The sequence below is a fragment of the Pseudochaenichthys georgianus genome, chromosome 21 (genome assembly GCF_902827115.2).
Source record: "Pseudochaenichthys georgianus chromosome 21, fPseGeo1.2, whole genome shotgun sequence".
NCBI classification, from domain to species: domain Eukaryota; kingdom Metazoa; phylum Chordata; class Actinopteri; order Perciformes; family Channichthyidae; genus Pseudochaenichthys; species Pseudochaenichthys georgianus.
In genome coordinates this window covers 32,325,993-32,447,888 of record NC_047523.1, presented here as the reverse complement: position 1 = coordinate 32,447,888, position 121,896 = coordinate 32,325,993, and the positions used below count along the sequence as shown (strand labels likewise).

The window sequence follows — 121,896 nt, the reverse complement described above, 5'->3', positions numbered from 1 at the left end:
GTCTTCTAATAAAAAGAAACAAAATCATATTCAAACAAGTGCAAACACTAAAGAAGTAACTTGGTCAATAATAAGGTAAAGTGATATCAGGCAACTGGCAAGAATATTTCAAGTTGAAACAACTCGATCAAGCGATAGTAAGTCTCGCAATGCAAATAAACCCTGTGTTTACACAATGTGTGTAAAGTAAGAAGAAGTCAGACACAATATACTGCTGTAACTTCACTGTGTGATGTCCGGTCATGTCTGGAATGAAAGGAATAATCTGACAGTGATGATAACCTATGTAAAGTTTGTGTAACACCCGTCAGAGGAGAGACAGAGTCCATTAGAAGTCACTCCCAGGGCCTCCGCCTCAGAGGCTATAATGAGCTATGATTGGTCAGTTTTTAAAGGCTCCACAGCGGCTGGCTCGACAAATGAAATTTTTGAGCAGGTCGCCGTTAATCTGCCAGAAGGCGGCGGTCTGGGTCACCTCCGTCAGGTGGTTCACACAGAACTTAAAGCAGAACTCCTCCAGGTCCTGAAAAACAAAGATAAGAGCACGGATTAGCAAAGGCCTCTTCATGTTGGTCCATGTTCTTTCAAATTAACCACTTATTTGGAGAGTTAGGGCCCTAGCACAATATCCTTCTCGTTTGTTCACATCTTCAGCTCAGCAAAATACCAAAGCAAAGTCTCAAGCATCCTAAAAACAATGCAGTTTCTCAATGGTTCACAGGTTTTATTTGACTAAAAACATGTAATTATTATAACCAAGTGTTACAGCCGCTGCTACCTTGTGCCCTTAACTCTGGTCGTGTGTGTAGATGTAAATGAGCTGTGCAGTTCCCCTGCTATCACAGATGACAGACGCCTCAACCCCCTCCTTGTGACAAAGCCTTCATTTAGCAGTGTGTTTTTCTGTGGCTCGTTAGACTGCTTAGCAGTGTGTTGTAGCATTCTTGTGTGTATTGCGTAGACCCAGGTGAGTAGCGCCTGTAGACCCGCACCAGCTGTGTTCTTCCACAGTCCGTTTTGTTTATTGTTTTGTTTCCACTTTAGAAGTGAGATTTTCTTTCCGTTTGTATATCTGGGCAACTCTCTTTTGGAGACCCCTTTTGTTGGATGGTGACAGCTTGACCCGTTGTTGGGCCAAGCTGTTTGTGTACATCATTTTACTTACTTACAGTAACAAATAAACCACCGGTAACGTATACCAATTCCAATCTGGTCGTGCCGTGTCCTTTTGGTCCCCCTAGCCAGATTGGCAACGTAACACGTCTGAGGCACTGCTTGAGTGGCAACATGTCACAGCATCTCCTACTCACCACTGAATTTCTTCTCATACATTTCCTTATGTAACAGACTTTCTGCAATATGTTAGCCTCCCTATATTATTCGTGCTTTTTATCTGCATGGACCTTTAATGCAGTAATGCTGTAAATGCATGAATAAAGGATTTCTGATACTCAAAACTAAGTAGATGTTCTCCCTATAACTATGGGATGGCAGGGGAACTGATACAAACAGGTGATTGTTGGTAGACTGTCCGTGACCTCTGACCTCTGCATCGTAGCGCACGGCAGCCGCCAGCAGTGAGAAGGCGTTCTCCACGGTGATGCCTCTCTTTATGATGTGTTGACAGAGGCGCTTCAGACGGTTCTCACAGTACGACGTGGCCAAATCCAGCAGCCCTAAGAGATCCGAGATAATAACATGGTGAGTTAAAAGGGGCCTGTTGTGTTCATGTTCAGATTCATATTAGTATCTTGTGCCTCTCCTGTGCTTGTCTCCACGCTTTAATGTTCAAAAAGCGCTTTATTTTTCTCACTGCCTGTGCTGCAGCACCTCTTTCACCCTCTGTCTGAAACCAGAGCCCAGTCTGCTCTGATTGGTTAACTGGACGGCTCTGTTGTGATTGGTCAACTGCTTAGAGAAGTCCCGCCCCTTAGCCTATCAGGTACATATGTGCTAGCTAATAGAAGCGTGAGTGTAACATATTGTCACTATGATCCGGAAGTAAACAAAGGAGTCCAATGGAGGCGTTTCAGGCGGGATGTGGGTGTGAATACATTAACCTGTATAACACACTACATGAATGGGAAACCCCAACAATCATAATATGTCCCCTTTAAAACAACCAACATTCAAACTGAAGTCAGTCAGTCAGTCAGTGTGTGTGTGGTTCTGACCGATAGCGTCCTCCGGAGGCAGCTCCACAGCGTCGGTGTAGAGGAACTCCAGGAAGGAGCGGTACACCGGATAGGAGAACTGATCGATCTCTATCACCTCCTTCATGTCTTCGTTCCAGTGCGACTGGAACATGGTCCTGAAGTGTTCACACCTGCACAGCAGCGTGTAGCAGGAGAGAAACTCAAGTTATTTCTAATAGTCCAGTAAAGTTTCAGGACTTTGACTGACAGCTCCGAGATGGAGTCCCTGACCTGATTTTGAGGATGGCTTTGTGGACGCAGATATGTTTGCCGTCAACGCAGAACTTGAGGTCGGCTGTCTCCGGGTTGTCAAACTCTTTCTTCAGAGATTGAGCCACGGTCAAGAAGTCATCGTGCTCTGCAGGGAGGAAACACACACACACGCACACACACACAGCTTTAGGAAGATAAAACAACAGCATATCTCTTATATATTAAACTAACTGAGACTCAAGGATCATAGATTTGTTCTGTAATTTTCATGATGATTTTTTTTATTGTTTATAATGTTTTTTAAGTCAGTTTCCTGCAAATAATTATGTACTTTGGTACTAATTACATGACAAAGTCTGCCCAAGCAGTACAATGCGATTTTATGAGTTCCCTTTTAAATTGGAACTATTTATTGGGTACAAAAATATTTCCCTATTTACTGTACTTTTGTAATTTCTCTTTGATCTGGCATCTATTGGTAGCTTTCTTATAGCTTGTGTTTCTATTAAGGCCTGTGCCTGTTATGTTACAAAACCAATAAAGAGAATGGTGGAAATAATTCAAACATGAAATGCTAAAACATTTCAGATTAGCTGAACCTGTGCACATTAACCTTTGCCTCACCCATAGAGAGAAGCTTCCACATGACTGAGGGCGTGGCGAAGCAGGCGAACACATCGTCGGTGCAGGTGAAGTGTGTGAGGAGGGCAGCATGATGGACTGGCCCTGCACTGACCCCACATGTACACCTGGCCGCTCTGGGTCTTACAGGCTGAGGTGTGTGTGGAGTGGCAGGCGGCGACCTCCACTATCCTGCAGGGGGGAGAGGGGAGGAGTGAGGGAGGGAAAGGCAGGGGGAGAGGAGAGAGTGAGGGAGGGAAAGGCAGGGGGAGAGCAGTCTGTAGTATCTGTGGTGACGCTCACCTCTCCTTCTCCGTCATGATGAGCAGCGGGCTCAGCTGGGTTGCTCTTGTTTCCGGTGCCCAGCTGTCCGTAGGTGTTGGCCCCCCAGGCGAACAGCAGCCCCTCGTCTGTGAGGGCAGAGAGTGGGCGTAGCCCGAGACAATCTGGAGAGAGACAGACACTCCAAGTGTAAGACTGTGAACAGCGTAAGAATGTAAAACATGTCCATTACAGAAAAGAAGTGTACAGATTTGAAAGCAAAACAAGCTTCATGGTGAACAATAAAGTTGTCCTGTTGCTTACTCAAAAGGGTCTCCATTCTCTTTGCTTGTGCAACTTTTAAATATGAAGACTTGCTCTGTTTCATATATTATGAATTGTATACCTTCTTGTGTTCTTGGTAAGAGAAGGAAGGTATCACTTTCGGCTCTGGTTACATTTAAAATAATAGTCTATTACCTGTAGCCTACTGATAGGGTTAAGGAGGTGGGATTTGAAAGCCTGTTTTGAGGTCTTGAAGAATCCTAACATAGGAGCATTTATTTATTATTTTACTGAAGAACAAACAAAGTGTACTTGCAAACGTGCTGTTTTCTTCTGCTATCGTCTCACTTGTTTTAAATGCATTCAGAAAAGGTGACAGTTCATACTTGTTTTTGAGTGTTATTGAAAGTTTAAGAAGTGTTTAGGAATTCGTTTTCAGGTCCTTTAAGATAAGAGTAAATTGATTTAGCAACTCTTAATGAGCAGGTCGTTAATCACAGAGGAGAAGATATAATAAGTAGTATAGTATTTATTCAGTGGATGACCAAATTCAATTGACATACATTTGTGATTTTTATAAAAATGTTTCTCTTAGTTATGACTTTTAACACAAACGTTTTTTCTCTGAATATTACCCCACTCCACTATAAATCTATAGTGCCCTAATACTCATCTGAACAAATCAAGAGTGGCACTGGGTGAGACACCCAAATATACGGTTTTGTGAGTTCCCGACCCCATACCTGCTGCACACATAAGCCCTGCAGCGCGGCGAGGCGGCAGGGGGTCAGCTGGTTCCCGCTGTTCCCGAGTCCCAGCTGTCCGTTCCCGTTGTAGCCCCAGCCGTAGACCTGCAGACACACAGAGAGCATCAGTGCTGCGGAGGAGATGGCAACACTGTGTTACATTAACGTTTAAATCAAACAGTCACCTCTCCGTTGTCCAACACTGCCAGAGACGAGGTCTGCCCGCACACGATGCTGACGGCCACTTTGTTCTGCAGACAGCTGGACACTCTGCGGGGGGTCGGCTGGTTCGCTGTGGAGCCCGAACCCACCTGACCACAGTTGTTGTAGCCCCACGCATACACCTGGAGAAGAAGAAGGTAGACAGTTATTATGACATGACACAAAATATTATCCATCCACACAATCCTATGCTGTAAAATGCACACTTTGATATCCCTTAAGAGGGACTGCAACAAACAGAGTATTTAAACGATGTGACTGTAATGAATGTACTTTATTATGAAGATTTTTTAAATATATACTCCCAGAGTAATGATGGGCTGAAGATTGGGAGTTAACTACAGTAAACGTGTTATATACATTTCTTGCTTTTCCCTGATGGCCTGAATAAATCCTAAATCTTGCTAAGCTCCAAAAACAGAAAGAGATCTGATCGCTTTTGTGTCCGCAGAAAACGTTGAAAAGGTTTCTAAAGCGACTTCAACACTTTGTTGATATTGTTTTCCTTTTTGCTTAGAGAAGAGAAAATGTATACCAGTCACTACTTCACTATTGGCCCCAAAACAAACGAGTGTCCTAGAATATCAAACTTTTGATCACTCTCAACTAAACTTTTTAATCTCATCCCTTTACAAATATGAAGCACAGTATATAAAACATTGTTGTTGTATCTGGGAACCAACATGTTTACAGCACGCTACAATATGAATCCGACAATATTTGAAATATTTTGTTGCACAATATTGTACTTTGGGCTTAGTTTTCTACGTTTCTCAGCTCTGAGGGATCAGCTCGTGCTCAGGTGGCCAAATCTGAATCACATGCATCATCAGAAGGTTTCACACAGGTTTCTGCTGCAAACACTCACTTCTCCTGAGTCAGTGAGGGCCATGGAGTGGTGCGAGCCACAGGCCACCTCTGCGACCTTCTTATTCAGCAGGTTAGCCGACACGAGCAGCGGAGCGGCTCCTTGGTTGGTCGTCCCGTTCCCCAGCTGGCTGTAGCCGTTGTGACCCCAGGCGAACAGCTCTCCATCTGAAACCACAAAACGCTGAGTCATTCTGCAGCACTCTCTAATCCAAGAGGAGGATTGGACGTCCTGTGCAGCTACCCTCTGTGGCCAGCAGGATGTGGGGTCCGCTGCCGTAGCTCACGCTGACCACCTTCTTCCCGCTCAGGAAGTCCAGCTTCTTGGGAATAATGGAGCTCTGACTGTCTCCTGTCCCCAGGCAGCTGCTGCAGTTTAACCCAATCACATACACCTGAGAGAGGGGAGAGGAGGGACAAAAGAGAGAGCGAGTAACAGTGATCAGCGGGGCTGAGCAGAGGAAGTTATTGTGAGCCGAGTAGGTACCAGGTCACATTCCAGAAACACAAACATCAGGCGGTGCTGATAAGAGCAAACTCAAAACAGCACGACACAGAGAGGACAACACAAGGTCATGAGCACAGGCCTCCAGCTTGTTTTGATATTTACTTTAAGAATAATCATTGAAAGATCCATAACATTCTCTAAGATAACTAGCAACATTTTGCTGCTGATTTTGATCTTTCTTTAGGGAAAGCTTCACTTTAAAGACGAAACCCGTATGTCTGGGTAACTTACCAATTAAAGAGCATGTTTCTCTGCAGGCAACACTATATTATGACATATGTATTCATATATGTATGTATTCTTATAAAGTCTTTATCGTGAAGAATACAACAAACACACTGAATAAAACGTATTTGGAATCAGGAAGTCCAGGCCTATGAAGGTTTGTATAGTAGTAGTAATAATTGGGTCTTTTGCAAAAACACTAGTTTTGACGAACCCCCATTCAAGTTAAACAAATCATGTTTTGCATCACATTTGGATTCTTTGTTCACAGTAAAGGCTTAAAAAAAAGAATCTTAAAGAGGGAAAACTATTTGCTATACAAATGAAAATATAAATCTAAAAAACCCCAATATGCTGGGTAAAATTAAAGTAATGTGAAACTTGTAGTCCAAGATCCTCCAACTATTACGCACCAGTAACGATGGCTGATTAACTCCACAGCCCTGTTCCCCCCCGACGCCTCACCTCATCATCTTTGGTGATGAAGACGGCCTCATTAGCAGGACGTCCCAAACACGCAGGCTTTCCGTATCGAGGAGAGCTCCTGGGGCCCCATCATGCTGAAAATGGGCCATTTGGTAACATCCACCATGATGCTATCTCTGTGGACTCGGGGTGAACCTCAGTGCAAGGGCTGGGGGGGGCGGGCATCAGCAGGAGGAGGTGTGGGGGGGGCAGAGCTGCCAGCGATGCAGTGAGCTGGTGTTAAAATAAAATGCAAAGTCAGGGAGCATCAAGGACATCTGACAAACTTTACAGTATAAGCATTTTTCATTTAAACAAAAGTCATGAATTCTATCTTCAAGGTTTGAATACTTTGGGACAGATAGGCGTGAAAGATACAGAGATGTTCAACAAAATGTAGTAATATGTTTGTATTAAGTGTGTAAATGTTCTAAGAGTGATATCGTGAAACATGTACATGCCCCAAAATCCAACGCACTGTCCGACTTTGGTATCAGCTCACAAATCATTTCAGTGATCTAGAAATGTCCTAATCCTGACAGGCCTCACCAGCAGATGGCTCAGTTACAGTGACATGTACAGAGATAAAGGAAACAGACTTGGAGATAATAATACATATTTTTGCAAACCCATTTTCCTTTTAAATCATAGTACAATGAGAGGATCCTTAGATCATTAACTAGCTAGATGTTAGGTGGCTGCCTCTTGCTGCACCGTGTCTACTGATTATGTTTGCCTTTTACCACTTTACCTTCTTATTTGTGTTTTTTCTTTTGACTATTTACTATATTGGTATTGACAAGAATGGCCACATTTTGTTTTGAAAGTTTTCTGGTTACTCTTGTGTTACTTTCGACACTTTTTGTATTGAGTACTCTTGTGGTTCATGTCCTTTATACTGTAGATATGTGCATAGACTTGCTGCTGTAATTGTTATTTTAGTTAATTGTATTGTATTTATATTTTGTTCCACGTTTAAAGATGTTGCTGCTGCAACAAAATAATATCCCAATCGTGCATGCGTAACTTAGTTAAAAATGTGTATACATAATTATTAGTTTATAAATTACGATTTACAATAGGTTGTGAATTTTATCTTTATGACATTGTGTCCTTTAATATTTGTGAGTAATGTTTCTAGTGGGAACACATTCCCGTTGCACATTGTTTTCTACTTCATGTATGTCATTTCCGCTTTCCCCTCACACTGAAGTGAGCAGCACTGCTGAGGGCAGGCCGTGCTAGGAATTGTGTTACAGTTTATTACAATGTTGTGTGGTAAACCGGCTATTTAAGTTGATGAAAGTGATGTATGTTGTTAAGTGTCAATTTGGGTACATTATTAACCCGTTTTTTGTTAAGTTTCCACCGTAAGAAATTGTATATTGAGTGATATTTACGGTGTGGTTTTGGCGGGAAATAGACGCGATCTGCGTCATTTTCTTTGTTTATATGTCAACACTTTCTGACTTTTCTTCCTTTTGTAAAGATGTGCAGCGCGGATGTAAAGGAAATGCTGTGTTTCTTCAGAGGTATGTTTGAATGTTATGTGATTACTTAAAAATAAGATTTTCTTCTTCATTTCATAATTTCTCAAATTGTATAATAGTATGTATAAATAAATAAATACTAGAGACACTGAAGTGATCACTGCTGAGGATGTGCAACGCGGATGTAAGGAAATGTTGTGTTAGTTCTCAGAATAAATGCCAGAAAACACACTCAGATGCTTCGCTGTCGTTTCCTGATCGATAACGGTACGTCCACACAGCAGCTTTTGACGAATCTTCCACCGCTTCTCTGCCCATTGACTTTGAATGGGGATGACGTCACTTTGCCTCGCTTTTCGCCGAACTGCATTGTGGGGGAGCGAAGCGAAGATTTCCAGGATTCAAAAGTTGAGCAATGTTCAACTTTTGAATCTGAGCTGGAAGCGTCAGCCAATCAAATCACGTTTATGCAAATCTGACAGTAGAAGCGCAAGCCAATCAAACCGCGTTTATGCAAATCTGACAGTAGAAGCGCTAGCCAATCAAACCGCGTGTAAGCAGGGAGAACCAGAACGCAGTTCATTTCCTCATATTCCAAACGAGAAATTACGGTAGCAAATCACCCGGTTCTTTACGACCAGAACTATTAACGGGATACAAACCGGAGGAACCAGGCATGGAGGGAGGTGGCAGAGACAGTGGGTGAAACTGGTAGGTTTTCGCCTGTTTGGGGTTTTTCGCATAAAATCCCCGGGGGTTTTTGCTTTGTATGTCGGGGGCGGGAGATTCATGTGATTGGTTGTTGGTCGCAAAAAATCCCCAAGCTTTCAGACACGCCCAGCTCCAAGATTTTCAAGATTTTTTTCAAAGCTGCTGTGTGGACGTACCATAACGGAGCGTTCACACTACAGCTTCAAAAAAAGCTTGGAGCTGGGAGTGTCCGGAGCTTGGGGATTTTATTCAAGCAACACAACCAACAACCAATCACATGAATCTCCCGCCCCCGACATACAAAGCCAAAAACCCCGGGGATTTTATGGGAGCAATATATATATATATATATATATAAACTCCCCAAACAGGCGAAAACCTACCAGTTTCACCCACTGTCTCTGACTGCGGTCAAGCCAGCCTCCACTTGGGAAAACACAGTCAAGCCAGCCCGCACGTGATATTGGGGTGCGCAAATATTAGAAGCATTACGGTAAAATCCCAGCGCTTAGTCGGTCAATAACAAAAGCACCTTTAAAAACAAACCAAACATATTAAATTAAGAAATATGTACTATATAATGTGATCAATAATTATTTAAAACAAACTACGTATAACTACCACGAGTAAATGTAAAATGTAAGGAGTTTCAAAATAAAAGTCCTTTGAAATCTCATATTGAAATCTCATATGAGCTATCAGCCCTGTGTTTAGATAAGAATAAAACGAAATCTCTCCCTGATCCAAGACTCATCTCACTGCAGGGTGATAGAAGGACACCCCATCTACTCACCCAGGAAAAATCAGGACATTCTGATGTGGAGTTTCAAAATAAAAGACCTTTGAATCCCATATATGAGCTATCCGCCCTGTGTTTAGATAAGAATAAAACGAAATCTCTCCCTGATGCAAGACTCATATCACTGCAGGGTGATAGAAGGACACCCCATCTACTCACCCAGAAAAAATCAGGACATTCTGATGTGGAGTTTCAAAATAAAAGACCTTTGAAATCCCATATATGAGCTATCAGCCCTGTGTTTAGATAAGAATAAAACGAAATCTCTCCCTGATGCAAGACCCATCTCACTGCAGGGTGATAGAAGGACACCCCATCTACTCACCCAGAAAAAAATCAGGACATTCTGATGTGGAGTTTCAAAATAAAAGACCTTTGAAATCCCATATCTGAGCTATCAGCCCTGTGTTTAGATAAGAATAACACGAAATCTCTCCCTGATGCAAGACTCATCTCACTGCAGGGTGATAGAAGGACAGCCCATCCACTCACCCAGAAAAAATCAGGACATTCTGATGTGGAGTTTCAAAATAAAATACCTTTGAAATCCCATATATGAGCTATCAGCCCTGTGTTTAGATAAGAATAAAACGAAATCTCTCCCTGATGCAAGACTCATCTCACTGCAGGGTGATAGAAGGACACCCCATCTACTCACCCAGAAAAAATCAGGACATTCTGATGTGGAGTTTCAAAATAAAAGACCTTTGAAATCCCATATCTGAGCTATCAGCCCTGTGTTTAGATTAGAATAAAACGAAATCTCTCCCTGATGCAAGACTCATCTCACTGCAGGGTGATAGAAGGACACCCCATCTACTCACCCAGGAAAAATCAGGACATTCTGGTGTGGAGTTTCAAAATAAAAGACCTTTCAAATCCCATATATGAGCTATCAGCCCTGTGTTTAGATAAGAATAAAACGAAATCTCTCCCTGATGCAAGACTCATCTCACTGCAGGGTGATAGAAGGATAGCCCATCCACTCACCCAGAAAAAATCAGGACATTCTGATGTGGAGTTTCAAAATAAAAGACCTTTGAAATCCCATATATGAGCTTTCGGCCCTGTGTTTAGATAAGAATAAAACGAAATCTCTCCCTGATGCAAGACTCATCTCACTGCAGGGTGATAGAAGGACACCCCATCTACTCACCCAGAAAAAATCAGGACATTCTGATGAAGGAAGAAGCAATGCGTCCCCCGACAGTCTTAGCCTATAGAAGATCAGATTTATTCTATTTCTTTTTCTTCTATTTAAAGATTATTTTTGATTCTGTACAATGAGTCCATGCTGCTGTGACAACCCAATTTCCCAACTTGGGATGAATAAAGTATCCATCCATCCATCCATCCATTTTGAAACTCAACATCAGAATGTCCTGATTTTTTCTGGATGAGTAGATGGGGTGTCCTATCACCCTGCAGTGAGATGAGTCTTGCATCAGGGAGAGATTTCGTTGTATTCTTATCTAAACACAGGGCTGATAGCTCATATATGGGATTTCAAAGGTCTTTTATTTTGAAACTCCACATCAGAATGTCCTGATTTTTTCTGGGTGAGTAGATGGGCTGTCCTATCACCCTGCAGTGAGATGAGTCTTGCATCAGGGAGAGATTTCGTTTTATTCTTATCTAAACACAGGGCTGATAGCTCATATATGGGATTTCAAAGGTCTTTCATTTTGAAACTCCACATCAGAATGTCCTGATTTTTTCTGGGTGAGTAGATGGGGTGTCCTTCTATCACCCTGCAGTGAGATGAGTCTTGCATCAGGGAGAGATTTCGTTTTATTCTTATCTAAACACAGGGCTGATAGCTCATATATGGGATTTCAAAGGTCTTTCATTTTGAAACTCCACATCAGAATGTCCTGATTTTTTCTGGGTGAGTAGATGGGCTGTCCTTCTATCACCCTGCAGTGAGATGAGTCTTGCATCAGGGAGAGATTTCATTTTATTCTTATCTAAACACAGGGCTGATAGCTCATATATGGGATTTCAAAGGTCTTTTATTTTGAAACTCCACATCAGAATGTCCTGATTTTTTCTGGGTGAGTAGATGGGGTGTCCTTCTATCACCCTGCAGTGAGATGAGTCTTGCATCAGGGAGAGATTTCGTTTTATTCTTATCTAAACACAGGGCTGATAGCTCATATATGAGATTTCAATATGAGATTTCAAAGGACTTTTATTTTGAAACTCCTTACATTTTACATTTACTCGTGGTAGTTATACGTAGTTTGTTTTAAATAATTATTGATCACATTATATAGTACATATTTCTTAATTAATATGTTTGGTTTGTTTTTATAGGTGCTTTTGTTATTGACCGAGTAAGAGCTGGGATTTTACCGTAATGCTTCTAATATTCGCGCACCCCAATATCACGTGCGGGCTGGCTTGACTGTGTTTTCCCAAATGGAGGCTGGCTTGACCGCAGTTGTCTCTGCCACTTCCCTCCATGCCTGGTTCCTCCGGTTTGTATCCCGGTAGGTGAAGAGGGTCTGGTCATACAAAACCGGGTGATTTGCTACGGCGATAGTTAGTTTCTCCTCCAACTTTTTTTGAAATATAGAAATGAACGGCGGGATATCTCTCCCAGCTTAGACGCGGTTTGATTGGCTACGGCTTGAGCTGTCAGATTTTCCGAAACGGGATTTGATTGGCTGGCGCTGGCTACTCCGGTGTCTCCAGCATCAGAAGTTGAACATTGTTCAACCCATTGTTCAACTTCTGACGGCGGAGACGGACCGCTCTGCTACCGACAATTCAGTTCGGCGAAAAAGCGAGGCAACGTGACGTCACCCCATTGAAAGTGAATGGGCAGATTGGAGTTTTCGACGCTGTCGACGCTGTAGTGTGGACGGGCCGTAAGGAGTCGCTCACGGTTGTGACCCGTTACACAGATGTAAACTAAAGATGAAAGTCTAGTGTTATTAATGTTTTTTTTACGTGTTGCTGTTAAATGTTGCCTTTATTCTGCTGTGAGCCTTGTAACGGAGGTGATCTCTGGGCCCATAGATCTCGGCCTCCGTTACGGGTAATATAGCACTAAAAACATTGCACAGAAAGCAGGGGAATATATGTAATTTATGTAACTAATTTGTCTGTCTCTGTTTCCTGGTTTCATGTTAAAAGTGTTCCCCTTCCCCCATGTCTGTGGCTGTTGATCGTGTGCACCTGGTGCCCTGTGTTGTCTCCTCCCCCTCACCTGTGTCTAATTGCTGATTAGTATGTGTATTTAGGCTCTGTTGCCCTGTCTGTTTGGAGGCTGGTAGTGTGGGTGAGATCCTTGTGGCTGCTGACTGTGTTCAGGGGAACAGCAATTGAGGCTGTGAATCATGTGCTTATGATTTGAATAAATGCCCACACCGGCTTGTATTTTTGGACGTTCTGCCTCTGCATCCTTGCTTGGTCGGACCGCTCAATTGTCAGCTTCACAAGCCTGAATGCTGATACACACAGATGTATCACCTGTTTTCTATAACCTCAGTGTTGCCTGTGTCACTGAATCTGTAATTGTCGTGTGAAAACAGCTTATGGACCCGAAGAGGCTTATGCATTTCTGAGGAATTAAAAGTGTTGAAACCCTGGGTCTCATAGGTTTTATGTGTCATAACACGTTTTCCTATTTCCTATTAAAACAGCAGTAAACATGCACCTCATTACTCATATAGCCTGTTACTGTTGTGGCCATTGTTACAAACACATTATTCAGCAGTGACACAACAAAGTGAGTCTAGACTGTTCCGCGTGGACAGTCACACTAATCCCTGCTAACATGCAGTTTAACATGAAGAAAAACAGATTTAAAACGAATTTTAACGCTACAGAGTAATAACATTATTTGATTGAACTTACCTGTTTATTGTGTACGTTTCCGGTGTTTCTGGACTAACAGTTTCCCCTGTTTGTTGGTGGGTGTCCGTTTCTTGCCGCTGACCGAGGCGGAAATGTGGAGAAAAAATAAATCCACGTGACCCGAAGACCCAAGTAATCGATCGCAGACTGAGTTCAGATGGAGGGATCCGAGCTGTGAACGCGATATTTAATCAATATTCGCACCCTTTTTTTTTTACACAAATTATTTTTCAGAACTTTCTATCACATTTGATCCTCTTTATCAGAGGATTCTATTGAGAGGCAAGTAACAGAAAAAACAATTAAGGTGATCAATATCCTAATTTGTATCGTCTTATAAAAGTGGTTAAAAACAAGGTAATGGTAGAAGGTAATAATAAATAATAATGCATTTTATATAGGCGCCTTTCAAGGCTCAAGGTCGCCGTACAAACACATACAAAATAAGATGCACAATAGATAACACCAGCATAAGAGACAAACAAAACAATGCAGTATATAAATCAAATCAATAAAAAGAGGATGTGTGATGGATAATGATCAGGGTGGATATGCGAGTGTGAAGAGATGTGTTTTGAAAATGGGGAGAGAGTCAGTATTGCGGATGTCAGGTGGGAGAGAGTTCCAGAGGCGGGGTTCAGAGCGGCTGACGGCTCGAGACCCCATGGTGGTTAAACTGAAGGGGAGTGCGGATGGGTTGATGTGCAGGAGGTCGGAGAGGTACAGAGGAGTGAGGTTATGAATGGCCTTAACAGGTTAAAGGTGAGATTTGACGGGGAGCCAGTGAAGTTGCTGAAGAACAGGAGTGATGTGGTTAATGGAGGGGGTTCTGGTGATGGTAATACAATACTAGTTAAAATAACACGTCGAGGTAAAACTAGTTGGAATCAAAACCGTCAATGGTGTATCACCTTTAACAAAAGGGTGGGGCTTTTATTTTGTCAAGATACATTTTTTGATCTGGGAAAGCAGATGTAATTTTTATTATTGTCTAAGATTATATTTAATTCAAAGGGCATGTAGGAATTGAAAGCCACCTGGAGGAAAAGATAAATGTTTTCTCATTTAGAACATGGGGTGGTGGTGCATTTCAGCCTCTTGTGGCCAAAATGGGTAACGATGAATACATAATATCCTGACTAAACTCTGTGGGAACATATTTGTTTTAACTTTTTTTACCAATAAAAAACAATACATAAATACTTTCCAGGCAAAATCTCGTCATCCCAACCCGTTTCACAGAATAGTGTTTTAAATGGATGAGGCACGATAGTCAGATGCTCAAATTCAGTTAGAACTAATACGTCGAAATGTATAAGCTGCCTTGATGTTCTTACCACTTCAGTTCTCCTCTTGCTTTGGCGTAGCATGTGTCCCCAAGAGACTGAAACCTGGGGAATCTGGATCTGTGTCAAGCAGCGTATACGTTTTACCAAGAGGCCAGCCATTTTATTTTTGTTACAGACTCCGCAATAAAGCCAAATTCAGCATCTGAACGGTGAGTCAATGTGACACTAACACGCATGCTTCGATTCAGGACACTGTGATATTTACAAACCAAACATGTTCAATATTATATCAGACATTTGAAGTGTCCACTGTAATCTCCCCGTTGGCACCAAATCTTCCCTGGCCTAGATTTAGCTGCGATGACTATGAAGGAACAAACGATTTATATCTGATCAGTGCTGCTTATTTTTAACACTTTGGAGTTCAAGTTGTTATGTTGAGAAAGTTTGTCATAACGACTTTAAGGATCTTAAGCTTTCATTTAACTTTCTGGCAGAAATGGGCTTCCATATATCGACTTACACAACTTAAATGTAACAGCTACTGTAAGGGTGAATCACAACACTTGCAAGCACGGAGGATCCAACGGCTAAACAGCAAGTTTATTTTGGTTAGGATCAAACACACAGAACATGTCCTGAGGGTGAGATGAGATCAAAATCCCCTGACTGAAATATGGCAAAGATGGTTTGTGGTGTTAGGGGGGGGAGGGGGGGGGGGGGGCAGGAGAAATGGAGTGTTACAATGTTTAGTGAATAAGATTAGGAGGGGAGCGGTTACTCTCACAGCAGAGAGCAGCAGGGACCAACGCCATGGCAAGCTCCAGAACCACATCTCTGCATCTCCCGCCATAAAAAGTCTCCAGCTGCTCAAATAATTGTTTCTATTCAATAAAACCAAGTTTTAGTTGAAATGAAAAACAAAAGGCACAATGATTTTCAACTCATTCTTGTCTTTAATATGCACAAGAGTTGAACGCATCAATGAGCCACCTTAAAGAGAGGAATTCAATCTAAAATTTATAAAAAGATATAAACAATCAGAGGCCAAAACGCTGTCTGTTGCTTCTTCTCCAAATATTTTATTTAAAACAACTTTTCATTAGCAAGTAAAAATCTTGCAACAAACATAAGCTTGTATCCAATTCGGATACAAGGCAACGAAATTGTAAATCTTTAAAGTGGCTCGGTCTAGTCTGCTAGTTCATGACTGTACACCCTCTCTATAGTTTTGTTCAGTAATAAACAGCTAGTCCCAAAAACAAGCCTGGGCTGCTCATAACAACCCCACCCAATACGTAAAACCCCAGGGACCCTCCCCCTCCCCACCTGTTCGGACCCCCTCTCAGTAGTTAGCAGCCAACCAGAGGATCGTAAAGTCTTCGAGACCAGGGCTAAGGTCGGGTTCGAAGTTTGACGCCGTGAACCCGCACCCCCCACACCAACTGGGACGGCACATTTTTAAAAATCCCGTCACCATTACTACTACGAAGAAGAAAAAAAAACTGCCCGTTCCAATTTATCAGCATGTCATCACAATACATATGCAAGTCAGAAATAAAAACATTGAAACAAAGAAATATTGCTTCAACGGGAAAAAAAAAAAAAAAAAAACCTCCCCAGCCATCTTTGACAGTAAATCGTCCTTCCAATGACTGTCAGCTGCAGCAGCTTTGTACAGGCTTCATGTAAATATATTCATATATTCATTAGACGGCAAGGAGAGATACACATCACATTTTTTGTACAATTATTCAAATTGAGTGATGACATGTGACCTCTTCAAAGAGAGAAAGTAGTTAAGTACTGTGTTTAGGACCTGTACTCGTTATAGAAGTCTTCAATGAGTATAGGTCCCCTTTCTGCAGGCAGACATCAAAATGCCTTCTCTGACGTGTGCATAAGACTGAAGAAAAGGAAAAAATAAAACATTATGGAAGCTCCACAGACTCAACCAAGCAGCTGAAACCTAAAATATGTTTGAATTTAAAACAATTAAAATAATCTTAAAGGTCAGATAAGCAATTCAGGTCGTTTTTTAGCTCTCTTTTTGTTAACACCCCCCCCCCCTCTTAAAAGTTTCACATTACAGGGGAGTCCCGAACAAAATCACAGGACGTGACCGAGCTCATGTCCTGCAGACGGATGTCCTGCAGGGGATGAAACGCTTCGGCTGACATGTTCCTCTTCTCTAAAGTCTCTACGTCTTCACCCAAAGGGGCTTCCTCCCGTGACAGGTATTCACGTCCGAAAAATAAAAACTGTCGTCGTCCCGCTGAATCAGAAACGAGCAGGTTCGTTTGAATTGGAGAAAAAAGAATTTATGGCATTTTCTTCACGTTTTTGATGCTTTCTCTTTTTTTAAACAAAGTTTCAACAGAGGTCACGTTAAAAAAAAGTGACGTCATCGAGTCAGAAGTCCCGTCAGTCTGCCACGGAGTCCTTTTTTTGTTGTTACCTCGGAGCCCTTTCCCCCCTCCACCTGCCCCAGGACGATCATTGAAGGGGGCAGCGGGGGTCCGTGGTTAATCATGGCTTAGCTCTGGCATTAACTCTTTAAACTGGGTGAGAGAGGACTATTGGGGTGCCCGGCTCATGGGAATCTGTGTAGGTCAAGTGTGTTGACGTGCGTGTGTAGGTCAAGTGTGTTGACGTGTGTGTGTGTGTGTGTGTCAAGTGTGCGTGCGCGTAGGTGAAGTAACACCAGAGGACAATCCAGGGGAGGGAAAGCACAGAATAAACCACAAACAAACGGCAGTATTTCTTACCCATAAGTGATATGATGACTTCTAACAGAAGTATGCACACAAATTCAAAGTGTCAAAAAGTGTTTCTGTGTGTGTGTGTGTGTGTGTGTGTGTGTGTGTGTGTGTGTGTGTGTCTTAAAATGTGCTTGTGTTTTTTCTGTCTTTGTGAAAACTGGACATTTGGCAATTGAAGCTTGCCATGAAGGCTTTTTCTTCCTTCTGGTTTTTATAACTGGCAACCCTCCCGATGCCGGTTGCCAGGTTGTGACGGTGCCCGTTGAACTCCAATGTAGGGTTCGGTGAAGGATGATTAACAAACATAAAGAAAAACACCCCGCAGTGCAGAGGTGGGGTGGGTAAATCCTTCAGTGGTGAGTTTCCATGTTGAAGTGATGCTAAGTAAATCCTTCAGTGCCAGGTTGCCAGGTTGGAGGAGAGATGGATGAATGTCTGGGGTGATTACAGAGTACCCGTGCAGCTGGTTGAACTAAAAATCCTGGCTTTTAGAAATTAAACTCCTTTGTTTGCATGTTGGAAGCTGGGTCAAAGTTGAAGGTTCCTCCTTGAGTGGTGTCCGGGATCAAGCTGGGGTCTTCATCAATCTGGAAACGAGAAATATAGTGAGATCACAGCAGAGTAACGTTTCACTGAGCAGGACAAACGCATGCAGATCACATGTGGTATACTTACATCATCTCCTGAAAAGTACTGATCAATAATCTCAAAGGCTAGTTTGTAGATATCCTCATTTTCATGCTGCTGCAGATTTTCTATCTTCTCCAAACCTGGGAATAGCAAAGACAACAATTCCTGTTATTGACATTATCACTGGGAAGATGCACACAACAGAGTTCAGTCATACGATCAATAAGGCTCTCTCAATATGGATCCATTTGCCAAATAAGACATGGGATATGAAAATGTCCCTTTAAAAATAAATGCTAAATGAATTCGAGAACAACGTCAAATGGTGCAAGGACACAATGATCCAGACGCAGACCTCCACACTCCTCGATGATCTCGGCGATGGTGCTGGCTTCGTCTCCCGCCATGATGAGGATGTTCTTCAGGCCGTCCAGGACGACCTGCACCACCTGAGAGTCCTTCACCGACAGCAGGCTGCAGAAGGGAGGGATGACTTTCTGCTCCACCAGGTACTCCACCTGCAAAAAGCCAACACATACACACTTCATTATAACAGGAGCATTGGAATGAGAAAACATTCATAACTGTCAAGTGTGAAATTGTGGTGTTAACTTTTACTTGAAATTATGGAATAATATTTGCAGTGGTTGAAATTAATGTTATATATTTTTTTGTTATGTACTGGAGTATGTATTTTTAATCAATTGTAAAACGAACATTAATTCTTCTACTCTTACTCAAGTACATTTGCAATAAAATCTACAATAATTTTATTTATAAAGCCCTTAAGAAACAGTTAAAAGGGCTTCACAGAGATAAAAACTGAAAATACTTAGCACAATTTCAATTCAGGAAAATGTATATGCAGCTATGGGTTGTTGTTTTTTTTAGATATAATTAAATTAATACAAAAAGAAAACAAGAAAAATCTAATCAAATCCATATTAGAAAAAAAAAAGAGCTGTAGAGAAAATGTATAATAATTAAGTTAGTTTATTTGACCTTGAGGCAATACAATTATTAAAGTAACAATACTTTCACTTGAGCACCCTTTGTTGTCAAAAACGCTGATCCAATGCTGGACTCACACGTCAGGAAGGATTTTTGCGGCTAAAATAAAAGCACTTATGTAAACAAAGCACTCCAGACTCCTCTGTCATTGGTCCAGATCTCACCTGGTCTTTCCTCCCGCTGATGGTGAGGTTGCTGATGGCCCACGCTGCCTCCTTCTGTGTGCCAAAGTCCCCCTGTAGAGAGACAGGCTGTCACTAAAACGTGCACGTAGCGGGTTTTTCTACAACAACGTTAGAGAGACAGGAAATCTGGGCCATGCATGCATTCAGTGCTTTATTCCTTTCAAACGGAGATGTTCTGCTTCTCTGGCTACAAAACGTAGAAGGTGTCAATGCAGCTGAATCAGCGCCAACATTATGTTTGTCGAACACCATCTGCTGAGAAAATAGGACCTAAATAATGGGGAATATAACACAATACATATACACACAAACCTTAGCCAGTTGGTGGATGATCATAGGAATCAGCCCTGCGTCGATCACAGCCTGGACCTGCCGCTGGTTCCCTGCTGTGATGTTGGACAGGAACCACACCGCTTCCTGCAAACACACCAATCACAACGCTCAAAACCTGTTCCATATCCAACACTAGGGCTGCTCAATTCAATCATATTTTAATCGCAATTACGATTTTGGCTTGCAACGATTATGAAAACAACATAATCGAAATAAAACCATTTTTACATTTTTTTATTATTATTAAATTTAAAAAAAATAAAAATATTGGTTTTTCAATTGAATTATACTTAAAGTTCAGGGTAATCAACTGTTAAAAACATACTACACCTTTTTCTTTTTAAATAAATGGATGTTTTCAAAGTGAATGGATAATCGTTTTTAATAATCGTGATATAAATTATTGACCCAAATAATCGAGATTATGATTTTTGCCATAATCGAGCAGCCCTATCCAACACACACATCAATATTCTTACATGGTGTCTCTAGCTCTACATCATTGTGCTAGTAAACAGGGAACTATGCAGATGGTTGAGATTCCAATTATATTTTGCAGTATTTCTTTTAGTTTTAACTCTGGTGTTATGCTCCAGTAACACTCGTCTTTTACACTGCATTGTGGTTTTATTTTGCTTACAGCACCATCACAAGTGTTTTAGTGCATCAGGGTAAAAGACATCGCCTATATCTTATATAATATACGAGTAAGCATTACAGTGAATTTAAAAACAAAGAAATCCTACTCACTCCTCTAAGCTGAAATATACTTGGAATACAAACAATAACAAATCTGCTCCAGGTGTATTACACTGCCCGACAGTGAATCAGATGGCTCTAATAAAACTGCAGCCACCTACTTTCTCTTTCCATAAGAAGCTGGCAGACTTACATTAGTACAAAGACATCATCATAAAGGCTGAGGTACCTTGTTGATCTTTTCTTTAGGGTGTGTGAGCAGGTTGGGGAAGTGTGAGAGGACGTCGCAGTTCAGAACAACCTGCGTCTGCTCGTCGGTCCCGGTCACAATGTTCCCCACTGCCCTCAGAGCTGCCGTCTGCACAGAGACAACAAACGGACGAGAATTAGGAACTAAATCATTTGCTGATCATTAAAATTGACTTCCTGTCGACAAGACTAGGGCTGCACAACTCCTCAAAATGGGAATGTAAATCACATATACATAAATACATTCATAAATACATAAATCACAATATGGATTACTGCATTATCCAGATTGCAGTAATCACATGCAGAGAAGTCCTGGCCCACAAACAGTATTCTACAGACGTGATCAATCCTCTACAGACGGATACTCTTAATAAATAAGTAGAATAACACCATGACCATTTCATATTGTTTTAATATTAACAATTGTTTACATTTAACGTGAATAATGTTAAAAAAAAAAAATGGTCCAATCATAATGCAACGACAAAATCAGTCAAAACGACAAGACTTAAATATGTAATCATTAAATCAAAGCCTCACCTGAACTTTGACCTCCTGCTGGCTGAGGAGAGGCACAAGGAATGGAACGACTCCCGAATCGATGACCATCTGGATCTGCTCGTTGCCTCCGTCCGTCAGGTAGGACAGAGCCCACACCGTGTCGACTAAGATCTGAACAGACGCACACAGGAAGCGCGTAAGTCGACGCAAAGCAAGGGATTTTATTCTGGAAATAAAAGTCAAACATAAGAATCTGATACTTACATTTATATCAGTGTGATATATTAGCACACACAGGGCGGGCAAAATCTGTAGGGAGAGAAGAGAAGGCTGTGAGTGGGTTGAATGTAGGCAGAGGGATACATTGATCAGATGAGTGCAGAGAGAGAAGGAGGAAGATACAAAGAAGAGGAACAGCCGTCAAACCAGACTTCAAAGTCGCACACAGAGCTTTATAGTTCCTCCCGGGCTTTGACGCCGATTCGACTACTGAAAAAGGCGCGGTAACAACTCTGTGTGACTCAGACTGCAGTGACACAGACGACTGAGACACACATGCATCTGTCTGGCACATTAAAACCCCCACACACACACACACACACACACACACACACACACACACACACACACACACACCTCTTGGACTGTTTCCATAGGGGGCGGGGGGTCCTTATTGCGGCAGAGGTTAACGATGACCCAGGTGACATTGCGGAGGAAGGTGATGGGGATCGACGGGTTGATGAAAGAAAGCAGCGGCTTGACCACGCCCAGGGAGATGACGTAATCCCTGCACTGTGGACCATCACCTGGACAATCAAAGGGTCAGAGGTCACACGTGAGCTTTAAAAGCAGAATGCACACGCTGCAAGCAGAGGACACCACTTACCTATAATGTTTCCTAAAGCCCATACAGCCTGTTCGCATACGTTCTGGTGGGGAGAGTGTAGGAGCCGCAGGAACAGAGGCACTGCATCTGGACCCACAAACATCAACGCATCGGAAATTAGACCAAGGTAACACGTTGTGAAACTCCAGTGATGAGCGCTGTTGCCAGGTCACAGTCAGACAAAATAAAAACACGCAAACACATGAAATTGTCACAACTCCCTGCGTATTATAGCCAATCCAAACCGAAGAGGTGTATCAACAAAGGGAACATGTGCTTACCCTGATAAAAAGGGTTTGTCCAGGTATTGAAATGCTTAGGCAAAGTTAACTGCTCCTTTCCAATGTAAATACATGTTTCAAGGAAATGTAAGCTACTGCTAAAACATCAAGATTGTCCTTATTTGTATTTATTTTGTATTCATGTCTTTATTTAATATGTTAGCTTAGTGTTTCTTGTTGCCAGTTTTGCTGTAAATGTTTTCTGATTCTGATTATTGTTATAAGACACACACCCAGTTGAACATCATGATCTTTTAACACATTCCTAAAATAATATACAAAATATCAATTGAAGTTTAGCTGAGGCTAGTTTAAATCAATATTCTAGAAATTGACCAATCAAAGGTGAAAACATGGCTATTATGCAGATACGGTTCATTTAGATTTAGTATTTGGATGCAAACGTATTTGAAAAGTGCAATATAAAAGTTTAACTTACTTTAACTTTTACTTTAACTCTGGAACTCACTCCCCCAACCCATCAGAGACTGCCCTGACCTCACCACCTTCAAAACACTTTCACACACTCACCTCTTCAATCTGGCTTTTAATGTGTTTTTGTATTATTTGACTTTAACTATATATTTATTTGTTGTTCCTTTATTTTATTTTAACTATATCTCTAAAGTGTCTTTGAGCACCTGTAAAAGCGCTAACAAATTAAATCTATTATTATTATATACTTTGATTCAATCTGGATTACTGAATTGAATGAAGTCAAACAACATCATCACTCATTTAAGAATGTTTTAAAGTCTTTCAGTTTACATTTAAGATACGTTTGAAATAACATCTTAGTTCTTAAGAGCTGAACCGTGATCAGTATTCATGTGATGAGCTGGCTGTCACATAGTCACGTTGGTTTTGTTTCAAAACAAAAGTGCTGCGTTATCTAATAAAAACATAATCCAGGAATGACCGACTGCCCGATTGAGAGAAACACAAATAAACACGGCAGCTCTGCAGACGGTAGACAAACACAGAGTGCAGGAGGCAGAATGTGGGGTCAACTCACTGGATTTAACCACGGCCTGAGTCTGCGCCGACGTCCCCGAGGCGATGTTGGTCAGAGCCCAGGCCGCCTCGAACTGAAGAGAGGGGCTGCGGACACAGAGAACAGGATGAACACATGAAGGACGCTCATTTAGTTTCCACTGGGTAAGAAACATTAATATCAATGCGAACATTCCCAGAATTCCCAGCTGCCATTACATGTTTTTCAAGGCTCCGAAAACACTCGTCTGTTTTTGGCCTTTCAGAAAAAACTGCATTTTTAAGAGCCGTGTGTCTCAAACAGATTTGAATCAAGCGCGTATCGCTCAACATGGCAGACTGAAGAGGTCCGCACATCTTTCTTACATTCACGGCAATAATTGGGACTATAATCCTCAATTTGAATAAGTGATTCATTTGATTAAATTAGTAAGCCTTTTGGTATTAAAGCAGTCAGTTCCGTGAAAGTAATGTGTGAAGCAGAGGGGGAGAAAGGGTGGAAGCCGGTGGACACAATGGTTCTGTCTCTGAACACGGCATAGACTCGGCATTCCCAACCTGTGATATATTCTAGGAAGCTTGCCTGGATTTGCCTGACCAATACGAAGCAGTCACAGATGGAAAATACTACTATAAATACAACAATACTTATAGTATTAGTGTAGCCTAATCTGTAACTCAGAAATACTGGGTTTATTCGCAATGAATAGACATGCACAAAAAAAGTGGGAGTTTTCTAATGTTGGTTTGGCAAACAACATTCCAAAGTTTTAACGCAATTAGTTTCTATATAAAAAAACCTTCTTATAAATCGACATGAAATCCTGGTGAAAACAGCGTCTGTGTGGGTGACGCCCCGTCTACACTACAGGCATCGAAAAATGCCAATCAAATCCCGTTTATGCAAATCCCGCCAGTACAAGCGCTAGCCAATGAAACCGCGTGCAAGCTGGGAGAGCCAGACCGCAGTTCATTTCCTCATATTCCAAACGAGAAATTACGGTAGCAAATCACCCGGTTCTTTCTGACCAAAACTATTTACCAGGATACAAACCGGAGGAACCAGGCATGGAGGGAGGAGGCAGAGACAGTGGGTGAAACTGGTAGGTTTTCGCCTGTTTGGGGAGTTTATATCCAGTTTACTTCGTTTTAACGTTGCTATTGCTTTGTATGCCGGGGGCGGGCGGGAGATTCCTGATTGGTTGTTGGTTGCCATGGGCGCGAGAAATCGCCAAGCCTCAGACACGCCCAGCTTCAAGATTTTTTGATGCCTGTAGTATAGACGGGCCGTTAGGGTTTGCACCTGACATGACATCAATGGTCTAGATTTCGGGCAGCCAGCTGGTGCCGTGCTCAAAAGGGAAACTCGTGCTTTCTTTTGAGATTTTTGTGTAAATGATGCAACACAAAATATTAGAGCTCACAGTCTCAAGCGCTCCTCACACCGCCCACCAGCCAAATGCTAGTAAACCATGGCAGAGGGTGTGAAGTCTGTCTACTCGAGGGACTATTTCATCATGAAGCGAACCATGATCTGGATTTGTAACTTGGATGTGGTGCCACTGTGGACAGCAAAGTTAAATGTTCTGACAGTTTGAGCACCTCAGAAAACACTTGATCTATTCTTTCAATGGTGCTCATCTTGCGGTCCTTTGCATTGTGGTTCGGTACCTCCTCGCAGCATTAGGCTGAGCTTCCGTGGCTTTGAGCCGTGATGCTATGGCAACAACAATAGTAGACAATTGCTTCTCTTCATGGAGGCACGTGGGTCAAACTGCTCGGCTGCATTGCAACTCAAAAATAACACCAATGGTTGTGCAAGATGCTTTATGTTGTCGGTTGCTATGGTGAAATCCTCACAACTTCTCCCTTACAAGTTCCTCCACGTCAGCCATTCTTTCTCCCCCTCTCGGCTAACACAAGGTCCTGGGAATTTGGGAACTCCAAGAGACAGGAATGCTGTTATATTTGGCTTCGCCGGGGCAGAGGGCCGGCCAACTGCCCTGCGTGCCTCCGTGTACGTTTCTCTCTCTCTCTCTCTCTCTCTCCAGCAGAGACTTCATGTAGCAGCTTCAGTAATCCATCACAGCAGACTGCAGTCTTAAGAGCTACATGTGTGCGTCGCAGAGTAAGAACACTTAAGACTAATGGTTTGGAAGCAGACTCACTTGTCGTCCCTTTCCAGGCATTTGACTAAAATGGGCAGGATCCCAGACTTTATCAAGTCGTCGATCGGAGGGTTTCTGTCACTCGAGAGCAGTTTTCTGTCAAAGGCCAAAGAGGAAAATGTCAGATCTTCACGTACATAAAACCAAAAAACAGCTGACGTCTTTTTGTGTGACTCACCTGGCTGCCTGTACAGCACTGAGCTGGACTACTGCATTATCACTGGTGGCATTCTGCAATGACAAGAAGTGAAGGTCATTATTGATGCTAGCACAGAATAATATAAGAGTATAGGAGCCATTGCTGGTACCTTTGGGAAATGTATAATGGAAGATTTAAAAGGTGGGGTGGGTAATTTTGGAGAAAGCAGCTCGAGTGCACTAGAATCTGAAAATACACAGCCGGAACAAATCTGCCACTTCCTTACAGAGCCCCTCCTCCAACACACACGAACGCGCACATGACCAATGAGGGCACGAGATAAGTTTGTGCACAGATGGAAGGCTGACAGGCAGGTAGGCCATCCAGTTACTTTAGCCGGGCCGGCTCAGATGATTGGTCGTGCTTTTTACAGAGCTACGGCTTCCACAGATGACATTTTTTTATAGATTTTTTGTCAAAGCACTTCAAATATTCATGGCTATCGGGATGTTAAGAGCATTCCATGGAATATAACAAAAAGTGTATCTCGAGCCGGTTTCTCAAACTTACCTACCCCACCTTTAAGTGATAACTTACCTGTAAGATGGCCTCAAGCGTAACATTTTGCTGAAAAAAGAAAAGAAAAACAGAGCAATGTTAGCATACAGTACAGCATCCCAGCGTCTCCCCTTCAATTATACACATTTAAATGTCAATAATAATAGCAGGACAGTTTAGCACCAGTTGTTTACATTGCCAAATGTAGTTGAACCTCATTAATATTTAAAGAAGGGTTTAATATATAAACAGATGCCGCTGGTGTAATTGTGTTGGCGCTCTTTTGTTTGCAAGTATGTATTGTCACTAGCAGCTTGCCCCACTGCACCTTGGTGTGCGACTTGGACATCTGTAATGCAGAATATGCTAAATGCTCTCTCTCTTCTTCCTGAAGTGTCTTCGCTTGAGGCCATTAACAAAGGGTTAAAACATCATAGCATGGAAGTCCCACCCTTCACCTACGCTAGCTTGTTTTCGGTATGAAGTGGCTTCTTGGATTAAGATGCATCTCTCCCCACCACACTGGCTCTAACATTTGAAAGCCTGATCATTTAAAGATAGCATTAGCCTTCACAGCTCCCACAGGATTAGCATTAAAGGTAACGTTGGAATAAACGGCTTCAGTAAGCTACATTTCCTTCCTTCTCCGCTGCTCTTGGCTACACATGAGAATGCAATTTCATTTAGGACTGGAACGCAAATATTGGCTCACTCGGCAGGCTATTCCTCATCTTTTAATTAATCGACTAAAAGAATATTGTCAGAAGTCAAAAGCTTTTGAGATGAATGGATCTTAGGCAGCATATTGATTATGGGGAGAAACTAGAAGGTAAACTTAAATGGGATTATAGCAGCAGCAGAGAGGGAGTGCTTCATTCTGGAAGTAGAAACCCCAGACTATATTCACCACGGTTTATTTGAACATACTCTGCAGTAAAAAAAACAATATATTAATGACGGAGAATAGGAGGGTCTATTCATGCCAATTACAAAATACATTCTTACACATATATTCCTTTAGGTATCTGATTTGGTTTTAAGAAATGTGTCTCTTAAGATTTCTGGTGCCAAACACATTTCACAGAGGTCGATGGCAGTGGTGCTCAAAACCTTGGATATTGTATTTCTTTGAAATAACAGCTGTATTTTTTTTTTAAATGTATAAACATTGTCATTGTTTCTCAGAATAATCGAAAGAACGTGGCATCAACATTTTCTCCCGTAGAAAAACTGTTCAGTGGATTATCCTGAGAAACTGAAACATTATTTCTGGAAATGCTACATTGATTTTCATGCATCCTTTTCCAATGTTCTGAGGAGCACAACGAAAATTCCATTCGTCCTTTGGCACTAAGCTGGTCCAACTTCAGCAGAAGATATTATAAACTAAAATGTGCATGACAGACAACTTGGTAAAAGAAAATGGACTCTTCAAACCGGCCATTTAGGCAAACTTATCATAGAGGATGTTAACCCAGTTGTCATGTATTTTTGCATGTGCTTCTACAACCATCTTGGAAATACAAACATCTACAACTCCATGCCTGCCGTGAGATCTCCATCTTTGTGGTATGATTGACACCAGGGGTGAGACTTTCTATGCGTCAGCTGCTGCTGCTTCAGAGAAGAAGAATGAACTTTCAGTCTCACCTCAGGAGAACATTTGGGAGACGACTGGGGGAGATTATAACGTGGGTAGTTTGGCTCTTTGAAGTTTGAAATGAAAAAAGTTGCGAACCAGCAACAGTGAACAGAAACACATTCCTATTTAATTCATCCTGCTTTTAATTGGGAGCAGATGCCAGTAAAAACTGAACTATTCTCAAAGACACTTTTTTTCTGAATCCATTTATAACTGAAGCTGCTCAGCGACTGTTTCTTGAGTGTATCACACAGTCTGAAACAGCTGCTCTGACACTATACAGACCGTCCAGTCCCTCCACGTCTCTCTTTCTCCAGACACATCCAAACTTACGCCTTTGAAGTCGGAGTCGACATCAGAGTCCCCCAGACTATCCTCCAGCGGGACATTTCTCTTCTTCAGTAGATGCTCGTCTCGTTTGTTCTGATGAGGGAGAGAGGAAAAAAGACAGAAGCAATGAGGGGAGGCGATCAAAGTGTTCATGAATGCATTCATGAATTCTTTAAGTGTCAGTGAATCTGGGTCTGCCTCAAAACACTGATTCCTCTTTTTCACAAACTTTTTTATATCTGAAAGTGTAGGACGCATGTTAGATATACCGTAACAAGTAAGTAAGCAGTCATTATAGCCTGTGGTCATCAACTGGTCAACAAATAGATGGTCAATCCCGTTAAAACTGTGCAATTCAGCATTTATATCCTATTAATACACCACAGTATCTATTGTTATATACATTTTATATATTGTAGTACAATGTAGGGCAGCTCGATTATGGCAAAAATCATAATCTCCATTATTTGGGTCAATAATTGATATCACGATTGTTAAAAACGATTATCCATTTACTTTGAAAACATCCATTTATTGAAGAAAACAGTGTTTTTAACAGTTGATTCCCCTGAACTTTAAGTTTAATTCATCTGAAAAACCAATAAAAAAAAATAATAGTTTTATTTCGATTACGTTGTTTTCTTAATCGTTGCAAGCCATAATCGTAATTGCGATTAATTGAGCAGCCCTAGTGCACTGTGCACATTTTTACTTCCTATTATAGATATTTAAATTGTATTGTATATTTTCTGGACATTTTACTTCACTTGTTATTTTTATATTAATATCTCCATTGTATTTTTATTTAATTCAATTCAAATTTTTATAAAAATAATTGTATTCATTTTTATTATAGGCCTATTTACGATGGAGCGGTCAAGAAACCCAATTTCCCATGGGATTAAAAAGTATTCTGATTGGTCAAATTAAATGAGAAATCTGCCTGCAGGCTAGACCACAAGGCAAACACACACTCATCTTTGAAGGACCACACACTCTCTCTCTCTGCAAGCACACCTTCAGTCAGCACTGCGATACAGAGACACTTGCCGATAGAGAAAGTTAGAGACCCACACATCCCATCAGTCTGATGCGAGTCAGCGGGAGGAGGAGATTCCCTTGCCCTACATTCCTGTGCTCATGTGCGTCACTGATGATGACTAATTGGCGAGTGCAGTGCTTCTCGCTGCTCTGATCCAAATCAATGGAATGTGCGAGCCATGAGACCACCTCAGTATTTCCTAGCGGTGACGTTCTGTGTTTTAACACCCCCGTCTGTGTCGGCGCTCCCCAAGCGGCTGCTGATCCGAGCTGCTGTTTACCAGAATCCTCAGGCTTTGTTTAGAAGCACGATGCCAAAGTATCCCTCAGTTCTGTTTGAGGCCATCGGGCCCAGAAAAGCAGAACATCGCGCTGGACTCGAGCCCAGACCCCTGGAGCAGTTTTGTGCCTCAGCCGGATTAAAAACCGGAATTGATTTGATTATTTATTACAAGCTAAAGTTATCTTGGGTATTTTCAGTGCAGTTACAGACTTTTGTGACACTCTCCGACATTCGCCTTTAAAAACCAGATTGTATAACTTTCCCCCTCATCAATAAGAGGCAGGCGTGTGGACTCTGTTCTAAGCAACTGCTGTTTGTGACAAGTTTTTCAAACACCTGAAGAAAAAAAATCTATGAGACTATAGAAAAATAGCATATTCAAATGATGCATAACAGTAAGTTATTGAGTATAACACAAAGCACTTCTGCTCAACTGACAAGAAAAGACAGCTCCGGGAAATTGGCGGGAAAACTGGTCCTAATTGGGTTTGGACAGCGAATCAAAGCTCTAGCTCAGATAGCCCAACACCAAGTCATGCCTTTGCGACTGCAGCTGTCCACCTTGTAATATGATGTTTACAAGTTGTCATTTCCTTGCGTCACTATTGCGCCAGGGCTGTGAAAAACACATTCACGGAGCAAAGGGTTCACTTCGATATCTATCATCTTGTTCTGCAGCCACTTCCTGGAACCAGAGGGCACCTTCTCTCTTCCACAAACTACATGAACAACTCAGAATCATATCACATGACTCAACTAATGCAGATAAGACTTGTGGGCAAAGTCGGGCTTTTGATGAACTCTTAGAAATTGATCTTAAATGTGCTATGGATATTCGTGCTTAAAGGAACAACGACACGATGATGGATTAGCGCTTTATTTTACTCATCTATATTTACTCATGTACAAAGAATATTACCGACTACAAAAAGTGATAATTGTGATTTTCACATTCAAACCGCAACTCAGCTAAATTTGACTTCATCCATCATTAAAAACTAAATCTGTAAAAACTGTGAAACAATAGACAACCTCAGGCCCGTCAGCGTGTTGAAAAGGGTGCCTTGCGTAACTAATTTCACAGTAAAAGAAAACCACACAACACTTAAAAGCTAACCACATGTAACTGTTGTTACACTCCAACCGTGAAGACATCAAAAAGGATGTGTCCTATTCCAATGATCTGCCACCTCCACGTAGCAAACAGGAAGTCTGATCTTACCAACAGATCATTTTGAGGATCTGCTCACAGTCTTTTATATTTTAGTCTATGAATATTTTAAAAGCTTCCGTTTACTGTTTTGTTAAAGTACGTTTCTGTTCACAGTTCTGACAAGAAGAAATGCATCAGCCAGAAATATCCCACCAGACACAACGTCAACAACGGCTGTCTCCAAGTGCTGTCAATGAAGTATCAAATCACGTGTCGACTGGCTCAACTCAATCTCACTCTGGTTTGAATTGTTGCATAAGAAAATGGGGATTATTCTCACGACAATTACATAAATATCAGACATGCCCTTCTACAAACACAATGTTTATGTTTGAACAGGTTATATCCATGGACTATATTTTAAAAAGGACATAGTATGTGTACTGTCAGTTTTTAGACCGTCCACAAGGGGGTTTTAAGGCTCTGCCCTAGAGTTCGTAACTAGCTTATCGCTGAATAACTGCACACAAACTGGCAGAAGAATACTTACGTTGAACAATCAAAAAGAAAGATTAAGGGCCCACTGCAGGACGTAGAGAGCATCAAGAGAAAAGGACACCAACATAACCTCAGAGGATTCATCACAGGATGCAAAACCTCTCGTAGAACTTAAGAAAAGCTTCAAGTTAGTTCTTGAACTCTAATGGCTTCTTACATATTCCACATAGTGTTATCTAAAAATAAACACACAACCAAATCCACCAGATGGCTGGAAAGAATATTGTGCAGAGGAGAACAACTTGATTCTCGGGGCATCGACTGTGAAACATGACGTTGGGATATGTACTGCTGCTGCCAGTGAGACCAGCTAACTGTTGACGGTGACAGCGGTGTGAAGGCTTACCTTGCATTACTTCAAGGTCAAAGTCGATGCATCAATATCTTTGGGCACTGCCATCAAAAAGCAGCAGCAGCAGCAGCAGCATCCTCCAAAGTGTTTATCCAAAGCATTAAAGTAACCTCAATCCAACTTAGCATGCGTCTCACTTACAGCAGAACAGAATGAAGGATATAGAACTAAATGAAAATGACTACACTTTTTCAACACGATGAAGATGTTTACCCCCTCAAAACAATGTAGAGGTTGGCATTTAAATAGTATCGTCCTCCTTAAGCGTTAAGCCTCTGGTGCAGGGTAAAGGACCACAAAACACGTCACATGACGAAACTGCACATTGCCCACCTGCAAGTATATTTCCCTTTTGTTCATGTTTTGCGCAACAATCAACACAGACCCCAGCACTACTTTAAAAAAATGGAAGCTCCTCTTTCATTTCAATTTTGTCACCATGCCTGAACAGCAGCGAGTGCAGAAAATAAACAAACACGGTATCCTGGTAACGAAAACTGACTCTGGTACAACTTTCCTAAGAGCATAAAATATACTGTCAAATTGAATATAAGCAGAGTACATGACTGTGTTGTGTCCTGTGTTCAGTATACCAAGAACTTCACACTTATAGAAGTAACAGAAATGTTTTAAGCAGGATTTAGCCAATTGTTGTTCTGGTTCACTTCCGGTTATTCTATTTGTCCCCGTAGGTAGATTGGGTTTGTTTTCTTTAGCCTGTTGGCCGGTAGGGGGAATAATTCAATATTAAGAAAAATTGGATATTATAATCAGTCATTAAATAGCATGAGGTACTTTGTACATGAATGATGGATTTAAGCATCGAGGGTCTTAGACAGATAAATAGTTCTTTAAATGAGTGAAGCTTGAATGTGTAGACAGACAGTGGATCTTTTCCTCACCTTTCTCAACTCAACCGTCACCTCATTTCGATGTCTTCGCATAGTCTGTAACAAAGAAGAAGAAAAGTCAGCAAATTAAAGAAATATTTGGGCTTTGGCACATTTTTGAGAGATGCTACTGCAGTGAAAATAACACTTTATTAAGCGTTTCACATAACCCAATCGATAGTAACTCAAGAAGTATAATCAAATATCATGGGCAAAAATATCAAATTGTATGATGTCCTTTAGATTCAATGCAGTATTGACCAAAACCTTTTTGGGATCCAACAGAGCAGGTAATAGATGTATTATTCCCCTTAATTTAGACATACATCTTTGAATCATCACAACAATAACCAACACATTTTAAGGTAAGGAAGAGTTTATGAAGATACACACAGAGACTTAATATAATTGAACTAAAGACAGCACAAGCGATGTAGGTTCGTTGGGTTTGCAGTTCATCCTGAACCGGTTGAGATGGTCCAAGATCTTGTGACTGTTGACGAGGTTCATGTTGCCTTCCTAAATAGCCCGTTACGTAATATAGGACAGTCATAAATCAGGAGGATGTGGGGCAGATAGGTGTCCCGACCACTGTCCCTTACAGACCGCAGATCATTAGAATACAAAAGTCCAGCCCGGGTGTAAAGTAAGGCTGAAACTAATGGTTATTTTCATTGAATCTATACTTCTGCTAATTATTTTCCATCTAAAAGTCTGGTAGGTCTGAAACATAAAAATATTAAGCTATTATGATTTAAAAAACAAAATCATCTCCACATTTGAGAGGCAAAGAGCTTTTTCTACCATTTTGGAGTCAAAAATGACTTTAAACATTACGTGATTATCAACAAAGTTGGTGAACATTTTTCTAATCGAACAATCATTAAAGCTTAAGAGGTAAATGCCCCTAGTTTACTTTAATTGGCTAATTCTGTTGGTCGCTGTATCATAAATATGAACTTTTGTGTAAATGTACCCTCTGTTGGACGAATAAAGGTATTCGGATATCCCTATAACAAAGACCATATGCATATAAAGACAACCCTTCAAAGAATAACTCAAAGAACAAAACTGTTAAACCAGGAATTCTACAAGGTAAGAAATAAAGGGCATTAACCACGCCATTAGCTTACATCCGACAGCATGCGTCTTTACTGCTTTGCAATTCAAAGCCGTTTCTAGTGATGTCAGAAATGAAGAGCAATCCTTTAAGCCTGACCTAAATAAATAAAACCTAAACTTCTCCCCTCCTGGAGAGTCATCCATTTAAAAGAAATGATGATCATTCACAGGAGACCCAGGTCGGACTTCCAACATGCCTGAAATAGCACCAGGAATGCACTTGGCAAAGTCTGTCTGTCATAGTAGCCATGTGCTTGTCACACTCACCCCAAGTTTCAAAACAACCACCAATGGGGCATCGATCTGTGCTTTTTGGAATTTGAGGATGAAACGGCCCCCTGACATGTTCTTAAAAATAGAACATTTCGAGATATATCTTTGTGTCTTTTGTTGAATAACCCTGATACAAGTGAGGAAGTTCATCTAAATAAGTCTAGACAGTTTTGCTTTGACATCCTTTGGTCCAAGACTGTCAGCTTCCTTTATATTTTGCTGGTCTGAGCACAGCCTTTGCCAAATGGTTTGGTCATCAAGTCAATGGGCATTCAGACAAATGCTGCCTGTCACATACATGTCTAATTCGACTTGTTAGTTGTATGATGTTGCCTGTTAACACTGCCCATTTGGCAGTATGGTACATAGTTAACCAGAGGTGTTTTCAAAGAAATATGACCAGACAGTGAATATACTACAATTATGTTTCATAGTTTAATAGCAATGTCAACTTAAAATGTGATGACACCAAGTTATAATGAATAGTAGCCTACTGCTGGCTCAATGCTATCCAAATCTCACTGATGGATTTGAATCATACATGACCTCAAATTATTTTAGTTGACATTACATTTGACTTTTCCACACCAAATGAGACAGTAAAACTAAGGTCATCGCATCATTACCATGTAGCTAACAGTTTAGTGGCTTAGCTAGCAGCTCAGTGTAGCTCAGCTGGCTTCACATGCTAACATTAGCATGCTAACTAGGAGGGGCAATGTTTGGTAAGGGTGGATGTGACCCAGCCATGTTATTCAACCTTAACTGATGTTTTGCTAATAATGACACATTTATGTAACGTTTGCAAGTTATATGTTGCGTTGATTAAGACCAACTTGATATAAAATAAAGCAAATGTGAAGATTTTAGAGCCGGTCGGGCCCAGCCACCGGTGCCCATCCAACATGCTAGGTGTCGTTAGCCGGCAGTGACAGCTACACCGCCTGCCCTTAAATCTCCCATTTCTAACGGCCCAGCTGTGATGTCGCTTCCTCTTTACAAACATTACCAACTGAATAATAGTAGACCACGTGTTAGGTGTTAAACAATCATCACAATCGCTCAATCAAGGGTGTGATTTGTCGTTGACAAGATAAGCACTTTTGATGGCGAACTCGTCCCGTTAGCTTAGCTTAGCTTAAATAGCAGCTGCAGCCAGGCTCCCCAACGAGGCCCAAAGACTATCGTTTTTTTACGCAAAACTATCCGGATTTATGTCAATAACACTCGCGTTTATATGTCAGCTCACCTCGACATCACGTCCTTTATTTTTAAAGCTCTTGATGCGGTGGTTTTCCAAGCCGGCGTTTTCTGCCATGGCTGTATGGGGTTTTGCTATTACTCCGGCTTTCGGGGATCTCCTCCGTGAAAGACGAGGCAGCTCCTGTGCTGCTGTGCTCCGAGAGGGAGAGGAGGGGGCGATGACACAGGGGAGGAGTTACTGCTCCTGCATGGGCTGCCCTGCTTTTCTCCGTTTACTCGACGCAGTCAGAATAAATTCCCCTTTGATTTACTGTCCCACAGGATGTCAGGAAGATTTTTCAACCGTCAATGTTGCGCATAACAGTGAAGATGATACGCAGCCAGAGATAGAAGATGAAGACTCAGGGACAGTTTCATCCCACAGGCAATAAGAATGTTAAACACCTGAACTTTTGAAAGAACATACATAAAATTCATCTGTTTGCAACTCATATATCAATATTCCAATTACTGTATACTATTCTGCACTGTTTCTATTATATTCTATTTTATTGTATTTACTTGTAGTTGTACTATTGTATCTGTTTTGTTGTGTTGCACTGCTGGAGCAGCCTGCGACCTAAGATTTTCATTGTCATAAATTAACTACACTGTAGCTATGCACACATAACAATAAAAGCCTTGAGATGTATTCAGATATTTCACTTACACTAGAATTGTTTAAGTTATAAGTGAACGTCCTGCATTCAATATCACAGGCTAAAGTACAGGTATGAGTATCAACATTTTCAAAACATACCAGTTAAATAACTTATTTTGCATAATAATAACCCATTTCAGGATCATATACATTACCTCATTGTAATCACTTCTAGATATCTTAACCTAGATAATAATAAATAATACTTTATTTTGATTGTGTGTGAGCTAATATTCTCAATCTGTAAAGTAACTAGAAACTAAAGCTGTGATAAATGTAGTGCAGTAAAAAGTACAATATTAACCTTAAAAATGTAGTGATAAAAAAGCATAATATTGTAGATATTCAAGTAAAGTACAAAGACTTTAAAATTGTACTTAAGTGTATTTCTTGAGTTAATGTACTTAAAGACATTCGACAGAAGCCTATAAGCATCTAAATGTAATTAAAGGGCTAATAGTAAAAGTACTCATGATGTAGTATGGCCCATTTCAGAATCATATATTAAAAATGTTTTATATTTATTAATGCATGTATGTGTTCATCACTTCAATCAATGCACCTGGTAAAAGGACGAGTTTATTTGATATACTTTATATACTGATGGCTAATAACTAGTGTATTAGTAGATGTATTGTGTTGTATTAACATAATCTACAAAGAAGTTGGTAACTACTACTGTAAAACAAATGTAATAAAAGTCAAAAGTACAACATTTCCCTTCAAGGGAAATAGGGTAAAAGTATAATGTAGCATCATTTGAAATAATAAATTGAAGTACAAGTACACTACTTGAGTAAATGTACTTAGTTACATTCAGTCAATGTACTGTAAGACAGAACAGACCGACAAAGGTTTGCCTCCAGACACAAAAGTTTAATGAATCAACAATATTTGGATATGCTTGTACAATAACATCATTACTGCAACCAAAGACAAGCATTTTAAATATTTAACTGTTAGCAGCGAATTATGCAATGCCAATACAACACAACAGATTGACATTTTTAACCATTAAAATCTTTAATCTGAGACAGCCGGCACCAACTTTGGTAATGTTCTGATAATTAGAATAAAAACACCATGAAGATTTCAGGAAAGACAAAGTGTGGAAAGTCTAAAGAGCTGTTCATAGAAATGATTTGGAAATCAAGCTTGATATATAATTAGTGTCAGTCATTTAAGAAATGTTTTTTTTAAATATTTGTATTATATATTCGCAGCATGTCACCTCAGCATACCTCAGTGAAAGTCAAACCGGCAGTTCTCTGTGAATGTGTTCTGGATAACTGGAGTGCATATTTAAACCATCTTTGTGTCAACTCAAATTGAAAAAGTTTTGCAATATCACTTATTTTTATTGTATTTTTAATTAAAGAAAAGTACATAAAAGTGAATGGGATTTTGTTGACAGATGTGTCAGTATCGACCGCCGATCCTCCATTAGTTCACACCCTTGCCGGCAAAAAGAAAGACACGTTTTGTTAAATGAAAGTGAAAAGGTGACTCAAATAAATATAGGGCGTATGCTGAGTCAGTAGGACATTTATGAGACATAATCAAATAATATAAGTATAAAGCAATGTGAATAAGACATGGCTTTTTGATCCTGAACATTTAACCATTTCATCCGCTGTCCGGCATCTACACACAGATTGAGAATGAAAGCAGCGATTGAAAGTGTTTCAGTTAATACAAGGCGAGGACCACGGACACAAGGTAAAGATTTGACAGTTAACCACCAGCATATTCATAGACAACCAATGATCAGAAACCCCCACTCCTTCAAGGATACTCCAACGTCAACGCGAGGCATGAGTAGAGAGACAGAGTAATCAGGGGAAACAAAACAAGAGGCATGAAGCCACACATGATATCCAATCAAGATCAGACTGTAGTGTCACAGAGGTTGCTATGAGATACAGGAGAGGGTGACATGTTAAAGAGGCGCTTAGGCTGAAGTGATCCTTTAGAAGATTTGTTGTTCAAAGAGGATCTTCTCAAATCCTTGTGGAGCTGGGTGGTAGAAGTCACTAAACTGGCAGTCTAAGATGGCACTGTCGTCCACTGCAAAGAAAGAAGGGAAAGAAATGAGCACAAGCTTGTGTACAAGTTAACATACAGAACAGAATATTAGTATTAGCAGCATTTAATTGAAAATATCAAATTATGTTTTTATCGTTTTTGACTACAGCACACATTGATCTTATTAGTGTGTCTTTAAGCTCATAAGATAAAACTAGTGATCTCCGTATGGATTCTTTTGGACAATCCAGGTGTCTTAGCAGCCTCAGCAAAAAGCGTGAACACAGGATAGCACAGATATGAATTCACACAGGGATAATAAACAAATAAAAACGAAATTGAAATGAAACCCAAAGCTTCAAAAAGGTAAAAATAATACATTTACCCAAGTCTCTCTGGCAAGACATTTAATACTGATAAAGTCAAAGGACATCAAATAGATATCATTATCTTGTTAAGTTATTTGTTCTGTAGGAACTAGGTCAGATGCCTCGTACCAGCAGCAATCTGAACAAAATCCCTCAAAATACAATGTTACAATTTTGAAATCAGTCCTGAGGAAGAGAACTCGTGGACATACACTCTACTCTCTAAAGGCCTTGCTATGTTTACCAGTTGTAAACCTGATGTGTGATTACAGCAGAAATTATGTTTTAAGGCCATTTTTTTACCAGCTTTTTTGATAATTTCTTATAGTCAGTCAATCTTAAAATAGACACAAATCTATATGTGAAAGCATCATTAGTATTCAATAGTTCATACTATACTAGATTCGATATGGAAAAGAGTGCAGCATGTCCCTGTCAGTGAAGTTCAGTCTATGTTAATACAAAATAAATAATAATAAGCCCTTTAATATAAATGATGCCTGCACAGATACAACAGTACATTTTATAGAGATTATATTTATGAAAAGAATTCAGTTTGACAAATAAAATCTTCCTTTGACTAGAATAAAACCTGAATGTCAAGAATGTTTGTCTGAACTTGTTTCAATTAGTCAATGTGACTACATGGGTGGAAACTTCTTTTTAGTACAACTAACAGCCCGAGCAGTGTTTTGTAAAAATGTACAAATACAGCCCTCTAGTGGAGAAAAGTGTAACTGCCAAAAGGGTATATCTGGGAGAGCAATTGACAGTACATAAAGTTTACAATTGAGAAACTTAGTCAAACCATTTCCCCAAATGACCAAGCCCCTTTTCAAAGTATTCAGCATATCCGGCCAACAAATAAACCTACCGTAAACAACGGGGTATACAGTGCCTCGGATCCCTGAGGCAGGACAGTGCATGTTCTTTCCATTCAGATATATATTCATCTCCACGTGGTCATATGTGAAGCCCTGAGTAACACAAACAAAACTGGAATTAACAACTGAATTTGTGCATGCAAATATGACAACATTTTAGTGGACAGGTGGACAGTGCAACACATGCTGGTTTTAGGGTCTCCGTTTTTAAAAGCTGTAGTGAACCCAAATGAACATGCATCACTCATTTTAGAAGTCTTACTGACTGACAGAGTGGCTGATCTGAATTTGACGAAAGGGATCATACATTGTCTCGGGAGCTAAATAATTTGTACACAAGTTTATTCCTGCATGATTATTAAATATGATTGGTTGTTAAATGTCTTCCATCTATCGTCTGATTATGTCTATGTGTCTTTAGGGCCCCTCTAGTACAGCTCACTTGAAAGAGCTACCACTTAAGGTTTTTTAAAGTCACCAAGCCTTAAGTTCCAGTAGTTGTAGCTTAAAGCAGTTTTTCTCTCTTCTTCAGCAGAACCATATGCTGTCATAAAAGTAGCGTGACAGCAAAATACATTTGATGCGTTTATATTTTAGGTTTGTGAAAAAGAAAAACCAAGATTTCTCTCATTATGTCGGGTAGCATATGTCACACACTGCTTTGAGCAGATAATGACACGCTTGCTGACAGTGAAAGATAGAAGTCTGCATCATTTTCAGAACTGCTCTGCGCCCACTTGACGAGAATTGGCAACACTTAATTCACTCAAAGCTAAAGAGCAATCAAACATAATCCAGGATCAAGCTAAATAATCTTGCACTTACCACAATGTCACCCTCCTGAGGGAGGCTGTTTGCAGGTAGGCGATTCTTCTCTTCATTATTGTGGTACACAGACCCATCATGCCTCAGGACTAGGCTGTTTGTGTCTCTGCCCATAGGCACTTGATTAAGATTCACTTTCTGCGTCGCCACACCTATTCCCCACACACCTGAACACAAAGCACAACACTGAGTATCTGCCATTTTAAAACCCTTTTAACCACAAAGACAGGACAGTTGCAATTCAAGATAATTAGGTATGTTTTTCATGCATGGTACATTTAACATTGTATGTTAGCATTAAACAGTCTGTGGCTAGTGTGGAGCTGGATGAGTTGTGTTTTAAAATATTTTCTTGGCAAGTCTACAGAAATCCATAAGTGAGCATGCAGTCACGTTGTAGCTGCTAAAAACTGCAGCATGTCCAAAAACTCCCACAAGGAATGCACCGGAAAATGTAAATCTGGCAAGAATAGAGAGCAGCAGAGGTTTGGAAACAGGGTGATCTTCAGCTGGGAGCCAAGCACTTACCAGTGGACTGGATCTTAAACTCAAAATAACTTTTGTTCTGGTGCAGAGGAGCGTTGGCCAGACAGCCTCCAGTGCCACATATCCTCCGGCCACTCTTCACAATGACAACATCTGTGCCTGCAAAACAAAAGCAAAAATATATCTTGTTGTTAAAACCCACATAAAAAAAAAACAATATTGAATTTCAGTTTAACACAATGTGCCTGATTTTTCTTTCAGGATTGAATGACAACACAAATCATGATTTAAAGCACAATACTTTAATTTGACTTAAAAAATGGGTTGAAGGGAACTTAAAGTAGATGGAAGAAATGGGAAATGTTCATCCTGATCGATACATCTTTCAGCAGCTCAAGTGAAATTGTTTCCTGTTTTTATTTGACATATATAATTGTTACACGATGGGCTTATTTAATAACCTTTCACGTGCTAAATTGATTAATTGACAGAGAATAATAATCAGTAATTCAGTCTCTATCCTGATAGTCGTGTCATGAGTTCAGCTGCAGGAGACTACATATCACGACTCACCTTTAATTAATAAATGAGAACCTTGTAGGAAGAAAATTAAGAGGAACGTTGTAAGAAATTACAGAAACCACTCGAGGCAAAATATAAAAACACATTTAACTGAACAAACATTACAACACGCTATCAGTTAGCTATGATGCTAACGGCGGATGTAGCATATTGTCATGTCACAACTAGGCGTATTGTCATCACTTTAACAGCTCTGAGATTTAAACACAAAACTACGTACCCATGTGGTGAGTATCTAACTGAACGATAGGCATTTCTTTCAGGGGGATATGCCCCGATCCGCCATCCCCGCAGCAGCCTAGACAACACCTAAACAGCGCAGCCATTCTTGCTTCTAGTTACACATCCGGAAACAAATACCACCGAACCAAAGAGCACTTGACGTAAAATATGTCAGACTCCTCTTACGCAACAGCGACGCACAGCGACAGAGGCCGGAAGTACATAAGCTCCTGCAACCCAACTGTATCCAATCACAGTGGCTAAGATAGGCAGTTGCTCCTGATGGCATGGAAACAAGGGAAGAAAATCAAGGTCAACATTTCTACACGTGACTAAGTAACTATTGGGTTACATAACCTCAAGTGAAAAGAAAGTGTTTTTTTTAAAATATATCAAATGTTTTGTTGGCAAATGTGTAATTAGTGATACGGATTATCAGCTAAAGAGCATCACCAATGGCTGGAACATAAAGTTATGTTGCTGATGTTTGATATAGATAGTCGTGTGGGTCTGTCGTGCCAAGATAATGTGCCACTTGACAGCTCAGTGCAACATAGCATTGAAGAGTACTTTTTAATAGGTTTATGCAGCCTAGTGACTTCGCGTGCATATGTTTTATTAACTGTGTACAAAAGATTGAAACGTATCCACTCAAGCAACTAAAGTAGGTTAATGTAAAAACATGTGATACAGAAAGTGGGACTAAAACCTAGTTGACAGTTTTTCACGCTGTAATGTTTTGCATAGCAACAGCCCCTCCCCCATTGGACTGTCAGGGATCCTCTTCAAAGTACCCAGCAGGGACAGAAACGTAAACAACCCCAATATCTGAAATTACGCACCCCAAAAATTCAAAACACCAGTACTTTTCATGCTGTTCACAGCATAGTGGACAACCCACTTTACATATGCACAAAACCAGACGAATTAGTGTGTTTTAATATTCTGTTCGCCACTCAAACGGTTAACTCTGAACCCGGAAAAGGGCGAAGTCTGCACAGCAACAAGCGCCATGATTGCGTTGCACTGTGCGTCCCAGCAGCTGGTGAGTGATTCTTTTGGTCCAGTAGTTGCATGTTACTATGCGCTTGCAGAATCTGTCACAGCTCTACTTCAGCACCTTGCCAACAGGAGCAACGCTAACGCGAACCCTGCTTGTCGATAATTTGTCGCATTGGATTGGCTAGACGGCGGTAATATAGGGCTAGATTAGCTAACCACTGCCCTGCTATTCTGTTATACAACGCTAGGAGAAAATAGTTTGCATTTACAAAGTTATTCATGATTTATTGACTTATATCCAGCCTTATTTTTGCGTTTGTTTTCTTCAACGTGAGCTGGTTACAGAATGACAGCAGAAAGCAGGATGTTTTTTAACATTATATGTCCAAATGGAGATTTTGGCAGAGTTCATACCAATCTTTTACGCGGGCAAACGATGCAAGTCAGTTTCACTTTCAGGATGGGAATACTCCTCACACAGCTGGAACATGACTACAAATCTGTATCCTTTGCGATGCTACAGCATTTTACTGTGTAGTTGAATGCCTGTCTGCCTTTATGGCGCTGCATCTTTCAGTGTGGGTGTGTATTGGGCAGCCTATTATATGAGTGTTGATTTATTGGGTTTTCTTTGCTTTAATTAAGCACCGATTTGACGCTTGAGTGATGTGTTTACAGGATATCATGGAGCAGCTAGAAGAGGAACTTACGTGCCCAATCTGCTGCGGTCTCTTCGAAGACCCCCGGGTTTTGCTGTGCTCTCACAGCTTTTGCAAGAACTGCTTGGAGGGACTGTTGGATGGAAACCGAGGTCCATATTTCAGAACACCTATCAAATGCCCCACATGCCGCAAAGAGACCCCTCACAACGGCGCCAACAGCCTGCAGATCAACTACTCTCTACGTGGGATTGTGGATAAATACAGCAAAATAAGGGTTATGCCTAAAATGTCTGTTTGTAAACAACACTGCGGCCAGCCTCTAAACATATTCTGCGCCACGGATTTAAACCTAATCTGTGGGTTTTGCGCGACAACAGATGACCACAGAGGGCATACATTCTGCTCCTTGGAGGAGGCGTATGAGCAGGAGAAGGAGGCGTATGAAGAGCTGCTGCGCGGGGTGGAGAGCTGGCAGAGCGCAGACATCCTGTCCTGCCTGGAGACACTGCAAGCCAGTAAGAAAAAAGCACTACAGTATGTGACCAAGGACGCAGCAAAGGTGACAGATTATTTCGACAAACTCATCAGTAACATTGAATGCAAAAAGAATGAGATCCTCTCCGATTTTGAAACGCTGAAGCTGGTGGTATTGCAGAAATACGACCCGGAGATCACCAAGCTGAGCGCGGCGGTGGAGGAGCACACACGGGCGCTGGGCATCGCCGAGACTTTCCGGAGTGTATCCGACCCCCTGTGCTTTCTGCAGCAGATGCAGGAGTTTCGGGAGAAGTTTAAGGCCCTGAAGGAGACTCCGCTACCCTCTCGGAAAGACACGCACGTCGGTCCTCTCGTGCGTAATTTCGATGTGAAGAAGTGGGACTCACTGAGGCTCAGAGAAGTGGACAAGATCTCAGTCCCCCACGAGAATGGCCACTACCGAGAGGGGGGATCACGGATGCCAGCGTCGAGATGGATCACCTTATTAATAAGTGTGTTACTGCCGATTCTGCTCGTGCTGCAGCCGCACAACCTGGCACCCTACGTGCCCTCGCAGGTTGGACCGATGCTCACTGCTGTTTCCTCGCACCTGACCCACACTGGGGTGTACCTGCGGGAGATGACTGACATGTACTCAGGTTTAGTGGGTGCAGGTCAGGAATGTATCGTGAAGTTATTTTACTATACTGTCAGTGTTATTGACACGTTGTTTAATGAATAGCCTGTGACATCTCTGTCGTGCACTCACTGCTACATTCCAAGGGACCCTTGACGCGCATAACACTAATCTGACAGATATGCACTTCAATATTTGTTATGTCTTTTTTTTCGTTTTAGGCCAATCTCCAACCTCATTGAAGCCAACGAATCAAATCAAATCAGCCACTAATGAAGTTGGCAGTAACAGTTAACGGTAACCTACATTTACATAGACACTATCGGTGTGCAATCTACTTTCTCTTTTATCAGTATGACACACTCCAAGATGATTTTGATAAATAAACAGTGAAATGTAAGTCACGTCCATGTTTGTTTTTTTATTTAGTGCGTCATGCCAACTCAGCCCATTTTTTTTGAGGCACAAGCTAGCTTTACGTGTGTAATAAAAATAATGTACAGAGTGTAATTCCTGGCCTCTTCCCTGCAGAGCGCGTCAGCACCACAGTGATGCTGCAACCTCTTCAAGGTTACAAGCATTGCATAACAGGGCCCGTGTGAAATATTCACCAGGCTATAGTGAAGGAGGGGAAAAAGAACACCGTATATGTTAATGGTATATCTATGAAAACTGACAGCTTTCCCCCCCCCCCATAATTGATAATAATACTATAAGGCAATAAAGTGTCTTTATTTCCACACAAGATCTATTTGCGGAGATTCACGTGACTCGTTCGTTGCATGACTTGTCCGGTCTATAAAGTCAAACATCTGCTGCCTGTTAACTTAAGACTGCAGTTCAGACGTATTTTCTGCAATGCATTTGAATTTGCAGAACACTGAATTGTAAGTCTTAAATCAAAATGCAAGTGTGTAGAAACATCGAAGCAAGGCTATTCAAATGATTTCCCATTTAGGTAGGATGGGAGACTTTTGGCTCATCACCAAATAATGGTCTTAACAGAAAAAATAGGCCATATATAGCGAAATGACGAACAGTGCATTGATTACTTATCATTATGTGTATATATTCTCCTTAGCAGAAGTTGATTTTGAAGTAGAGTAAATTGATAGAAATCCTAAAATCAGACCACAAAGTGAACCCGTGATGTCAGCACTGACCATAATTCAGGATGTAGCCTACGTCATGGCACGCATGTACATATATATAGCCTTCTGTTGCCAGGCAAATACAGCATGAAAATAAATGGACCACTCTACATTAATATTTTAATTGTCATGGCACGCAAATTTGAATATAGCCTTTGAAAACGTTAACAAAATCCAAATTAAGACAAAATGTTGTTTCCGATTTTAGACTTTTTTTAATCATTACCGAAAAGCCAGGTCGCATGGTGAGCCGCTCTACATCTACACAGGCCTATGGTGTGGCTTAATAAAAACTACATTTAAAGTCGAATTTGCTAACAATCCAGATTACATAATATCCAGATGAGTGCAAAGCCAATTTGATGTCTCCACTGTTCAGTCACATCACTGCAGGAGCCACAGTTTTTGCACTGAGGCTCTGAGTGTGTGAGGGGGATTAAAGACTTTTTGTATCCCTGTAATAAAATGCATAATTTTCCATGTTACTTTCTTTTATTATATTAATTTACCAGAGAAATTAATTAACACATTTTCTGAATGTGAGTGAAAGTACAGTAGTAGGCTACATGTGCAAAACACGGACGTGTTATTCTATTGTGCAGGTAATTAAAAATATGCACGATAAATACATGTAATAAAAAGTGTTGAATAAGGCATAACAAAGGCAAAACGGCATAAAAAGTATAAAGCCTAACAGTTGTAAGACAACATGTGCATTTAACCCATCACCATCAGGACTGCTTCCATATTTTGATGTGCATTGCTTTTCTAAAGACGGAACATAGTCAGACACATACTACATTTAACATTCTGTAAAAAAAAGGGTAACCTAATTGAATAATTTCCAAAATTAATAGGAATTAAGTCGGCCTGCGTTGACATTGTTAATATTTACACAGAAATAAACTAGGCCATTAATACAAATATATATTATATGAAAGCTTATATTTCAAAAACATGTACTAAATTCGAATATTTCTCAAAATAATAATTCAGAGAAACTCCTAGCGTTTAGGAAAAAAGAGCAGTCACAAATCTCACTTTTTCTTCTCTCCAGTATAATTTTTCAAAAATCCCACTGTTGCCAAATACCTTAAATCCAGATAATATATAATTATGATTGCGAAAAAACTAGCAGAAGATAATTTAGAATTATTATTATTAAAGTGGCCTACAAGGCCAAGTGAAAGGAAAAGGCGTTCATTCGGTGGACGGCATCACAATACCGGGCTTTAGAACATGTTCAAATCAGAAAAGACCCATAATTTCCACGTGAAATGTATCAATGAAGTAAATAATTATAACACGTGTTTATCTATTTTGGATTTATTTTCATCCAAAGTAAGATTTGGTGAGCAGCACACTAATCTGATTTTGAAGATGCATGTTTTACGGCACTAAGTCACATAAAACTGTGAAAAAAAAGAAGCAAAAAACTCAGATCAACCAATAGATGCCACATATTAAAAAAAAGTGTTTAAATTAAATGAATGACATTTTATTAGGTAAATCTGATTTGAGATGTCCTGGGACAACTGAGATGCCCGCATCCGAAGCAATTTAAAATGGAGGATTTAGGCCATGTTACGGGACACGTCATGCGTAGCGTTGCCGTTAAAATTGGACTATCTCATATCTTTTCTGCATATTGAATTCATAATACACAAATAATGTCAAACCTTTGGGTATAAACGAGGAAATCATAAAGACCGTCTGGGTCCAAATCGAGCAGAAACCTGTTTTATAAAACATTTTCGAAATCAAAATATCTTGACATTTAAACAATTCATTTTTGAAAAAGAAAAACTGGTGTTTATACTGAAATGGTATAATTATTGTACTCATTTTTAATCCGCAGCAAATCTGTGATCGGCTGATGATAAACAGGCCGGACTTTCCCACAGCGCTGCAGGGAGGGCACGCGGCTATCATGTGCATGATTTCTTCTTCATGTATGGCAGTGAATTTATCTAAACTAGGGGCATTCAGTGTCAGTATAACTTAAAATAACATCCTTATATACTATGTGAACATTATTCTTTTAAAAAACAATTTAATCATGGTCAAAACACATCGGAGTCAAAAGCCAATTCAATTTTTTATTTTTCAAGTGTGCAGACAGAACAGTGAAATGTAAAGATGGTATCAACACATTTTAACTATTAGAACAAAGTAGTGGTTGTGTGTAAACAATGTACCTGTGGGTGTCCGTCACCATTCAGCCTGTAGTGACGGGTTAGGTTGGTTGTGCTGATTGTGAGTGATCAGCTTTGCTTCAGCAGCACGATCAATACTGGAGGCTTCAGCTAAAGTCTTAACTCCAATATTTACGTGCTGCTACAGTAAGGCGACCAGCAGAGGCAAATCCAAACAACTTTTAATCATCAGGAAAACAGTTGTGTACGTTTAGAACAGTAAACATGTCGGCTTAGTTACACAGGTTGAAGGGTGCGAGGTCGTATTTTCAGGCTCTTCTGCGGCAGCACAGCATGGCCTGCATCTCTGTGTAACCCACAAACCATTCCGTGCTGCTACAGCATCGCCAGAAGTGCAGTCAGGGCGTCAGTGCTTCGCTTCTTCTGGGTTCAATCTGCTGTCCTAATCCCTCTGGCTTCTAGTCCAGACCACATGATCACATAACTACACACCAATTCCCTATATTTGTTCTACCTAAAGATCATCAGCATCTTTTGCAGAAGTCTTCTGTCCCCTCCTAATGCAGCCAGAGGTTCATTACCTGAAAAACAAGAACAAAAAGATCATTAATGTTGTTAGTTATTCTGAGGCCAGCCTGTCAACAGTGCATTTGCAAGCACAAGTATGTGGACACCAGAACACTCAATTGTATTTTGTCGGGAAACTCTCCACAAAAACAATGAAATCTTGCTGCCAATATTTGCAAAAGTTAGATCAATCATCATCATCCAAATGTAGTTGTATTGAGTTGATGTTAAAACACCTTGGAGGGGGTTTTATCAAATTGGAACTCAGAAAATAAAATAAACACTGAATTAAATCTTTCCCAATGCATAATGGTCTTTTAACGACGCAATCGCAAGCACATGAAGCTGCCATGGGGTTAGGGTCAGCATACAGAAATGATTACTCAAAATACTCTTGTCAGATGGAGAATGCTCATTCAGTCAGTGGTTGAGCTCTCTTATGTTACATGGCTAATTACTCACCATTGTCCTGAGCTAAATTGGTATCTATCAGAAAAGACTGTGGACATAGCCCTTAAGGAAGTTAGGCAAACATATTTGCTTTGGAGAAAGTCGTTTTCCTATAAACCAGTATTAACATAGAAAACCAAGCATCGGCTGTACATACACTTTAACCCTTTTAGTGTCAACTAACGGCAAGCCCCAAGGCTGCACAATTGACAGGAGTTTATCTTTTCAAGCGACCTTAATCAATGTGACTCAATATAGTACCATTAAAACGTAGCTCTTTCAACATAATGTCAACTTTCCCAGGTGGCCCTGGTAAACATCAACCTATTTGAATCTTAAATCTAATGCTTAGGTGCCTATACGCAAAGGTGCCAAAACAAACTTTCTCCTGACAATAATCCAGAAGGAGATTGGGTCCAGCAAATGTGTTGCCACTAGGGGTCTCAATGGACCTGTAATTATGACCTTGGTCTGAAATGGAGCCGATAGCCTGAACCCAATAACATCTCTAACTTACTTCCCTTACAAAAAACCAGTGACAAGATGTTGTGATCGCCCTCTCTTTTTCACCCAGACACACACAATCCAGTGCTGCTGGGAAGATCAACGAGAAAAAATGCAAAGTGATATCCTTAATTCATTAACTTGTGAAAGATTTCAATCGATGTCATGTTGCAATAAAGCGGCAAGCAGGGATGAACTATAATAACATAACGGCCCAAACGTATTGCTTTCATCCGTCCACTGTAAGACGATTTAACCTATAGGATATATACTTTTGGTTGTTTCTTGCATTTAAATCGTTTCAAAATGGTTCTTGCTCTTAATTACATTGCCATGCCACAATAGTAGACTGAAAAAAATGAACCAACGATTGTTTACTGTGACACAAAAAACAGCTGAAAGAGTTTAGAAGTCATTACAAAACTACGAGGTATGCTTTAGAAAAATATAACAATAGCTGTGCATCATTACACTTGTTGTTATGCTGCCTAACATTTCCAATAATGTATTGTGTGCCACTGCTATCATGTACCATTTTCTTCTTTATCTTCAAGTCCCACCCACAGACACTCCAAGATGTACGTTAGCTAGGGATGCCCGATAATTATCGGTCCGATATTAGGAATTATGACGTCATCCCAATAAACCCGATACCAGTATTAATAGCCCCGATAATATACAATATATTTTTTGGGGGGAAAAAGGAAAAAAATACTGCGGTGTGGGTGGATTGGGATGAGGGGCGCTTGTTTTTCACTCGGCTCCTCCCGTTTTGCCAGTACTGTGGTATTGGTGGTTTCGGAAGAGGGGAGTTCTTCACAAATCCAGCGCTCCCTAATACTTCGAACCTGATCAGTCACCTGAAACATCGCCATCGCTACGATGGTGTGTTAAAAGCGTACAAAGACAATAATACAATACAAAGTGTGTGTGTGTGCGCGCGCGTTGGAGCTATGTGCAACTCAAGGCATATGCTCGAACCGGAGCTGCCTGGACGCTGCAATCATGTTGCACTATCCGTGCTGACTTTTCGTACAATGTCCCACTGTCTGGCTTCCTGCATCAAGTCAAGTGCTCGGCGCAGTTGTGGCGAAATGTCGCTCCTCTGTTTTCATTTAAACAGCTCCTTATATCCGTTAGCGCAGCTCGCTAGCACCAGATGCTAACAACAATGCACGTAAGGCAGTGGTTCTCAAACTTTTTCTGTCATTCCCCACTTTGAACAGGTGGGCCTTTTCAGGCCCCACCTGTTCCTCATCGCTCCAATAAAATGGTAGGCCAAGCTTAAAATTGTCAAATGTATCGTTGTATAACAGGGGTCTCCAACTTTTTTTAGGATGAGAGCTACTTTCAAAAAATAAAACAAGTCGTGAGCTACTTTTACTCCTCTTTTTTGTTTTTTTGCAGTGTATATATTTAGCACATTTTAACATTATTATATGCTACCTTTAACCTTTAAGTGCTGTTTGGGTCTGTGGGACCTGTTTTCAGTGTTTACTAAAATAAAATGTATGCAATTTAATTATTTTAACCTGCTTTATTTTGTGGTGGACGTCACATCCTCTAGGGGGGTCCGGGGGCATGCACCCCCAGGAAGATTTTTTTTAAATGTTGAAGTTGAATGCATCAATCTGGTGCACTTTGAGCTAGGGCTGCTCAATTAAATCGTATTTGAATCGCAATTACGATTTTGGCTTGCAACGATTATGAAAACAACATAATCGAAATAAAACGATTTTATTTATTTCTTAAATAGGTTTTTCATTTGAATTATACTTAAAGTTCAGGGTAATCAACTGTTAAAAACATACTTTTCAAATTATTTTCTTCAATAAATTGATGTTTTTCAAAGTAAATGGTTAATCGTTTTTAATAATCGTGATATCAATTATTGACCCAAATAATCGAGATTATGATTTTTGCCATAATCGAGCAGCCCTACTTTGAGCCCAACATGAATTTATGGATACAGCTCTCAACACTCAGATGAAAGGGAGCTGTATACTTTTCAATAATCCAAACATCTTTAGAATATGATCACAACAAATCATTTAAACTTGTTTATTCTTATCTTATGTTACCTAGTTAGCATTCTTTCTTTTTATTTATGCATATTTGACTAATCACTCCCCTTTTAAACTTTTTACTGTCCTATATTACACATTGGAATGATTTCTTACTTTATTTTGTACAACTTTATTAAATAGATAAAGGTGTGCTCTCTCGCTCCACATTGCTTTTCTTCCCGACTGCAACGCTGTTGTGTGTGTCTGTGAGAGCGTTTCACATGTGTGTATGAGAGATTTTTACCAGTGGCGAGCCTGTCTCTGAGGGCCTAAGATATTCTACAAAATAATATTTAAAAACATTAAAACAAATATAATTATTTGTTTTGATATTCCACCAGTGTATAAATAAATGTGAAAAAAAAATGTAATTTTTTTTTTTTTTTTTTAAATACTTTTTTTTTTTCGCGACCCACCTATCACATCTCTGCGCCCCACCAGTGGGGCGCGCCCCACACTTTGAGAAACGCTGACGTAAGGTCTCTCTCTCACTCGGGCCACACATACACACACCCTCCCGGTCCTCCAGATGGCCAGTCGGTGCCTGCCGGTGAGCGTGGAAGTGTGGTCTGCCACAAGCGGGCGGCAGGAGCGGGGCTGTCAGCATCAGCTTGTAGATGGTATTTTAAACTCGATGCGCTCTGAAACTACGGGGCGGCCAAGGAAAAAAAATACACATGCGTTAATCGCGTTAAAATAATTAGTGGCGTAACAATTTTTTTATTATCGGTTATCGGTCTTGAGAAGCAGGACGTTATCGGTATCGGTTTCAAAAAACCAATATCGTGTAATTAGAATCAACTTTTTAAGCTGTCAAAAAAAAAAAAAAAATGGGCTCAAGAAAATTGCAGGTGCAAAGGAGAATTTTGCATCCCATTTCTTATATAAATAGAAAAAAAGAATAAAAATCTGTCGCAAGAATAATTGTATGCTAAAGTTAGAGACAAACAATGTACACCAACTTGGATTCAAACACTGAACATTTGCCCAGTCATGTCCTTATCTTCTGTCAGTTGCTCTGCCTTTTTGTTTTTTGTTTTGTAGAAGCCATTAAAAAAAAAAAGAAAAAAAAATGTTTACCTTGTTCATCCTTATTTATTACTTGACGAAAGTGCATAAAAGGAACTAATCGGGTAAGCTGTGTAATTGAATTGTAAGCTAATACATTCTTTACAAGTCCAAATGGAATCGTTCACATCAATGACTCTAACCTCTCCCTATTTTTCCCTGTCTCCCTTTAAGCAGCATGCCCGGACATGTCACCGTCACTGCTCAGCCTTTTTAACCCATTCCTACGACATTTGCTCCCCACACAATGGCCTCAAAGAGTCACCTGACCCCAGGGTTGGAGGTCAAGTAACCTCCTGCACCCTATCATGCACAGGGACGGACACGACAAACCATCACCTCCCCTGAAGTGGTCTGGGCTGGCCTCTCGTCTGTGTTACACCATCTTCTGCCTGTTTAAGCACAAACTAAAAGGCAGATCTGACGTCCTAAGCTGTGCAGAAAACACGAATGGCCATCATAATTATCCGCATGAAAAGATCTATGCAAATGTGAGCTTCTCATCGTGTTCAGAAAGCTCTATCTTTATCCACTACAGCCATTGAAGGAAATTACTCAAAGTCACAATATCTTCGTTCCAAACATTAGTGATTAATAACATTTACAGATTACACATTTAGCCATCCAGAATACCAGGAAGGAATGTAAGATTATAACCCCAGTTTCCTATCTTTTCACTTTGTCATGAAAGCACCATTACACACTACCACAAATCCTTCCATCACATAAGAAAATAAGGCCAGATAAACAGATATTAAGCTTGCCAATTATATGTGTCCTGTGTTTGGCAAGAATACACACAGTGCAAACAAACTATGTCCACCGTGCCACAGCATTATTATGTTACACCAGCTAATGGGGCAGCTTGTTCACAGCATGCGATCTCTACAGAAGTCAAATCAAATACAAAACCAATTCGTCCAGTAATACAAAGCAAACAATTGTGATGAAATATCAATAATGGAAAAAATAAATATGACCTCTTACGATGTTTAAGTCTATGAGAAACTGAGGATGTGCGGAGTGTTTTTTATTTGTAAAAAAACCGACCAAGAATGGTACTGATAAAGAACTGCTTTGTGTCATACGAACACCAGCACTGTAATGGGACGTGTTAATCCTAGAAAAACCTGTTACATTTTGCACAGCCAGCAAAACATGTCCAGCATAGCACAGGCAGGGTGACTGGGATTCCCTGGAAGCAACGGCAGTATCTTATGAAATGAATTACAGAGAACTCCAGAAACATGTGAAAACGCATACATGGGATGGGGGAGAGTAAACCCTTTTTCACAGGACAACACAAGCAGATATGCATTCACTATATATACACTATATATTAAAGCTGGACCCCAACATGAACAACAGCCGTGTGTCCACAATGTGTCTGGAGAAATATTCACACAAACTGGTGTACCTGCCTCTCCTTTAGAAGTAATGCATTGCAACCCAATATTTTGCATTCCTTAATATTACATTTCTGATCATTCCAGTTATTTACTAGAACTTACATTTTAATTATCACAAGCTTCCTCTTACTGCCAAGGAAGACAGAGCAGCAATAAACAGGATGCCGACAAAGTAGTACACTGTGTTGCAATTTCAAAAGTACGACCCAAGGACTTAGTTTACACTTGACCAATAGCATGAAACTATTAAAACAAAAAATCAACCACACACTTTTTGATAATTTTTAAACCTTTGATTACATGCTTATTTACAGTAAATAACTTCTTACAGAACCACCACTATGGCTATTGTTAAGTGTGTATTTTGTATGTTCAGGCACACATAATCAGGATGGGCAAAAGAGGAAGCTAAAGTGTGAGAGTTGGATAGCACACCCATACAAGAAATTACACCAACACCGGCTATACTTGAGGTATGGTTGGTATTCAAACTTAAATGCAAATAATTATTCAGATATTAGACCAACTTTGGGTCATAGTGTAAAAAGTGTGCCTTAAAAATATCACCAGTATATTTTTCCGCAAAAAAACAGGCGTTATGTTTTTATGTTACACCACTGACTGAGTTTACATGATATATCATTGGAATGAATAAATACATCAAAGTGTAATAAGTACCATGCTCGCTGTATGTTGAATTACATTGACCGACCTACTTGCAACTTTACCGCAGTGAAAATTACACACCAGCAGATCAAGATAAGTTAATGCCATAATTCTAAAAGGATGTGTGCGGATATCACCGTTGCATGTACACCAAACAAGTTCTATTAAGTAAAGCAAACTGGCCAAACCAGGAATGGTTGGTTTCACTGTATGTGAACACAATATCTGGCCTCTCTGCACCCAATCACACCACCTGACTAGGTATAGTGGGTAAAGTGTAACCCTGCTTAAATTAGTTAAACCCTATGAAAAAATTATAGAAAACCAACCAGCAGTATTTTAGGACCATTAGAAATGGTTCCAATCAAACTGCTTACAAGTTAATATTGTGGGCTATTCAAGCACTTTCAGGTGAAAAAAAGGCTGGTGCAGCAGAAATGAAAACAGCATGTGTGAAGTCAGAGGAGGCATACTCTTGCCATGTCAGATCTGCTGTTGCAGCTTATCATATTACAACCTCAGATTTAATTATCAAACAGAATGTACCAGCACTAACAGCTGACATGTTCTTTTTAAACATGTTGTTCGAAAGTAGTACTGCCATTACACTAACCAACAATAAAAGGGAAACTGCACATTTTTGAGTGCAGCCGCAGAGGATCAAAAGATCTAACTTTTAAATTAGAGTGCTAGACTTTTTTTTTTTTTTAAATCTACAAATTACTGCCAATTAACCATGTAAAGATATTGTTTACAACATTCAAATAAATACCAACTTTTTCCACTTCAGGATTTTCCAAAACTACAACAGCAGTCAAGCACACAACTGATGATAATATTTCAAAAAACAAATATGAATGGCACCTTAATACAAATTGTTTAAACATCTTCACTATTTATGTGAAACAGGTGTAGAGCTGTTTGCACTACAGTGATGGACAAATCTAAGCCCATGTAAAACATATGCTTTTAAGAAACATGCAAGGACCTGTCACCCTTATATGCTGCACTCGTGTTATCAACCATAACTTAATGCATTATGCAAAATACATTGCAAATCCAAACATAAGAATAATATAGATCGATCACATTTAAAGTTATTCCTGAACTGAAATCATGTCCGCTGGAAAACTGACTGATGTACATAAAACAAATGTGACAGCTTTTATTAAATGTGGCTAGGGCATAGAAGTTAAACCACGGCCAACTTCTGGAAAAGAATCAACAAAACCTGTGGAAACATGTTCCCATCACCGCACATTTTAATACTATAAAGTTTGTGCTGAGTTGTGCAGAAAGAAGGAAGAGAAGGGCGGGGGTTCTCTGCAGCCTGGCTACAACACATGTGAGCAAGTACAAGAAGAGAGGCACAGTTTCACCAGGAAATGGGGGTGGGAGCCCATTTTGCCGGAGGGGTCTGAGAAGACAGAATGATGAGTCACAGAATGTCATGCTAACAGTCTGAAACAGCACAACGGTGCTCCGCACAGAGGGTTAAGAGGCGAATACCAGAGAACGGGGGGAAGACATAAACCTCCAGCATTTACAGGAGATTAACTGTAGACTCCACCGGAATACATAACTAGTCAAATACAGTACTAATTTGACAACGGCTTACAGGGACAGTATCAACAATACTTTAATCCCTCTTATATAATATGAGAAAAATCTTTACACCACCTATTTCACCAGGATGAGCATGAGAGATACACATTCAAATAGTAGATTGCCAGTGTGTAAAAGTTTATATATCACTAAGATTCCTGATCATTACATTTCATTCTGACAAAAGTGCTCCCATGTTCACTTTAGAGGTTTGATCAGTCAAATCTGTAGTCTTTCATGAAACAGAAATATCTATCAACACATTGCAACTGAAAGTCATATCAAAAGATTACGGTCATTAACTAAATTGAATTGTAATCACTATTTCTGCCTCAACTGAAATAGTAAGAGCCATCTATAAACACGTGTAGTTTCATTTCCCCCACAATTTAATTTACAGACACCGATATCCATAAATTACTGTTTTTTTAAATCTTCACTTAACTGACCAAGTGTTCCGTATTATATTTTAAATGTTCAAACTGCAAATAGCTTTCTGTGTTGATTTATAAAGGGACCGGTGGATGGAGAATTTTTACTTTAAGCATTAAATAAGCAAGCAGGTGTACCTAGCTTTTCAAAAGAAAATGTAAAACCTTTTTTTATACACATATGCATACATCCCAATATTATAATTCAAAATTGGTATGAATCCACCCTATAAAACACAATTAGATATTGAGCTATGAACCTCATTACTTTATCTGGTGGTATGAAAAATATCACATCACAACCCAAATAGCTTTTTTTCGGTTATGTAATTATTGATTAACAGTTGGGATATTGTCTTTATTCATTCAGTGCTTATTTGAGTTAAACAAAGCCAGACAACAGGAAACTTTGATGACTATCCATTGAATAACCATTTAAAATACACCATGTGGATTACATTAAATATCGCCAAATTATCTATTCCTGAAGCAGATAATTACATGTCTGTATGTTATCATACCATTCATTGTGTTTCGTACACACAGATTAAAGCGGATCAAATCTTAAAGTACAGTATGTCCCCCTCCTCCACCTCTTTGCTCAGCTATGTAGCAGTAAAAGGTCTTCCCTGATATCACGTTTGCAAATGTACCTTTAACTAAATGCCTTAAAAGCAAAAACACCAAATCTTATATATGTAAGGTGGGTGGTTTCATAAACACACTGTCCCATGTCCATAAAAAAACCCATTATACTAAGGACACATACTGCAATTTCAAAGAACAAAGCTAAGCATATAACATTTGTATTAAGGTAATTAATATCTAATTGAAGGGGAATCAACTGTTTAGCTTAATTCTGCAGAATATTAATAATAATCCTGGGAAGAATGCTATATGAAAGCACACTGTCATTTGTGACAGGGCAAGGGGAGAATGCATTGCAAAAAAAGAGAAAAAAAGGTGCCTAAATTGTTTTTTTTCTCCAAGCAGTTATTATAAATGAAGATGTTTTAGTTTGTTCTTATTTTAACATGATTCTTGAAGCTTTGGGCACGTATGTGTTGAAATAAATGTGAAATAAATGCCTCGCATTATGTAACACATTAAACCAATCTCTACTTAGAAGGAATCAGAAGGGGCGGGTTTAGACGCACAATTATATGGAGCCTCTCTTTTCCTCTCTCAATGCTTTATTAGTCAAGTAGTCATGTTCATTATGAGAAGCATAAGACGGAATAAAATGCCTTACATAGAACGTCTCAATAATTAATGATTAGGTCCCTTTTGGCACCCTTTACTAAAACGATTAGACCCCGTAACGTTGGAGGGGTTTTTTCTCCCTTCATGTACTTGATTTTAATCAGAGAGCAGGGCACACCGAAAGAGGAGCGAGGCTATTGAGGGCAAAAAAGACGAGAAGGGACAGAAGGCAATGACGAGAAAACCTTTCTGCATCAAACTACGATCATCCCAAACCCCCAGCGTTACACCGAGCAACACCACAACTAATGACACCATTTTTTTATAATCAATAACTAACGTTAAATCAACTTTACTGCATCGGCAGTGGTTATGACAACCATTCGTCAAACGGAGCTATTAAAGTTGAATCATCAGAGGCAGCGACCTATGATTGTTGTCACTTGGCTGAGAGCCACTTTGATCTTCTAACGTTACGGTACGACAGACACAAATATAAAACAAGCACGTAAGAATGAGAATGTCCTGGTGTTGGGAGTTAACGTTAAAACTGCAAATACGGGTTAAGATAACATTTAAAAAAATCCGTCGTTAACATTAACCGTCTGTCGTGTTCGTTTCTCCCCCCATTACTTTGGTGTTCCCGGTCAAATTTGACCAATCTGCCCTTACATTAACACAAAAACGCTCAATCAACACCAAATTGGGTTTAATACTCGTTTGGGCTGGAAACAGCGTCTCGGGCTACTGGTTCACATGAATAACTACAGTGAATATGCAAAGAATAGACAATGTACATGTATTCCAAAATTAACATTTGGTCGATTTGTGGGTGTGTACTATCTGATGGATGGACATAATCTAGGGTCACCCATTCATTTCCTATGGCGGTCTTTTTTTTTAATTACCAGGAACACCATAGGGCTAACAAAGTTGACCAAACCACTACAAATTCAATGAAAGTGATGATCGGCAATTGTATATGTCCAAATGCCTACTGTGAAGGATATCACAAGGCCTTGAAGCAAATGTAAAACACAATATTTATGATTGATGGAAGTCGGTCATATTTGACCCGAACACGACAGGAGGGTTAAAGTCATGACTGAGAGTAAGGTCATACAGAGATATAATGACAAACTTACCAGGTGTTTAATGGTTTTCACATATGCAGTTTGCAAGCACGGACAAAAACTCCTCCTCAGTTAACAAGCTTTGTAAAATGTAGTTACCACAAAAGGCACCGTGTCTCTCCCCATTTTATTGTGTCCCCTCCCAAGCCAGTGTAACGTTAGGAGCCGTGTGCATGTGTTGACACTGCCGACTGTGCTGCTCCTCTGCTCGGTCGGCTGCTTTTGCACCTCCCGCTCAAAACTAGGCTCCAAATCGAAAAAAAAGACTCAATTATAGTTTAACTTTTGCAAATAACCTTTAAGTCAGGTGTCGCCTCCATATAATATATTTTATCTAAATATATTGTTATATATTCGGCTCACCTCCTGGATAAAACGGACCGCGGTACGAGTGCATATTTTTTTCTACCGTTACAGCGCAGCAAAGTCCCTCTATCTGTGCTAGCATGCTAAGCTAACAGGCTAGGAGTAGAACAAGCTGGCAAAGCTGTACAAACGGCTAACGGCTCTCTTCAACGGACCCCCTTCCTTCAAATCCGTTGATATTATCCGGTTAAAATAAACTCTTTGTGGCATAATTTACCTGTCTTTCCATTGAAAGTACGTGGTCCTCCCCCTCTCTTAAAAAAGCGCAGTTTAATTCTGAGCGCTCCGTCTTCTCTCTCCTACAGATTTCTCTGTGTTTCGCAGCATCCTCTCTCCGCAGCTGCTGAGGCAATCGCTGCTCACTCGAAAATGGCGCCGAAAGATACACTCCTCATTCAAATTCGATAGAGCCTCCCATTCTCCCCATTGGCTGGATACGGAGTGGAGTCCGCGCCGCTGATTGGTCGCTGAAAATGCACTCTCGAATGATCTCGCAGCCCACGCAGCGTTGAACAGAGAGGGACAAATTAACCCTTCAGGTCCCGACCTCAATGACTTTACAGCACTGATCAGAGCGAAAAAACCCTTACGTTGAAACTTGTTCAAACCAGAATGTTACATATGAAATTAATGCCATGATCTTTTAGCAACAATATGCTCATAGAACCCTTATTTTACCGACATATTTAACATTAAAGGACTGTCATTCCTGGGGACCCTAGCCATTTCTTACTAAGGACAAAAAAGAATCATCAGCAAGGTCTTGACTTATTTCTTCTTAAAACATTATTTGTCATGTAATTCATTTCCACTAAAGAGCTGACTCCCCAACAAAACAGCAATCACTGAGACTTTTCAATTGGCCATGTGGTTAAAACAGACTATTACTCAAATTACCCAGATCAAAATGAGTCAGCTGTCTGCTATTGCACTTAACTCACTCATTATTCATAATTATGAATATCCCGTATTAAAATATGTGAATAAAAACATTTGTGCTTTTTGCCAGAGTCATAAAAACCCAGTTTGAATTATGGGCAATGGGCATGCAACAACACTATTTCCAGATTGCATATGGACTACAGGCCTTTATAAAGCCTTCTGTACAACATAAGATTTGGCTACATCTAAACGCATTGTGTTATGGGTGTATAGGAAAGCTGAATACGTTGCAAAACTTTTGTTACCATCCTTTATATGAGAGTAATGAATGTCAAATGTTCCTTATTTATAGTATGGGTTCTTATCTACAGTTAGAGCAATATTGCCTGTCTCTGAGTGACAGGCCCGTCAAAACAATCAATAAATAGCCAAATAAAACACATTATTGCAGCCATGGATGACATGGGTATAACATCTGGTATATGTAAAGGTCAAGAAGTAAAGGAGTCTGTGGGATTTCTCCTAAGGCCGCCAAGGATGCAAACCAAATGCATCCTTGGCGGCCTTATATTCAGCTTACATGCATTTCTTGGTCATAATGTGGTGTTGGATTATAAAAATCGTATTTTCGAGAGTTGGAATAATGATTTTGCTCGCTTTTCTTAAATTGCTGTGACATAGCTCCGGTTTGATATTCCTTTTAAGCAGCCCAATTTTTTTTTAAATGTAACTTTTTTTAACACATTCCTTAAAAGAAACACATTCCATAAATTCATTATATAACATAACCACTTCTTCGTTAAAAGTTAGCTTGGCATCACCACACTAAACACTACTGTAGTGTGCATGCAGGGACGGGTTGGGCTCTGCCACAATAACCCTGCTGTTATCATAACCTGCAGCATAGTGTACCTCGGGCAAGATAAACACAAGCCATTTCATCCCAATGCACACATAATAACAACATGACATTCACCTGCTATAGGTTGGCTCCACCAAGGTGCATTGCATTGCATTTATCGGGTGTTTAAGTGTAGAGAGGCCAATCTTTCAAACACAACTTACTAGATGTCATTTACTTTTTTCACATGTATGGTAATGCCATTTTAGAACTTCATATTTCTTCAATCCTCATCAAGAAGCCAGCCATTTTTTTGCATTGTGTATTTGGTAGTAAAAACACAATGTTTTCTACTTTGGAGTACAAAAGCAAACTGGGAGAGAGAGGGCGCCCATTGTGCATGCATTCTGGTGTAGTGTGGACAATGGGGCGGAGCGGAAAAAAACACACTTGTTTACAGATAAACTGGTTTGGACAGGAAGCCTGTAAGGAGGAGCTCAGTGTTGTTAAACAGGCATGTGGAGAGGCAGGGATGAGCCAGCAAAAACACCACCGTGTCCATAGGGAGATCATGATGAGTCAAAGACAATGCACGCAAACACACACTCGCATCTACACGTGCACATATGCAGTACTTACAGCTTTACACATTTCTTGAAAAACCACAATTTTGTAAGAGTTTTAAACCGATTACACAGTGACCACTATAGCCAAAACCCTTCAGTGAAATAAACAGAAGTTATGGTTTGTTTAGTTTCACTATGAGAACAATTAACAAGATAAAAAGGCGCGCATGGGTCCCTATTAGCTGTGCCAAACAGTAGCCAAGCTGAGCTCTGGTGAATACTATACAGTTCATCCTGCATTGTGTCACCGTCACATGAGCACACTGCCTTCCATTAGGCAGGAGATCCTTATGACTCACGAAAACACAAGTCACATGTCACTACACAAACGGACCATGCTACTCAGACTGCTCTGTTATCCACAGCAGCTTTTCTGCAGGCCCAAATGAAATCACATCATAATGCATCTCTTCATTAGGAGGGTTGAGACACAGTGGGGCTCTCCCTTGTCCTCTGGTAGTCGAGCTGGACAAGAGCCATAGTGTCAGGAATGGCAGTGTTTGGCCACAGCAGGCTAACCCTGGCTGCAAAGTTGCCACGCTATGGCAGTTTAAGTTCAATGTAATTTGATTTCATGTTAGATGACTTGCGTGCATGGCTGGCAGTTACACTCAGCTGCTTCTCATTCAAGGAGGAGTTTTACGCTTCTTTTTCACTCTCTTGCTTAGCTCATGTGACTCAAAATATGGCCTTTCACACCCCCACCAGACATGGGACTGCATCACATCAAATAATAGTGAAGGAGAGAGTGAAAAAAGCTCAGCTCCAAACACGCTTGAGCAAATCCTTCTAGTTACCTGAAGTATATATAAAAACAAGCCTTAATGACACCTTGAAAACAAGTTGATTAAGGCCAGAGGGGACACTAAACAAGGGATTAGCACCCACAGAAGACAGGACAGTTTGCAGCTTTAAGGCGCCAGCAGGTGACTTCACTTGACTCTTGTTAAAAGTGTGCTGTACACTGAAATCACCTTCTGTCGTGGGACAATTAGGTGTTGGCTGACACGGGAGTATGCACAGCACTCCATGGTACATTGCTGCTTCACCCTGAATTACATTAGACATCACAAGTGAAGAGAGTGTGGAAATCCTTCACAGTTTTCTCAGAGGTGAATTCAAGAAGTGGAATTTGTCAGCCTTTTAAATATTCTTTGTGTGATTCACTCTTTGAGTAAAAAACTACTGGAGGCTAATTTATGCTCTTTTAGAAAAGAAGGTTATTCTTATATACTCTCTTTTCAGCCTGTGTAAACTGAGCTAATATTTGGTGATATTTAAGACAATTCCCTCTGAAACTAATGTTATAGCCCAGCAGTCAACGTGAGCAGCACCCTCAAACAAAGTATAAGAGACTATAGGCTTACTATATTAACGTGGCCTATTCCCTCGTCTTGGTCCTTAGAGAACACAATGAGCCCCACTGAGAACTCCATACTAGAGAGAGACTCTCCATTGATGTCTCCTCGGCTCCCCTCCCCCTCTCTCTATGAGACATCTGTAGCAGCTGCCCCCTTGTGCTCCTGTCAGCAGGGCAGAGTGTGTGTTTGCGTGTGTGTATGCACTCGTTGAGGTGGGGTTGGCTGGGGAGGTTAGTGTGGGGCGTGTTATGACACCTCCCCCTTTGGAGGGGTCCAGCCCGCACACTTGTGGGACATCACATTTATCAATGGCTAATAGTCACTAGCAGGTCACCCTGAAAACACAACAGAGACCTTTCACCTCTTTTTAGCACAAAGGCTGCGAGGTGCCGAGGTGTCACGATAGCCCCTGGGCGCTTTAAAAAGAGCACAACAACTTTTTACATGTACATTTACCATCAGAAATCATGATAAAATATTATTTTTTACTTTGCTTTTAGACAAACTTTGCCTTAACTTAATGAAGTGACGAATACATTTCTCTGAAAAAACTACTTTTACATGAATATTTGCCATCAGAAATCTTGATATAATAATAATTCTTACTTTGCTTTTCAACAGCCCTCACCTTTATCTAATCTAATGACAAATAAATAGCTTTGCTTAGAGTAGAACACTATAATTTCAGGGCCTTGCTAAACGCTATCACTGACAGCAAGTTGAGATATTACAGAACAAGAAGCCCTTTTCATTTAGTCTCAGTATATTCTTACAGACTTTCTCACACCAATCAAATTATGTGAGTATAATTCATAGAGTAAAATTACATTACAAGCATAAGGGGAATAACTCGGCTAGCTGCAATGTTAACAAGGGAGGAGGAGGGGTGAGACAAGCGGAGGAGAGACAAGCGGAGGAGAGTAAAGCGATGCGCCACTTAGACTATGACATTTTTATGTCAAATAACAAAACAATCAGCAAAATCTTCCCTATAGTTTGTCGGGGGACATCTTACTTCTTCCTTCTCTCTGTCTATACCCGTGTACACTCATGTTCCGATTAACCCAGCTTCCCCAAATGTCTTTCTTTTTGGTGTCTATATACGCTGGGATCCGGAGTCATGGATGATCCTGCGGTCCTGTGTCCTGGATCGCGAGCGCTGGATCTTGAGTCGTGGCTGTGGTCCTGGATCATAGGTCCTGGATGGATATCCTCGTGGATTCATCTTCCTATTATACACACATGCATTTCCAAACATTTGGACTACCTATGTTGCAAATGTATTATCTTTTCAATTTACACACGGCATCTATTGCACGTCTGTCCGTCCTGGGAGAGGGATCCCTCCTCTGTTGCTCTCCCTGAGGTTTCTCCCATTTTTCCCTTTAAACTGGGTTTTCTTTGGAAGTTTTTCCTTGTACGATGTGAGGGTCTAAGGACAGAGGGTGTCGTATTGTCATACTGATATTCTGTACACACTGTGAAGACCACTGAGACAAATGTAACATTTGTGATATTGGGCTATATAAATAAACATTGATTGATTGATTGATTGATTGATTGATTGATTGATATAGTCTGAAAAGGTTATTCTGCCAACACAGGACTTTCTTAAGAATCTCAAAAGCAGATCCACAAATTGCGTTCTCTAACTTTGTTACATAGTAAACAACATACATCTATGAGGCTTTCCTTTTCTCTTTGCTACATTTTGCAGACTAAATATAAGGTCATGTGCCAAAAAAAGGATCTTGTGCACGGATCAATCAAATCTGACCAATAACCTCAGAGACATGTATCCCTGAGTCAAACCTCTAGTGTCATGGTTGGGATGCTTTATGATTTAGCACCCAAACTTTACTTTTTAGTCAAAAGAAGTGTTAAAGTTACCCAACAAAACCCTTTATATGTAGCTTCCTGGTCTAGTAGTAATGTATTTTGATTATCTGACAATTGTCCACACCCTTCAGTATTTTTTTCTGTCTTTATTGATGCAGAGAGCTGAGAGGGCTTAAAGAGAAGGCTCAACACAAGCGAGACCTAATCCTGGGAATTCAGGGTTACAGAAAGGCCTTAAAGAATATGTGTTGCTTAAAGTTAACTGCTATCTTTTTCTGCAAGAAGCGGGTGATTTAATATATTTTGTACTTTCAGTTTTTGTCTCTACATTTGATAATGATTGGGCACAAAAGTAAAGTACGGCATGAGCAGCTTCAACCGAGGATACAGACAATCCACCGAGACTTGCATGGAAAATATATAAATGAATTAGCACAGTGCAATTTTATTAAAACACTAAGTTTAAAAATCAGGTGAGAGTTTACCGGGGAGTGTTCAGTATCTATGGGATATTAATTTACTGCATAGCATTCTTACATTAAATGAGATTTAGTGATGTTTAAAAGGTTAAAAGAGACTCCATAACAAAAACATCCCTTTACACTTAATGCGATTTCTAGCCTTTTCTCATTGTTTCATTTTATCTCGAGACTCCTGCTGTGTTCAGGTCGTGGCATGCAGTAACATTTGCTTGTCACTAAATTTCACTAAAGCCTCCAGCAGGTGTACAGCATACGTAGTCTCATATTGAATAAACATCAACATAATATTTAGTTTCAGTGTTTGTTTTCAAATGTCCAAAAATAATTAAGAAGCAAACAATACAACAATTTCCACTGTGAGTGATATGTTTAACACCAATAGATTTAAAATATCTGGACACACCTTATCTCACACCTTTGAAAGACTATACAAAATAACTGCTGGATTAAGTTTAAAGAAAGCACACACAAAAGGTTCTCCTATTTATTTTACATTCAACAGCATATATGCTCATGAGGTGTCAACGCACTTAGCTGATCTAAGAGTCTATTGTTACTATTGTTGTTTTAATAGCTATGTGTAACATTCAATAAGTCATATATCATGATCAATCAAATATAGCTGACATTTAGGTGCCACTAAATGTTTTTTCACACTCCGATGTAGCTCTAGAGCAAATATGTGAAGTTAAGTCACCACACATTTTTTTACGCTGAAATAAATGTTTTTTACTGAGATAATTGTTTAGTTTTCTTATGTGTATTGAGCTAAAAGAAAAGCACAATATTCATCAAAAGGTTAAGCCAATTGGTACATTGAGGAATACACTTCTGGCTTTGCCTCTTGTTTGTTCTGCTCTAATGAAAAATAGTGTCAGCTTCGAAATGGTATTATGTAAGAGTCTAATATATGTCAATTAATACTTCTAATGATTATGAAGCAAACATACAGTTGTTCACAAGACAGCTGGATTTAAACTGCAGTATTTGCCGACAAAGATTGTATATGCAGCCCGCCGCTGACAATTTGCACTTATCAATCTTGAGTCGTGTTGTCAATTATTTTGGACAAAATACCTTAATGTGTATATAGGCTGTTTCTCATCTTTAACTCTGTATATTGTTTAAATAAATGAGAAGTGAGGAAGCTGAACATACCCGTACATGTCACACTTGACACCTCTCTTTTACGGGGTTAAGATAATGACCAAGTTTGCAGTTTTATTTAATCTCAGCCGTAGCATCAAGGCAGGAGCACTGGGTACAGGCGAAGGCAAACCTCTTCTTTAACAGTTGTTGTATGGTCTCAATTTAAATGATAGAATAAACGGTGCCTTTAAAATTACGGCATTATCGATTCTCCTTTTCTAAAATCTACAATTTACAATAAGATGTAACAGTTTTAGTATCAATACTTCTGTTATAATACTACCTATCACTATCTGTGTTTTGTCCACAATAAAAGGCTTTTAGAGGAGATTTTCCCTATCCAAGGGTCTAAAGATAGGGGGTGTCCTGTCATGCTGAACAGACAGGAAAGCTCCGGTGTAATATTTAATATTGGAATTTATAAATAGAGCAGACTTGCATAGACTTGAATAGGCATCTTGGGGTATCAGTAAACATTTACGGAGTAGACAGTTGCTGAGAAATGTTGTGTATGTACGGTGGCCCTGAAGTGCAAGACACCACAGCATTTCACAAAACACAATAGCATTTCAGAAAACGCCGCAGCATTTCAGAAAACGCTGTAGCATTTCAGAAAACGCCGCAGCATTTCACAAAACGCCGCAGCATTTCACAAAAACGCTGCAGTATTTCACAAAAACGCTGCAGTATTTCACAAAAACGCCGCAGTATTTCACAAAAACGCTGCAGTATTTCACAAAACGCCTGCAGTATTTCACAAAAACGCCGCAGTATTTCACAAAACGCCGCAGCATTTCACAAAACACCGCAGCATTTCACAAAACGCCGCAGCATTTCACATTGGACGGAAAGGGTAATCCTTAGGGAGAACACTTCTTGTTTGTGATTGGACAGAGCCAGTCAGAGAAGCACTGCTGTGATTGGTTGTTTTTGCTGCCAGTCAAGAAATGACGCTTAGTGTTATAAATGCTATAGTGTTTTCGGAAATGCTGTGGCGTTTTGTGAAATGCTGTGGCGTTTTGTGAAATGCTGTTGTGTTTTCTGAAATGCTGCGGCGTTTTGTGAAATGCTGTGGCGTTTTGTGAAATGCTGTGGCGTTTTGTGAAATGCTGTTGTGTTTTCTGAAATGCTGCGGCGTTTTGTGAAATGCTGTGGCGTTTTGTGAAATGCTGCGGCGTTTTGTGAAATGCTGCGGCGTTTTGTGAAATGCTGTTGTGTTTTCTGAAATGCTGTGATGTCTTGCACTTCAGGGCCACCGTATATATGGATGAAAATTAAACAACAACCTGCTAAATGCACCACACCTGAGTATATTTAGCACTTAAACTGCAAGAAGCACACCATTGACGGATACATATATTTACTATTGACATCTTAATGTTATATCAAAGGATATGTTACCTGACCGTGTCTGCATTGTTATGACAAGGTCAAAAACTGTGTTTAAGGCACACCTAAAAGCTTATTGGCAATATGAGAGAGTAAACAGCTTCTGGAAATGTTTGATAAGCTCTTAAAATCCAGACCCCCAGCCTCCAAAGACAAAACTAATCTACTCATTGTCTGTTTCTGGACTACAAATTGAAAATCCCTGCGGAAGTCCCTCCCTCCTCACTCCACTGTTGCACCTCGATGATGTAACCACTTTCCAAATATAGCGTGTTGCTGATGGCTCAGCGGCTCACCCATTAGTCGAGAGCGCTGTCAATCTCGTGATGTCACCCGCAGTGGTGTTATTATTGTAAACAGCCCGCCTGCTCTCCACCGACGCTCTGTGCCGAGCCGACTACTCCATCCAGTCCTTTGTTCATGCAGCGAAAACACCGACGCGACAAAAGCACAGTACCGGTCCGCCCAAAACTGCGGATAAAACCTCAGAGCAAAGTTTAAACACATCACCTGAAATAACGTCACCACATCTTTTTCATAAAAGATTCGCTTCTGATGTTGGGGACATGTTTATCGATCACCGGGGTCTTCATGCACCCGGCGACGGCTCAAAGCTGCTGCATGAATAACAATAATAAACTGGTAGCCGGTCAATGCACAACTCTTCTTTGTCTACTCGGTTACACGTTGGTTAGAATCACACACACACACACACACACACACACACACACACACACACACACACACACACACACACACACACACACACACACACACACACACACACACACACACACACACACACACACACACACACACACACACACACACACACACACACACACACACACACACACACACACACACACACACACACACACACACACACACACACACACACACACACACACACACACACAATTATTTAACACTAGATGAACCAACAAATAGTATTTTTTAGATTGACAGTCGTGTTGTCAATGGCTCCTTACATGTAAAATTGTTGAAAAATAGTACTTGTCATTTTGCCTGGACCTCGACATCCCACAATTACCATAAAGTCCTTTAACTTATATTTTACCTCGTCAACTCGACAACGTTACATTTAAGGACTTTACTTTGTGCCCCGTGTCACAGAAAATCGACCAAAACGACTTTTATTGTTGTGCAGTGACTGACACTGTATGGAAAACTGAACTAGTCGAGAGGTCACAAAGCAAAAGTTGAAATGACTCCAGTGAATGTTTAATGGCACTTACTCGACAGCCTGGATGTGTTTCGGAGTGATCGACTGCCTCTCCCTCGCTGCCAGCCGGCTCCTGGTGACAGCCTCACCTCGACATTTCGATCCAGACAAGTTGACAACAAGCTTCCATTCTCCGACTAAGTGCAGTTTCAGCAAAGCTTCAAGGAAGTTGTTTCTTTTGTTCCAGTGTTTTTGGTTGCGTCAATGTTGCGAAAAGGGGGAGGCGGAGCGGTGGATACGGAGAGCGACCGAGAAGAGAAAGAAAAAAAACACTCACATCTGAGCGCACCGTAGCCTAGTTCGCATGCCTGGCCATTAACGCGCAGAAAACCCTTCATCCAAATCCGCGATAAACTCGTTTCATCAGCTCAGCTCACGTGTCTGGGACGACCAGCATCCCTTCAAAGTTAAATAGACAGTCCTCGGTGCCCAGGTTTGATAGGCTGTCCAAGATCAGGCTACTACAGGTCGGTGCGCCCCGTGCGCACGTATAGGAGCGGACACATTTGCACAGCCCACCTCGATAACTTGGATTTCTTTACACAACTAGATGCCGAAGCTTTTTCAGCCTTACTTCCTTGCTTGCTATGGCGCGTAAAGGCTGTTATTCATCGAGCCAGAGTCAAAAAGAGAGTGCCTGCAGCCTACACGCCTCTCGACTTCAAACTCTAGTTCCCGGACAGTGCAGGGCGGTAACGAGATGCGTTACCACCACCAACAGAGAGTAAATTAGAGTAGCGATTTCCTTCCATTCCAAAACTATTCGCTATCATACAAAATCACATTTTATTTCAGTATAAAAACCGGGCTGACGCTGCGTAAATATCCCATCCATTCATTCCGTTTCCTGACAGGTCACTCGCTTTTTCTCACACATTATAGCCTAGCCAAGGTGGCAACAAAGTTTACTTCCTCGCGGTGGATGCGAAACTCAAAATACGTCCAAACACTTTGGACATTACAAACAGGTCTGATTTGATTTCCTGCCTTTAGACGACAGATACACAGCACCGTAAAGCGACGCAACAAGTAGAGTAAACGACTGAGGATTTTGCCCTCATGTTGCAGAAAACTAGACATAAACAGAGTAATATTTGATGTAACGAGCCGATGCTGTTCTTGGAAGCGAAGGCAGGGAGAGCTGAGGCGGCTTATGCAGAAATAGGATCATGTTGGTTCATCGGATAAAAAGGTGAGCTCCCTGTTTCCGCGCCGCTGTTACAGGAGCGTTGCGTCAGGAAGTTGTTGGTGTCAGTGAAGTCACCATCAAGACGCCCTTCCCTCCATCCAGCCTGGCGACTATATGAGCAGCATATGCTTAACACGGGCCGCTATATAACATGAAAGCAAATGGAAACCAGCTCCTCCAGACCCTAAATGTCCTTGAACATTTTTTGACCTCATTGATTAAAGAGAATCTGACAAAAAGGTTTGCTACGATAGAGGTAAAATGCTACAGTCAGGAGGAAGTTAATCTGAAATGCTGCCGTTAGAATTAAGCAGTCAAACGTGAGGAAACAAATGCACTTCTGACAGCTTTATGAAAACGTCAGAGGATTTGTAAAAGCAGCTCACCAGAGATATTCTTGGTGCAGTGTGTAGCCTGCAGATTCAGGCCTGATGTTATCCGGGCTTTGCAAACTATTTCGAAGCGTTGAGAAATATTATAGTAGGCCTCTACATATTGTTCAACAGGCACTGACTAGAACATCTTAAATTCAAAGTTAAGTAAAATAAGCCAACCATTTTACAAGCTGAGTTTAAAAATAATTGGGCTATGATTTAGCGTGGCTTGGAGCAACTAGTCTGCATGCGTAAAAGACACTGCACAGGAGTGGAAAGTCTGATGTGGGAAACATTTTGGAGTTTTGAATTTGATTTGAATAGAGAAGCTATTCTGTCACGAAATAGACATATTTTGTGGAGTTTTCACAATTGTCTAAAAACTAGCCTTTTCAAATCAAAGTATCAAGAGAAAAGTATACGAGCCTGTTTGGTCGACTCAATAGTAAGAAAGTGAAAGCTGTTGCTTGTTATAAAAAGCATCAATTCAAAAGGCTATTCTTTTATGAGTCACCTAATGAGGAACCTTTTCACTGACTGTACATATTGTTCATCAGGCACTGAGTAGAACATCTTAAGTTCAAAGGTAAGTGAAATAATACTTTATCTCTCTGTAACAGCAGGTGCACACCGTCTTAGATAACTGTCTGTAATGCTCACGATGCACAGTGATAATACAGGCAAATAATAAAAGAAAACATTCAAGGAAAAAGACAAATGTTAAAGCCCTATTTCAGCACCAACTTTTACTAATTTGACTTACTGGGCGTGTACATAGTTTGTTTGCAAATTTGAAATTGAAATGGCAAGGACCTAAACCCATTCTTTATTGTGCATGTGAGACAATTGGACATTTAAATTAATAATTGTATGAAAAACTGACTGAATTACTTTTTTCTTTTGCAAAATACAGACGAAAATGGCACTTTTAAAGATTGCCAATTAAACGATCGCCGTTTGATATGTCAGAACAGACGCACATATCATATACGCACATTTGTATTAACATGTTCTGAAAGTTGAGTTTTACAGGATTCGTGCAACCTTTAAAAAACGAAAATAGAGTCAGAACCCAAAGCTGGAAAACCAGACTGACGAGTTTTAATTCATACATGTATGCATTATACACCTGTATTTGCTTTTAATTACCCGAAGTGGACTTTTAAAACTGATAACCTACCTTTAGGCTCCTGTGATCTGTGCAGAAAGAAAATGATCAGCTGAAGAAAAGTTTAGACACTTGCTCACTTTCTCTGCGTGTGTGTGTTCGTGTGTGTGTGTGTGTGTGTGCGTGTGTGTGTGTGTGTGTGTGTGTGTGTGTTTGGGAGTGTCAAGCTCACAGTTATGCAGCAGTATTTGAATATGTGCCCGATGTGTGGGCTGATGCACAGTCAGAATGCAAAAAAGAAACAGTAAACAGGCGCAATAATCTGATGGGCTGCGGGTTTCCATAAAGGTCATCGATGAAGAACAAGACTGCAATAAGAGCGCCAAAATAGTTGTGGGGAGATTTTATATTCTCTACTTTTAAATCCGTCCACGAAACAATTTATTTTAAACAAACTCACATGTTGCTGAAGTTGATGCAAGCTTGTGCTTTCCTCTCGGTCTCTCTGCTCACACACTTGACTGCTGACTTTTTGAAAATATAACACAGATGCACAGACGACCGTTCTCTCCCCTCTTAAAGTATGTTGAGCAACATTGTTTTGAAACATAGTTTTGAACTTTGAATGCAAATGTAGTGCATAAAAAGTGTGCATTTGAGAGATGGCTAAATAAAAGAGAGATCTAATTTGGGATGCCACATTTTGCACTCGTGTCAGAAGAGCCAAATATGTAAAAGAGCAACTGAGACGATTACAAAAAACATCACACCTTTTCTGTTTTGCTTAGATATTTAGAATATGAGCAGCAACTGAAAGGTCATATTGTGTGGGAGGGATCTATATGACTCAAAACGAAAAAGTCAGTAGCCTCTTCGTGTGTGCACAGTATTATAAATTATCTGTGCTTTTCTCAACACTTCTTCAACTTTGTAGACAATAAAAAGGCCTTTAAGGTTATTAGTTATGTGCATATACAAGAAGAACATGATTCTTAAATAGTCTGTTAAGTTATTCATGCAAAAGACAACTATTGTTATAAGTGTAGTTGAAACGTATAGGCTTTAAGGTTATTAGTTATGTGGATATTTACACAAAGTTAATACACTATAACATGTTTCTTAAATAGTCTGTTAAGTTACTCATGTAAAAGACAACTATTGTTATACTAAGTGTAGATCTCAAACCTAGAGATCAATGAAGTCGAAGTGAACCCATTGCCCTGCACGTGATGCCTTTAGACAGAGTCACTGTGATGTCCCTACAAATTAAATTAGAAACTAGATCCCAAAGATTTTGACAATCGCAGAACACACTTCATGTGACAGCCATGCTTTTGACTCGTGCTAGAGTGGAAATGCAGTGGCAGCATGCACGCATTACCAGTGTCACTCTGTCAATGGTATCCTTGTCAGCTGCACGGGGACGCATCCGAGGTCAACGATGTTCACTCAATTAACCTGATGGATGAAATGTCAGGGAGGTTATGGATGTGAGCGCGTTAAGCTCTCTTCTCTGAGGGAATATGTTCACGTCCCGGGCTGTGGCGTCTCCAGGCCCGAGAGGAGACCGTGGGTGAGGCCTGTCCCAGCTGAAGCGCCCTATGTCCAGAGCAGAAGTAGGTCAATAGAGACCGCTGGTTGGTGAGTTGGAACGATGCTGCTCTCTCACACACACAGGAAAGAAAAGGAAAGGAGAAGAAAAAAAGAGCAAAAGAAAAATCCTTGCCTTTCGATTGAGGGATAATTAGAGACTGTTTGACCTGTTTGTCCCCTTAAATAAACCGTTGGCCATTTAGTGGGGAGTGGGCTGAAACCCTTCACCGGACCCCTCCACTTATGCTTTTTAATGGCAAATTGCTTGACGAGGTTCAAAGGTCTTCCCATTCTCTTGCCTGCCTTTCCTCTGTCTATACGTTAGTGTGTGGAAAAACACTCAATTAACCAGTCTTCGCCATAATAGGAAGCAGTAGTGTGTGTTTAACGGTCCAGTATGACAAACAACATTAAAATAGCGCGTTTTAGAGAACAATTGTATCAATGCAAATAGAAAGTTTATCAAATGGAACAAGTGGACACAAAGGCAAGAATAAAGTAAAGGAGATACGAAGCCGTACAACTCGACAATTAAGAGGTTTTTCTGTAAAAGTGGGCCTCAAGAAACGAGGCGTACAGTATGCGCATGGTTCCTAGCTTTATTAAGAGGTTATGTTAACATTTTTTTAACAAGTCTGTCAGTTTCAAACAACACTCACGTGCCCCCCATACATCAAAACAGCTATAAGACACTGTAATTATTCCTCTGCCTCTTCTTGGAACAACCTGTAAAGCTCTGACAGTCATTGAGGGCCATATATCACTGTGCCTTAAAAGCCGTCAGTAAAACTTAATAGCAACATGCAACCCTGTGTGTAGCGAGTAAGGCACACGGTTGTGCAGCTGAGTTTTCTCGATGTGGCTGTAAGAAATGTATGACTTTAACACAGAAGGGAGTAAACCATCCAAGCACAGAGGCAGTGTTATTGAGATAGAAGTGAATATTACAACATATACAGTGTATGGTTATGTAATGTAGAAAGAAGAACAAGCTGACAGGAAGTCCAACACACATTGCTCCTTAATGCAAAACCAGTGTATGCACAAAAGGTGTCCCATATTCACAGAGTGCTTACGGGCTGGTGTCCACAGGGACAGCAAGTGTCCATGTGATAAGTTCCCTGTCCTACCCTGCTCAGTCTCCAGCACAATGGGAACCAACAGGTAACTTAGCGACACATTTTCCACAGTAAACCTGAACACAAAGGCTGATCACAACAGTATATGTTCCCTTTTTGTTGACCCACAAAGGGATTGCCATTAGTCAGATACATGCAAACCTAACCTACCTGAAGAACCGGATAAAACACTTTAAGCTGAATTCTGTTTCCTCTTTATTTCCAGCGGAGAGCTGGACTCAGGAGCTATTTGCATGCGTACAGTATGTGTGTGTGCACGAGTGATAAAAGCAAAGAGAGGAAACACACGGAAGTGACCACACACATCAACTGTTGGAGGGCTTCAGCTGTGCCTCATGAGTGAGGCCTATGACTAAGATCGGAAGAGAGTAGGAGTGTGCCAATGTTGCCATACCAATGCTGCAGTGGGAAAAAAGAGAAGGGGGGAAAGAGTGGATGGTGATTGGACCGGGCATTGATACACCAAATAAGAGCACAAATAGAAAGTGTGTGGAGTGGGATGGTAGTGTAGTGCACCCTCCTCCATGTACACATTTATATCTTGATGACCCGCATCCCAAAATGATACTCACGCATGTTGTGTGTGGAAGTTCATACATTATGTACAGTCCGTGTGAATGCATGTCTGTGGTTGTGAATTATTAACCTATTGTGTTCATCAGTCAGTCGACAGGATGTGCCGCATTTTATTTTAAGACATGGATTGGATTGCATGCGAGCTTTTACTCCAACAAACACAACACAAAGTACATGGACTCAAAGGGGAAGTAATCGCTAGAATTGCCTGCTTCCTCTTCTCTGCTCTAAGTATATATTTCTTGTCAACTGGACACAAGTTATTGCACTGAACTTTATGAGTAGTAAGGAGTGACTGAAAAGTATATATCACATTTCTGCCTCAGCCTCTTCTTTGCTGCTTATTTGATTTGATTATCCCTGACCAAATGGTTCCTCCATTGTGTGGACTCACACGCTCACCTCACGATGAGCCCTCCCCCATTCCCTTCCTATCTCTCATCCCTGCTCCTCTCTGTCCCACACGACATGCCTCTCTATTAATACAGTTGTGTCAGTTTGCCACTGACAGCAGTGAGCGATATCATCGTGTATTAGAAACACCAAGCTTTCATCTATCAATAAAAGGAAACTGACAATGAGAGTGGCTGGCTGTTCATCAAAGTGTGTACAAAACACAAAGTAAAGAGGGCATAACCAAAACCACGCTTCAAATAAATAGAGTTTTTACAAATAAAGCATCGCTGTGTGCCACTAGGAATATCCTCAGCATCGGCTCCGTGAAGGAGAGGTGTGCGAGTCCTGCAGGATGCTGGTCCGTAGGTGTCTGGTTTCAGATGGCAAGCATGCTGGGAGCACAGTGTGGAGCGCAGCACAGCCAAGTGGACAACAATGGAAACACGCAGAGACACAGGTGTCCTCGCTAAGAACCCGATGGGTGTGACAGTTTTTATTGCGAGCCTATGTCCATGTGTAAATATGAAAGCATATGTTCCAACACTGCATGTACAGACACTGCAGTGCATGTGCGTGTGTTAGATATGATATTAAGGTTGTGTTTATGTGGGTGTTTGTATTAGCTCACTGGTATTGATTCTCTTGCACTCTAGCTGCACTCTAGCTGCACTCATGCATACTTCCCTCAGGACTGCAACACCTGCAGATGGAGATGAAGGAAGTATTCCGTAGCAGAGAGAAGACGCGTGGCTCTGTGAAGGCTGCAGGACCAAAAAGCATGTCGTAAAAAGACTGAATTCAGATCCCAGTCATTGTCTCTCAATGTCCACTCCCCTCCTCTGTACTTACAAGTCTCTCTCTTACCGTCTCCTTGCTCTCCCCCTTTAACTCACTGGAGGATGCTAACCCATCAGGTCCCTTGGCTCCCCTCCATGGGATGATGTCATTATAGATGACATCACCATGCAGTGTATGTGTGTTTGTGCGATGTGAGTGAGTGTGTGTGTGCCCCCACCTACACCTCCTCCTCCTCCTCCTCCTCCTCCTGCTTCTCTCCCTCTGTTTCTTTATCTTTGTTTGACACACACCCGCGATACTGAGACCATCAGCCAAACTGCCATGCTAGCACAAGTACTCGCAGAGAGCAGAGCAAGGAGAACGAGGAGAAAGAGAAGCAGAAACACTTGCACAAAGAAAGAGGCGAGCTAGTGTTCAGAGCAGCAGTGGTGTGATGTGAGGACACAGAGAGAAGAGTGGAGGTGTGGCGAAGTCTAAGGGGCAAGTTGGTTTAATTACACAACACTGCTGCTACCATAACACCACAATGCCCAGCCAGGCATACACTGTCATTAAGATTCAAACTAGTTCACGTGGGAGGTACACAGACATTTCTGCTTGGCTCTATTGTCTGCCGTTAACACGCATATACTGTATTTAAGACTTCACTGTCTGGTGCACACATGTGCTTGTCTTTTACATTTCGTGTGAAAGCACAGACAATAGAAATAGAATATAAAATAAAAACTAAACCTTCTTTGGTAGCGTGGGATATCAGGTTACCCAACTGTGCTTTACATGTCTAATCATTTCAGAGTTATACATCTACTGAAACTAGTATTCCTTTTGCTTTCAAGAAGTACTGCAAACGTAGTGTATTTAGTTTAACTTTTACATCTGCTATTGCATTTTTGCTTCCACATAAAGTGGTGTTTGCTTTGTTCGAGGGAACCAGAGCAAAGCTAACTGTCGAGATGGACGACAAGAATACATCATCCCTGCAGCACTCTTTAACCAAGGTAATCATGCAGTGTATATTATCAAACTACTGAAACTACATTTCAAGACATATTTCGATATCCCAATTAGCAGAACGATTACAAAACATAAGAAATCAATGCTAAAAAAACACGGTACATTTTTATGATGTGACAAAAGCTATAGATTTGGTTCGGTTGGGCACAAAAACCACAGGTGATTTGTGTTAGACTATTGAACAATCACAGCCATGTTTTAAAAGAAGAAATGTAGACTGTAGGTTGAAAGGGGAGGCATTTTAATTATTGCGTTTCCTGCGTTTCAACCCTATGTTTTAACGTCCTTTCCACCCACATCATTTTGTCCATCTATGATCACCTTTCTTAGCTCCTGTCATAAAGACGACGCCTGCTGCAGGTCTTTGTCACTTGAACATAAACATATCTTCATCGGTAATTTGCTTAAACGACTGATGCTGTCATTCCCCTTGAGAGGTCTCGTACTTGCTGCCAGCCTCTCGAAAACTCAACGATTAACACTTTACATTTCTTGAAATAGAGCCCACTGCAAACTGTTTTCACAATGAAAGGCATCACCACGGAGCAGTCCACCTTTCACACACACACACACACACACACACACACACACACACACACACACACACACACACACACACACACACACACACACACACACACACACACACACACACACACACACACACACACACACACACACACACACACACACACACACACACACACACACACACACACACACACACACACACACACACACACACACACACACACACACTTTTTTTTTTTTTTTAATGATTCACATTCTTTACAATCTGTGAATGCTGGTGACAAGCAATAATCTCCATTTTTTTTGCCATGACTAATTTGGTACAAAGATCTTCTCACTCACGTCTTTCACGAGAGTCTCAGTGCAGCAGAGGCACTCCCACACAGAAACACGCCTGGGCTTTATTGAGCACAGTTGGCACAGTCTGAGCCAATGATGTCATCCTGGTGAATGGGCCGGCAATACGGGGATCAGCAACTTTCTGAAATGAGGAACGGTGGGGATAGACATCATGTGTAGTAGTAGATATTGGAGTGGAAAGATAGAGCTGCAGCATGTTGGTGTTTTTTCTTCTTCTCCCCTTCTCGCTGCACACAGGGAAATTGGTGAGCTTTGGAGACTGTGTGCCCACAAAAAGCTGGTCTCAAATTACATGTTGCAAGTCTCAAAATATTGAGGCATGGCTGGAGGTTTTTATGTGGCGATGCTGAGGAGTTTTGATAAGTGGTTTTGGAGTCTGCCAGTGAAATCTGTTGTTTTCAGCCTGGGATTGTAACATAGTATGACGCAGATTATAACCATGAGTTTGAGGCAATGACAGACTCATTTTTAGGAGGTGTGTGTGTGTGTGTGTGTGCTGAGGTTGGGATATCATTATCAGTCCTATAACTAGATTTTCAGATCTGGGGCTGTGTGGTCTGGGGCTTTGGTCATGGTGTTTACCCGTCTGTCTCGTGAGGATAGGCCAGAGCCCCCGTCACCTCAACCTGCTCCATCCTCCAGAGGGGACCAGGGATACATTTAGCCCAGTGAGGAAGCTCATCTGTGGGCACGAAGCGGGATGGAGATTCTCCAGATTGTTGGAAAACTGGAACCCTCATCTTTGTGCCAAGCTTAGAGGGAGGGTATTTACTGAATATAATCTACGCCCTTTAGATGTCAAAAGATCTGTGCAGCATCATTTTTTTTAGCAACGCTAGCAGCAATACTCTGCAGTCGGTCCACCGAAATGCTGCTTAGTCCAAAATAGAAATATCTCAACAGTGCTTGGCTTGATTGCCATGAAATTCCCGGGACAACATCCCAGTGACTGTTCCTCTAGCTCCACAAGCAATGTTTCCACAATTGTGTTAAATATCTACAACATCTATGTCTTAACATCTTAATGGATGGACTGCCACAGAATTGGATTTACACCTTCATGTCGCTCAGGATAAATGATACTTGAGAGAACACTTCTGTAACAAAAAAACCCCTCTTAGGTGTTTCTTGTGTAAAAGGCACCTTCGGACAATGTGCAGATATTATCCAGAGTTTATATAAGAAAATGGCTCTTGTCTTTTTATAACACGACCTAATTCCCATGGAGAAATCGGGATACAAAAATGAAAAAATGTATGTTTTTTTACAATATTTTAAGTAGGACTAACAGGACTTTACTTCTCACTTGAAGACCAGGTGAGGTTGGATATTTTTCCGCAGCGCTGGGGGGGTTGGGCAAGGATTTCACCCAGAGTGAGACGTGGACCCCAGCCAAACGTGCACTCTCTCTGTTTCTCTGAACCTTTCAAAATGAAGACGTGTGGAAACATGCACGCACACACTCAGACACACATGTCAAAGCCCAAGTGCTCTCCTGCTTGCGTGCACCTGTTGTCCTACAGGGAACATGCAGCTCTCCCTTGAGCAGGAGGTAGAACACTAAGAATGTCCACCTGTGCGTGGGAGGTGTGTGTGTGTGTGTGTGTTTACAGATAAAGACTAAGGTATTAAAAGAAGGAGCGAGCGACAGTGGTGTTTTATATTGGATGACATAAATGAAATCCCCCCTTTTAATCACACCCTCTTTAACTCATTCCTCTGCCCTTCAGCCGCTTTGTGTCCACCCTTCGAACCCCCCTCCTTTCCCTCCTTCCCTCCACCCCGTGGGCCCAAATGTCGCCCTAACGTTGACATGTTTTGGGTCATTTCATCTGATGGGATCTCCTGGGAGGAATTAGCATGTGCAAAAGAAAAGTCCATAGTTTTAAAAGCTCAGTGTTTCCAATTTGCCGCCACATGCTTCAAATTAGCCACGTATTTACTAAGGTCAGGCACTGGGCACAGGGCCCGTGGGGGAGTCTTTGTACGGGGTTGAGAGGGAGAGGGGGAGAGAGAGAGATGCAAGTGAAATTGCAATCCACTGCTGCCGTCATAACACCACAACACCTTAGTTTCTATATATCAAGGCAATAATCTAATTTTGATATAAGACATAAACATAAAACATGAGAAGGCATCACACTGCGTTGAAAGCATGCCACTAAACACACATGACTATTTTCAGCAGAGTAAAGGTCCCGTTTTACTGCCAGTTGATTTATTTGTGCACGCAGAGGAACGCTCTACAGGCATTACATTAATGCATGTTTGGGCTCAATACACAAGCTGAGTCTGATAAAGTCAGGTTCTCTTGACATTACAGAATATAAAAAGCTGTGGTCTGGCTTCTGTCAGACACCTGACGGTTTGAAAAGCGCATTATTAGGATTCTTTAGAGCAGGAGACTTGCTTTTTCCGTACTGGAGCCATCTGTTGTGCGCTTGTGTTGTTTATATCACGACTCAATCTTGGGTGAGGCTGCTGGAGAGGGTTTTATGTGTGCGCAATGTGTCTGTGTGAGCACAAGTGTGTAAACACGCACACGCTCTGGTGTGTGTGTGTGTGTGTGTGTGTGTGTGTGTGTGTGTGTGTGTGTGTGTGTGTGTGTGTGTGCAGCCAAGCCTAAAAGCATTTAAGCAGGAATGGGAGAGGGTCTGGGATCCTGGGATGACATCATTATCCATGATGTCATTCCTGCAGGGTGACTTTGGCACATGTGATCGTTTGGGTGAGGGCACTCTTTCACTTCTAGCTCGCTGTAATTGACAATGAAACAGCAGGGCACCGCTGCGGATTGAGTCATGTCAAATGTAGCAGCCAATTAGGTAGTCGGAACTAACTGTTTTACATTAAATACAATCATTTCATTTGTCTTAACAAAACACAGGATTCATTTCTGTAACACTCATTGTCTCGGTCCTTGGGAAAAGTAAACCCGATCTGTATTTGATTTCTGTATGTCATTATTGATTATATAATAAAGGTTTTATTGATGTGAGAATATATGATCATTATGCTGTGTGTGCTTGTGTGCTCCATGTGGCCTGGCTCGTGTGCACTGCTATTGTATGCAAGTCAAATGCTTTCTCCATGTGTACACTACCTTGTCCATTGTTAGTGTGAACTTTGTAAAATGGCAATAATTTTCACATTAAATTGCTCGGAACTAATTTGTCACATATATATGTTATAGCTACAAACCACCTCAGGCAAAAGGAGAGGACTGGTGCTCAGCAAACAAAGGGTTTGAACACCCGAATCAATTACTATGTGGCTTTTTTCCCGTTTTCAATGTCAGAATTTAGCAGGGGGAAACAGTGAAGGGCAATGCGTCTACGCCCTCCACTGTTAGTCCTTTACATTTGTCATAACAATAGACGGCATAATATGTGGCAAAGAAACTGGAAATTAATTTTCTTGCTAATTTCGTTTTTTTTTAAGGTAAAATAAGCTGACCATTATGTCATCTTTGGACATTTCCCTTTGTTAAAAAAACATGTTATTTTTGATTTTTATATGTAAAGTATGAATCCTTTGAGTCCTTACATGAACCTTACAGACCCCTCACGTCAACCTCCTAATAAAGACATGGATCCACGTCTCGTGAGAAACTATTAGCTGGTTGTCTATTTATGATGAATATGGGTTATACATATTTACAGTATATTAGGCTTTTGTTATTGAGTTGTCCTCTCAGAGAAACAAGTTTATTTGATTTATCACAAATGTGTCCGAAAGAGCTTTTGACTCAATCCAGAGTATGACACCCTCCATCCTCCACCTGTTAAGTCTGAAATAAGAACCAGGTGTACAGTAGCTCCTTCATGCTCCCCTCTAAATATATAACAATAATATCCTCAGGCTGTGAACTCATCCCTTGGGCATTTGGCAGGAGTTCATTTGAGGCCCTATTTCTTTTAATGCTTTTAAGATTCCCCATGGTATACTATTTAAAAACAAAATAAGAGTTGTTTTTACCCTAGAAAAACCCGGTCTATGATATTCTACTGTGTCAAACACAACATTTAACAAGAGGAATTTAAGATTAATTGTTAAGTTTATAAGATAACTAAGTTGGGTTTTAAAGGTATAGTCTGCATTTCTAATTCAATCAACTTTTGGCCAGATTTAGCAAATATCTCCTTATGGTTCACTAGCTTTCCGTTCTACTGGTCCTACACAGACCTAGGAAACCAAACAATTGCTCATTCTAAGCCACACAACACATTTTCCAGAAAACCAGTAACGGGGGACTTTCTTGCTTGTGTCCATGACAGGGGAAAACGCCATATCTGTAGAAAGGCAGTGGGAGCCGGAGGGACCTTAAAATCTTAAGCGGGATATTTAGATATTAGGGTATTGAGTTCAAATATCAAGAATCCATGACAGAATGGCTGCTTCGCCTTTAGCTTGGAAGCCCCTAGTGACGCGTGGATGATTCTGGTGATTGCTCAGACCACAAAGAGTACATTTGAAAGTGGACTCAACCGTTGGTCATTCTGACTGGGTTCACAGTGATCCCCATCTGATGAGTGGTGGTCTGTATATTTTTGCTCCATGAGACATTGTCTAAACAACGACATGTGTCAGTGGGAGAAATGAATCAGGTCCATGGGAGACTTGGTGACTTGAAAACATGCATGCTCTCCTCATGTGTCCTCCTGCGGCGTGTATCTGTAGGTCATTTGCTTCAACCACACACACACACACACACACACACACACACACACACACACACACACACACACACACACACACACACACACACACACACACACACACACACACACACACACACACACACACACACACACACACACACACACACACACACACACACACACACACGCACACACACACACACACACACACACACACACACACACACACACACACACACACACACACACACACACACACACACACACCTTTAGGCAGGCTATCCATTCTCATTAGTACCCCGTTGCAGTCGGCTGACGGTAAACTGAACGTGTGCCAAAGTCATAAACTCACACACCCCTCCCGCCATTACCTCATAATTATGATATCACACGAGTGTCTCATAGTGATGACATCACGCCACCAGATTCACGGTCTTGCCTTTTCTGATTACATTACAGTTGGCCAGTACATGCCAAGACCCTTATCCCTGAGAAGCCAAGGACGAAATGCAGACTGTGAGACAGGGTCCAGTCTGGAGAGTAATTACCCATTTTACTATTGAGATGAAAGCGTCTGGTTTCTCGTCCTGCTAGAAGAGCATATTGGAAGTTCTCGTTCACACTCTGAGATAATGGTGTTGGCAAGTAAGTACCTATACCATGGAAATTTGCCAAAATCCTTACCGTATTTCACATTAATACCGTAATGGTCTTTCTGGTCACGAATAATGAAGTCAGTGGTCTTACACACCGTCCATCCATTCATGTCCCAATATAAATATTCGCTGACATAAACTCTTTCATGCATCACTTAAAAATGATTGTGTTTAAAAATGCCAATGTGTTTATTGAGCATCGGGTCAGCGCTGATGTGAAGTCCCTCAAAGCACATGGAGTCGTATTAGTTTAGTGGAAAAATGACAGTTCTGACATTAAAGCATAGATCCATCATGGGAACAATTTCACTAAAAGTCTGACTAGTTATTTTATGAAGCAGCTGGGTCAATCCATCTTCTGAGGTAAGTTAAAGGCTGGGCCTCAGCCATCCGCTACCTGTCACTGGTGTGAAGTCACTTTGCCTCCCTCGACATGAACACCTTCAAGTGTTTGCCTCTGAGTCCGTCCTCTGCTTGCATCTAGCATCTGCTTTTCTTTTCGAGTAGTAATGCTCCAACTAAGAAGAGTGAGAGGCCTGAAAAATAGAATAAAACATGTTTAAAGGACCTGTATTATACTTATTTTAAGGTTCATATTTGTATTCTGTGCTTTACTGTGTTTAATGTTCAGACTGTCTGTGCTGCAGCACCTCATTTCACCCTCCGTCTAAAACCAGAGCCCAGTCTGCTCTGATTGAACAGTCCTTAGCCTATCACTTACAATGTGTTTGAGCGCAACATACATAGTGATGTCGTTATGTTACTGAATGGAACAAAGGAGTCCAATGGAGGCGTTTCAGGCAGGGGGGAGGGAGTGTGTGGGAGAGAAACACCCTATGGAGAGGACTTTAAGATTTAAGCTTTTGCAGACCATTTACATGAATAAAAACCTAAACAATACACTATACGGGAAGCTGAACCCCCAACAATAAGGGCTCAAAACCGTGTTTAAATCATTCAGCATCCTTGATAAGAGACAACGTGCAAACACGATGACAGCAGTTTGGGATCAAAATAAATATTTTCCTTCAAAGCTGAGAATTTCTGGAAAAACTGGAGAATTTATTTGTCTTAAGGGGAATATAAAATAGGCACAGATGTGTCACAGCACATATCATGCAACATACACATGTGCGTACAGAGACATTGTGTTATAGACTGTTCTCGTGTGTCACCCTCTACCTTGTAGATTTATATGGTATGAACATAATGACTTTGCTCCCAAATGATCCCAGTATGCCTGTGAAAGATCCAGATAATCTTTTAATGACCCGACTTGTCGACTGTCTCATTGCGCAGCAGCCGCAGCTCATAAATCTGGGAGTGGAGAAAGCGCCCCTCGGCAGCTCTGGGTCCCCTCGACTACTTTGTGTCTGAAACTGGATCCCTTGCAAAGTGAAAAGGCAGATAGAAGTGCTGCTATCTGTGAAGAAGAGAAAAAGTGAGTCTTTGGTGAGATTCAAAGATGTTAGCCCCAGCTGTGGACTTCTTAGTCAGAGGAAAAGTTGTTAAAGAGGTACCAAGACACCAGTTGGCAGATTTCTTTTCGAGAAAAATTACCACATTTGGTAATAAAGATATTTTGAGCCGCATGTTTGTGCCCAACCACATCCTCTTATATAAAATAACAGAATCTAAATGCACTACATTTCTTATAGTCAATTTAAATCAGCTTCAGTGTATGGAACCCAAAACTACAAACCTTACAATCTGTTCAACATGCAACACCTTCCATAAGAGAGCAACTTGAATGCAGAAACACTAGCCTGTGTTTACTTTAACAGTGTGTGCATGCTTATTTTTACATGTATCTTTTCAGCAATTCTTGGCTTTAAATAGGATCAAAAGAATAGTAATACGTTTTGTGAAATGTGTTTGTTTTCACTTTCTTTCAGTGAGTTATGATTAATAGGCTACCACTCACCGGGCTGTAACATTAATATGAAGCCCCGCTGGTTGCCTGGCTTCCTCACAATATCAGCAAGAAACCAAGCCTGCTCTCGTAAAAAACCACAACCTGTATTTTCTTCCCTTTTTGTACAGGTAAAACAAACAAGATATAATGTGGTGATTAGTAAACTTCAGAGGTGCTGCAAGGCAGAATGTGTTACCCTTTGACAGAGCTATGCTAGCTGTTTCACTTTGTTTGTAGTCGTTGCGCTAATCTAGGCTAACTGGCTGCCAGTTAGCAAATACAAACAGGGGAGTAGAGTCAAACAATTGAACCAACTACAAAAGCAAAAACTGTCTTTCCCAAAAGGTTAAACTATTCCTTCAAAAATAGTAGCAATAACATTAGCATTATTAGTAGAAAAGTGTCAATAAGTCAGAGAACAGACTCACATTAGCTTTGTTAGCCACTATAAGCTAAGTAATACCAGACCACGACTCAGAAAGTCCCTCAGAGCGTATTGAATTGAAGAAGTGTGTTCCTTCGGAAAAAATGTATAGCGTTAAACTTCTAAGTTGATTCACAATACAATCTCTGGTGCTTAAGGTAAGAGACAGAGCTGCATAGGCTACTCCCATAATTCCCTGTTTTAGCGGGAAACATCTGACATGACAAACACCTTAGAAAGTACAAGCACAGGGAAGTATCCTGGAGTTCTGGGGTCTCGTAAATAAACAAATAAACACATTTCATACACACTGAGTACTTATTGTAATTACAGCCCTGGACATGTGCTGAGCAGTCTCTAATTTCTCTCCGGGCAGAGAGACTTGCGGAGCCGTCTGCGGCGGACCAGCAGTCGGCAGATGTAATTACCACATCATCTCTGGTCCTTGGTACAGTGAGAGGGAGAGAGGGAGAGATTGATCCTAGTAAACAATAATTAGGGTTGAGGATGATGGTGTATTGCGGGACAGCTACTCGGCGGGAAAACGTAAAGAAAGGGGGAGAGGAGACAGGCAGGGATCATGGGCAGATGAAAGCCTATGGGACAGACCGACCTCCCCCATCTTTTTACATTCGTATCAGGACCCACAGATCAATGTTAGAATGCTCTAAATTACCATTTTTCAATATTTCTTTGTTTAATTCACAACTAATTTAGTCTCTATGTTTTAGAATGGTAACCCAAAATCAATGCTAACAAAACAGATCATCATCATTGACAAAGTAGAAATAGTGAATTTTCAACGTTTTTTTAGTGATAAATAATTTAGACAAAATAAAAAAAGTTGGAGGTAACTCTGCTGCAATAGTTCTTCTATTTCGTATTAATTATTTTTGCAACTCATCTCAGCCCATTCTTCATGATAAATACACTTTGAGTTTTCCATACAACACAACACACACTTCAGTCACTAAAAAGGCAGCAAACGCACAATTGGAAATTCATGTCTGCGTAATATTACTTTATTTACAGTACATTTATAAACTGAGGGAATCTTACCAAAATGTACCTGTCCGTTTATTGTGTGCAGTTTTCTTAAAAACAAATTAATTTTAACAAACACATTTTCGTACCAAAAAGCATTGTGCGTATTATGGCAGTCTACATTTTTTTACTAGAATGCATTTATTGTCTCACAAAGAAGCTGTTGTTTTGGAAAAACTTGAAAGCTGTTTTGTTACATCTGTGCTTGCTTGCTTGTACTCTTCTTCTCTACATTCTTCAAACCCTGTGCAACTTTTTAGGCACATAATTATCATCTGCAATTAGTGGAATAGTGTAACACCATTGGCATGAATGTGAATCGTGTGATTCTCGTCCTACATCGTGTGCAAACAAAACGGGAACCCTCTCATCAAACCATTGTCCTTTTCTTTTAGTTCCTCAGACATCAGAGTCACTCCACAGTGAACATAAAGAACAAAGTCGCTCTGAGTTGTTTTCTTCTCAGATGGGAACAACTCTTTTTCAAACACTAGTCGTTTTTTTATTCTGTCATCGGAATCATATGCCCAATATTAATGTTTGTTTGAATTGGGCAAAGGGGACCTTAAGTTTTATAATTCTTAAAAAGTGGTTCCAAGAATTTCGACTTGTGGTCATAAACTCAACAGGGTAGTTTTTAATTGCCCAGAACTCGGACCCTCATCAGCCCGAAATCCCCTGATTTACTGCGGTAAAGGTTGTTAGTAATTTGATTAGTTGCATAGGCCCTGTTTTATAGAGGGGCCAATGAGTTTAAATTATTTAAAATTGACTTTATATGTTTTCATTATTTTCTGAGAGCATAGCTGGAAAAAATACTTGCAAAAAAGAAAAGAAAAATAATATATAGCACATGCACACAATGTAGAATAATGCATATAAAAAGAGATCTACGCAGCAAGATGCTTTACATAAGACACATTAGTTCTTACAATGAAAAATACAGTACAGGGACGCAGATCTTACACACCTCCTCCATCTTCATTACGACATAGCAGTCCGATGCGATGTGTTTGCCATTTCTCTCAACCACAAATCATGCGTGGGTACGGACGCCATTTTTTCCACACTTGCAAGATTAACTTTTTAGCAATCACCATTCCAAAGAAAACAGCCATTTCTCATAGTTATTGGCAAGAGATAAGGAGTGTGTAGCTATGAGTGGATCAGGTTCCCATTGCCTCCCAAAAGCCTCAGATTAGTTTGTCTGTTTGTCGTTCAGCAGAATTGCCCAAAACAACTTGCCCAATTCTTGTGAAATGGTCATAAGAGGGACTCATAACATTTCTGGGCAGATCCAAATCATGGGCAGAAACAAACAATGTTTTTCATTTGTAATATTTCAAGATAAGGCATTTGTGCTGCATTCAAGTGGTGTCAGAATAATTAAAAATAAGTTACCCACTGGAAGTAGTTTTAAAGGAGCACTGGTTGGTTAATGACGGCACCTGATCGTTTCTTAACAGGCAACAGGTGTGGGATAGGGGCCCACTGCTAATTTAGGCCCTGGGGCCACGGAGCAGGTTAATCTGCCCGTTCTTTGTTGGTTTTAATTTAGTGGGAATGCCGATACAGCATTCCAACTACTTGTTATGCTACGCACGAAATTCTTTATTATTATTCCGCCGGGTTATTTTGCTGCTCTTCTTCTCCCACATTCCACATCGCAGAAACTCCGTTCAAACATTAAAACGTTCAGCTCGGTCGGGAATCGATTGCTATTACTTTTCTCATTTATAACTTTCATAATTCCCGAGATACATCCCATAATTCATCACATTTTTAACATTGAAGTCAACGGAGAAACTCTTCGTGCGACTTCAACTGCTAACTGTTCCTTCAGACTTTCACTTAGAAACCTCATTCCAACTTTAAAATGTTACACATCTGTCTGACATTATTCATATTAAACAACTTTTAAATCAGATTCATACTTCCAGAAATATTAAACATTGTTCAGACCTTGGTAAAGAGGCCTTCTTCAGATTTTAACATTAGTGTATATTGCGCAGCTCGTTAACACTCGATTGTGTGATCTCAAAGCTAGAGTGGAGGACAGCTTGAAATTCGCCTTCATATTTTTTTTTAAACCTGCCATAATTCCCAAACCATGAGAAACGTAGGAAAACATCTCGTAGCTTGAAAAATTAAAAAAAGTAAGCAAAATAATTAAACAAAATGCCTCTTGAGGGCATGCAGTGACAAAAACTTTCAACATGTCTCCATTAAACCCCATTGTAAGTTCAGCCTCATCTTTCCCCACCACAGCAGCCGCATACCTTTAGTTAATCTGCCAAAAAGGCCACGTTATGAACCCGAAAGTACACAAAAAGCACACTTCAGATGCTCAGAGTTCTTGAGATGCTTCACGCGTTGAAATTTCACCGATATCTGTTACAGTTCTTCAACAAAACGTTCACATGTAAGAGGTTTATCTTTCATTCAGAACATTGCAAACGCTCTCCTCTCACCGATTACTGCACCATGGAAACATTTGATCTCTGGGCTCAAGTACAGGTGTTATGGTAACGTCGTTAGCTGAAATATAAACACCTGTGTCATGGAACACGATGATGTCATAACTCCAACTGACATGCTCATAGCAGCAGACTTCAGATAATGGTTAACACAGCTCTACATCAAATCTGATGTTACGTAATGTGGTGTTACTATGGCAACGCCTCGCCATAAAACAGCAGCAGACTTCAGCTAATGGTTAATGGTCCTGCCCTCAACAGCTCTACGTAAATGATGGGGTGTCATCATATGCCGTTTCCATCCCTCGCCATGAAACACGATGTCGCTCTAACTCCAATGGACACGGTCCGATCGTCAAAAGCTGTTGCCATGGCACGATAAAACACGATATTGCTATAACTCCTATGAAAATGGTCAAAAAGTGCTCAAAATTCACATGTGTGCTAACAGTCCAGCCGTGAAGACATCTATTTGACAGTTTTAAGATTTCTTCAAATGCCGTTGCCTTGGCAACACAATGCTCACTATGAAACACGGTTTTCTCACAACTTCAGTTCAAATGCTCGAAATGGCCCACTTCACAGGTTTGGTAACGATGCAGCCATCAAAACATAAGCGTATTATGGGGTGTCATCAAATGCCGTTGCCATGGCGACAGATCATTCGCCATCAAGTTAGTTCAAAAGTTTGCAGTTCAAATATTCTGCTGCTTTTCCAAGCCTTTTTGCTCTTTTCTTCTCTCATCCCACATTCAAGCTCATGTGTTAATGTATAATTTCAATCAAAATTCTTCACTTTCTTCTTACACATTACATTTCAGCATAGCAGTTTAGCGTCAGCTTTTCAGCATAAAGCATTCCCCCAGGAATTGCATTCTCTAGTTATAAGTAGTCTTTCAGTTTTAAAATGGGTCGTTTTGGGCAGAAATGTGCAAAGCTTGACAGTACCAAGGAAGAGTTTGTAGTGTAGAGATAAATAGTCACATAAGTTAATGTTACAAGCCTATTATAAGTTTAGCATGTATTCTGCAAACTTACTACATTCTTAATGTTAATGTAGTAGATTAAAAATGTAGCATATTGTACTTTTTACAACAAAAATAAAATGTACTAACACATTTTTTACACCAAACACAGAGTTAATGTTCCAGCCATGACACCATTAGGGAGAGGGAAAGTACCACATTCATCCAGAGGCCTCACACAGAGCAAGTGATGCTGGGAATGAGGAGTCACCATCCTGTGGGGTGAAGAGGAAAAATACTTTACGGGAAAGAATATCTGTCAATGAGAGCACTGGCGAGGAACCTTACATGTGTGTGTGTGTGTGTGTGTGTGTGTGTGTGTGTGTGTGTGTGTGTGTGTGTGTGTGTGTGTGTGTGTGTGTGTGTGTGTGTGTGTGTGTGTGTGTGTGTGTGTGTGTGTGTGTGTGTGTGTGTGTGTGTGTGTGTGTGTGTGTGTGTGTGTGTGGGAGTGAACATGAGGCATGTGTGCTAATACTCAGACTTTACAAAAATGCATACGGGAACAGTATTTGGGGGATTTTTTTGCATTCCCGACATTCTTTCCTGTGAATTTCCAGTCAAAGCTCTGACATCACGAGGGGGTTCCACATTCAGCTCCCGCTCGCTCAATATCCCACCCATATTTGGAAGTGAGAGGAAGGGAATCCCAGATGATGACTCAAAGGCTTCGGCTGCCAAGGGGAATTCTCTCCACATCTGTTTTTGTGTGTGTCTGTGTGTGTGTGTGTGTGTGTGTGTGTGTGTGTGTGTGTGTGTGTGTGTGTGTGTATGTGCATGTCTAGTACTAGTGTGTACATTATGTCCTTGATCTGTGGGGATTTCAATACGTGGCTTTGACAGCTGCATGACAAAGCTGAATCTATACAGAAAAAGTAGCACCTTGAGTGATGCTGTCTTTCTATTTATAACCTGCTTCTCTTGGCAGCCATGACAGTTACAATTCGTGATTATGAATGCTTATGAAATCAGCTTTTTCACTTTGGACATTCTGAAAATAAAAGATGAAGCCATAGCAAACTCTAAGAGGAGATACTTCACCATGGTCTGAAGTTAATCATTCGCTTACATCTTATCTTGTGTGCGTTATCCGTCATGTTTTACCTTCACACTAACACAGTAGCAGGACAGCGTCTGTGTGTCACTATGGAAACAGAATGTTGTCAGTTACTGTCTCCAATGGTTTTGTTGTTGAGTTTTTAGCTGTAATGACGCACCTTGTTTAGTCATATTGATGGGTAAGTGATTTACTCTGTCTTCTCACAACTTCTACAAAGTGAGTAAAACTACTCATTTTGTAATGCAGAGCCAGTGATGGAAAAATGTACCTATACCATATTTAAAAATACTCTGTAAGTAAATGTCCTGCATACAAAATCTTACTTGAGTATCTCTATCCCCCTAAGTGTCTCAGTCGTAGAGCTCAATTAGTAACTAATGCTGTCAAATAAACAGATTAAAAAAGGTACAATGTTGGCTTCTAAAATGTAGCAGAGTAGAAGTATAAAGTAGCGTACATTGAAAATATCAACGGAAAGTACAAGTAGCTCAAAATTGTCCTTAAATACAATCCCACCACTGTGCCCAGCACACATGGTAGCGACATGACAGTTTGAGGTTGAGTCGATATGTAAAGCTGTAACCAGTCACCCTGCATTGGACCACCACCACAAATGAGGCCACAGAGATGGATAGGACCATGGGGCTGTTCAATGTGCTCAGCAGAGTGAGACCAACCGTCCACCGCCTGCTGGCTGCAATAAACTCTATACCTCCACGGAGAAGTTTATTGGAATCATCTAATTTCTAGAAAGAAGTAGCACGCTCAAAATGAATTACATGGGGAAGGAGGAAGGGGAGATAGACAGATTAGACTTTGGTTATGTTGAATTTCTCATGCTCGTTTTTTCTTATATTTAGGATGGCTTTTATCTTGACTTTCTCTTTGTTGGAAGGATAAGGATTTCTGTGTGGGAAAGGGGTCTAAGATTTACGGTCTAAGAAGCCATATGGGGGCCTACATTTAGACCCACTTTGTTCTCCTCTGCATGCTGGTGACAGAGGACTCGGCTCTCTGGGGCTGCCTGTGGTCCAGCGTACCAGAAAGACCGCTGTTGTTCTCCCTGGTCGTCAGAAACGCAGACGTTCCATCAAGCAACCCAAAAAGAAAGAAAGCTTTCATGGAATATTCTGTTTAGTCGCACAGACTTGAGTATGATACTCCCGGGACCCATAAAACAAGTAATTCACAGACAATATCTCACCCACGCTCTCTTTGCCACAGACTACAGCACCATAAATCTATCTGATTTCAAGGAGGAGACAGTGATCAAAGGGTTGAGAGCGTATGTTGATCGAATCTGACCTAAAAAAAGTGATACAAGGCACAATAAACTGAAAATGCAGAAAAAGATCACAGGAAAATGAGCAAGTCAGAGAAACATGAAACCATAAGTCACCCTGCGTAGGATCTATAGCTTTCCTCTACGTCATGCTGCTCCACCACAGGGACACTGTATAGGCAATGTTTAAAACTCAGTCACCAGTACACAAATCCCTCCCATCCTCATTACCAAAACAAACTAATTAAAAAGCTGTTAATAGGATGTGCTGTGGGTGTCTTTAGGAGAGAGGGAAATCAACAACTCAGGCCATATATATCAGAGGGCCCCCAAACAGTTTAACAATCTGATGACACAGCTAGAGTCATCTAATTGGGATGAAAACTCACCCAAGCACAGTCGTGTCATACATAGTCGTTTGAGCATGCACATGAACAGTGAGAGAAGGAGAAAAAAACAAACAAGTGACTCACTGAAAACCAACTGGGACACACAGTGTCATATCCTGAGAGAGAGAGTGAGAGATGCCCTCCTCTCACTGAAGGACAGATGGGTCGCCCAATCTGCTGTGTGCAACTGTGCCAAAGGACAGTGGTGGAAGAAGAAGCCTATGCTGATCTTAAGTGGAAGCAGAAGTACTACAGTGCAGGAATACATTGTCACAGGTAAAAATCCTGCATTACAAATAATACTATAATTAAAATAGAAATGTATTAACATTCAATTGTATTAAATGAAACATTTTGATCATGCAGTGGGTAAAGGTGCAGCAAATTGTACATGCCTCTGACAAGATTGGCATACAATACTGTATCATCCTTTATGAGTTGATTTCTCTTAGATGTAATAATATGAATATTTAAAGTAGTAACAGTAGTTGTCAAACAAATGTAGTGGAGTAACATTTACAATATTTGCCTTTGACATGTATTGGAGTAGAAGTATAACGAAGAAGAAGCATGAAATACTACACTAGACCACATGTATATTGCCTCATAAAAAGTACTAAAGTATAGTAAGTGACTGGAAGGAACACTACTTACTTACTTTATTGCTAATTGTGAAGATCAAAAGGTTATTTAGAAACCTCAGTTCAGTGACTGTACTGTAAACTGTGCAGAAAAACGTTAGCATGTATTTATATCAAAGTTCTTGAGCGACATCTCGCGGTCTTACGTATAAACTACATGTTGATTGACGTCACAACGGAATGTTCCACTGTATTAAAAAGGGGGGAACACTGTGAATTAAAAGTCTATCATCGTAAGTTTTTCGCTTCTTTTTGAACTTGTTTCGAGACTGGAATATCTATTTTACTTTAAAACGCGTTTATAATTGCTTGTTTTAAGAAGAAAAATAAAAATCAGCCGTTAGTGGTAAAATGAAAGTATTGTTTTCACCTGTCTTAGTAACGAAGAAAGTGCTCGGAGATACAGGCGCCTTTTCTGAGCTCATGTTGTAGGCCGATTGTTTTTAGCCACAATTAGCTTTCAGTCAACAGTAAGCCATCACTTCAAGCTTAATACAACATGGCAACTAAAAAGAAGCGAATGCCTAATATGCAAAATGACAGCTGGGTTGTCATTGCTGCAGGTACGTGAAGCAGTCATTCAATTTATGCTCACTAACTAAAGCTAGCTTGCTATTTCACGTTACGGAAATACAAAAGTTATTGATAACTGTCACCACGTAAATTACTCTACTAAAGGTTACATTTGAGTTATTATGCTTTGCTTTAACCACGCATTACAGGCACTATTGCATTACTACTTTGAGGAAGTCTAATGGAGGATCTTTTGTTTTGTTTTTGTGTCCCCAGACTCTGCCATCGACACACAGAAGCACGACAGTGAACCAGCTTTTGTGAGACTGAGGAACCCCGTTACAGGCAAGTCTTGTTATACATCTATTTAAGGCGGCAACTAACAATATCATAAGGCACTGAACAATGTGCATGTTAAGTGCACGTTATAAAAGACAAAACATTCAAGGTTTTGTACAGCACATTTTAAAACCTTAGAAAATGTAGTTTGTATACAACAAAACTCCACATGGCCCTTTATAATTAATCAAATGTGTTGAACATCAAGGATCAAAGTGAGTGTTTGATGCTGCCCTAACCAATCTAAAACTGTTTTAACATAAAGTCCACATATGATTATTGATAACACGAGGATGTGTAAAAAATCCAGCAGTCTAATTCTGTATCTTGTGCATTTGAAGATGTGGTAGTGAAAGTAACTGTTCCTCTTTTGTTTTGTCCTGCAGATGCAGCGTCTCTGTATATGTTGAGTGGTGGTGATGTGCAGCTGTTTGAGGTCAAAGCGTTTGAAGAAGATTTCCACTCCTGGTTTGTTGGCCAGACTGTACAGAGAGGTTGGTTTCATGCGTCATTACAGTGTGAACTCAAGCTAATCATAATCATACACACTGCTACATTACTTTAAGTCTACTATTTGCAGTAATTCTAAGTAGTAGTAGTAGCAAATAGTTTTGTACCAAACATTTTGAGCAGCTTGCTTCCACTTACAGAGGAACAGTGTCTGTATATTATGACGACATTTCCCAAGCACAGACAAACAACATCGAGAAAGACGAACTGCTGACACAAAATAAGTATAACCATCAGGTCTGTGATTGACAACAGGTTCCCAAAAAACACACACCTTTTATAACTTTAAATATTCTGCACCTTTATTCTGTAATTTTACATATCGTCGAGATTTAACCATGTGTTTATTTCATCAACAGATGGGAGACTTCTCTTTGTAACACCAATGGATCCTCTCTATCTAATGTTGCCCTATTTGGTCAAAGTGGGCAAAGAGGTAAGAAACAGAAAAAGTAAAAGTGTGTATACTCATTTTGAAATTGTCAGAAGGTGTTAACGCTGGTGATTTGATATCACATTAGTGCATTTACTGTACCAGGAACGGCTCCAAAATTGAATGGTCTCTGCAATGGCTGAAGCTACATCCTTATCGAAGTCGGGCTGTAGTGTTTCTGTAATTCGGCTGACAAACAAAACACAAACAAACAACCATCTTAATAGAAGTAATAATGACAGGGATGGCCTGATACGACTTAAGCATTGTATAAATGATTGTAAATAAGTTGAGTAATTGTAATGTTGTAACTTACTCGTCACATATGAAGGACGTTTACTGATCTTTTCCCTCCGCTCAGGGGAAGTTCCAGCCCTTGGATCAGGTCGTTATGGACGAGGACTTCCCGGCCTGTCCGAGGCTGCTGAGCTGCACACGTGCCCTGTCCTCCCTGCACCACATTGCAGAGGAAAAAGGTGGAGTTTATTATATATAATATAATGTTCCTCAGCTATTATGCTGATTGCATTGTTTAAATATTGTGTTTCATAATTCCAGAGGTGGGAGGAGTCAAGTTTCATCGCTACAGTCAAGAGAAGACGATGAATTGGTTGAAGAAAAAGGTAAAAACTCACCTTATTTTAGATGAACCATTTTTTGTTCAGTCATTAGAGAGCAAGTTGTTTTTACTTCAATGCTACTCAAAAATATCAGAACAAATGTGTGTGTAAAAAAGCACGGTTAATTTTACAAAGCAGAATTTCATACCATTTTTAAAACTTTTTTTTAATTTGTAGGTGGAGAGGACAGTCACTGTGCTCAAAGCGAGAAATATATCTGTGGGAGAAGGAGTCAAATCCACAACCTACATCAGAGTGAAGTCCGAGTCAGACTACCATCCAGGTGCGTCACTTTGACTTTACACCACTTCCCTATTCTGTCCCATCTCAACACTGAGGGAAACTCCCGTCTCACCTTCCTATGAAAATAGAAGCAGGACATGATGTTGACCAATAGATGGCAGTAATATTGCACCGTTTACATCTAAGGGTTATAAACCTCAAACAACATTTTCCCCACCACTAAAGTATTGTTGATGACTGTCAATGTGTTTGATACAGAGGACTTCCTACGCTACGCTCATGGCATCCTCTCAGAGTACCTCAGTGAAGACCTCAGCAAAGCCCTCCTCAAACACCTGCAGTAAGTTCAGCCATCCGTTACACTTATAATCTGAATTATTAACAGATATAGGGGTGATCAAGCAAGCCGTTTTCTACTCCACAGGTTACCAGAGCTCACAAGCCCAAAGGAGCCAGAACCTCCTTCCAAGGTATGTTAGCGGCTCTCTAAGAAGTGTAACGTTAATATAACTCTTTCTGCATGCTTTAAACTCAGTGTATTCTTCCTGTAGTGCTCCACCTCACTAACATTGTGGCGTTGTGCTGGTGTGTTTTAACCCGTGCTGTACGGTGCTTAGTGGGTGTTCTCTTAATAAATGGTTGCTCTTTCTCACGAAAAGCTTGTCTTACTTCCTCCTTCTGCAGAAGCGGAAACTTTCTGAATTACCTGTGGAGGCTGAAGAGGACTACACTAAATTCAACAGTGCAGACTTTGCGCGGAAAGTGAGTTTCTACAGTTCAGCTGTCCCAAACAATCAATGGAGGAATCTGAGGCATTGATCACTTGCTTTAACTATATCATAACTTATGGGCTTATCTTTGCTTTCATCTCTGCGAGTACAAAACCTTGAGTGATTGTTAGCATAGCTCTTGTTTGTTGAAGGTCTTCTTTAAGCTTTGTGTGTAGTACACATGGGTTATCTGGCTTACCTTGTGGCGAAACGTTTTTCTTAAATGATGTGTGACTAATTCCCTACTGTGTCTCTGCAGAGGTGTTGAGTTGTATGTATTGATCTTTTTCACCCTTTATTCCAGCCGCCAAAGAAGATGACTGCAGCTCAGAAATCTCTGGCGAAAGTGGACAAAACTGGCATGAAGTCGATGTCCTCCTTCTTCAGCCCCAAAGTCAAAGCAGAAAAGAAGTGAATGTTGTTTAGTTCCTGATTTTGTATATGAATCATTTGTAATAAAGAAAAGAAAATGTATTGGACATATGCTCTTCATTTCGATTCATGGTTTGAATGAGAATTAAAAAGAATATTTGCATTTAAATTAGTATTTTAACCTCATTGTTTGTATTTATATACGACTCTACAGTACACATTTGTTATACTTCTACCTCTTAAGATATACCCTTTTCTCCAGTACATGTATTTCTTTAGTTACTAGTAACTTGATATCAGCTTTAACAAATCGCTCGCATGCTGGGCAAATACATCCAGAAATACCATCATTGCACATTACAAAAATGTAACTTTTTTTCTTGTTGACCCTTTAAAGTCAAAGTCAGCTTTTTTGTCAACATTTCTACATGTGGTATACATACAGACATCTTGAAATACCTTTTCTCACAGTCCATTTTAACTACGGGAAACGAACGGAATAACCTTAGCTGGTTTTGAACTTGTTCAGTCAGTGCAGCCTTGGGACTCGCCTTACAAACCCAGTCGTCTCTCAGACTTTTCGTGCAGGAGGGAAACATGTTTACCTTTCAGCCGGGCTTGAAGGACATTGTTGCAATTTACCTCTGGCTTTGATTCCTCAATTCAATGCGAGTCTGCAGGGCCCAACCATGAACTGTACTCAACGTAAACTCCATACCATCACGCTATTATATTTCCTTTTTCCTATATGCTACTGATGCATGGGTTGAAGGCAGGCGTATTGTGAGATGTCTTTAAAGAAGTCTCATTATAGTGGCATATAATTGATACATATAAATCACATAATTAATTTTATATTAATCTAAGGTTTAAAGCCCTGAAACAAACGACACTCGATTGGCTTTTCACAGAAGATGTATTGACATGTCAGAGCTGGAAGGAAACCAGAGAAGGTCATTTTTGAAGACCCTGCAGCGTGAATAGTGGATGTTGAAAAGCAGACACTAAACTGGATTGCTGGCTTTTATAATAGAAAAATACCAATACTGTGTGAAAGACGTTAAACATTGTAAGGTATAAATGGAGTTTCTTGCTGAAAGTGTGAATATGTAGACGACACTTTATGAATATTTCCAAGTCTTGTATGTTTCAGCTTTTCAAATAATTGCATCAAATTAAGCTGAAGCGTACTTTTTTAAACTGCATCTCGGTGCAAATATGACTAAACCAAGAGAGAAAAGACTTTGCGGAGTGCATTGATGTAGATTTTATGTGAGGATGGGAGCAGTTAAATAAACATCGTCTGCTTTCTTCCAGAAACATCCCGTCTCAGTTATTATTGGGGTCTGTGCTGCAGCTCCTTGTTTCTCCTCTCACTTCCAGGCTCGGTGCCAGATGTAGAAGTCTGTCTGCTTCAAATGCTACATTTTGTATCCTAAATTATGTTCTGAAAATGTTTAAATAACACAACATTTTACAAGATTTGTTTTCTTATCATGCACTTTTGGAATGTTTTGATGTTCGAAGGAAATGTGTAAGCTGACTATTTGAAACATGTTTAGTGCCACAGTAAAGATAACGTGAGAATAATAATGAAGAGTTGAAAGAACAAAGATAGTGAATAGAGATGGCTGCCTGTAGCTGATGATGGACTTCTGCTGATCGCGGCTGAATTCGTGCTCCTAGTTTTGGGCTCATGATATTGTGCACGCTGGTTCTTCGTAACAGTATCAAGGCTTACTGGCAACCTTGAATACAACGGAGAAATTGTTCATGTTCTCAGTGCAAGCCATTGTCAAGTCAAAATGTCTGAGGGTAAAAAAAGGAAGTATGTTGTTGGCTTGACCGATATCTTTTTTTTGCAATTTGCTTTATTACAATTATTTTGAGGACATATTACGCTAATTCCAGGTTCATATTTGTATTTTGTGCCTTGAGTGTTACGTAGAGATGTCACAATGGAGTGTGTGGGATTTCAGCCTTCGCAGACCATTTCCATGCACACACAGATGTGTGTATATAACTAAAGGAAAGGGAAAACCCCAAAAAGCACAATCGGGCCTCTTTAATTGTCCGGATGGAGTTTGAGCAGAGCATAGTGCAGGTCCATACAAACTGGGTTGAGCTCTTCGTCAGCAGAGTGGCAGTGCCGGTGGTTTCGAATGCCCATCAAGCTTCACTGCTTTTTTAATTTGGGTTTGAAGCGCAGAGTCTGGAATGCGCTCGCCACCACTTTGGGCAGATGGATCGGGTTCCTCTGCAGCCGCAGTCTGCTGCTGGTCGACCCGCTCTTGTTTTTCTTCTTAGAGACACTTTCCTTGGCACACACGTGAACTTCCTTCAGCTTGGAGTCACCGGCGACCCGAGGAACCCGTAGGACCCAGTTAGAGTGGAGGTCGTGTTCGGCAGAGCTGGAGGCCACTGTGGGAGAGAGCAGAGCCGAGGGCAAGCACATTAGTTGAAGCTGAGGGCAGTCGTTGTGTGACCGGAAGCTTTCTTTAACTCAGCAGCAGCCGTTTGTATCGGATTCATTTCTTGATGTATCGATAACCATCTGGAAAGATTATCTTACAGATGATGTCATGCTATCTCAGTCTTTAACACTAGTGTCATTTTTGTTGCCATGATGGGCTAAAATAAGTAGGAGTTTGTCGGTGTTGTGAAGTAGTGTGGGATCATGGGAGATGGCATCCTTTGTTGTCATTGCAGTCGTATTCATGGTTGGATTCTTTTGGCATTCCGTTTTCAGGTTTTTAACCCCTTACAGAAATATTCACGAGATCTCCTCCTCTCCAAACCAAACGGGTGAAAACAATTAACCGTATCGTTTTATGTCACAAATCTGTGTTTCCCGAGTGGAAAAAGGACAGCTACGTTTCCTGCTTGTTTCCCTGATAACTTACACATCTAGACGTCCGACAACTAAACCCTTAATGTAGGTGAAATATAGTTAAAACAACAAAGACCTAAATATATACCATTACATACACTATGCGGCTGTGAGGTGGTGCGGTCGAAAGGTTGTTGGTTTGATTCCTGGTCCCGCAGTCAACTAAACCCCACATTGGGGTGGAAATGTTAGCTTCCTTGAACTTCATTGTTATTGTATTACATTATTTATTGGGTTCAAATTGTGACTGCATTCATATGAAAGCAACTTTGTTTAATAACTAATAGAAGATGCAAATATATATATATAATAAAGTACAATTATTGAGCAAATATACTGATGACATGACAACCCTGATCACCTCTCCTTCACAGTGGTGGAAGACATGTTTAGATCCATTAATAAAGTCAAAGTAGGTGAATGTTATATTTTGTGTAGCAAGTATCCAAAGTGAAATAACCAAAGTCCTCGTTAGGCATACAAACAATCCCAGTCATCTTTGCATTTTAATGTATTGTATCATAGGCTAATTATTATGAATGCACTTTCATTCCACCATCGATTGTCTAACCCTGAATACAACCATGTTTAGTGTCCAATCCTTACTTAGTAGTGGAAGGCTTGCAGGCCCGAAACCCCAGCACCATTTCAGTTATAAAAAATCACTCCAAACTCACCTATGAAGTCCACATCTGCATGTCCGTCATCCGTATACGATTTCCGCAGAGGTTCGCTGTCACAGCCGGCGATGACCGCATCAAAGAACTGCAGCGAGTCCTCCACGTTGGGGACGGGAGGCGCAGAGGGTTTGGCTCGTGATATCTGCGGGGGGGAAAAACAAAAACGGGACAACATTTGTCTTTGATAGTGCCTGCCATGTGCTCTGCTCTGGACGATTGAAGCTTACCGTTCCTTCCTTTGTAGGCGGAGGAGGTGCATGCTTCTTCTTGGAGGACACTGTGGCCTTGGAGTCCTTACTTTTGAAGTCACTCACGCTCTTTGTGTACTGCCGTCTCAAAGCCACAAGTGCTTCCAGGTACTCCAGGCAGTTCTGATTGTGAGAGTAGAGCCAAATCCTGTCCTCTTGTCTCTGATAGTAGTACAAGGTCGACTCGATGCTCACTGTGCTTTTGCTGCGTTTCAAAGTGGAGCTCGCGACTTGAGTTTTCTCTCCCACCACGAGCATGGAGGTGCTGCGGACCAGCCGGACGGTGCAGGCGCTGTGGTAGTCCTGCTCCGACCGGACCCCCCCCGCATCCCGCCCTCCGGGTTCGTGTTGGTTGGGACGAAACACATTGTTAATCTTCCTGAACATCCCTCTAAACAAAGTATGTCAGGGTCGCAGAAGTGTCCTTAGAGTTGGTGAAGCATCTATCCATATTCAGCCTCCTTAAAGCCAGACAATATGTCTCTCAACTTCACTGGAGCTCTTCACTGTTGCTGTCCAGGGTGCTGAAATGGCTGCTCTCTGGTGACACAACAGCAGGTCAGAGTTTCTGGTAGTCTTTAATGTTTTGGGGTGTTGCTCAGCGACATCGCTATGACAACAGGTCGGTAACCCTACACTTTGTGCTGCCATTACTACTGCGCAGCCGGCCTGTGTCAGCAGGTATCCTGAGTCATAGGGCAAAATAACAACAACCAGCAGTCTGACTAACTGTAGCTGCACCTCTTGAGGCAGCGAATGCTTCTTTAATAAACACCACCGCATAAAAGAAGATGCAGGCATGTTCAACTGTTCACATTCCTGGGTTCTAATTCCAATGTGATGAAGATCAGAAGACGCTGAGAGGTGAAGCTCTTAAAATGCTGGTGTCGATATGAAAGATGAAATAAGAAGAGAAAATAGAAGAATCTATATCAAAACAGTACATGATGTGAACCACTTGGATACTGTTACAACCACCAGCAGTGATATGATGTTTTCTTATGTCTAGGTTTCCTCACCCGATTAATAATAAAACACACTCTCGTGTTTCATGTGCCTCTCATGACGTCTTCCCTGCTGACGGCAGAAGACGGCTGCATACAAGAGTCTGAACTGAAGCGAGGCGTACATGCAGACAAGGAACTGCCACTTTGGACAAATCCCGGCACATGAATATCTAAAGCTGGAGAGTCTCCATTACTGTACCAGATAACTGATTTAAAGGATAGAGGATTCAAACAAAAGGAGGGGAAGAAGTGGAGAAATGAAATATCACCGAAAGGCACAAAAGCATTTACCTGAGGAGTCATGGTTTCAAGGAGGAAATGAAGAGTTGTGGTTACCGAACACAGCGGGAAGTCACATTTCTGCTTTTGCCTGCAGACACAGGACGCAAGCGAGTAGCTCGGAATGCAGTTATTCAACATAAAAGCCTCAAATAAAGTCCTCAAGCAGAGATAACTCGGAGTGTGTGATGGGACTTATCAGAAAACAGGAAGCAGCAACTTTCAGTTTCCGGATCATTTGTATCATATTAAATATAACTTTCTCTTCTGGTTTTAACTCGACCTCAATCGCACACCTGTTTCTTTTGACGTAGAAACAGAACTTCTGTGGTTTCCTTTTACAGCGTACATCTGCCATTTCACTTCATGTCGCTAGAGGACAAACTGAAGCAGAGGTTGATATATATTTATTGAGTTAAATAGATATCATTTTAAATAGTACAAAGTACAGCAGGATATGCTCAGCCTGATGTCAGTATGCAAAAGGCGGAGTTAGAGTATATTCAGGATTCAGCCAGCTGCAACAATAAGTGTGCAGAAATGGGAAGAAAGAAAAACATCCACCATTCCCACTTCCTCTAAGGGTGCTTTATAAGAACCCTCGCCCGTGAACGCACCGTTACTCATGCGGACACATTGGGTAGGCTGTGCGATAGACACGTGTAATGTTTATAATACGTTCTTTGTGACTCAGGAACAACACTTTGCACCCTGAGGTGAACGCTGACCCAGAGACGCTGATTCTGCTCCAAGGTAGGTTCTTCTTTCAGAGGACTATGATTCATCTTTGTGATTGTTAGCCGAGGTGAGGTGCCCTTTCATCAAATCCTCCTTTGCACCGTCTTTTTTCTCTATTTGGGAAATCAATATGTTACCTGTAGCGTAGCTCACCCTCAGAACTCCAAATCATGAAGAGGATCATTTCAGAGGAAATGGATTTTAAATTGGAAATCATTCAGAAAGTCATCAATGGTCTGGTGTTAGACTGTAAATGTAATGTATCTGTTTTGTGCCGTTTTATTTTATTTGTTTAGCAAACTAGCTGAGGCGGTTTTTTCTCGGGCGCAGAACATTAGTCCATGCTATATGTTGTTGTTGTATGATAGGGCTGGGCGATGATTCCATATCGACCTTTTCATCCTACATAGGATTGTATTGTGATTAATAATAATAATAATAATGTATTACATTTTTTATTAGAGTGCTTTTACAGGTGCTCAAAGCGCTTTACAAGTACTCATTACACATATTAGACATCTAAGAGTCATTACATCATATATCATATGTTGATACACAATTAGAATCAATAGCACATACAAAATACTTTTTTAAGATAGTCTGATGAGACGTATTTTGAGGGGATATCATTCGGAGATGCACAAATTGGAAAAGATACCCAACTGCGAACATTTTGACTGATGTTGCCAATATAGAAGGGATACTTTCTTTGCATCATTATTTCTAAAAAACATTTTTAAAATATGAATTTCATTGAAGAGGATCTCTGCCAAAAAGAGAGGCATCTGGATGTGAGCCAGGATGTCTGCAGCTCCACAATACCTCTTTTATAAAACATGCTATATTGGTGTCGTTATGACGATATGAAGGCATATATCAGGAAGAAGATATATGACCTAGCCCCGATATAAATACAAATAGAATATAAATCTGCAGTATTACCAAACACAGCTTTGACACACAGCACACTGACATGCCGTGTTAATAACTCAGATTCTGAGAATGTCCTTGTGTCCCCCGCAGCCATGCTTTGTGAGGGCAGATTGTTGAGAATGACCTATGGCGAGCTGGAGGAGCTGGACCCTCTGCCTCCTCAGACCGCTCCCCAGAGTGTGTACGGTGTGCCGAGAGCAGCTGCGACCCTGGTGCCCGGCTCCAGCAGACACTCTCCGCTCCTCCATCACAATTCCCCCGAGCTGACGGGTTGCTTGGGCAACGCCAGCGATCCGGTGGAGTTGTACATTTCCCCGCTGCAGTCCTTTGACGTCCCGGCAGCCCGGCCATGCAGACAGATCTCCCCGAAGATAGAGATCCCGGCTCTGGCTCGCTCACTGGGCGACGCTCCTTTCTTGGTCCCCTCCTTCTGTCAGAGCATCTGCCAAAACTACAGCGACCTCCATATTGGAGGCGACCATGTGCTGCCTCTCTCCACCAATGACGGTGAGATCCGAGTCTGTCCCAAGGCGAAGGCTGAGGGCCCTTTCCTCCACTCCTGTGATGTCCCCTCAGCTGTGGAGGACTCTCCCCCAGCACACACATCTCAGGGGGGGCTCCTGCATCCTCTGAGGGGGGGCTCAAATCGCTGGAGAATGGGCAGTGCCCGAGATCGTAGCTTTTTGTTCCAGGGCCGTGAAGGTCCGTTCTCCAACTCTCTTCTAAATCACTACCTGGAGCAGAAACTGTTGGATTTGTACCAGCAGTACATGATGGAGAACATGGTCAGGGAAAGGGCCCCTGGTTCTGACCCCATCCCTCTGCTGGGCTCAGAGCTGGTCCTCACCAGCCTGGACCAGATCACTCTGCAGCTGAGCCGGGAGGGGAACCTGGAGGCCGGCCTGGCCAAAGACCTGGTCCTCAGCTGCCTGCTGCGGGTGGCCGGAGACATGCATTCCAGCGAGATCAGCACCCCCTTCCTGCAGATCTCCAGTGAAGCGTCCAGGGAGCAGCCAACGGAGAACAGAGAGGAGAAACCGCAGTGAGAATTCTCCCTTTCAATATCGGTCACCAAAATAAAAGATGAAACTAACAACTTGTGTTTCTTTTCTAGTTTTTTTTTTTTTTTAATAAGCTCTGGAGAGGATGGTGTGGTAAGAAAAATCTGATGCGTCAATGTTATGACAATCTAATGTGTCATAATTTAAGTTGTTTATGGGCTGGTGCATTTTTCACTTTCTAAAAAGGACAATAAAGACAGGAACTGAAAACTGAAACTGGTCCATTTCTACTGTGCACAATCAGATAGTATTAAATGCCACCATTTTGCTTATGAATACATATTGTTGTGCCTAAAGATGTATTACACATGTTGGTCATGGCTGCTGCCGATGATGAAATGCCATTAATGAGTCTGCAGTCTATTCAACGGGCACAAGGGGGAAGCATTATCACCTTACTTATTAACCCCGATGACTTTGACACACACCTTCTTCTCCTTTATTTTATTCCTCCTCCTCTTCACCGTCTACTAGAGATGGCAAATCCGGATCATTTTATGGACTCGGAGTCTTCTGAATCAATCATTGAAGAGATCCGGATCATACGAGTCATTTGAGTCATTTGAGTCATATGAGTCAGCATGACCAAGACCGTAGAAATCCTACCGGTGAAACCGAAAAGTTGTTGCATTTAACCAGCATATTAAACTAACGTTACATTAACCTCCGCTACACAGTGTCTTTTGCTTTAATAAAACATGTGTGTGTGTGTGCATTTTAAAAAATAAGTGTTTTGCATTATATGTATATAGTTATTTTAATATGTTCCTGTACTTAAGCTAATTTTGCACAATTGTGTTTTCATTTAATAATAATAATAATAATAATAATAATAATAATTGTATAATTACATTTTATATATTCTAACTGTTTTGCAATTTTCTATCATTTGTTTCTTTTTGTGTGCCATGTTCAAAATAAACGAGTTTCCAAGTAAGATCCTTATTGGAAATGCAGATATTATTACAGGAGACTGTTGCACAACATGACCATTTTGTTAGAAGTCTACACTGAAACTTAATTTAGAGCCGGAAAAATCGCGGGATCCGTGAATCCAGGTCAATGATCGAGAGAGACCAGTAGCCTACGAGGACTCAGAGCCGTAACATATAGCAGGCAGCAGATCCAGAGATCCAGCAGACTCGTCCCCATGCACGAATCTACAGCAGACTCAGCCCCTCCTCCGGCTCGCACGGCTCCCGCGAGTCCCACGGCTCCCGCGAGTCCCACGGCTCCCTCGACGAGTCGCAGCAGACTCAGAGATTTGCGGACTCATGGCTCACTCACGGCTCACGGCTCACGGCTCACTCACGGCTCACGGCTCACTCGCGGCTCCCGCGAGTCCAACGACTCACGGCTCACTCACGGCTCACGGGACTCTCGCGGGAGCCGGAGGAGGGGCTGAATTTGCTGTTGATTCGTGAATGGCGACGAGTCTGCTGGATCTCTGGATACAACAACGTTGTAATGTGATTGTACACGTTATAAAGAGAGTAAAGAGCGACGCAATTTATAGTTGTAATTGTTACGTCACATCAGGTGTAGGACTCAAAGGACTCGGGTTAATCGAGAGGGAGACTCGTCACGACCGGCTCATTACTAGGATCCGGGTTAATGATCCGGATGAATCATGACTCGCCCATCTCTACCGTCTACCCCTTCCCTCCCTCACACAACATCCATCCATCCATCCACTAATGCTGTATCCTCTGCTAATCCATGATGCCATCAGGACAGTTGTAAATCTGAAGCCACAGGCACATGTAACACTGTGTCTGATTCTGGTTTCTAAAGCAGGAGATAAGGTTATCTTCACCTCGTGATTTATTTTTAGGATAATATTGCACGAGCACAAACGAGAAGCTCGGCAGGGCTGCAGACCGATGCAGAGACGATGTTATTTTTCAGGTTTCCACGTGTTCAAAAAGGGCTTTGAAAGACCTGCAACTCTATTCCAGCGTGGTGCAGCCGTGGCCTTCTGAGGCAGCGTTTGATCAGCTTCCCTTGTTTCCTGTCCAAACACAGAGCCACAGGAGGAAACCGTGTTTACCGAGCCGCAGTCGGAGCCCTGTGAAGTCTCAAGGCCGCCGAGACACATGTTTGGTATTTCTGCTTCTATCCGGATTGAACATTCCAGGTACATGTTAGAGGAACCGAATCCTTACAGACCTAAACAAAAACACGCTTGTTTCTAAATATGATTCACCGGATGACAAGCTCGGCATCGTGAGCGTATTCAAACCAACTGATTCCACAGACCCCGGACAAATGAAAAACAGACTCCTCTTATTGCAGCGGAAGTTAGGAATTGTTTACAGGGATGAAAGTAAAGCTACACACTGCTGTCTCTTACACACACAAGCTGCCAATATGTACCCTGAGATCAGGCCCGGTTCTACAGGGGTGCATAAGGGTGCATTGCACCCTCAGTTGAGTCGTTATGCACCCTCATTTGAAAAATGAAAAGTAAAAAAAAAAAAAAAATGAAAAGTGAAAAATATTACATTTTGCCTACTATTACTAACAATAGTAGTAATAATAATAATAATAATAATAATAAGAATATAGTTGAAATAAAATAAATTGTGGTTGAATAACATTGTCTGCTGCATTTATTTGGTCAATTTAAACGGTAAGTAACGTTATTATGTCAGGTGTGCGTGACCTGTGCCGCTGCACATTCATCATCTGCAAGGTGCTTACACAGCAGTCAATGATGGACATCAGAAAATGGTTAAAACAACCAGCCCTTATCGCCAGCATACACTGCATCTACTGCAGGTAATAACAGTTCAGATCATGGGGACATTACGGCTACAACAACTGGCGCCATGCTCTTATAGGCTACGTGATAAGGGACTAGGAAGGCATAATCAAACAAAGAGCACATAGATCCATAGGTCTCTTAATGTTGCTCACAAAGTGCACCAGATTGATGGTTTTAACTTCAATATTAATATTCACCAGGGGAGGTGAGGACCCCCCTAGAGGGTGTTAGGTCCACTCCCCACTTATAAAAATATCACTTTACCACTGCACCCTCTCTAATCTCAGATGCACCCTGAGTCATTTTGTTCTGGAACCGGGCCTGCCTGAGATTCACCAAATTACACACTTTATTTACCTTTCCTCGTCAAAAGCTTAACAAATCTCCCACTGGGTGTTTTTATTTAGCTGCAAAAAGCATAAATAGAAGACGTTTCCTATTTTCTGTAATTAGCAGCAGTTTTCCTCTTAGAGAAAAAGTGAAACTGAGGTCAAAGAATAAAAGGTTAAACCCATGAAATGAGAGGCCAGAAAACGGATAAAACGAACAATTTAAAAAAAGAGAAAACACCTCACACTTCTCTCATGGTCTCGAGCGATGAAACTAAAAGGGGCGGTTGAAGTGTTGCAGCGCCTTTCAGAGGTTCATAAAGTAATTTCCTTGTCACAAAGAGCTTTTAACATGGAGGGCGGTAAAGGCAAGGTTGCAAGATTTCATATCAAAACCAAGGTCCCAGATACACTCACCATTGTGGCTTTAATGCTCTGTAGCACTCTGTGGCTTACCTTCATTTAGAAAGCTTTTAGTATGTAGCCTTGTTAATTGGAACAGTCATATACTGTTTACTTAAATGTTTTTCCTCCTTTGTGATTTCAAAAGTTCTATCACATATTTTCAAGGCTTAAAGATAGTGGAAATGCTTTGAAGCTCTTTTCTGTAGTGGGAGACACACATACATTTTCATAAGTTAGCTCATTTGATGTAAAGCTGCTCTAAGTGTACACTCACTAATGCCACACATGTGGAAAACAGTTTTGTACGTGGAGACGGTTAATTCAATTAGGTCCAGAAGCTGTGCTCTCACTCCTAATTTCTTCAGCGGCCTTGAGCAAATGTGTTTTTTTTCCATCCAGCGGAGTGACCTAATGTCTAAGTGGCGGCTTGCGGGAACATTTAATGACAGCCCCTGCTCTGTATCTGGCTGATTGACACCGCGACACGTAGGTGGTGGAACGGGAGAACACACATTTCCCGGTCAGTTAGCCGCTCAAGGTGGCGGCGAGCCTGCAGCGGCGAGCGTGACCTTGGCAGAGCTCAAGCAGACAGAGAAAGACCTTGAGAGACAGCGGGCAGCCGGATCTCAGAGAGCTGGGGAACATAATGTGGTAATGCATGACTATATATCACAGCGCACAGTGCCTGACTGGCGACCGGATAGAAAAACACATTTGTATGCACTCGTATGTTTATTCTTCTTCACCACGGACAGGGCCATATGTGCTTCTGCCAAGTGGCTTATATTTCCCCCCAACAATGCTAATGCTTTCCCATGGTTCTCTTTTATCTAATGACAAAAAGATTGTGGTTATTATCAGCCTGACCCCGTTTTCTGGATGACATACTCGTTCTTTTATCTTTTATTGTTGTCTTTTGTTTTTATCTGCTACGTCCTGATTGCATAAATCATTATGCAACACATGTCTTGGTTACAGGACATTTGTGGAGGAATAAGGAATAAGTCTTCACACCCACATCACACATCGTTGTGGAGCATTATGTATTAAATGTTGATGGTTATATTATACAGATCCATTTTAAATCAGTAACATTAGTTGTAAGCAGCAGCAGCATCTTTCTCAGACATTTTTGGATTGAAAATTATAAAGAAAGCTAAATCCATCCTTGCAAATGTGGACCATTTAAGACATTCAGTTTTCTGAAAATTAAAGGTCCCTTATCATACTGTTTTTCATCAATATGTTATAGGTCTCAGACACAAAACATGTCTCTTACCTCATTCACACCAACGGTGTTTCAGGGCCGGTTCGGAGCTGGAGCTTGAAAAGCACCGGGTTTTCCTGTTCACACCGCAGCGGAGCAGCCTCTTAGCTCCGGAATCCGGTTCGTTTCAAGCACCAAAGAATTGTCCGGCCAGAGCAAAAGCACCGCATACGTCACGCTAACGTCGAGGCGGGGGCAGAGACAGATCAACTCCTGAACAACGACAAGAAGCCGGCGTTTTATCCAGCTTGTACACAACGATGGAGAAACTTAATAAGCAGCAGTGGTCCACTGAAGAGACCAGCTACTGGGAATCTGGTCTTCCGAAGAGGTACAGAGGAAGCTGGAGCACAATCGGCCATTGTTGTTGTTGTCGGTGTCAGCTGTGAGGGGTTTCCGCACGGTTTGGCTTTATGAAGCAGGCACGCAAACGGTTACGCCATGACGCAAACGATGACGCAATGACGCAGCACCAGTCGGACTCTGGGCGGAGTGGAAAGAGCCTCCGCTAAACCGAAGAACCGGGATTCTGAACCTGAAAAGCTCTAGCACGGAGCTTGAACCGGAGTTGCGTTGGTGTGAATGAGGTATCAGAAGTGTTTGGCTCGAAATACCAAACAGATCATTGCAGTATCCCATAATCCCCTCTGTTTCAGCCCTGATTCCAAAGTGCTGATTCTCTGTCTGTTACTTTAGATGAAAATAAGGAGCCACTCCCCACGCCCCTCTGAGAGATATTTGGTTAAAAAGAACACAATGGATCTCTAGTACCTCATTCACACCAACGCAACTCCGGTTCAAGCTCCGTGCTAGAGCTTTTCAGGTTCAGAACCGGTTCTTCGGTTTAGCAGAGGCTCTTTCCACTCCGCCCAGAGTCCGACTGGTGCTGCGTCATTGCGTCATCGTTTGCGTCATGGCGTAACCGTTTGCGTGCCTGCTTCATAAAGCCAAACCGTGAGGAAACCCCTCACAGCTGACACCGACAACAACAACAATGGCCGATTGTGCTCCAGCTTCCTCTGTACCTCTTCAGAAGACCAGATTCCCAGTAGCTGGTCTCTTCAGTGGACCACTGCTGCTTATTAAGTTTCTCCATCGTTGTGTACAAGCTGGATAAAACGCCGGCTTCTTGTTGTTGTGCAGGAGTTGATCTGTCTCTGCCCCCGCCTCGACGTTAGCGTGACGTATGCGGTGCTTTTGCTCTGGCCGGACAATTTGGTGCTTGAAACGAACCGGATTCCGGAGCTAAGAGGCTGCTCCGCTGCGGTGTGAACAGGAAAACACGGTGCTTTTCAAGCTCCAGCTCCGAACCGGCCCTGAAACACCGTTGGTGTGAATGAGGTATCTGAGGAGATTCAGGTGATAAGGTGGGGGGGGGGGGTTACCTTGGTTGGTGATTGGCTAATGGCCAACAAATCGTGATGACATCATAAAGTGGCCAAAATCTGATCAGCTCATTTTCAGACAGGTTTTTATCAAATCAAATCAAGTTTTATTTATACAACACATTTATAAACGATTTTTGGTCGAGCCAAAGTGCTGTACATATAATAAAAATAGCCTACAGTAGAGACACTTTACAGCAAATACAACAGCACAGATTGTTCAGAATATCAGTATGAGGAAAACGATAGTCCTTAGACCCTCTATCCTTAGACCCTCTGTCCTTAGACCCTCACATCGTACAAGGAAAGACTTCCGGAGAAAACCCACAGTTTAAAGGGAAACATGGGAGAAACCTCAGGGAGAGCAACAGAGGAGGGATCCCTCTCCCAGGACGGACAGACGTGCAATAGATGCCGTGTGTAAATCGAAGAGATAATACATTTTACAGCATATAGACCGAATGTTAGGAAATGCATGTGTCTGTAATGAGAAGATGAATCCACGAGGATGTCAGCTACAATCCTGTGGGAGCCTTCAGGGAAGCAGCATGACGAGACCCAAGGCAGGACCGCAGAGACAGGTTCAGCCACGACCCGAAGTCCACAACTTAATCCAGAACTCGGATCAGGACAAAAAGTGAGCAAATCTTTTTTCCTGGAACTTTCAGAATCTCTTTACACAGAGGGGACACATGTTGATGTATAAAAGTCATGAAAAAGTGGATTTTGCATAATAGGTGATCTTTAAGAGCAACGGGTCCAAGCTTTTCTTTATCCATACATCCATTGTTAACCACTAACCAGGAGTCGGGTCGTGGAGGGAGTAGTTCCAGCTGAGGGCCCCAAACTTCCCTTTCCCGGCCACATCATCCAGCTCTGACTGGGGGATCCAAGGCGCTCCCAAGCAGCGTGGAGACATAATCCCTCCACCTGATCCTGCGTCTGCCCCTCGGTCTCCTCCCAACCAAGAGGCATCCTTACCAGGTGCCCCAACCACCCCAACTGGTTCCTTTCTACACGAAGGAGCAGTGGCTCCAGTCCCTCCCGGATGACTGAACTTCTCACATTATCCCTGAGGGAGATGCCAGACCCTCCAGAGGAAACCTATTTCTACCGCTTGTATTCGGGATCTCATTGTTTTAGTCATGCTTTCCTTTAACCAACCTCCACTAAATGAAACCAATTCCTATTATTTCAGTTTATTTTCTTCTTATCACATGGACCTTTTATTGTAATCTCTATTGCATTTATATTACCAACACTTTAAAGTTTGAATTACTACATTTTTTGTGTTTATTTTGTTGTGCTAACAAAAAAACTAATCATGTGCAATGACAAAGATCTGAACTGACTCGAAGTTCAGATGCTTCAAGGTCAAGCACACACTATTTGAAAATGATTAAAACGCTGTATGTAAGAGCTCTGAAACTGTAACAACTATTTTATTTCTCTATACCTCCATGAAAAGCCCTTCAAGGTCAATGGAACTTAATAAAATGGAAAAATGTACAGTATGCAATCTTTGAATGCCTGGCCTTTTCAATCTCATGTTTTTTGTACATGTGCAATACATGCAAGTTGCAACATAATTACTCCCTTGTACATAAGGGAGGATCAGCATGCTGTATAACATTGAAATACTTTATGAAATAAGGCTTCACAATGTTCTCATTTTGAGTACACGGATACTCTTGGCAGGACAAATAATGAACTATTAGCTTCTCCTATCCTCTATGCATTGTTTAAGCATAAGTTAGTTTGATTTAGTGCACATTTATGCAGAAATATGCAACCTGCAAGCACAATATGAAGTGAAATAATACAGAACCAAGAGCTAGGTGTGAACTTGGAGCCTCGATACAAAACATTAGGCTTTAAAAAGGTCTCACCCAAAACCTGTATCAAATTATTTATCATACCAAACTCCTACCAAAGGAACTCAGCTTTGATAAGTTTCAAACTCATTATTATTTTCTGTAGAGATGTTATTTTGCAAACACTTCATCTGCAATGTTCCTTGCAATGTATGATGTTTGGTTTGAGCCTTATTCGATTAATCTGAATAAAACAAAGTGTGAAGATGCATATTATAAGACCTTTGGACATAATGGCGAAGTAGCTCAGCAACAGAATGTCTCACAAACAGGACATACAACAAGTTCATCTGGCATTTAGCGCTGGCCTTGGTGAAGCAAACATGTATAGAAAGCAACACCCTGAAAAGAGAGGAAAAATATACAGGTACAAACACATTGTGAAGAGGAGGCAGAATGATGTACCAAAGCAATTTCTCTATTTAAACAAGGCCGAAAGATTAACTTGAAAGTGAAGAAAGGAGGGTGCGAAATTGGAAAAAACATAAAGTTCTTGTAACGAAAGAACCACGGATTAGATTAAAATGGGAGAACTATGACATGACTCAACCTGTTATCACAGGTGGAAACTGTGTTAGATGCTCACAATCGTATGGGGAATATAAAAAGATAAAAGGCGATATATCAGAGTAAGATGAAATAAACCTGATCTGCCTGTTATTGTTGCCCAGTAGTCCACCAATGCTCATTATGTAAAGCAAAGAGGAAGAATACATTGCACATTGAAACTGCAGCTGAGGCTGAACAGCAAGGATAGACATTTCGGATACATCCCCTGCTCGTGAAGTTTCAGCCAATTATGATGGCAGACTGGCAAGGTTACTTCTGAATCAACACAAGAGGCACTGCACTGGATAATAAAGGGCTGTTAATTGTGGAGAATTCTTGTTTAACAAAAAGAGAGAAGCTCTACTGGTGCATACTGTTGGTGTGTCAAACCAAATCCCACGTGAAGAACAAAACAGAAAACTAACAGGTGTTTGCAAAAACAGAGCCTCATGTATGTATTCCTTCATTAGGATGAATATAAGTTTATTATAAGTCAATAATACTCGAGCACACCAAATAGGCAGTTAAAGAGACATATAATGCACATTTTCAGGTTCCCATTAGTGTGTTGTGCCTCTACAGTGACATACATGCTTTAATGTTCAAAAGGGTCTTCATTGTTCTCAGACTGCCTGAGCTGCAGCACCTCTTTTCACCCTCTGGGTGTTTCTCAATGTCGAGGAGGCTTCCTTGGTAGCACATGTACAGTGGGGCAAAAAAGTATTTAGTCAGCCACCAATTGTGCTAGTTCTCCCACTTAGAAAGATGAGAGGCCTGTCATTTTCATCCTAGGTATACCTCAACTATGAGAGACAAAATGAGAAGAAAAAAATCCAGAAAATCACATTGTCTGATTTTTAAAGAATTTATTTGCACATTATGGTGGAAAATAAGTATTTGGTCAATAACAAAAGTTCATCTCAATACTTTGTTATATACCCTTTGTTGGCAATGACAGAGGTCAAACGTTTTCTGTAAGTCTTCACAAGGTTTTCACACACTGTTGCTGGTATTTTGGCCCATTCCTCCATGCAGATCTCCTCTAGAGCAGTGATGTTTTGGGGCTGTCGCTGGGCAACACGGACTTTCAACTCCCTCAAAGATTTTCTATGGGGTTGAGATCTGGAGACTGGCTAGGCCACTCCAGGACCTTGAAATGCTTCTTACGAAGCCACTCCTTCGTTGCCCGGGCGGTGTGTTTGGGATCATTGTCATGCTGAAAGACCCAGCCACGTTTCATCTTCAATGCACTTGCTGATGGAAGGAGGTTGTCACTCAAAATCTCACGATACATGGCCCCATTCATTCTTTCCTTTACACGGATCAGTCGTCCTGGTCCCTTTGCAGAAGAACAGCCCCAAAGCACGATGTTTCCACCCCCATGTTTCACAGTAGGTATGGTGTTCTTTGGATGCAACTCAGCATTCTTTCTCCTCCAAACACGTCTAGTTGAGTTTTTACCAAAAAGTTCTATTTTGGTTTCATCTGACCATATGACATTCTCCCAGTCCTCTTCTGGATCATCTAAATGCTCTCTAGCAAACTTCAGACGGGCCTGGACATGTACTGGCTTAAGCAGGGGGACGCGTCTGGCACTGCAGGATTTGAGTCCCTGGCGGCGTGGTGTGTTACTGATGGTAGCCTTTGTTACTTTGGTCCCAGCTCTCTGCAGGTCATTGACTAGGTCCCCCCGTGTGGTTCTGGGATTTATGCTCACCGTTCTTGTGATCATTTTGACCCCACGGGGTGAGATCTTGCGTGGAGCCCCAGATCGAGGGAGATTATCAGTGGTCTTGTATGTCTTCCATTTTCTAATAATTGCTCCCACAGTTGATTTCTTCACACCAAGCTGCTTACCTATTGCAGATTCAGGCTTCCCAGTCTGGTGCAGGTCTACAATTTTGTTTCTGGTGTCCTTTGACAGCTCTTTGGTCTTGGCCATAGTGGAGTTTGGAGTGTGACTGTTTGAGGTTGTGGACAGGTGTCTTTTATACTGATAACGAGTTCAAACAGGTGCCATTAATACAGTTAACGAGTGGAGGACAGAGGAGGCTCTTAAAGAAGAAGTTACAGGTCTGTGAGAGCCAGAAATCTTGCTTCTTTGTAGGTGACCAAATACTTATTTTACCGAGGAATTTACCAATTAATTCATTACAAATCCTACAATGTGATTTCCTGGATTCTTTCCCCCCATTCTGTCTATAGTTGAAGTGTACCTAGGATGAACATTCCAGGCCTCTCTCATCTTTTTAAGTGGGAGAACTTGCACAATTGGTGGCTGACTAAATACTTTTTGCCCCACTGTACCTCCGAGTCAGTTGCTTCAGAAGTGAGGCAAGAATCCTTCCTAGCCTCGGAAAACGAAGAATTGTGGGACAGGCTAACAGGTGTGCGTCATATGCGAGGCCCCGCCTTAAATGGAGCGCGATTTCTGCCAAAGATTTGGAAATTGGTCTGTGCGCAAAGCATTGTGGGGATTTTAAGACCGGAGGATACACATGTGCAGCCTCGAAATTTCCCGCAATGAAGTACGCCGGCCTTGGTAGAATTCCAAGTATCCTGGACATTGGAATAGTCCTTTGGCGGGACTCGATGACGTAGTATCCTTGAAATAGTGGCTCTGGAGCAGCTTTCCTTGACATTGAGAAACACCCCGTGTCTGAAGCCAGAGCCCAGTTGGACGGCTCTGTTGTGATTGGTCAACCTCTTATGGCGCATTTCCACTGCAGCGCGTGGCGCCAAACCCAGCCCACTTTTTTTGCTTTTTCACTATGGGCAGTTCCGTCTCAGGGCTACTTTTTCACCTTTTTCTGGCCCTCCAAAATCGAGGTTCTTACCGGGCCAACAACCGGGCTGAATACGCCTACACTGCGTTACTATAGTTACTGCCCCAGCTACTAAAATGTAATGGAAACGCAGCATAAAGTGAGCCTGGCTTACCAAGGCCTAACTATACCGTACTAAGCCGTGCGAAGCACTGCAGTGCAAATGCGCCATTAGAGATGCCCCACCCCTCAGCTTATTGTGTACAATGTGTTGTAGAGATACCCAATAGAGTGGTGCAGTGACGAGTCCTAAAACCCGGAAGTGAGTCAGCATTTTACCACTACCGGTTCCCTCGTCAATGGGATTTCTCCATAGGATTTTGGAAAATAGACAGATCACGTTTTGTTCTACGACATTAAATACATCAGCAGTGACCCCATTGGTGATATTTGAAGAGTTTACGTGTCTGAAAAACGATGGTTGTTAACAAGTGGCTGAATACGACTACAGAAGTTGTGGAGGCCGTTATACGTCATTACACCGAACACGTAAACACTCCCGCTAAGTTTGTTTTCCCCTGTTCTGCTTGAAAGCAAGTACCTGCGCTCTTGCAAACTGTTAAAACAAACACTTCAACTTGTACAATTTTGAATCTGTATTTTTGAATATGGATCTTAAGTTGGCGTAACGTTGAAGTCGTGCGACCCCGTTGTAGTTCGTTTATAGCAGGGGTGGGGAACCTTTTTCCTCTCAAGGGCCATTTCAATTTTTACAATATCCTCAGAGGGTCGTACAAGTTATTGACCTCTGCTTAAAAAAACTAAAATCACAGCCCATTCATTTCATTCTGTGCAAAGAAAAAGCAACCTCTTAATCCAGATATCTCACCATGACTCGCGTATGCATGCACGTGCAGGGTGTGGCGTGCTCCCCTGGGAAGATTTTTTTTTAAATGTTGAAGTTAAAAGCATCAATCTGGTGCACTTTGAGAGCAACATTAGGAGATCTATGGACACATCTCTCAACACCCAAACACAACTGTAAGCAGATTTTCTTTTAATTTATGGATATTTGACAAATCACTCCCCTTTCAAACTGTATTCTTCTTTATTAATAACTGTCATATAGTATTTTATACCTGTTTACTTTATTCTCTTATTTTTTTTATAACTATAATGATCATATAAAGATGTGCCTTTACCTCACTGGTTGTAGAAAAAGCTTCTTATATTCGTTAGCATAGCTAGCTAACCAGATGCTAATGATAACAACACAGTTATTGACTGTCTGATCAGTATGACAGATGAGCAGATCGCCACTGGGCTTTCAGCTAAAGACACAGACACGCAGAAACTGCGGCATGTGTATAGACTTATCGGTACTGCAATTTCTGAAGTGCTGGAGTGGCGTTCTGGTGCTCTCCGTCAGAACTGCACCCCTGTCAGTCGAGACATATACCACGTGATGACACGTTAGGCTTGTGTTGTGTTCAAGGACCCTGACCTTGGCCAGGAAAAACAGGTACTCGCTTGTTTAATTTTTTTGCGGTCTAGATTTCTTTCATTTTTTTATTTTTTGCGTGTGTTTATAAATTACCTCGAGGGCCGTACCAAATTGTCTCGCGGGCCGTATACGGCCCGGAGGCCGGAGGTTCCCCACCCCTGGTTTATAGCATAACGTTAGCATTTTGCTTCTGGCGATTATATTTATGATTAGAAAATTATAAAAGTAGGGTAGACATGTGGAGATTATCCGGCTGAACAAAACGTGCATTTATCAAACAGGTTCGTTTTCCACAGATCTTATTTTTTCCAATATTCCAAGTGTTACATAGTGATGTCACTATGGTACGGAAGTAAACAAAGGAGTCCAATGGAGCCGTTTTAGGCAAGGGGGTAGTGTGTGGGAGAGAAACAATTGAATGGATCAAAACCTATATACATACAGGAAAGGGAAACCCCAAAGGATCATAGGGTCTCTTTAGAAACAGTACCCAACACTATTATGTCCTGTTTGAGTGAAATTGGCTAAAAAAACTACAGTGCCCAGCTGTTTTAGGAATACTCAGCCATTTGTTGAAAGGAACAAATATATTGAAATGCTTTAATGTCTTCGGTAGGATCAACTTGGGGGCTGAGAGCCTGAGATAAGACGTAAGAATGTCACCAATTACTTAAAAGTCAAATGCATTTAGTTGTGAAACCCTTTGTCGCAGAATGACAATAAATGATCCTTGAATCCTTTAATCCCAAAGTGTTAAGTAGTTTTTGAAGAAGCATTCAGAACACTTATTTATTTCAATGTTACAATCTGGAGCAACAATAAGCTCAAGTTCTGCCTTCTAACCTACAGGAATCACAGCAAATTTAGTTTAAGTAAGAAATAGTCATTAACATGCTATCATTATTTTAAAGCTGGTGGCAAAGGGGGGTCAATTTCAAATGCTATCATTGCTTTTGGACTGATTTCATATTTAGCTCTGCATCGAGGTGGGAGAAGTACTCAGATCTTGTACTTAAGTAAAAGTAGAAGTACTAGAGTGTAGGAGTACTCTGTTACAAGTTAAAGTCCTGCATTCAACATGTTACTCAAGTTAAAGTACAAAAGTATTGGCATCACAATATACTTAAAAGTACCAAAAGTAAAAGTACTCATTCTGCAGATTGGTCCATTTCAGAATAATATATATTATATGTTTTGATTATAATTATTGATGCATCAAAGTGTTATCAAAGCTGGTAAAGGTGCAGCTAGTTGTAATTATTCTGTATGATGCAGGGTAGCTTGTGAATTTACTCCAGGTGTAACTAAAGTCTGAATTAAGAGTTCATTATATTTTTAATCCAAATCTGTAATTAAAGATATTAAATAAAAAGGTAGATTACATGATTTAGTTCTGAGTTGTAGTGGAGTAGAAGTACAAAGAAGAAAATAATGAATATACTCAAGTAAAGTACTTGAATCTACTTAGTTAGTTTACAACTCTGGCAATGCAATCATGTAACATATTCATCTGTAGGCAACTGGAAACTATCGTGATTAGAAAAAAAGAACTGGAGCACAAAGAAAAGAAAAGATGAAAGAAGAGGATGATAGCCTTCTGACATGGACGTTGTATACAGTTGCAATATTTCAACATGGTTTTCAGGTAAAGAGTTCACAGCTTCAACTTCAAAGAAAAAAGTTCAATACTTTCAGGTTGACATGTTGAAAGATAAAAAACATTGCATTTCCAAGGCCTTACGGGTCTTTAATCACACAAGTATTACTAAGGCAAAGTGAAGTCAGACAGCATGACTCACTGCTTGTCTACGAATCACTTACAGAAGTCTGAAATGTGTTTGTTGTTCCTCAAGCTGCGCAAGTTTCAAACGAAGGACACCTCACTGACAAATCTAATGAGAATTTTTCGAGATGATAATGAAAATGACATTGATGAAAATGTCACCTCGTAGCATTTCATCCCTGAAAGACAAAAGACCATTCAAATGTCTTCATTTCCTTTTTTCCCCTATTCCAAGTCTGCCAATGTCTTTTCCCTCACCTTGGTCTTCCCCTTATGAGAGCCCTTCCCTGTTTTCCTCTCACCCCCACTTCCTCCCCCGGCACGCCAACATTGTTATTAGTGTCATAATTTACCCCCTTATGCAAACATGACCTAACCTCGATATGCTGTAAGGCAAAAATATTCATACTGTAGTCACTGTGAGACCACTAAAGAATGAGACGGGAGGGACATAAATTATTGCTCCGCGGCTCGTAGTTCATATTTCACTCCGTAGCCTTTCCACTCACACACACCGATGCACACGTATCTCCCATGCGGGGGCTCAGTAATGGCTATACATATGAAAAAGCAACATTATTTCATAGTGGGACATATATTTGGATAAGATGAATAGATTGGCAAGGACAAGCAAGGGGTAGAAAGAAAGGACGAAGGCAGGTACATGGGATAGTCAGGTGAGGAAATCCGCATTTTAATTGCTGTTATGTCTAAATGCATTTTCACGATGCTACCGGTAAATCCTTTGTGACCGGCCGAGGGGGATAAAGGGGAGGTGTGGTTGGCCAAATTGAAGCTGGTTTTAAGTATAGCGACTGTGTGAGTGCCACTGTTGTGCCGTATGGATTCGGTAGCATGCGCACACATGTGTTTGACCTTGGCAGCCTCTCCCTCTCCTCCCTCCTCCCTACATGTTAACCCCCCCTCCCCTCCTTCAACCCCCAGGGTCCCACTCAACCTTGGCTAATTAGCTCACGTCCCGGTGGCATATGTTCAACACACAATTTATCCACAACAAGGACATTACAACTGCAGTGTCCCGCCTCTGCCTCCCGCTCCCTCCCTCAGTTGTTGTGCTGGGTTTCTCTGTGCATGTCTCAAACAGTAAGGCTTTCAATCTGACTCCCTGTGTACTTGTTTTTTTACCAGGGCTTACAGTTTGAAAAACAAGTTCTCAATTCAATTATTGTGTGATATTTCTCGATATTGGAAGGGTTGATCATTTCACAAAAGATTACATTTATCATGATGTGATTCCTTTGCAAGGATCTGTACCAAATGCATACTCTGATACAAGAATTTAAAAATCTTAAATACAAAAGAGAACAGGTGTGTCCTATGTCCAGTATAGCAATACAGACAAATCCAAGAATTTAAAATGAATAAACTGCTGATTTTCCATACAAATATTCACATAAAATAAACACTAAAGTCCAACAAGCAATAGGTGTGTCCTACTCGTCCAGTTTTAATGTTTTGATTTGGGGTCAAAAGGGACAACAAAATGGAGGCTATCGTAAATAAATGAGGCTTTTCAACAACAAACGGCCATATTTTCACAAGAATTTAGAAAAGCGAAAAAATGTAATAAATTGAGGTGGTCTTTTTCTTCCAGTTTAGTTATAATATTTGGTATGCATATAGAGACATTGGGTCACATGACATGGACGCTATTAAGAGTACATTCATGACATCAGTCATCAAAAAGATGTGCCACATAAGCCAAATGTATTTTAATCTATTTTGAACAATTTCCCCTAACTTGGGTTGGTTAGCCAGAGGTGTTGAAAATAACATTGGTTGTTTCGTGTAATTCAAAGTGAACTTCTGAGGGAGCTAATCCTCCTCTGCTGACAATCTGAAACTGAGGAACAAGACGCCACTGGATCTGAATGTCTGACGAATATCCAACCTTAAACTAACTTCACCTCACGAACTGGGCCAACAGTCAATCAATCAAACTAAAAGTGAGACAAGCAATCCAGACAGCAGCGACTTGATGTCAGTCATCCGTCACACAACAATATAAACTCTCTTTGAAGTTTCATGTATAGAATCTATTCAGATCAATAGTAAATACAGCTGGAAAGTGCTATAACAAATAAAGCTGTATGTGACGGCACAATAAATACACCAACACACAGGTGGTTCTCATTGGCAGCTGGTTGCCAAGCGGTCTGGCTGAGCTCAACACTCCCTGCTGAGGAGGGGGGGGGGCCTGAGGCTGCAGCTTGAGGGGCATCGTGCCCCAGGTCCGTGTCACTGTGCCTCATCACTCCTTTAACCATTCATAGGATCTTAATTAAACAATACCTTAACACAGCGCGTACACTTGTTACTTTTAATTACAAAGTAGCCTATACGTTGTGTTTTTATTTGATTCAGTTTACTTTAATATATTGAAATGGTAGTTATTGGCCTCATAAACACCTACATTGTAAATATTGCAATACTTAGTCATCGGAGACTGTGGTGCAGAATTAACTCTTTCTCTAATCTGACATTTCTCTGCAGAAC

General features: G+C 41.0%; 7 protein-coding genes and 1 long non-coding RNA gene across 13 annotated transcripts; 3 read left to right on the top strand and 5 right to left on the bottom strand.

The window, feature by feature from the left end:
* Nucleotides 1-379: 379 nt before the first annotated feature.
* LOC117466434 (RCC1 and BTB domain-containing protein 1-like) lies at nucleotides 380-13,580 on the bottom strand. Its single transcript, XM_034109657.2, is given in 16 exon segments — nucleotides 380-523; nucleotides 1,546-1,676; nucleotides 2,175-2,326; nucleotides 2,427-2,553; nucleotides 3,033-3,112; nucleotides 3,114-3,221; nucleotides 3,333-3,370; nucleotides 3,372-3,448; nucleotides 3,451-3,475; nucleotides 4,319-4,426; nucleotides 4,507-4,665; nucleotides 5,412-5,578; nucleotides 5,655-5,805; nucleotides 6,609-6,644; nucleotides 6,646-6,842; nucleotides 13,473-13,580. Coding segments are annotated over 15 exon segments (1,590 nt in total). The 5' UTR covers nucleotides 6,736-6,842; nucleotides 13,473-13,580; the 3' UTR covers nucleotides 380-382.
* A 2,114-nt stretch (nucleotides 13,581-15,694) lies between these two features.
* On the bottom strand, nucleotides 15,695-35,287 carry kpna3 (karyopherin alpha 3 (importin alpha 4)). Of its 2 annotated transcripts, none has more exons than XM_034109930.2 (17): nucleotides 35,053-35,287; nucleotides 32,421-32,465; nucleotides 28,135-28,224; nucleotides 26,199-26,228; nucleotides 25,641-25,693; nucleotides 25,463-25,558; nucleotides 23,317-23,402; nucleotides 22,021-22,113; nucleotides 21,771-21,940; nucleotides 21,399-21,443; nucleotides 21,174-21,305; nucleotides 20,611-20,739; nucleotides 19,662-19,766; nucleotides 19,329-19,400; nucleotides 18,509-18,671; nucleotides 18,199-18,293; nucleotides 15,695-18,110 (listed from the first exon to the last, which is right to left on the bottom strand). In XM_034109930.2, the coding sequence occupies exons 1-17, from the start codon at nucleotides 35,119-35,121 to the stop codon at nucleotides 18,012-18,014; spliced, it is 1,572 nt and encodes a 523-aa protein (XP_033965821.1). In that variant the 5' UTR covers nucleotides 35,122-35,287; the 3' UTR covers nucleotides 15,695-18,011. The 2 variants fall into 2 exon arrangements, with proteins under 2 accessions (XP_033965821.1, XP_033965822.1); XM_034109931.2 differs by having other exon boundaries at nucleotides 22,021-22,107; nucleotides 35,053-35,286.
* Nucleotides 35,288-36,561: 1,274 nt separating this feature from the next.
* spryd7b (SPRY domain containing 7b) lies at nucleotides 36,562-41,270 on the bottom strand. The gene is made up of 5 exons (XM_034109956.2): nucleotides 41,097-41,270; nucleotides 40,337-40,453; nucleotides 39,809-39,975; nucleotides 38,974-39,076; nucleotides 36,562-37,773 (listed from the first exon to the last, which is right to left on the bottom strand). The coding sequence occupies exons 1-5, from the start codon at nucleotides 41,200-41,202 to the stop codon at nucleotides 37,676-37,678; spliced, it is 591 nt and encodes a 196-aa protein (XP_033965847.1). The 5' UTR covers nucleotides 41,203-41,270; the 3' UTR covers nucleotides 36,562-37,675.
* A 7-nt stretch (nucleotides 41,271-41,277) lies between these two features.
* Nucleotides 41,278-44,381, top strand: trim13 (tripartite motif containing 13). Of its 4 annotated transcripts, none has more exons than XM_034109952.2 (2): nucleotides 41,278-41,410; nucleotides 42,779-44,381. In XM_034109952.2, the coding sequence occupies exons 1-2, from the start codon at nucleotides 41,381-41,383 to the stop codon at nucleotides 43,979-43,981; spliced, it is 1,233 nt and encodes a 410-aa protein (XP_033965843.1). In that variant the 5' UTR covers nucleotides 41,278-41,380; the 3' UTR covers nucleotides 43,982-44,381. The 4 variants fall into 4 exon arrangements, with proteins under 4 accessions (XP_033965843.1, XP_033965845.1, XP_033965842.1 ...); XM_034109954.2 differs by lacking the exon at nucleotides 41,278-41,410 and adding an exon at nucleotides 41,413-41,434; XM_034109951.1 differs by lacking the exon at nucleotides 41,278-41,410 and adding an exon at nucleotides 42,074-42,143.
* Nucleotides 44,382-47,112: 2,731 nt separating this feature from the next.
* On the bottom strand, nucleotides 47,113-69,127 carry LOC117466256 (uncharacterized). The gene is made up of 2 exons (XR_004554271.1): nucleotides 68,480-69,127; nucleotides 47,113-47,764 (listed from the first exon to the last, which is right to left on the bottom strand). It is a non-coding gene; the product is annotated as an uncharacterized lncRNA (long non-coding RNA).
* Nucleotides 69,128-93,496: 24,369 nt separating this feature from the next.
* Nucleotides 93,497-97,022, top strand: rnaseh2b (ribonuclease H2, subunit B). 2 transcript variants are annotated; one of them, XM_034110140.2, is made up of 11 exons: nucleotides 93,497-93,678; nucleotides 93,905-93,973; nucleotides 94,354-94,461; nucleotides 94,837-94,913; nucleotides 95,272-95,386; nucleotides 95,469-95,533; nucleotides 95,708-95,813; nucleotides 96,032-96,113; nucleotides 96,198-96,243; nucleotides 96,458-96,535; nucleotides 96,848-97,022. In XM_034110140.2, exons 1-11 carry the CDS (start codon nucleotides 93,615-93,617, stop codon nucleotides 96,956-96,958), a joined length of 921 nt encoding a protein of 306 aa, XP_033966031.1. In that variant the 5' UTR covers nucleotides 93,497-93,614; the 3' UTR covers nucleotides 96,959-97,022. The 2 variants fall into 2 exon arrangements, with proteins under 2 accessions (XP_033966031.1, XP_033966032.1); XM_034110141.2 differs by lacking the exon at nucleotides 93,497-93,678 and adding an exon at nucleotides 93,736-93,793.
* Nucleotides 97,023-98,783: 1,761 nt separating this feature from the next.
* LOC117466907 (uncharacterized protein C13orf42) lies at nucleotides 98,784-102,203 on the bottom strand. The gene is made up of 4 exons (XM_034110412.2): nucleotides 102,032-102,203; nucleotides 100,713-101,273; nucleotides 100,483-100,627; nucleotides 98,784-99,336 (listed from the first exon to the last, which is right to left on the bottom strand). The coding sequence occupies exons 2-4, from the start codon at nucleotides 101,118-101,120 to the stop codon at nucleotides 99,092-99,094; spliced, it is 798 nt and encodes a 265-aa protein (XP_033966303.1). The 5' UTR covers nucleotides 101,121-101,273; nucleotides 102,032-102,203; the 3' UTR covers nucleotides 98,784-99,091.
* A 456-nt stretch (nucleotides 102,204-102,659) lies between these two features.
* LOC117466806 (TLR adapter interacting with SLC15A4 on the lysosome) lies at nucleotides 102,660-105,414 on the top strand. The gene is made up of 2 exons (XM_034110267.2): nucleotides 102,660-102,772; nucleotides 103,781-105,414. The coding sequence occupies exon 2, from the start codon at nucleotides 103,783-103,785 to the stop codon at nucleotides 104,734-104,736; it is 954 nt and encodes a 317-aa protein (XP_033966158.1). The 5' UTR covers nucleotides 102,660-102,772; nucleotides 103,781-103,782; the 3' UTR covers nucleotides 104,737-105,414.
* The last annotated feature ends 16,482 nt before the right edge of the window (nucleotides 105,415-121,896 follow it).

What these genes read in the sequence shown, in the direction of transcription:
- LOC117466907 (XM_034110412.2), bottom strand. Translation starts at nt 101,120, where the DNA reads ATGTTCAGGAAGATTAACAATGTGTTTCGTCCCAACCAACACGAACCC. An exon ending in CGCCTACAAAGGAAGGAACG is followed by an intron (nt 100,628 to 100,712) that starts GTAAGCTTCAAT and finishes TCCCCCCCGCAG; the next exon opens with ATATCACGAGCCAAACCCTC. An exon ending in TGCAGATGTGGACTTCATAG is followed by an intron (nt 99,337 to 100,482) that starts GTGAGTTTGGAG and finishes TCTCTCCCACAG; the next exon opens with TGGCCTCCAGCTCTGCCGAA.
- spryd7b (XM_034109956.2), bottom strand. Translation starts at nt 41,202, where the DNA reads ATGGCTGCGCTGTTTAGGTGTTGTCTAGGCTGCTGCGGGGATGGCGGA. An exon ending in GTTAGATACTCACCACATGG is followed by an intron (nt 40,454 to 41,096) that starts GTACGTAGTTTT and finishes TTTGTTTTGCAG; the next exon opens with GCACAGATGTTGTCATTGTG. An exon ending in GTTTAAGATCCAGTCCACTG is followed by an intron (nt 39,976 to 40,336) that starts GTAAGTGCTTGG and finishes CTTTGTGTTCAG; the next exon opens with GTGTGTGGGGAATAGGTGTG.
- kpna3 (XM_034109930.2), bottom strand. Translation starts at nt 35,121, where the DNA reads ATGGCAGAAAACGCCGGCTTGGAAAACCACCGCATCAAGAGCTTTAAA. An exon ending in ATAAAGGACGTGATGTCGAG is followed by an intron (nt 32,466 to 35,052) that starts GTGAGCTGACAT and finishes TCTTTGTTACAG; the next exon opens with ACTATGCGAAGACATCGAAA. An exon ending in TATATCACACTGATATAAAT is followed by an intron (nt 21,306 to 21,398) that starts GTAAGTATCAGA and finishes GCGTCTGTTCAG; the next exon opens with ATCTTAGTCGACACGGTGTG.
- trim13 (XM_034109951.1), top strand. Translation starts at nt 42,111, where the DNA reads ATGATTGCGTTGCACTGTGCGTCCCAGCAGCTG. An exon ending in ACTGTGCGTCCCAGCAGCTG is followed by an intron (nt 42,144 to 42,778) that starts GTGAGTGATTCT and finishes ATGTGTTTACAG; the next exon opens with GATATCATGGAGCAGCTAGA.
- LOC117466806 (XM_034110267.2), top strand. Translation starts at nt 103,783, where the DNA reads ATGCTTTGTGAGGGCAGATTGTTGAGAATGACCTATGGCGAGCTGGAG.
- rnaseh2b (XM_034110140.2), top strand. Translation starts at nt 93,615, where the DNA reads ATGGCAACTAAAAAGAAGCGAATGCCTAATATGCAAAATGACAGCTGG. An exon ending in TGGTCAAAGTGGGCAAAGAG is followed by an intron (nt 94,914 to 95,271) that starts GTAAGAAACAGA and finishes CCCTCCGCTCAG; the next exon opens with GGGAAGTTCCAGCCCTTGGA. An exon ending in TGAATTGGTTGAAGAAAAAG is followed by an intron (nt 95,534 to 95,707) that starts GTAAAAACTCAC and finishes TTTAATTTGTAG; the next exon opens with GTGGAGAGGACAGTCACTGT.